The following is a 144,179-nucleotide window of genomic DNA, read 5'->3' as shown; positions in this document are numbered from 1 at the left end:
TCAAAACGAGAGGAAAAAAACAATATTTGATTAAAGCAAAGGATGTAATACAATCTAAAATTGGGTCTAAAATCATCTTCCCTCCACAGGAGAGTCAGAAAATGGCAAAATTCCATTAAGTGCACTTTTAATGGTAAAAAAGTAGCTTAAAGAGGGGGTATTATGCTTTTTTCAGTCACATAGCACCAGTCTATAGCACACTACAATGATGACCAAACCTTCTGTTGGTCAATGCAGTAAATTAGAATAACTGCCTTGTATAAAATTGCTCTCACAAAATGGCTGTAGCGAATGTCTTGAAATAGGCCTCTGTCTCTTTAAGAACCTCTGACCCTTTCTGACACGCCCCCTCCACACGCTGTCTGTGGCATCAGTGGGGAGGGGGTTCTGCTGAGGAGCAGTGGTTGGTTACTCGGCTGGTGACGAAAGCTCGGAGGCGTCTCCAGGAGGTGGGGGCGTTCCTAGGAGGACTCAGGCAAACCTATCCCTAAAATGACCGCCATCAGAGTTTTTACAGATTACTCAAAAATATGTGAATGTGCCAAGGCAACACTTCAGGCATGTTTTTAATGAGGGAATAACATAATAACATGATGGAAAGCTTGAAAAAGTCGATTTTGCAAAATACCCCCCCTTTAAAAAGAAATATTGTATTTTTTTTCGTGACCTTTGACAGAACCAAAGGTCTTATGCAAATGACATTCTGGTTCATGACTGAACACGACCATGAGATGAGGAAACTGTAATACCAGCCCCGTATCTATATTAATGTAGGATTTGTGGCTAAAAAGCAATGACACATTTCATTAAAACAGTGACCTTTATAGAAGCAGCTGACCCTTAAATGTACTGCTGTTCCTGTTCCTTCTCCTACTGCTGCTCAATGTTCAAATCCAGGCGGAAAACATTTCTTCTTACCCGTGAACATGACACTGAAAGTATTTGGTCTGCACTCTTGCCTTTCACTGTTATTTGTTCATTTTTATGTTGATGTTTTGTTGATTTGATCTGTTTTCTTGTAATTTTATGCAACTGTGAACCAATTTCAACTAACTGTACCTCATTTGACCTCTCGCTACCTCAATTAGACAGGGGAAAGTACAGGTAGACCTGATTTGACCGATCAGGGAGAATGACCCTATATTGAAACTCAAAAGTAACCCAAACAGGCCGCTCTGTGGGAGAAGTGCTAAATCTTCACCTAGGCCCGAGGTTTTAGAATCCTTTGCTACGAATCTGCAGCATTTTTGAGGCTCAAATGTATACATGCAAAACTAAAATGTTAAGTTCATATTTATCCGTGTACTTTTTTTGGTCGTAATAAACCTTGTCTTTTTGGCCAATACGCGTGACCAGAGAAGCAGAGTTCACTCTTTATTAAATCCCTCTCTGTCCCGGCGGGCAGAGGGCGTGTCCTGATGTCCACAGCTGTGGCACGGGCGCATACGCAGGGTTTTATAGATCGGAAACAAACTTTGTGTACAGAATTTTGCGTTACTTTCCTACGCACTTTCAAAGTCAGAGTCTCACGCCCACGCGCCTGAACTGAGCACGATGTCAAAACAGCCACGAAAACAAAAAAATGTGACAAACTTTTTGACTTTACATGGATAATATTTATTTGACGTGCTCCTCGGCTTCATGTTTCTTCTCCCGCATGAACAAAAGTCAGTCTGTTCCTTTGGCAGTGAATCTAAATGAGGCTGCTTCAAACTGTCACTGAAGTTTGGATGATTTTAGTCTCTTCTGTGCATTTGTCATATTGTTTTATATATTTGAGTCACAGTTTTCGTCTCAGAAACAACTTTTTTATTTAATTTTAATCTCGTTTTAGTCGTCAAAAAGATCCTTTGACTAAACTGATGCTGATTCTGAGGCAGTTCTTGTTTTCAGCAGAAAAACCACAGGAGATGAAGCTGATAATAAAGAGTTGAAAAACAGGAAACTCAGCAGCCCGTCTTCAGTGGCTCTTCAGACGCTGATGGACATGTCTCTCCTGGTCCTGGTCCTGGTCCTGGTTCTGTCTCTGTGTGGACACGGTAAGAGTCACCTTTTGTAATAGCAGATCAAAATGTTTTTAAGAGAAGTACATTCTGACATAACTCACTGTGATGCGATAAACTGTCAGGCTGTCAAAGCTTTTCTCCATCTTTATTTCATCATTTATAAAACTTTGTTCATCATTTATAAAACTTTGTTCATCATTTATAAGACTTTGTCCATCATTTATAAGACTTTCATCGTTTATAAGACTTTCATCATTTATAAAACTTTGTTCATCATTTATAAGACTTTCATCGTTGATAAGACTTTGTCCATCATTTATAAGACTTTGTTCATCATTAATAAGACTTTCATAATTTATAAGACTTTCATCATTTATAAGACTTTCATCGTTGATAAGACTTTGTTCATCATTTATAAGACTTTCATAATTTATAAGACTGTTCATCATTTATAAGACTTTCATCATTTATAAGACTTTCATCATTTATAAGACTGTTCATCATTTATAAGACTTTGTTCATCATTTATAAGACTTTGTTCATCATTTATAAAACTTTGTTCATCATTTATAAGACTTTCATCGTTGATAAGACTTTGTCCATCATTTATAAGACTTTGTTCATCATTTATAAGACTTTCATCGTTGATAAGACTTTGTCCATCATTTATAAGACTTTGTTCATCATTTATAAGACTTTCATAATTTATAAGACTTTCATCATTTATAAGACTGTTCATCATTTATAAGACTTTGTTCATCATTAATAAGACTTTGTTCATCATTTATAAGACTTTCATCATTTATAAGACTTTCATCATTTATAAGACTGTTCATCATTTATAAGACTTTGTTCATCATTAATAAGACTTTGTTCATCATTTATAAGACTTTCATCGTTGATAAGACTTTGTCCATCATTTATAAGACTTTGTTCATCATTTATAAAACTTTGTTCATCATTTATAAGACTTTCATCGTTGATAAGACTTTGTCCATCATTTATAAGACTTTGTTCATCATTTATAAGACTTTCATCGTTGATAAGACTTTGTCCATCATTTATAAGACTTTGTTCATCATTTATAAGACTTTCATAATTTATAAGACTGTTCATCATTTATAAGACTTTCATCATTTATAAGACTTTCATCATTTATAAGACTGTTCATCATTTATAAGACTTTGTTCATCATTAATAAGACTTTGTTCATCATTTATAAAACTTTGTTCATCATTTATAAGACTTTCATCGTTGATAAGACTTTGTTCATCATTTATAAGACTTTGTTCATCATTTATAAGACTTTGTTCATCATTTATAAGACTTTCATCGTTGATAAGACTTTGTTCATCATTTATAAGACTCTCATCATTTATAAGACTTTGTTCATCATTTATAAGACTTTGGTCATCATTTATAAGACTTTCATCATTTATAAGACTTTGTTCATCATTTATAAGACTTTGGTCATCATTCAACATAGCATGTGTGTTAGCCATTTATGAAGCTGTGTTGCAGATGTCAACTCCGTATAACTGCATCGTGAAGTATCTTCACTTATTGCTGTTTATTTATCTTACGGTAAAGTTGTATGTGCGGAGAGAGTGGGCGGAGTTAACTGAATCGAAGCGTTGTGTCTTCTGGGTTCGAAAAATACCTCCAGAAAACACTTATATTTATCACAAAAATGAGTGCTCCATAATGGTAGAGATACAATATATCATATAAATGCCTATACTTAACTTTGGAATGGCTAAAATAGCATGATATAGATCCTTTAAGTCGTACATTATAGCAGATAAATGTATTTTTTAAAGCTTTGGGGCCCCCCTTGTAAAACCTCTGAGGCTCCCCCACTTTGGGAGCCTATTTCTAGCACTTTCTGAAAACATGAAAGCAATGATGCTTTGCCCGTTTAAGGGACTATACGGAGTTTAAAAATGTTCCTCCATGTCCTTGAGCTCAGACCTGTTCACCACAACTGCCTCTAAAATCCTGCACTGTCACTCAGAAACATGTTACTTCGGGTCTGAAGTGCCGTCATGCACGATTAATATAGAAGCTGCAGTTACACGAAAGGCCTGTGGTGGCAGTAGTGAGTATAAAATGGTTAACTTGCATCTAGCCCCTTTAATGCTCCATATTTCTGTTATTGTAAATATGGATTCAAAGAAACTGATATATTTTAAAAATGCTCTGGATGTTTCACAAGACAGAGGTGCATTTACATCAATCAATCAATACATTTTTATTTCTATAGCGCCCAACAACAGCCAGAAGGTGCCCAGAGCGCTTTCCAGGATAAAAAGCATGCACATGTGGAAATACTCATGTAACTCAAATAAAAGGAATAGATTCACTCAATACTCTGCTCTATTTAAGTGGTTTATATTTAAACCTGCAGCGCCCCCTACTGGACACATGTGGAATTGCTCATGTAACTCAAGTTACCTTTACTCAAGTTTTGTTGCAGAAAAGATTTATTTTTTTTTAAATAAAATGCATTATTTTTCTATGAAAACAAAAGATACTTGTCAGACATTTCCTCAAAGTCACATCTTTACAATGAATTTAGATTTAAGCCAGTTTGAGGCTGGTTCCGAAACGGGCAGATTGCTAAGAGCTCTTACGCCAAACCGGATGTGCGTCAGCGTCCGCCATGGCAAGTTGCCTCCGAATTGGTAAGTCAGTTAGGAAGTAGTTAGGAAAAGGAGCCTTGATGCTAACTATCATGGCCACTTTAGCATAGGGACCTCTGATGCTAACTAACCAGTGATTAGGAGCTATGTGCCATCCCACAAGCCACTGCGCCAAATCCCCCCTCGCCCCCACCCTCGAGTGATTCATGCGCAACCACTGTTGATTGACAGGAGCACATTTAATAATAAAAATAATAATAATAAAAAATTAAGATTCTGCACAAGCCAAACTTTATAAAAGTGATAAATCCATGTTGTCGTCCCCACAGCTCAGTCACATGTCAGTGTTAAAGAGGAAACTCAGGAAACAGATTAAATGCTTTTGTTTTCATTTAGTAGAAACTTAAGCCACATGGATCATTTGCATAATGTAGCTTTAAGAAACAGCTGTTGAAATAAAATAACACTAAAGGGAAATGTTTGGATCATTTGGATTTATTTTTTTCCTTAAATGTCTTTGTTTGGACACTATGTTGTTGTTGGACACTGTACAGTAGGGGGCGACATGCACTTTTGTTTGGCCTGCACTCCACCAATAACTTTAAAGAAGAAGAAAAACAGCTGTTGGTGATGTCACTTCCCTTTCCCCTGTTTAAGGATGGACGGATTGTTCAAATGCTGCTGAAGGTCTAGTTCACTAACTGCATAGAGGTCTAACAGTTGACCCCATGAAAGGTTAAGGAGTTAGTTGCTAGTGTTAGTGCTTAGAGGCTACAATTTGATGGTTTCGGATTGAGCCAACGTCTGAAGAAGTCGGCCATCTTAAGTCTGCATCATGTGACCAACAGCACTCATGTGACTTTTCTGTTTCAGGAGCCACTGCTGCGAACGGGAACTCAACAGGTAAATACACCACACAGCTAACCACTCTGCCACAGCTAGCCACTGTGCCACACAGCTAACCACTGTGCCACAGCTAACCACTCTGCCACAGCTAGCCACTGTGCCACACAGCTAACCACTGTGCCACAGCTAACCACTGTGCCACAGCTAACCACTCTGCCACACAGTTAACCACTCTGCCACGCAGCTAACCACTCTGCCACACAGCTAACCACTCTGCCGCCCAGCTAACCACTCTGCCACACAGCTAACCACTCCGCCACACAGCTAACCACTCTGCCACACTGTTGTTTCAGAGCCGTACAGTCTGAGGTTGGTCGATGGCAACAGTCGGTGTCAGGGGCGGCTGCAGGTGCAGAGGGCGGGACAGGACTGGACTGAAGTGGATCCACAGGACACCCCTCTCTGGTTTGGAAACAGAGCGTGTGCAGAGATGAACTGTGGTTCTGCTCTGAGTCTGGAGGGGAAAAGAGGTTCATCCACAGAAGCAGTTTCTCTCAATCCTCCCCTCTGTCTCGACTCTTCACTGATCGATTGTTTTGACTCTAACACAAGACGCTCTTACAACAATCTAGAGCTGAACTGTTCAGGTGAGTCTGAAATACTACAATAATAAATAATCCTACTCATAGTTTTCAGTGACGTCAAATGTTCATTTGCATCAACAAGTCGACACTGCACTGTTTCTCTGCACGGGATAAAAACAGCTTTGTGTCTGAGTAGAACCGTCTCACGTCTTGTGTAACTAATACAAGGGGCTGGGCCAATTCATGGAGACGCCCACGAGAACTTCTGGAATAAAGTGAATAGAAATAAACTTTGATTTGATTGATTGAAGTTAAAGGTGTTAGCTCACCCACCTGGAGCTCGCCGGGAAAGCTGTGAGGGTCATGTTCTTTGACTTCTCCAGCACCTTCAACACCATCAGGCCGGCGCTGCTGCGGGGGAAGCTGGAGGACGCGGGAGTGGATGAACATCTCACTGCATGGACTGCATGGTATGTGCGGCTGCGCAGCTGTGAGTCTGAGGTGGTCGTCTGCAGCACCGGGGCCCCTCAGGGCACCGTCCTCTCACTGTTTCTCTTCAACATCTACACATCGGACTTCACATACAACACGTACAGTTGTCATCTCCAGAAGTTCTCCGACGACTGTAACAAGTTAATTTCTCCGTTGTGAGATCAATAAAGGATTATCTTATCTTATTACCACTGATGGCACCACAGACCGTGTGTACCCTCATACTGTGACCTCGTGTGTGTACCCTCAGACTGTGACCTCGTGTGTGTACCCTCATACTGTGACCTTATGTGTGTACCCTCATACTGTGACCTCATGTGTGTACCCTCAGACTCGGTGCGGCTGGTCGGGGAGCGGAGCCTGTGTTCAGGATCTCTGCAGTTCCAGGACCAGTCCTTGAACCAGTCCTGGGCCGGGGTCTGTGAGGGGGCCTTGGACCGTCGCGGGGCAGAGGTGCTGTGCAGGGAGCTGGGCTGTGGGGCTCCTCTCCTCCAGGGGGCGCTCTCTCCTCTGGGGAAGACGATCCACTGTGAGGGCAATGAGTCTAAACTGATGGACTGTCCCCAGACCAGGACCGGCCCAGAGACCTGCCCCACTCTCAACCTCACCTGTGCAGGTAAAGGGCGGGGCCAGGGGGGGGGGGCCTGTAGAGGGGTGGGGCTCACCTGTGTTTGTGTCCAGAGCTGCTGAGGCTGGTGGGAGGGACCAGTCGCTGTGAGGGGATGGTGGAGGCGGAGCTCAGTGGAGAGTGGAGACGAGTGGTGACCTTTAATCCCTGGGACCTGGAGGTGGCGGCCGTCGTGTGTCGAGGCCTGGACTGTGGCTCTGCTGTTTATACAGAACAGAGGGACGAGTCTGTCATGGGTGACGTGTGGGTCGTCAAGACTGACTGTGTGATGAAGAACTCTGCTGTGAGAGACTGTGTCTACTATGGCATGTCATCTGTTGCCCACCGTCCCTTCCAGGTTATTTGTTCAGGTTGGTTTTAATCCAGAGTTTCTTCTTCTCGCAATCTCTGCTCAGAGTCAGTTCAGTGAATGTGGTGCTGCCCCCTAGAGGAGGACACAGATAATCCTCTGCTCCCATTGGCCGAGGCGGGGAGTACTCGGTTACTTTTACTCAAGTACTTTATGTAACTGTTTCCACTAACTGCACATAGAATATCACACAGTACTTTTACTTCTACTGCAGTAGTTTATGTTGAAGTTACAGTACACATAAAAAACTTACACAATCTTATATATTGTGTATGTAACATGACTTTCCTTTGGCTAAAATTTATGGATTATTATTTGAAACAGTGAATTTCACATTATTTGTTCTTCTGTCTCATTAACATGAAACAAAGATGAATCAGACTTTACTCCAACGGTTACTCGAGTATTTCACCAAGTACTTTTACTGGAGTAGCTGTTTGGGTCAGTACTTTTAAATCTACTTAAAGAAGCCTGACTCTTATTCCTGTGAACACTGAGGCCCCATTGAGGCCCATTGGTCAGTTTAGTCACATGACCTTTTGCTCTGCATCATTTCTCTCATTTTGAAGGACAGGCTCATACATAATCTGTCATCAGCTGCTTTTACCCTTCATTCATTCATCTCTCATTGTACACATGTTTAAGGCGTTTAAAGAGATATAAAGCTATGATTTATGTTGGGAAATAATGTGAGACTGCAGGATAAAGCGTCCGCAGTGTGGCTTACAGCATGCTTATTCCAGAGAGACAAACATCTGACTCAAACTGGTCCATCTCAGCTCCTGAGGAGCTCACGCAGAGGTCATTATAGGTCAACTGCAGCCTTTGTGTGGCATTACCAGTTTTATTTAAATGTATTTTTAATAACTGTATTAAATGTATGTATTTTAAATATTGAAACGGTCAGCAGATGGCGTCACCGCTCAAATACCAGTAGTATAAAAGCCTCCCTCGTTCACTTGTACTTCCTCTGTCTTCCTCCAGGGCGTACATTTTGTTTGATGGGTCCATGTAGCTATTTTTCTTTCATTCCTCATTCATAGAGCTTGTTAGTCACTAACATAGGTTTTATTGTAGCGTCGCGGGTGGTTGAGAGCCTCATGGCACCACCCCGTGGCGTCCATGGCTCTGCTCAGTAATGGCGGTCTGGGGTCTGCTGGGGTCCTCGTGTGAGCACTATCGAGGCACCGGGCCAGCTGAGTTGGGTTTGATGTGGGCCTGCGACTTTGCCTCACCCCTGGTTATGGTTATGCTTAAATTAACCCCTTTATTTACGTTTAAGGTGGATCCATGCTGCTGTCTTGCTTCCCCTTCTTTTGTATTTTGATCCTGAAAGCTGTTTACAGAACCCATTTAAATGGACTGGACATTGTACTCCAAAAATGTTGACTCAAACTGTGATGTACCTGGAAACTAAATGTGAAAATACTGTCAACCAACTGACCGTTAATGTGTACAAACTGTTAGTCAACTGAACGCAACGAAAACCGTGAAAGGTCAATGTTGACAACTAAAGTTAACCACCACACATCACATTTGCAAAGTTCCTTTTTATAGTTCGAGTAAAGGTGTGCTGTAGAGAAGCTACAGTAGGATTTGAACATTGTTTTCATTTTGTCTGTACAATTAATGTAACCTCTGCTCCACAGATCTGTTGAACGGAGTCCCGAAGGTGTCTGTGTCTGAGGGGATGTGGGCTCCGCGGGCAGAGGGCGAGCTCTGGGGGCCACGGGCAGAGGAGGGTGAATGGGCGTCGCCGGGAGAGGGCGGGGTCTGGGTGCAGATAGGGGCACATTTCCGGGTCAAATGCTCCGTGGAGCCGCAGTACCCGGGAGGCTCCTTCCAGCTCCTCTCTCCCACTCTCAACCTCACCCTGCTGGCCGTCAATCACTCCGCCCACTTCCTGTTTACTGACGTGGGCCCCGCCCACAAAGGGAACTACACCTGTGTTTACCTCCTGCAAGTGTTCAACCACAGCTTCACCTCCAACAGCTCCCTCTACATCCACCCAGGAGGTAAGGCCACAAAGGAACTACACCTGTGTTTAAACAGCTCCATCTACATCCACCCAGGAGGTAAGACCACAAAGGAACTACACCTGTGATAAAACAGCTCCATCTACATCCACCCAGGAGGTAAGACCACAAAGGAACTACACCTGTGATAAAACAGCTCCATCTACATCCACCCAGGAGGTAAGACCACAAAGGAACTACACCTGTGTTTAAACAGCTCCATCTACATCCACCCAGGAGGTAAGACCACAAAGGAACTACACCTGTGTTTAAACAGCTCCATCCCCATCCATCCAGGAGGTAAGGCCACAAAGGAACTACACCTGTGTTTAAACAGCTCCATCTACATCCATCCAGGAGGTAAGGCCTTGGGTACAGGCTCCGTCTGGAACACAGTTAAGACCATAATCACTCACTAGTTCTTTATAGATGGAGCAACTTCCCGGAACATGGAAGCCGGGACATTATGAATGTGTGAGTGTATACACTCGCTCAAATATATAAGCGAGTTTATCGATTGCTCCTCTTCATTAGCCTGGCCAGCCACATATTCTCTGTTTATTCTAAACTATATTTGAACATAATACAGCGAAAGAAGTCTGTAGTGGCCAGGCTCGTGTAATGGGCCTTTACTTTTCAGACTTATTAAACTTGGTTTTAAAAGACACATTGACCTTAGCAACAGCAGCAGTAGATCAGCTCCTGAATGAACCATGAACCATCTGCTCTAGAAAGATTTTAAAAAGTACATTGTTGGCGTCAGATGTTTCATTTAGTAACAATGGAAGGTGGAATGCTGAAGCTGCAATCACAACATAAAACAAGAGAAACCGTCTCCTCTGAAGCGACAGGTCACTTCCACATGCTTTTCACATCCCATAAATAAATAAAACGAATAAAACATTTCATTCGTAAATTAAGTTCACAGATGATCTCTGCCCATTCATATCAATGGCTTTTCTGTTTCACCCAAAGGGGGCGCTAACCTTCTCAGTGACGTAGATGTTGCTCCATCGTACTCTCTCCTCGCTGGTCAAAGTACGATTATTGGATAAAACGACTGATGCGACTGATCAGATATTACTGCAATAAAAGTAGATCTCTTGTCCCGGTTCATCCCGGTTTGTCCTGGTTTGTCCCGGTTTAGTGACGTGTGTCCCATGTGTTTCAGTGTCTGACTTCCAGACCTTCGTCCGAGCGCTGGTCCTTCTCCTGCTGATGCCACTGAACTTCATCCCGTACTTCTTCTACCGCCAGGTACGAGCTCACGTCCTAACTCCTGAACCTGTGTCCTCGTCTCCTCGTTACCGCGGTTACACACAGGGCCGTGCACCGCGAGTTGGTGAAGCTGAACCCTAATTCTTTTGTGCGGTGTCGTTTCAGGCCACCAGGGGGCGCGAGAGAGCACAGAGAGCCAGGAGACGCAGAGCCCGCCCTGAAGAAGAACGCACTGACGTCGTCTTCGACCAGATGTGATGGACAAACTTCTCCTGCTCACATCATCACTGCAGATTAATCATTACACTTTTTTACTATTTCATAACATGATCAAAGGATGTATTGAGCTAAATCTACTTCTCAGAGCTTTTTACCGGGTTATAAATGAGTTCTGTCGTCACACACAGACCAGGAGGAGGGTTTCCACTCATTTTGACTCATCTTTGAATCTTCCCAGTGGTTATTTTTCTAAGATCCTCCTAATGCATGTGGACAGTTCAGAAGTCCGCTCGTCCAGGAAACTCTTCAAAGTCTCTTAAGCCAGAGGTCGAGCGATATATTGGGCCGATATTTGGGTATATTTCAATATTGGATATCGCCTTATCTAAGCCGAAAAAAGCCGATATCTCTGGGACCAAAAGTGAGTGTTACTTTACTTTTGTCAAGTTTTTTTTTTTAAGCATTAATCTTATGTTTCAGACTTTTTCTTATAATTCTGGAATCAAAAGAGGAATTTGCAGATTTTAGTCTTTAAAACAAGCTCAAGGTGAAACTAAAAAGGAATGATTTAATAAATAAGCCCGTAATACAGTGCCCCCTGCTGTTAAGAAGCTTCAAACACAGGATTGCAGACAGTACATTTGGAAAAATCGTCTAAAAATGTTTCAAAAAATATCGTCCGTGCGAATCGGCCTCACAAAAACCCACATCGGTCGACCTTTAGCTCCATGTGTTTTTCCTATAACTGCTGGCGTTTAACCATAACCATTGCAGATTATGAACCATTCAGATGTTCCCAGCTCAACCATTGATTAAATCTGGGTGATAAAGATTTGTTGATCTGCAGATCTTATTTGACTTTAATTACCAATTCGAGTGTAAACGAGTCTAAAAGCATCATAGTCAAGTTTCTGCTATTTGTGGGTTTGGATACACATCTTCTAATATATGTAAAAAAGAAGAATTAAAACACACACAAATGATGAAAATTCCATGGGCTGTACTTTACTATAGGACCTGGCTTCATCATTTATTTGTACAGGACCTGGACCTATGGACAGACGGATAAATATTGTAAATAAGCTTAGACGCTTTATTGAGCTTTACGGCGTCATGTGTTTTCAGCGACTGTTGCTTCAGTTTAGAGACCAGTCCAGTGGTCATTATGTTCATCCTAATGCAGTTTTATGGCTTTAATAGTTTGACTTTTGTTTGTTACTGATGATGATGCTGATGTTGAAGATGGTGGGCTATTTTCTACTGTCAAAGATTGAAATGTGCTTTAGGAGAGACCGGGCGGGGCTGGTCACACCTTTTATTTACTCGAGTCACTGCTCGTCCACAGAACGTCCACAGGCGGAAACCCTCAGGAAGGGAAGGCTTTGTTCTTGACTCCGCCTCATTAAAAGTGTTTAACGCACGGCTCTCAGATGTTTAATCGTTTCGGCCTTGACTCAAGGGTCGCAGCAGAAAGAGTTGAGCTCTAACGTAGAGCATTTATTCAAAACAACATTCAACCAATGTAGCAGAAATGTGCAAGCGGTGTGGCCAGTCAGAGGACAGGAGGATCAGAGCCGAAGAGGAGCAGCCCTGTTATGGGCGGCCACCAGGAAACACCGGGCTCAGGCGCATCCGTGGTCACCTCAAAATAAAAGTGCGGGTTCTAAGCTCTCTTTACTGACTAGAAAATCCATGTAAGCTGCCTACAATATGTCACCTCCACCACCAGGGGGCGCTTCTGAGAAAGATCACAGGAAGTGATCGAAACTAGTAAAGCAGGTGAACAAAGTGGAAATGGATGTTTGTGGAGTTAGAGGCTCATGGGGGTATACTGGCCCGGGGCGGGGGGTAAGTGTGTTTGAGGGGTGCAAGGCAAGTTTGTAGAGCACAATTCATAGAAGGCAATTCAAAGGGCTTCACAGTTGCATACATTTACAAGAAAACAGATCAAATCAATAAAACATCAATATAAAAATTAACCAATTACAGTAAAAGGCAAGAGTGCAGATAAAATGGTGTGCGGTTGCCGGTGTGCCGTTGTGTTGTTGTAGCTGGGATTGGCTGGGATCGTTGTGCTGACTGTTGCCATCAGGTTGTTATGCATTGCTCTGCTATGGCTCCAACAACGTTAATGTAAATATGTTAACAGGGGTGGGAATTTATAAGTTATACTTCCTCCCACTCCTTTTCGAGTTTATGTACAGCATTATGTATATATATATATATACATAGTATATATGTCACGAATGCATGTTAAAATGTTGCAAAAGCTGCACATGTTAATGTAAAAAATGGTGTAAAGAATATTGGACATTGAACTCGGAATAAACAATCAATCAAAAACAAAATAAATATTAATAACAGTTAACTATCAATTAATTGTGTGGTGGGCCTCACTGAGGAGAAAAGCATCTCAGCATTAACCAGGACAAAACTGTCCAGTGTTTCCTCTGGAACAAATAGACAATCAGATGTATTTAGAACCGTGTTACTTTAAAATATTACATCTGATAGTGTCTATCTTCCCCCTGAAGTGAAGCAAACTCCTCACAAAGGGAATCTGAGGGAGTTTCACGGAAAGCTTTGGGATCACGGTGAAGAGGGCTGTTAATGGTTGAATAAAGAACTTTTGTACTATTTTTATTTTCCGATTATTATTTTTATTACGGTATTATTATTGTTATTATTGTTATTGTTATTATTATTATTGTTATTATTATTATTATTATTATTATTATTATCATCTCCTCCGTGGCCCCTGCGTTGATCACGTGACAGCGGATAGCGGCGCGCTCATTGGCTGCCGCGCCGCTCGCAGTCCCGGCCGGTGTCGCGGGAGGGCGCTGCAAGCCTTTACAGCGAGGGGGGGGTTCTGTCCATGGTGCTGAAGGCGTCCCGAGGCTGGACCCAAAGCTTGCGGATGGTGGTGACGGTGATGATGGGACCTGGCCGGTGAAGTCTGCCGCCGCGAACGAGCGTCGAGGAGCTGGGGTGCGCGGGCGTCCGAGCGGAGACAGGTAACGGCTGTGCGGCAACAAAAGACGGTCTCCGTAGGGTCCCCCTCCTCCTCCTCGTCGTCCTCCTCCTCCGCCTCCTCCACCTTTTGCCTGGGCCTCGCGAAAGCCCAATCCGAGGCTTGTGGGCTTATGCACGACGAGACGAGGAGCTACTTTTTGAGCACCACGGAAAGCGGTACTGACAGGGGGGTTTCAGTGTTTTATAGCGCGGCGGCGAGGAGGGTCCAGGGCCCAGCTCTGGCGTTAGCTGTGCCGCTGCTCTGTCGTGTCGGCCTCCGTTTGACACCGAGGCGATCTCTTTGAACCGATTGTAACGTAAAGGCTGTTATGCACCGCGCGTAATGTTCGTGTTCGCGCTTGTCGTGTCCATTACGCGCGATGTACAACTAAAACAACGACTCTCAAAACCAGGCCTCGTTTTTTTTTATTTTTCTAACATATCGATGTATGAATGTAAACAACAAGAAGCGATGGTTGACGGGCTGCGCGTTCACGCTGCTGTCAAACAGTGCGTGCGTGCGTGCGTGCGCGCGTGTGCGCGTGAGGAGTTTTGGTCACGTTTAGAGCTGTCCGTGTTGTCTTGTTTTCTTTCGCAAAACGTGAAAGATTTTTTGAAACTAAAACTGTGTTGGTTCCGCCAGGGAATGAGCTGCAGCACCGAGCCGGCTTCTAACGGGGACAACCGGGACCAGGCCGCGCACCGAGGTAGGCTGTACACCGCCTCCCCCACCTCCAACATGGGGGCTGGTTGTCACACTTTAGTCCACCGCTCCATCCACACAACGTCCCACAAGAGCCGCACAGACAGGACATGAAAGCTTAAATAGTAGTAGCCTTGTTCTTGCTTCCTTCATTATAGGCTATGTTATTGCTTTATTAACCGATAAAGTGAGTGCTTGTCCCTATTGTTATTAATGGTGTTTTTTGTATCAACATTAATGTGGCAGAAGGGAAAAAAGTGACAGAGCGGCTCGTCTCGTGATCGGAAGATCGTGAGTTCGAATCCCAGCTCCCACAAATGCACACCGCCGTTGTGTCCTTGGGCAAGACACTTCACCCTAGTTGCCTCCAGTGTCTGTGAATGGGTGACTGGTTCCTTACTGTAAAGCGCCTTGGGCCTGATAAAGGTAGAAAAGCACTGTAGTCCATTTACCATTTTATCTAAAGAACCTATAGTTTAAAATTGAGGCAGAGCAGCTGAAAATTCCAAAATGCAGATTCCTAGTCTTTGCTAATCTGTGCCAATTCACATGAGACACAACCTGTCACGAAGTTCAAAGTCTTCTCTACCAGCTCAAATGAACTGTGGCTGAGCTATTTCAATATAGAGGCGTCCAAAGTGGAAGGGTTGTGAATCCAATCACTGTCAAAAAATGATCGGGGAAAACATTGGGACATTTGCTTTTTGGAAATGTCTTTCAAAAACTGCTTCTCTTCTGTAGAGTTGCGTTGAAATAGACTTCTAGAATGTGAACGCAACCAAATATTAATTTTCTGCAAATTATTATTATTATTATTATCAGTGCAGTGAAATGTGCGCTCAACTGCGGAAGTGTCCTGGTCTCACTTATTTGGTATCACGTTATTTCAAGATAATTTCATATTCACACAACATAAGGATCACGTTATTTCATGATAACACACTATCATGAATAAAATATCACGTTTTCATGATTTAAAAAAAATGACGGGTTATTTCATGATATCATTACCAACCCAGGTAGCAGTCGTGCCTGGGCCAGTTCTGTCTTTCTTGTGGCACAGGTGACTGACTGATGACCGATCGTTCTTATAATGACCCATACGCTAAATGGAGTATCAGTAATCAGGCAGTTTAACCATGACTGGACTTGAAGTGCCCCACAACAATCACAACTGGAGTGGGCCACAGTGGTCAGAACATGCCCTGATGTGTTGGGCCACAGCGGTCAGAACATGCCCTGATGTGTTGGGCCACAGCGGTCAGAACATGCCCTGATGCGTTGGGCCACAGCGGTCAGAACATGCCCTGATGTGTTGGGCCACAGCGGTCAGAACATGCCCTGATGCGTTGGGCCACAGTGGTCAGAACATGCCCTGATGCGTTGGGCCACAGCGGTCAGAACATGCCCTGATGAGTTGGGCCACAGTGGTCAGAACATGCCCTGATGTGTTGGGCCACAGCGGTCAGAACATGCCCTGATGTGTTGGGCCACAGTGGTCAGAACATTCCGTGATGTATGAGGGTTAAATTGTGTTTTTATTATTAAAGTGTTTTTTATACACTGAATTTATGTAATTGAATTTTTGGCATCTGTATTTCACCACCATATTTTTTTTTTGCTGCTTCAAAGTCAAAGACGGACAGCCAATCAGATCATGAGCTCCCAGAGCGCAGCCAGGAAGGAAACTCACTGTCCAAAAGTCAAACTAGACTTAAAAGTACTCACTGTACTGTAATTGTATATTGTGTACCTGTATGTGAAGCACTTTGGGCAGTGTTGTTGTAAACGTGCTATACAAATAAAGTTGACATTGACGTTGACTAAAAAACAATTAAAACATTAAAACTAAATGCATCCATTGTCGAAGTGTGCGTCCATTGGTTTACATGGAACAGTTAGCATTGGACAGTAAGCCGTTTTTTCTCCTAAAAATTTTAACAAAATTGAATGATCCCAATCTCAACTGTATAGTTACATGTTTGTACATGAGTTTTAACATTGTTTGTTCTGAATGAATGAATGAATGAATGAATGAATGAATGAATGAATGTGCCGTTCTGCTCCTAAATGTGACAGCAGTGATGATCCAGTGCAGTGGTTCATATTGTTCTTTATATGACCTAGCATAAATTTAGCATTCGACTTTAATTAAATAGGACAAAAAGGCCATACCGCCTTTGCTATGCCCTGTCAGACCTCGGAAGCTTAGCAGGAAGGGCTTGGTTGGTGCTTGGATGGGAGACAGTTTGGGAACACCAGGAAGCCCTGGTGGATGTAGTGTGAGAACAGTGCATTCATTTATTCATTCACTCTGAACAATGTTAAAACTTGCCCTTAAAATGCCTCTCTCTCTCTCTCTACATACATACATACATACATACATACATACATACATACATACATACATACATACATACATACATACATACATACATAGCCTACATACATACATACATACATACATACATACATACATACATACATACACACATACACACATACATACATACATACATACATACATACATACATACATACATACATACATACATACATACATACATAGCCTACATACATACATACATACATATATATATGTCATGTACAAATAGGACACATGTAACTGTTGAGATTGGGATTATTCAATTTTGTTGAGAATTTTTAGGAGAAAACACGGTTTACTGTCCAATGCTAACTGTTCCATGTAAACCAATGGACGGCGCTAGGCTAGGCTAACCCATAGAAATGAGTGAGCGCTAAGCTAACACTCGTTTATTCTTAAGTTTCTATAAAAACACCAGCTCCTTTCAACCTGGTACAACACCAGTGATCAGATCCCACACTTCGACAATGGATGCATTTAGTTTTAGAATTTTATTCTGGGTTTAAGTGAGTACTTTTAAGCCTAGTTTGACTTTTGGACGCAGTCAGTTTCCTTCCTGGCTGCGCTCTGGGAGCTCACGATCTGATTGGCTGTCCGTCATAGGGTTTGAAGCAGCGAAAAAAAATACACTGATCGCTGACTTTTTTTTTTCAGCAACGAAAAAAAATACACAGAATTATTTTTCAATATGGTTGGTGAAATACAGAGGCAAAAAAATCATACATAAATTCAGTGAAAAAATAAAAACACATTGATAATAAAAACACAAATTAACCTCATAGTGATGTGTTGGGCCACAGAGGTCAGAACATGCCGGAGCGTGTTGGGCCACAGTGGTCAGAACATGCCGGAGGGTGTTGGGCCACAGTGGTCAGAACATGCCGTGGCGTGATGCGGTGCCATCTTCTGGTGCAATAACAAACAAACAATTAGCCACAAGTTTTGGAAAAGATATTGCAGCTTGTCATTGTTGATACGTTGAACGTAAAAAGTGCAAAAGAAGTCTACAACGAAAAAAGAATGTGTCTGTATTAAAAGACCCGGGCCGCTCGGCAGGCACACACTAGCATCCAGAACCAATCATGGTCACCTCGTCTCATGAAATAACCTGATATGTTTTATTATGAACTGTATATTGTATCCTACAAAAATAAGAATATCTTGAAATAAGGTGACACCAGCAAAAAAATAACACATAGGCAAGTGAGATCCGGACGCTTCCGTACTCACCAAATGCCATTGATTAAACGAATAAATCAGAAAAACACAAAAGACACAATCACATCAACCATTCGTTTTTTGGAAGCTATACTAATATTTTGATTTAGTGGCTTCCTCTTTTATTGTTTGCAATAAAAACAAAACGGCAACACGACGGGGACAAACTTTCTTCCTTGTTGTGAGTCAGTGACATTTCACTGCACATCTGCACAGCGCCACCTACTGTTCTGGAGTGTGCGCTTCAAGGCTTTTCCCATGAACCAAACACATGGACAAATTTAGTTTTTTACTTTGAAGCCTTTATAGCATTATGTTTTATATTTATCTTTCAAATGTAGGAGAGTAAAAGAAGTTCTCAACTAAAACACGACTCAAGTACAGATCCTGAAAAACTGGACTCAAGTGCAGTACTTGAGTAAATTCACTTTGTCACTGACTCTGTTTCCTTCTGTCTGTCTCTCTGTTTATGTTTGTCCCTGCTTGTCCTTTTGTCCCTCTCTGATGGGGTTTTGTCTTTCTGTCTCTCGCAGATGAGTCAGGACACCGCGGGGACACGCACCCGCTCCAAAGCCATGCGCGGTGAGTCCGAGTTCCCCAAAAGTGCTCGCTAAAAAAATAATAAAGGAAACCGTGAAACCGTCTGAAAGAGTGTATCCGCTGTGTCATTCCCACTGCTGCCTTAAGAGGGAGCTCCAGGCAAAGTCAAATCCTGAGCAGTCCGTCTCTAACTCCTTAACGGCGTCTTTTAGTAACAGACATGATTTCAGCTGAGTTGCCTGAATTATGCATGATAAGCCCACCCTAAAGGCAAAATAGCACTTCCTGTTGTCCATTGCTTATGTAGAAAGTGGAAATCTGCACTTCAGTATGTGCAAGAACCTCACCAAATACATGTTATTATAATGTTTTTCTGTTATGTTGCAGGACCTTTTTGTTTTTATCTTTTTATCTTTAGATACACTTAAGTTGCTCCTTAAAGTAAGGGCTTGTTTTATTCATTCTGGTTTGAGTAATCCTGCATATTCAATCAGTATCTCTCTTAAGGCCATGTGAAGAGAGCAGCGGTCAATGCCAGCTCGTTGCAGTTGAACTCTCCGTTTGCGATGGTTATTCTCTGACGTTTTGTCGCTTTGAGTCAGAGATATCCAGGAAACTAAACTACTAACTAAACTAGCTAAAACGTGACGGCATCCCTGGTCTTTCCCACTCTTAATGGTTCACAAATACCGACATGTTTGGTATCCACGTGTAGCACGAGAAGGCGACTGATGGTGCTGTTTTCTGTACTTCAGCTGCTTCTGTGGCCTCCAAACTTGCCAGGCTTGGACTAAATATTTTAAACATTTTATTAGAGGGATTTTTTTTATATCTAATTCCCAGCCTGATTTATTGAGCTTTGAACTGCAAAAAAACAACAACTAGAATTCATATTTACGCATATAATCAACAATCTTCTCTGAAAAATCTTTGTAGCTAATAGGCAGGGCCGTGGGAAGATATTTTGGCTAGGGGATGCTGAGAGACAAGATTGCCCCCCAAAACTTTGCTTATTTCCTATTGATTAAATATTGCCTGTAATGCATAGACAATCCACCAGGGGGTGCTGCAGTGCCCTCTGCACCCTGGGTTCCCACGGCCTTGCTAATGTCAACAAAATAAAACCTTCACTACAAAGCATTTGTGGCCGATGTCATCTGCTGATGTTGTTTTGCGTGTCCCCCAGCCCCCTCAGGCAGCACTGACCCGGGGGCCGCGGAGCTCAAACAGGACAGGTGCGTTCCCCTTCCTCACCAGCACATCTCCTCTGCACCTTCACCCTGTCTCATTCGCTCCTGTCATTTGTCTTCAATAGCAATAGCTGTCCCACGCCTGGATGCGACGGCAAGGGCCATGTCAGCGGACGATATGCGCGTCACAGAAGGTAATCTCCCTCCCCTACACGTAAAGTCATCAAAAAGTCCCCGTCCATGCGCTCACGCAGTACCCCCCTTCTGTGATGCAGCGCTGTAGGCTGCCCCCTGGTGAAGAAGAGGAAGCTGGACGAGGAGGAGGACCAGTCGGCGCCCAAGAAGAAGAGCCCAGAGGTGAAAGGAGCGGAGAGTGAGGCGGCCAGTGCGGGTGAGTGTGAGGGCCCTGCAGACTATGGAGTTATGTTTGCTGGATATTGACTATTTTTCAAATATGAAAGAAAACACAAAAAGTTGAGTTTGCCATTTTTATATTATAATGAAACTGGGGTTTTCATACCCCAGTTTTTAGTACTGTGGATTAACATCAGTGACAGCTTGAATTCGTCTATGGTATATTCTTTGAAAAATAGTAAAAACAAAAAGGGTATGTAAACCTTTGAGCACAACTGTATATCCTGGACTTCCTGTTTTGATGGGAAAACATGTAATGTACTGAAATATGCATGATAATACATTTATACAGGGACTGGATTGACCATTGACTCTGACAATAAATAAAAAAATAAAATAAAAGACAACTCTGGGAACCCGAGGGAAACGCATTTATAGCAATAGATGGTCAAGACTACTTCTGTGATCTCTATGGTGGTGAGTCTAGAGAAGGAGGTAAAGGTAAATACTCTGGCCCACAAAACCAACATACTGGGTCACTGTAATTCTGACGCAGGGCTAATTCTTACACAGAGCTAATTCTTCGCACTCTTTTGTCTCAGATGTGTGACAATTATTTAATGATCAAAAGTTGGTCTTACATCCCTTTCATACTGATTGAATACAGTTGAGTATTTGCGAGGCATAAGTTGTGAAAAGGTTTAGTGCATTCATGAGGTGTAAGTGCCGGTGACAGAACTGCTTGTGTGGTGGTGGAGAAAGCATTGACCGTGGTGGTGTTGGGGAATCGATTTTTGTAATGTTCACAGGCCAACTGCAAGGCAACTTCTAACCATAGACTGTAAATTAAGAATGGACATAGTGTTCAGCATGGGCTAACCGAAGCTTGTTCATGCTAGCAATTTGGCCAGATCCATTATTTAGAACATGGTTCGATCAGATTGGCATAATTAATAATAAAAAACTCTTCAATGGAAAGTCCATATGTATGGAGGACCGTGGCTGCCAAAACTATAAATATATACATAAATAAATAAATAAATAAATAAATTTAAAAAAGATAAAATTTGCAAAGAAATGCGTGCAATTATGAGAATAAGTGCATTTATTTCTGTATTTATTTATTTATATATTTTTTTATTTCTGTATTTCTGTATTTATATATTTATTTATTTATTTTTATATTTATTTATACATTTATTTCTGTATTTCTCTATTTATTTCTCTATTTCTGTATTTATTTTTGTATTTATTTATTTATTTATATATTTGTTTATTTCTCTATTTATTTATTTATTTATTTCTCTATTTATTTATTTATTTTTGTATGTATTTATTCATTTCTCTATTTATTTATTTATTTCTCTATTTATTTTTTTATTTATGCATTTATTTATTTATTTCTCTATTTATTTATTTATTTATTTCTCTATTTATTTATTTATTTCTGTATTTATTTATTTATTTCTGTATTTATTTATTTATTTCTGTATTTATTTCTGTATTTATTTCTGTATTTCTCTTAATGAGATGCAAATCATGGGGTGGGTCGGGATGCCTCTGCTGTAAGCTCATTGGTCAATCTTTTTCCTTGCTCCAGAGCTTGTCCAGCATAGACGGCCATGTTGAGATCACTGTGTTCTCGCTATAGCCATGTCAGAACGAAAAAAAAAAAAGAAAGCATTCTTCCATATGCAGCAATTGCATTGTGTGTGTGTTTTTTAAACAAATAAGTAAATTATCCTTTGCTCTGGGTCGCTGAACAGCCTCCATTTTGGAGTGGTGAACGGTTGCATGTTGGACCTCAAGCATATCTAGTTGGGGACTGCTGTGCTATGTTCTAATGAGCTGAGAAGACTGGCGGACAGGAGAATCTGTAGTGTTGACTATATTATTTTCCGTTTGGATCAGTTACGTAAAGTCCCGTCGCCAGACGTCAGTCTTAAGGCGGCATTAGTATTACTATAAAGAACATATTTTTCGGTATTCGCGTAGCCCTGGCGCACACTGATCATTACATTAAACATAATCAACAGCAAATATGACCAGACCAACTACAGCTGTAACATCAGTCCTCGTGGCGGAAACGTCAGTAGGCCTACATGCATTAAATGCCGCCGGTCCTCTCTCTCCGTGAGGAGGAAATAGTTAGGTTACTTGTGGAGTTTGGGCTGGTCTAATCGGGCAGAAAGTGCGAAAGTAACACTGTGCAAATGAGTGATCTTTGCCCAATTTGTAGTGGTTGTACAGCAGTTCTGCAGGCCTTCTCGTGGTTATACGGCGTATGTCTGCGTATCACGTAGTCTACTACACCACATCTGTGTCAGGGGGGGCGGGCATGGCCCCGTATGGCCAGCCCATAGCGACGGGTATAACCACTAGAAAACATGCAGGATGGCCGGATAACCACGACAAACCGGGCCAAGATACGTATCACTCATGTGCGAAGTGTTACTTTGCGCTTTCAATCGGTTTAATACACCGCACGCGACGAGCTCTCGCGCAAAGTGCGTACATGTACATTACAGGCGTGCGCTGAGAAGCGCCATGCTGTCAAGATGCGTGTGCCCACTACAAACCACTACAAATTGGGCAAAGATCACTCATTTGCACAGTGTTACTTTCGCGCTTTCTGCCCGATTAGACCAGCCCAAACTCCACAACAAGTAGCCTAACTATTTCCTCCTCTAGCACGAAGGCGGCATTTCATCCCTCTCTCTCTTTCTCTGGCACGGTTCCTTCCAAGCTGCGCTCGTGCGCAATTGCGCACGGCTCCCGTGTTGTCTGGGCACAAAATAAAATATAGGTGATATGATAGAGGGGCATCAACGATCATCCTCCGCCCCGAGAGTCCACGATGCTCGTGAGAGGCAAAGGCAGTGACAGGTGCTCGTGTGTGTTTTACTACAAAGCGCTGAAGTCCGCCGAAAAGTCCCCGCGTTCGAAGTGTGCGTTTTACACTCAGACACTGGAGCTTTCAGTGAAGGCTGAGAGAGACTGAAAAGTGGACGCGGCCACAGCACTGACCGAGCCATATTCATGGTACAAACGGTGGCGCGAGAGTGGGGGGGAGTGTGGAGGGGAGTGTGGGGGTGCAGGCGCTCGTTCTACAGCCCCAGAGTCCGGTCGTTTTCCACGCTCGGAAACGTGTTTTCGTTGCATCGGCGCAGTATTCTGCACAGACGCAAGGCCCAGCTCATTCAGCTGCTTTTGAAAAGGACCTCACTCATAAGTTCAAGTTTGAGTAGAAGGATGTGTTGATGAGGAGGCTCAGCTCGGAGAAACGCATGTAGGCCTACTGACGTTTCCGCCACGAGGACTGATGTTACAGCTGTAGTTGGTCTGGTCATATTTGCTGTTGATTATGTTTAATGTAATGATCAGTGTGCGCCAGGGCTACGCGAATACCGAAAAATATGTTCTTTATAGTAGTAGGCTACTAATGCCGCCTTAAGACTGACGTCTGGCGACGGGACTTTACGTGACTGATCCAAACGGAAAATAATATAGTCAACACTACAGATTCTCCTGTCCGCCAGTCTTCTCAGCTCATTAGAACATAGCACAGCAGTCCCCAACTAGATATGCTTGAGGTCCAACATGCAACCGTTCACCACTCCAAAATGGAGGCTGTTCAGCGACCCAGAGCAAAGGATAATTTACTTATTTGTTTAAAAAACACACACACAATGCAATTGCTGCATATGGAAGAATGCTTTTTTTTTTTTTTCGTTCTGACATGGCTATAGCGAGAACACAGTGATCTCAACATGGCCGTCTATGCTGGACAAGCTCTGGAGCAAGGAAAAAGATTGACCAATGAGCTTACAGCAGAGGCATCCCGACCCACCCCATGATTTGCATCTCATTAAGAGAAATACAGAAATAAATACAGAAATAAATAAATAAATACAGAAATAAATAAATAAATACAGAAATAAATAAATAAATAGAGAAATAAATAAATAAATTCAGAAATAAATAAATAAATGCATAAATAAAAAAATAAATAGAGAAATAAATAAATAAATAGAGAAATAAATAAATACATACAAAAATAAATAAATAAATAGAGAAATAAATAAATAAATAAATAGAGAAATAAATAAATATATAAATAAATAAATAAATACAAAAATAAATACAGAAATAGAGAAATAAATAGAGAAATACAGAAATAAATGTATAAATAAATACAAAAATAAATAAATATGTAAATAAATAAATAAATACAGAAATAAATAAATATATAAATAAATAAATACAGAAATAAATGCACTTATTCTCATAATTGCACGCATTTCTTTGCAAATTTTATCTTTTTTAAATTTATTTATTTATTTATTTATTTATGTATATATTTATAGTTTTGGCAGCCACGGTCCTCCATACATATGAGCTAGGAAATGCCAGAGTCAGCCCCCATTTCCTTATAGCTTCAGGAAGAAGGGAGATGTAATTTGTCCATTGTTCATTTACAGTCTATGCTTCTAACTCATCAGTAAATACAATTTATTGCATGTTTCAGATCCTCCAGAAGAACCAGAGACTGAGGAGGCTCCTGAGGTTTCAGAGGCCCCAGAGACAGTGGTGGTTTCAAAGGAACCAGAGGCTACAGAAGTACCTGAGGAACATGAGGAACCTGAAGAACCAGACTCTCCAGAAGAACCAGAGGAACCACCTGCTCCAGAGGAACCAGAGGAACTAGAGGAACTAGAGGAACCAGACGCTCCAGAGGTTCCACACACTGCAGAGGAATCTCAAGAACCTGACTCTCCACATGTTTTGAAGAAGCCTGAAGAACCACAGTCTCCAGAGCTTCTACAAGAACAACTAGTTCCAGAGGATCCAGAGTCTCCAGAGCTTCCACAGGATCCAGAGTCTCCTGAACTTCCAGAAGAGCTAGAGGAACACCACAACAATGTCCCTCCGGAGTCAGAAGAGGACCATGCACCGCTCTTACCGGACTCCCATCCCTCTCCTGACCTCCAGGAGAGCCCAGAGGATGAGGCCCAGCGCTGTGAGAGTCCTGAGGAGCTCCCTGAGGACTTCCCGGAGCAGCAGGTGCAGTGCCCTCCGGACCATCAGTACTCCAGTGGAGATTACAGCCACGGGCCCAAAGACACAGGCATGAGACCGAGCCGACAGGACGAAGACGAAGACGAGGATGAGGACGAGGATGGCTTTTACCAGGACAGTCCCACCTCGCTGAGCCCCAGCAGTCCCCAGTCCAATGTGGAAATGGACCTGCAGCACATGGACCTGCAAGAGAAGGTCTGCTCCCCACAGATCCAGGAGGAGCTGCAGACCGAGCCCATGCCGGAAGAGCTGAACGACTCCAGCAAGAGCTCGCCGGCCACTGTGGTCATCGAGGTGCGCTCCGACGACGATGCAGACGACGAGGACGCCGGCTCCGAGGGCTCCGGGGTCACAGAGGGGTCCGGGGTTACCGAAGGCTCGGGGGTCACGGACGACTCAGACGACTGGGACATGACTCGAGGGAACCTGCTGCTGCTGGAGCAGGCCATCGCGCTGAAGGCCGAGGAGGTTCAGGGGGCCCAGGGACACAGCGCCGGGCCTCCCATCCTCCCAGGCCCCCGTAGGACGTCCCACCACAGCAAAGGTACGACACCGGCCAAGGCGGGCACTCATAAACATATGTCATTGGCTGTGTCCAAATGTCCAGAGAAAAAGTAGTGCCCTCATAATGCATTCTGAAAAGTAAGCAGCGATGGTCACTAGACAGGTCAACATAGACCTTAGTGCATAGGCGCCGATTTATGTTCTTCCCAGTGGGTGCCCAGTCCAGAAAGAAAAAAATGTGGGGTCGGGATCAATCTTGCAGTGGGTTGGGAGCCCGGCGCTCTACCTATGGAGCTTAACGATCAGAGCGAAATGCCGGCGCCGCACGTGAAATAATCCTATGAACCGCCCCGCACTTGTGTATTTGCAGAGAATGGAATGGTGGCTTTACAGGATAAGCAATATTTATTTAATCTCTTTGTATTTAGGGCAAATTCACCTTGGTGCCCAAAGATTTGAGTGGGTGCTCCAGCCCCGCAGCACCCATGGGATCAGGGCCTATGCGTTAATCCGTTGTTAGAGTTGGAGGAGACACAACACGAATGAGTGAAAACAACTTAAATTTGAATTAAGGACAATGCACAAAAGACATTAGTCTAAATAAAGAAGTCATGTGTCAGTTAATAGCAAAAACAATTGCTAATTTCCACGTGCAGTCCCTGGACAGGTTGATGTTATACTTACAAAAGTGCATCAAATATAAACAGATTGATACACACAGAAGCATCATTATTTCACTCACATCTTAAAAACAGCCTCACTTCAGAAGACTATCACCACACCATTTATTTTTGCTTTGATAACAACCACTGTTTGGTCAGGCGTGTAAATGTACTATAGTTTGTGCATGAGATCATTTCGTTTGGAAGAGTGTCTTCCTCTCTCAGGCAAAAAGGCAATAACCCAAGCATTCTTCATTTATGTGAAATCCATGTTAATTAAAGTGAAGTAATTTGGTCGGCTGAACGAACTTATGGTAGATGTATTTACTGATTGTGTAAGTGAGGAGTTACAGGCGAGAGTGGACATATCAGACAGACAATGTCTTATTATAGTGTTTACCTCTCTAAACTAAGTGAGGAAATTCCTTCAGATCACATGTCAAGTTCCTCACATTGTCAGACTCACACCTATGGTTTCAATCTGAAAAGGTCAGTTTGTTGTTGACTACAGTGTCTGACTCTGTCGGGTGTTCCTCCCTCAGAGAAGAGAGAAGTGAAGTGTCCCACGCCGGGCTGCGATGGGACGGGTCATGTGACGGGCCTGTACCCGCACCACCGCAGTCTGTCGGGCTGTCCCCATAAAGACCGAATCCCCCCCGAGAGTAAGTGGTCACCTTCTCCGTCCCAGGGCAGGTCTAACACACACTAACTGTGTACTAACAACGCTGTGTACTGACTGTGTGCAGTTCTGGCCATGCATGAGAACGTCCTCAAGTGTCCCACGCCAGGATGCACGGGACAGGGACACGTCAACAGTAACCGCAACACTCACCGCAGGTTAATCTCAGGGTCTATTCTGTCACTCTATTACTACTTACCTAACTATGCGCCAGTGGCGGCTCTTCAAGTTAAGCTGATCTTCCCCCAAAATTTCACTCCCAAAAAAAATGTAGGTAGCTATTAAAACAGTACTTTATTGTACCTTAATGAATCCTTTTCATAGACCCTCTGGGGGTAATACAAGTGTTAATGGGATGATCTTTCATCTCCCCCTGGTGCATCTGGTCAGAAAACCACACTTGCAGCTTTACCTGCACCGGGTCGGAGGCCCCAATACACACTAATGGAATCATGAAGAAGAAGCTAACAGGCTAGCGGGCAAAGCTAACTGTGGGCTAGCGCCACTTAAACAGTATTTACAGCCAAGTTTGAGTGAAGAAAATTATCTTCATTGTGTAATTGGATGAACAATATCCCTTTGTCCCTTTGTCTTTTCTGTCAGCGTAGTATTTACTCTCACGGACAATTAATGAGTAAAAAACTGCAACATGATACGACACCTGCAGTGACACTTATGGCCTCTAGGGGCATAAGTTACTTAGTTCTGCTTTAAATGTCATGATAAACCCACCAGAGTGTGTTTTGTGAGAATGTCAGTTATTAATTAGGTTTTTCAGTTCCCTGTAGTCTCCTGTAAATCCCTTTGAAGCTCTTTGTTTAGAAAGCAGCCTCTGATAACTGGCTGATAACAGGCTAACTCTTATTGTGGGAAAAGCAAAGAATGTGTTGCAACACCCACCAGCTGAATGCTGATTGGCTGTCTCCGCAAAAAGGAGGATAGAAGGCTTTGACTGACAGCTCTTGCTCCTCCTGCTCTGTGTCCATGAGAGCAGGATTAGCATTAGCATTAGCATTAGCATTAGCTGCGGTCAAGAGAAAAACTAAAGCGTCTTAGACCAACATGACAAGAATGGACTTCATTTTGGTAATGGGCAACATTTTTATGAAGCTTTCAAAGGATAAAAGACTTCTGTAGAGAGTAATTCTGTGTTTTCTGGTGTTAGTTGGAACCTAGCGTTGTAGCTACTGTTTGGACTTGGTGATATAGGAATACTGCATTTCCCCCTAAATATTTGGCCCAATTCAATAGTTGAATTTCAACATTTTTATTTCAACTATATGAGTTAAATCCTGTCTGCACAAAAGGCTGAGTGTAAAGACAGATGTTCTTGTTTGAAAGACCAGCAGCCGCCACTGGTGTGAGCCTAACCCGAAACTTAACAAGACTTATTATTCCTAATATCTAAAGTGAAATGAACAGTTGCTTTTGTTCCAATATAATGTTGGTCACTGTGGTCTTTGTCTCAGTCTGTCCGGCTGCCCCATCGCTGCGGCAACAAAGCTGAACCGCACTGTTGGTCCGGACAAGCAGGCTCCCTCCTCCAGTGACCTGTCCAACTCTGACCGCGTCCTCAGGTACTGTCATGTCGTTTTATCAAAATGAATGCTTTGGTTGTAGGCATGAAAAATAGGGACTGGACCATGATCGTCCGCTCTGCGCAAAAACATTGAATTTTTAAAGATTAAAGTAGAAAAAAATATATTTATTGGGTATTTGTGGCTTTTGGGGACCTCAGTATTGATTTTAAATTTTAAATGAATGTTTATGTATGGAATAGAAGCTGATGAGTAACGACTGTAGCAGGAGGAACAATGGTAGATCATGGATTAATGGAGGTCCATTTTAAAGGTGCTTTGTGGAACTTTTTATGTGGAAAAAAAATGCTTTCCATCACAGTGGCTCTAGGATGGATTGTTTTTAGAGTTTCTGGTCGGTCTTCACTGCTGACGGACCCTCTCACCAGAAAACAAAACAATAGATCTTGGAGCGTTGTAGCGGCCACTGTGATCAAAAGTAAAGGTGCCACGCTAACCACCCATACAACTATTGTGTCACAAAAATACAAATACGAACAAATATTACGTTTTTTTTTACGCATGAAAAGTTCCATAATGAACCTTTGAGGGTGGAGTGAATGAGCGGTTTCTCGGATGGCCTAAATTTTGACGTCACACGTTCTTATATCTTCATTATAAAGAACAAATTGTGAGCAGTTGGGGTTTTCACATAGATTTATGAATTTGCTATTAGTTTGTTAATAAAATGTGAGAAAAGGCTTCAAATTAGAGCATTTTACATCGGCCTAGTATAAATCATGAAGATAATTATTACATTATTAATAAATATCATTAAAAGAAACTGCGATGTGTGATGACTGTGATTTTGAAAATGAATAGATTGAGACAGCACCAGTTTCCGTCTTCTGTTTTGGTTTTCTGCGTACATACAGCAGAGATGATCAGTCTCTCCTTTTTTTTCCAGGCCGATGTGTTTTGTGAAGCAGCTGGAGATCCCGCAGTTTGGCAGCTACCGGCCCGGCCCGGCCACCACACCCCGGGCCAACCTGGCCAAGGAGCTGGAGAAGTACTCCAAGGTGTCCTTCGACTATGCAAGCTTCGACGTGCAGGTGTTTGGGAAGAGGACGCTCATTCCCAAAGTCCCAGGCTCCGGCGAGAGCTCACCCAAAGCCTTCAAAAGTGAGCTGCACATGCACCACACACGGTCAGGGAGCAGGAGTGGACCGGGTTTCGTCCGGGTTTACACCTGGCTAAGTCTTGGTATGGGCATGGCTTCGAAGATATTTGGCTTCCTAGTCCCACCAAGCCTAGACCAAGGACTAAAACATAAAATTATAAATTATACAATTGGCATAAATTTAATTAGGTTAGGTTAATTACTGAACTAGAAAAACATCTCACTTAAATACTTTACTAATGCATACATTTAGGAATCTCTAATTAAAACGAATAAACTCTAAAATGGCACTTTACCCTGAGTACCTTACCTTAGTTTCAGTCCTGGCTTTGACCTTAGTTCTTGTTCAGGTTACAACAAATGCCATCTTTTATCTGATCGACATCCTGCTTCTACTGCAGGACAGGTTTTATCCTAATAAACTCAAATCTAGAATATGAAGATGATCACTCAGTACACTTCTTTTCTAGAGCCCCTGATATTTTGGGGGGAAAAAATCCGAAATTCAAAAATTGCCATTGTTAGCAGCCTATAAATCCAAAAGTTTTCAATCTAGCACATTTTCGATGGTTGTTCCTCGAATTATGTTTAGTAGACAGGGCCCTATACATGTTTCCATTGCTGAGCTAGAGCTCTTTATTATTGCACACAAACGCAAAAAGCGGGATGGGTTTATGTGGGGATGGGGATGTGGGTGTGGGGATGTGGGGATGTGTCTTGGATCTGTTGACTGAGGCTGGCGTTTGTCCCGCAGGTAAACCCTTCCCGAAGCCTCCGTCCCCTGGCCCCGGCGTGTCAGCGGGATACGTTGCCGTAGGGAACCCCTCCTCTGACTACGACTATAGCCAGGACGCAGAGGCGGCACACATGGCAGCCACTGCCATCCTCAACCTGTCCACGCGCTGCTGGGAGAGCGGGCAGCCCCACCAGGCCCTCCAGCCTCTCCCGCCTCCCCCGCCTGCTGCCAAGGTACTCCTGCAGTGCTCATGTGGCTCTATTATGTTTAAGATGCACTTCTGCAGCTGGTGTCGTATCATCCCTTTTCACGGAGCAGTTTTGCTTTCCGCTTTATTTAATGTCCCCTTCTTATGAGGGGTTAGCAAGACCATCGCTAATACACTTTTATTTCAAACATTTTGTTTTGGTAATTTACTATTGTGCAGGTTATTTTTATGATGAATCGCTTGGCTGTGAAAGATGCATGAACATTGTATTATTTCAAGCTTTTCCCACGTAAAGGTGAAGACCCGCCCCTCGAGGACGTGCCGATGGAGTCAACTCAGAGTGATTGTTTATACGAGGCTCTTAGTGTTTTAAAAATGTCTTTACAGCTGAACTTGGTTTGCTCTAACCTGCACATGAACACAAGCACAAGTGCGAACAGGCCTTTCCTCATTTGAAAGCTAAGAACCTCCAGAGTTCAGGAGGCTGCACTGCCACTGACTGAGACCTTATCGGGGACGGGAGCTGGGATTGAGGAAGTTTATTCCCAAACTGGTTTAAACTGTAGGATCTACACTATAGTGTTGCCTTTACCAGCAACACTCATTCTCTTTTATTTATATAGTTTTTACTGGACAATATTACTAATTCTACCCGAAACGGCAAATGTTTGTATTAACTTTTGAGTTTTTCTTCCTTGGATTCTGAACTCTCTTTGTACCTGCAGGATTCGGACATCGAGGTGGACGAGAATGGCACTCTGGACCTGAGCATGAAGAAGGGCAAGAAAGAGGACCAGCCGAGCACGGAGACCTCCCCCTCTCCCCCCGCCCTGCCGCCCTCCTCCTCCTCTCTCCCCTCCTCCTCTCACCCCTCGTCCTCTGCTCCGGAGTGGGCCGAGCCTCTGGACTTCACCACATCCAGCGGAGTCAAGGAGGAGGACTCTGAGGAGGTGTGCTACGAGGTGAGGAAACCGTCAATAACGAGAGTGAGTGGGATATATTTGAATAAGGGAGTGCCAAAAGCAGTGTGAGTATAATAATGTGAAATAATGTGAAAACTGTAATATATTAAAAAAACATATAAAAAGGAATAGTTATGAAGTAAAAAATAAGATTTGTTGTTTAAAGCAGTACTAAGCAACTTGTTTACCTCAATAAATCCTTCCCGTAGTCCCTCTGGGGGTAATACAAGTGTTAATGGCATGATTGGGGGGTCTTTCATCTCCCCCTGGTGTCTCTGGCCAGAAAATCACAATTGCGACTTCGCTGCCACCGGGTAGGAGTCACCAATACACATGAATCCCGAAGAAGCTTGCAGGCTAATAGGCAAAGCTAACTGCGGGCTAGCGCCACTTAAACAGTATTTACAGCCAAGTTTGAGTGAAAAAAAAAGAAAGATCTCCATTGTGTAACTGGATTAACAATATCCCTCTGTCCCTTTGTCTTTTCTGTCAGCGTAAGATTTACTCTCACGGACAAAAAAAAGAGTACAAAACCGCAACATGCTACGACACCTGTAGTGGAGCTTATGGCCTCAAGGGACATGAGTTACTTAATACTGCTTTAATGATTTACTCACCGTGAAATGAGTTACATTTTTCTTCCCTTTTTTTACTGTAAGAGTACAGATACTTCATTATAATAGTACTCAAGTAGAGCTAAAAAGTACTGTATGATAAAACTAAAGTTACTTAAGAGTAAATGTAACTGAGTACTATCCACCTCTTCACTGGAATTGATGAACTAGCAACTGAATTAATCCTTTAAATTTATGTGTATTATAGAACCCAGAATGTGTTTAAAACCTGAAAATCAACATTTCTATAGGGAATGACCCCCAGACCCCCCGCCATACATGGTACCGTTCAAAAGATTGGAAACGCTTTTTCTATGTATTCAAGGCTATTTACATTGTAAATTCTCACTGAAGTCATTTATTTACGCATGAACACATATGGAATTATGTATTGTTTATTGAATTAGATTCTTCAAAATAGACGCCTTCTGCTTCCGCTTTGCACTTTTGACACTTTCTCAGTGAGTTTCCCAATGTCATCATAGAAATGGTTTTGACTTCACAGACTCTTGAGCCATTTCAGGGATGACCTTACGAAGCTCATTGAGAAAATTACTAGAACAAAGGACGAATCCCATGTGATCAGTCATACTTTAATGTCTTATTGAGAATCACATGATGGAAATAGTGTTGAAAATAAAGAAAAGCCGATGCATAAAAAGTGTTTCCAAACTTTTGATTGGGACTGTACATGCAAGTAGCACTCATAGTATAAAAGCTATGCATTCATTGATGACATAGGTGGGTTAGTTTTCCTCTGTGGCTGGTACAGCAGAAAGCCTTCCTTATTTCTCAACCCTCATTTCTACATACGTATTATTTCTACATCCGCATATATTACATTCTTTCACGTCTAACAACTCAAAAAAAGCTGAATACTTAATAATTGAAAATACACTAAAAACAAATACACAACTTTGAAGTTGTGAGCCTCATAGGGTGTACCAAGTGCCAAATTAAAAGGACAAGTAAGAAGAGATTTAAAAACAGGTACAGAAGGGGCCTGTCTTAGAAATAACGGTAACTCATTCCACAACTCTTTGGAACGCTAAGGAGGAGCCAGTCGGCCGAGAAGGAGGGCGGGTTTGAGGAGCTCAGTGAAGTACAAGGGGCAGCACCATTTAAGCATCTGAAAACAAATGAAAGCAATTTAAACTGGATCCTAAAATGCACAGGCAGCCAGTGAAGAGAAGATAACATTGGGGGGATGTGCTTGAATTTCCATAGGCCAGTTAAAAGATGTGCAGAGCTTTTTGCACTTGCTGCAGTCGGGAAATGCAGGCGTGACTCACTCATGAATAAAGTGCATTAGAGTAATCCAGGCGGGCAGTGATGATGGCATGGATTACAGTTTCTAAACGCTCACTTCACAGAAAGTGCTTTACTTTGGCTAACTGCCTCAGATGGAAGAAGCTGGACAAACGAACTTAGCTGTCAAGTTTGAATTCAGGATCCATTTTAAAACATTAATTTACAATTTCCGGTTTACAATGTATAGAAATATATATCTAGATCGTGCAACAGAACTGACACCAGAGCTGGACGTTCACAGAGAGCCTGTACTTCTTTCTCAAGGGCAATCTGGCAATCGTCCAGAGTGGAAGGAGATGCTATGAGTTTAGAGTTTAGTTTTAGGCCTAAGCCTGACTCCTGACAGTCGGGTTTGGGTTGGGCTTCATTATAATCTCTAATAAACATACAAACTATAGGCTGAGTCTATTGGATACAAAATGTGATTATACTTATTATAAAATAGAGGCTTTTGTAAATGCAGCGTGATGAACAGCGTTTATGAACATGGAGAAGAGAGAGACGGCAAAGAGGAAGGACACTGACATCCCTTAAATAAATCATTTACATTGGGTTTGTTTTGGGCTCGGGCCGACAATTCAAGTTAATTACCCCGCAGGCTCTATGGGTCAGGTCGGGCTGGATTTTTTGGACCCGATCTAAGCTCTAACCCAGAGGCAATACATAGAATCAAAAAAAAATGGATGTATGGATCTAAAAAAAAAGTTTATTTACAGATCCAACATCACAGCAGCAGACGCAACGCCATCTTTTGATCAAGCTTTAGACCGTGTTCTAGTTTAGTTCGAAAGTTTACAGCCATACGTAATCGGATACGACGATACTATTGGCTATGATAGACATTTGTAGCTCCCAATAAATGGTTATGGACAATCGTGAACCACAGAAAATGAGAAAATGAAATGGTCCCCACACCAAATATCACTATATATTTTGTGGGCTCTGGTTAGGTCGACCTAAAGGGACTTTTGGGTCAGTGAATCCAACCACAGCACTTTATGGTCTAAACAGCCGCTCAGAGTGCAGCTAAACAGGTGGTCTCACAGCCAGTCTGGTTCGGAGCGCCTCTGGTTTGAATGTGGCCGATCTCGGGCCGAACGCCTCCTTTTTGCGCGAATACATGCTGCATGAGGATGTTTGGATTACTGCTCAGACCAACCCTGCAAGTTGGTCATGACTTTAGTTAGAGTCAGTATCTCAAGTACAACATTTCACCGACCATCCAACTTTGCTTTATAAAGTATTGAATTTTATATTTGCACACAATGAGATTTGGAAAAGAATATGAAAAGACAAACTTGTATTAAAATGTTTGAGTGATTTATTCACATTCCACAGGGAGCAGAAAAGTCAAGTGTATTTGCAAATACATTTGAGCAGACAAGAGTTTCTCAGGAATGTTACATCTCTTTCTCACAGACAAAGGGGCGCGGGGCGAGACAACGTTCATCATCCCAGCACTTGTTAGCTGCAGAAAAGGAAAGTGATCAGCATTGTCATTTACATTTAGTCCAATTAAAGCAGCCCCACCCCTGATACAAACCAGAAAAGTTTATGACGGCACACTGCTGAGGCCCATGGTAATTGTTGGGTTCTCCATCACACCAGCCTGTAAACGTCACAGGTTTACTGTTGATCCACAGCCAGACCCCGTCCTGAAAGCAAAATCACAACATGATACAAAAATGTAAACATTTGGATCACAGAATATAATTCAGTTTAAAACATACTTGTTGTGCATCTGAGAAGCCAATCCACGCATCTCTTCCCTTTGCAACCTCGTTCACAAACTGTCCCTCTTGCTGGTTATGAATCGTAGCAAGGTTTCCACCCAAGGACACACAGCGTTGCTGATGGAGAAAGAAAATGTTTAACACATTTTGTAGAAGAAAGTGACTCCACATTGTGTTCACTTACCTGAGCTTCAGCCCAAGTGATAGCACTTTGGATAAATCGAAAACTGCGGCCATTAAATGTTTGCCAATTATTAACTGAAATCAGACACAAAAAAACTCTGGTTTATTTTAAGCAGTAAAAAAAAAGAACCAACATGTTCCCCACTATCATCAAGGACTTAATTTGAACAAAAAAAGTCAGGGAAATGCAGTTCAGTGGGATTGGTTTAAGTTTTCAAACAGGTCAAAGGAGAAATTTCAAGTCTGAATGTTGAGTTTCTAATGATGTTTGATGGAACTCACCTCCTCCATCAGCTTGAGTCTGATTTCCATGGTCTGGACCCGGTGTAGCTGCACAGTTTGACAGAAAAGTGAACATAAATGTAATCATGTGTTATACAGAATCACAAATACCAAAGAACTTACTGGTTTTGGCCCATGCGCCGCACAGGAGGAGAGAGAAAACCAGCAGCTCCATGATGCAGATACTCTTAGGTGTTTAGAAACAGTGCAGACAAACTGACGACCACAGGAAACTTCACACCATCTGCAATGAGCCTTTATGTATTTGACCCACCTGCCTTTGATCAGCTCCACCTGCTGCACCAGGTGGAGCTGATTAATGCACAATTTAACCTCTTAACCTCCACCTGAACCGAGCACATTTTCTCCAGTTTGGCATTACCCAAATCTACAATCTTAAAAAAAAGAAAGAAACAAAAATAGCGACAGAAACAAGACGAGGATGAAAACACAACAGAAAAGCGTCAAAAGAGCAACAAAAATGAGAAGAAAAAAAAAAAACATGAAAAAAGTGGCACAAAAAGATCCGTTTTGTATGTCTTAGCTTTCAAATGAGGCATTACACTGGCATTTAGGCTGTAAGTTCCAGTCCAGAAGCTTTTAGATTTGGGCAAAGCCGTGCTGGAGAAAATGCACTCGGTTAAAGTGGGTGATAAGAGGTTAAAGGAAAAAATAAAACATGCTTTACATTAGATTCAGCTTTAGTTTCAATCTGCAGTGCCTGAGCAGACTGTGATACAATATCAAAAGCCATATTTAAAACCATATTTACATCCCAAAGTCACTCATGCTTAACTCATTTACAACCAGTCAGTCTGACACCATTATTCAACACAATCATGTAAATGATTGACTGTTATGAGAATGGAAAATGTTGCATTTCAATAACAGCTCGTCTGTAGCATAGTATGGATTTCAGATCATAGTAAATTGATAGTTTTTTGTTAAAGTGTACATTTGTTTAGGATTTTATTGGACAAATAAGCATAAAACTGTGATCACAATCACATCAACAATAAAAAGATGCTTTATTTTCCACCCTCACTGTCCTCCATTGAGTTTTGTACAGGTGAACTCAATTAAATTTTCTCACAAAGGGCCAAGAGTGAGAGCACCATAAGTCATTACAGCGTCTGGTTAGCTGGAATAACAAAAAGAAAAGAAAAAGGCACCACTAAAATATAAGTTATAAACAACCAGCCCCTGAAAGTTTGCCAGAAGATTGTCGTTTAGTCGAAACCAGAAACCGTCCTAGAAACAAAATTATCCGTGACTGTTAGGGCGCGACTGTGTGCGCTCGAATCATTTCAACTTCGCTGAACGAGGAGGGATGGCAAGACGATGAGGCCCTATTCGACGTACGGAAGCTTGTAGTTTGTTTACGGATAATCCTTGTGGAATCCTGCATATAGGAAATGCTAATGTTATGATTTTCTTTCCAAATATCAAGACAGGCTCTCGTTACTTACTGTGGGTAGGGCTGGGTACCCTTAAATTTTTTCTATCCGGTGCTTCAACGATACAATAACGATACCTGAACTCTACGTTTTTCAATACCTATACTAAAATATTTGTCATTGAAAACCTTAAAACAGAACATTTTTTGTATTTATTTTTTTACATTTTTAACATTTATTTGAGCTGCAACAACCAAGTCAATGCTGTCCCTGGACCAACAGGCATCAACTTGGTCTCTAAAGATAGAAAAATATATTTGGTACTTGCTTTTTATATCTTTCGTTTTTCGAAGGGAAGAGTTACTATTTTTTCATAAGTCAGAGTATTGATGCCTAAAAAGATGTAAATTGACATATTTTAAATAACTGCGGAACTGACTATGACCTGCCTCTGAATGTGATTTTTTTTTTTTTCCAGGACGAGTATGTGGTGCGGTCCTACAGCTCGTCTGACTTGGACGAGGATGACCAGGATGTGCTGGAGGACAGGCGGTATCCAGGAGAGGTGACCAGCTCCTGCTTCAAACTCAAGCTGCAGAGCAAGGACAGTCGCAAGGAGTCTCTGGCGTAAGTGTCTGTAAATGAGACAACATCTGAACCATGCTGCAATTGGAACGATTGCTGTGATTATTTAGGAGAGTTGATTCCAACGTTTTCAAGTTATGTCATGAAATAGTTACCGGTTACAAGGTCTGCTTACAGGTTCACACTTGGCCTAGATTATGTTCATCCGGGGTAGTAACACCATTAGCCAAAGGGGGGCAGTGTGTCAATGTTGGATCAAAACGTGGAATTGGACCTTTAAGTTTAGTGCAGCAACTGGCGAGATCAATCGAACATCTGTGACAAAAATGTTATTTGGAGCTTTTTGGAGCTGTGGACCAATGAGATTTCATGAAAATGAAGTTTGAGCCGTTGCCCCTCTGTGGCTCTCTGCACGGCCGTGGTCGACTCAGCATTAGGGTTGTCAAAAAAATATATTCCTCAATACTAAATCGATGCTAAAAGTGGTATTGAAGCTAAGGAGAAGACAGAAGGTATCGCTACCTGCTTAAATGAATATCTCATATCTCATTTAAGCAGGTAGCGATACCTTCTGTCTTCTCCTCAGGGCTGTGCAAAGCGTGGCCCCTCCTCCCAAAGCACAGAAAGAAACCTATGCTACGTGCTACCATGCTATGCTCAGAAGTTACGTATGTAACTGTGGTTCTATGAATCCCGGATGACCAGCGCCGCTTTAATCACTGATTGATCATTCTTGAGCATGTGTAGGTCGAGAAATGAATTACAACAAAGTCATTGTGACCTGCAGTGACCTATGTGTATCTATAAAATCACGTGACACCGGAAACACAGTCCCACAAACTTATCGCGCAACACGAGGGGATTCCGAGGGACAGAGCGCCCTGGTGGTCATCCAGGATTTATAGAACCATAGTTACATACGTAAATACCATTCAATTTCATCCCGTCTGACCGCCAGAGGGTGGTGCCTTAAGCAGTGAATGACTAATGTCGACAAGGTCACAAGGAAGCCACAGAGTCAAAGACTCACCTCACTCGAGAGTGGTGTTGAGAGAGAACGCCCTCTAACGGACATGGAGTGACCACGTTCACCCTGTAGAACCGGGCGAAGGTGTTCGAAGACATTCATGAAGCGGCCGCACAAACAGTCTCCAGTGGAACACCAGCCCAGGAGGTGGAGACGCCCCTGGTGGAATGGCACCTCACACCTGTAGGCTGACCACACATAAGCCTCAGCGATAACATCGACGATCCAGTGTGACAAACACTGGTCCCACACAAGGTCCCGCGAAATACACAAACAGTAGTACCTTTCTACTCAAAGCACTTCATATCAAGGAACCACTCACCCATTCACACTCTCATTCATACACCAGTGTACTCAGACACTAGAGGGTGGGTGAAGTGTCTTGCACAAGGACACAACGACAGTGTGCACCTGCGGGAATCGAACCGCCATCAAAAGACGACGCACTCTCTGCCGCCAGTTGTAAGGGCCGACGGGAGTTGTAGAGGGCACTTTGGGAACAAAAGATGGATTAGGCCAGAGAGTAGCCCCCAAACCATCCGGGTTCCACCGGCAGCAGGATTCCTCGTCAGAAAAGGCCTGCAATTCCCCCACGTGCTTGGAAGAGACCATCGCCAAGAGGAATGCTGTCTTCCTGGACAACCACTTAAAGCTGACCTCTGCCAATGGCTCAAAAGGCAGAGACCGTAGGTTCTTGAGCACCACAGCCAGGTCCCACGAACACACCACGTGGCGTCCTGGGGGATGTAGTCTCCAGGCGCCCTTCAAAAACAAGGAGACCGTTTTCTCCGCCAGAGAGAACCAGAGCAGGCAATGGGTCGTATCTCTCAAAATGAAGAGATCCACCTCCGCCCTGCTGAAAGACCTTCAAATCAGGTCCACCCCCTCTGGACAACGCATCCGTACACACAACTTCTCGCCAAGCCGGACAAGGCCCCAGTCAGACGCCGTGCTCGAGCCAAAATCGTTCCCTCCACGGAGCCACAGCCCCCCGACACTGACACGACACTAGCAACACCACACACCGGTGTGCAAGCCGCGACAGATCTAAACACTGATCGGTCACCCATATTTGCAGGGGTGCAGACGGAGCAGTCCCAAGGGAACCACGCTGGAAATCTCCTCTAGCTTGATACAGGAGCCGAAGGTGTTTGATAAGAGGCATGACATCCTCGAGATGCCGATAGGAGGGTCCAGCGGTCATGGAGACCGTGTTGAAAGCAACTCCCAGAAAAACCGTGGCCTGGGTCAGAACCAAGTTACTCTTGGGGAGATTCACCCTGAGCCCCAACCACCATACGTGCTGGAGGACAGTCTCCATGTCCCGAATAGCCTGTGCGCCCGACGATGCACAGCCAGTCGTCTATGTAGGGCAGTATCTTCAAACCCTGAGCCTGTAATGGTGCCAAGGCCGCTGCCTCAAACCACCTGAACACAAGGGGGGACAGTGAGAGACCGAAGGGAGAACCCTGAATTGATAATGGTGTATTTGAAACGTGAAGCGCAGAAACCTCCAATGAGGAGGAGTGATCGGGATGTGAAAATACACCTTCAGATCTGGTGAACCATACGGCCATCAATATAGCACGAAGCACCTCCATGGTGCGTAACATGTGGAACGGCAACACCTTTAAAAACATGTTGAGGCTTCTCAAGTCCAACTCGGGAAGCAGGTCCCCAGTCTTTTTTGGGACCAGAAAGTATCGCAAATTTAAAAAAAAAAAACTGGATCCTGCCATTGTCCAGCAAGGTCACAATTTCCAGGTGTAATGCCTGAGCTTTGTCACAAGTGACTTTATTGTTTCTCGACCTACACATGCTCAAGAATGACCATTAGGTGCTTGAAGAACCGCGGTCTGAAGGGCTGAAATAGAACTTAAATTAGAGTTAAAGGTACTCACTTAAACCCTGAAGTACTCACTTATACTCTGATCTTACACTTGTCAAAGTGTATGATCTGATTACTGCTGCTGAACCAGGTTGAAAGGAGCGGGCGTTTTTATAGAAACTGTAGAATTAGCGAGTGTGGCTAACGTTAGCTTAGCGGCGTCCATTGTTTTACATGTATCAGTTTGGAGCTGGCGGTTGTGGGAAAAGTGAAATACCTAGGTCACATCATCAGGAGTGATTGCTCTGATGATGATGACATTCAGAGGCAGTACTGTAAATTGTATGCACACAGTGGCGGTTCTGGCCTGTTTGGTGCCCTGGGCGAACAATCTTTCCGGCGCTGCTCACTCAAAATGCAAAAGTATGACAATTTTTTGTCATACATCAATTGTCATATTTACTTCCCTGTCCACACAAAGCCTACCTAAAGGCACTATATATACTTTTTGTCTAGTGTTGGTCCTCCTTTAGTATATTGCAAACGTCTGCATTTGTGGGGGGAAAAAACCCTGTCTAGGTATAAAGCATTTATATCCATTTCAAATGTACAGGCACAAAGGAGGAACAGTGAACAGGCTAACGGGCCGTTAGTGATTTTGTTATTCCTACTTTTCACAGCCTGACCAGAGCTCTTATATGGACTATAATAGTGATATTCTCTGTTTCTGTTGTTGTCTTTTCTATCAGCGTAGTATTTACTCTCACAGACAAATAATAAGTCAGAAAAACGTAACATGCTACAACACCTGCAGTGACGCTTATGGCCTCTAGGGGCATGAGTTACTTAGTTCTGCTTTAAGCCGTTTTTTCTGAATGAATGCACTGTTCTGCTCCTAAATGTGACAGCTGTGACTGTTACTGTTCATGAAGGCAGAACAGGTCGTGTTTAATCTGATGGTCATGAGCCAAAGCCAGTCTGTAAGTAGTTTATATTATAGGTGAAATCGTAACCATTTGACTATGAATATCGCAGCTGAAAATGCAAAACGGCTAATTAGAGAGATAATGTCTCAGGAACATGGTAAATATGAATGAACTAATATATTGTTGAGCGTTCTGCAATGTAGATAACACAGGACAGAAGGAAAGAGACAAGAGTTTCCTATAGCAAATATAATGTACGTATATTTAAAAAAGGGATTTTTATTCATCTTTTGGCCATGGTATTAAAATCGGTATCGTGAAATCAAGTTTGAAATTTTATCATCGTGACAACATTACACGCGCCTCATTTTGTGCTATTGTATTTGTTTGACAGATGTCCCACTCCAGGCTGCGATGGAAGCGGACACATCACAGGGAACTACGCCTCACATCGGAGGTAACTTGTTTGCTGCATACGTTCACTCTAAATGATTTGGTTATGTTTGTGTAAGATTTTGACCAGATCTGTTTTCTGCTGTGTTCTGGCTGAAAGTACTGTATAACCATTAACCTACTCTGACTGCTGTGTCTCTAAGGAACAATCTTTTTCATTTCTATTGACATTTTCATTTCCTTTGTCTTTTAAACATTGACTTCAACACATTCAATCATGCTCTTGCGTAAATAGGACAAGATGAGATAATCCTTTATTGATCTCACAATGGAGAAATTCACTATAGAGACAGTGATTTACAGACAGTGCCTCATAGGTAGTGCACTTTCTTGGTTAAGGAAAAGATTTGATCTACTTAATATTTCCATATGGACATGCCATTCCTCATTTAAAAGCTAAGAACCTCCACAATTCAATCTCAGAGCTGAAACTAGAGGATAACGGGGCTTTTCCACACACTTGAAGTTGCCCTCTTCCTTTTCTATATACTACTGAAGCCAAGTCTGGGACATCGCAGCCCACTGATCCAAACCCTCATTGATAATAATCTACTCTATATTTTACAGCTAAAATTACATGAACAAAACATCTAAAGTGACTGTGGCTAAAAACTGATAGAAAGTGGTATATTTTAGCAAGTCAATGTACATTTCCTTTCAAAATTATTATTATTTTTTTCTATGTACCTGCTCCAATAAAGCGAGCAGGGAATATTAAACCGCTGCCGATAAGCACTAACAAAAAAAGGGAAAGCCAAACACAGCTGCAGTACAATTAGCAAAAAGTCAGACCGAAGAGGGCACGAACAAACTCAAATCCAAACTGTAAACGGCAACTGGAAAACACTCAGCGGGTACACACCACGCGGCGACAGCAGTCCACGCAGCCCGGGGGGGGGGGGGCGAGACGTGCTCGCAAGCCCCCACACCACAGGCCAAGGGGCCGATTGCAGAAAACCGGGGAAACAAAATTACATGAAAAAAGCATCTACAATGACTGTGGCTCAAAACTGATTGAAAGTGGAACATTTTAGCAAGTCAGGGTTCATTTCCTTTCAAAATGAGTGGTTTATTTTTCTATGTACCGGTTTTGTAGACCAGCCTTGGGCCCCCCCTCCCTGTGGTGCCTCTGAGGCCCCAGACCCCACTTTGGGAACCACTGTCCTATTGCAATAAATCGTTAATAACCATCAGGAAAACCTATTGTGACAATGCAGGTTGTCCCTATTGTTGTTGATGAAGTCTCGGGTGAATTTAGGAGTAAAAGGTCCCATTTTGTTGCTGAAGCAGGATGTTAGCCTGATGTTCAGGAACAATGTCAAGTCACAGCGCCCCCTAGTGTGTCTGTAAAAGACAATAAAGACGAGCGTCAGCCTCAGTCCTGCGACCTTGTGATTACAAAGGCGTGTGCTGTACTCGCTGAGCACGTCGCTGCGTCTTTTTAAAGGACTGTGGGTTCACTTACTTTTTCCTCCCTGTCCGCCCATGTTAACATGTCATGGACATTAAAAATATGATAACATGTAATTGTTTGGGTGGTGTTAGTTTAAGCAGACACTGTTTATTCATTCTTATGAGTTTGATGAAGATCACAGACCACATTTTATGACAGAAATGTGAGAAATTCCAAAGCGTTCACATACTTTTCCCTCCCACTGTATGATCATTAGTCCTCACATGCACGAGGTGTTTTCCCGACTTAAAAACATGTGGAGAATCAGGCGCAGTTTCCCGACACTGCCTTCGTAAGTACGGATTGTAAGAAGTTTCCGATACTAGAGGCTGCACTGGCTCGAAGTAGGACTTTTTCAGTCTTTGCCCGTCACATGACACCAGCCGCCGCATTGTGCCTTCTCACTAATGCAAACAAATGTCCGGATCCAAAGGAAACCGGCGCTGACAGCTCAAGCACCGTGGCTTCTTTACTCACAGCTGTCAAACAATTGTCTGAAACCATCCATACATTTGGTAATACGGCTTAGCCACAACATGTTGCGCTTTCCGTCTCATTTGACCCAAAACAATGTCAGGGAGGAATTTTTAAATCACCCCAAAATGTGTGGAATTTTCAATCAACCAGTCCCAGCTTTGGAGCAGATATTGACAAGCTTAAGGCACTGAGGAGGAGATGCGCTTTATGTCTCAAACTCATACCCGCCACAGCAGCAGGCCGGTCACTAACCTCTCTCTCCTCCTCACTCCTCTCCTGCTCTCTCCTCTCTTCCTTCCAGTCTGTCGGGCTGCCCTCTGGCTGATAAATCTCTGCGGACGCTCATGGCGGCCCACACGGCCGAGCTCAAGTATGTCTGCTCTCTTCTGTGTTTCTGTGATCTAACCCTCACGCCCCTCTGTTCTAAAGGGACAGCCTCAGTAACTGTGTGTGTGTGTGTGCAGGTGTCCCACGCCCGGCTGCGACGGCTCAGGACACATCACAGGGAACTACGCGTCCCATCGCAGGTACAGGCCGCCGGCTCTTCTCAGGCTGGACACCTTTCACTTTGATTCCGTTCTTCAACAGTAAAGCAGTCCCTCCTGGATTCGGCTACAGCAATATATTGTACTTGTCTTTGCATCTTACAGCAGTTTGAACCAAAGAGACTCTGGGGAAAAAGAAAAGACTTAAAATAGGCCTTGTTGTAAAGGCATTATACCAAAAAAAAATATATTTTCCAGACTTGGAACAATTTTTTGTCCTTGACTAATTTACATTTGTGGGAAAAACAAACTGCATTCATTTCCTTAACTCATAGGCTGGTTTTCTAGCATTTTGGCGAAAGTGACCCTGAAAAGTGACCCTGCAAGTTGTGAAATGTGTATAAACCCGTCCCAGTGAAGAATTAGGAGGCGACAAATATGTTGGGAAAGTTAGAAATGAGTTTGAGTGAGTGCCTTCCTCTTTTATTAAGTTTGTAATAAAAAAAAAATTGCAAGGAAGATGCAGGGTTAAGGAATAGTTGCAATGCCGTTGTTAAGTACATTTTTATTGATTGATTTATTTCACTGGGACAGTAGGTTTATACAGTGCACCATGAGCATTAATAGGTCCTGAATGAACAGAGGGACTGACTTAGCTTACAGCACTGGTTCCTGTGACCCTGGCCAGCTAAGCCACTCCTCCTTTCTCGTTCTATAACCGACGCGTCTGGGACCCAGCTCGCGGCCATTCAAGTTTTCGTCAAGATCACAGATGCAAATTTGTAACACGTACATGCGTACAGCTTCTCTCCGCTGTAATTGAAAGAGTGTGGTTGTTCGCTCTGGGGATTTGTCAGAAGATGGCGCTGTTTCTCAATCTTCAGTGTATTTCCTATTGTTCAGGTTTTCCTTATCTTTGCACTCGGCTAAGCTGCTGTGTTGGACGGTGCATGTGTTTCTCTGATTGGTCAATCCGGCCCCAAACTACATGTCTTTGTATAGAATAGGAGAAGTGTGTAGCCTGGCTGGACAGGCTGTGGGGGAGTGGCATGTGCGAACTTCTCTACTGAAAATGTCTAAGGGCCGATTTTTTCCTCTTTGTGTAACAGCCTGTCTGGGTGTCCGCGAGCCAAGAAAGGAGGGATCAAACCCATCCCGACCCGAGACGAGAAAGAGGACTCCGAGCTCATAAGGTCAGCTCCAAAAAACTTTTACAAATCCTATTGAGAACATTTGTCCAGTTTGCATTGGGTCTCCGGCACATGCTCATGGACACACCACTGTATTATACTCAAAAACTGACCAATAAATCCTGAATAAATCAGCCCTGTGCCCCTCATACAGCGCCCCCTGTTGTCACGTTTAGAAGCGCCATGCACAGGATTATAGACGAGACATTTTTCAATGTTTGGTCAAATTTATTGGTCAAAAGTATCGTTAGTGCATATTTATTTATTTGACAGGGACACTGTACATTAACCTCTTAACTCCCGCCTGAACCGAAAGGATCTTTTTCCTCACGTCAACAGATTTTTTTTCCATAATTTTTTTTGTTGGGTATTCAACTCATTTTTGTATCTTTTTTGTCATTTTTTTGTCACATTTTGGTCATTTTTTTTTAAATTTTTTGTCACATCTTGGTCATTTTTTCTTCCATTTTTTTTTAAATCAGTTTATTGTCATTTTTTTGTCCAATTTTTATCAATTTTTTGTCATATTTTTGTCATTTTTTCGTCCATTTTTTGTTAATTTCTTGTGAAATTTTTTCCACTTTTCCATAAATTTTTCGTCACTTTTTTGTCAATGTTTTCTCACTTTTTTGTCACATTTCCATCATTGTTTTCGCCTCAGTTTTGTATTTTCACAGCTTTTTTCCAGAAGCTTTTGGACTGGGGTAAAGCCAAACTGAAGAAAATGTGCTCGGTTCAGGTGGGAGTTAAGGGGTTGATCAACATTTCTGTAAATGTACCGGAATTATCCAAAAGGCTACTCTTCATCCGTAGTCCCTGGACAGATGTAAATAGTCTCCCTAAGATTCAAGGTCAGTGCAATAAAATACCAAGTAGGACACAGTCACTGCACTATGCAGGTGAATACAAATACACAACAGTGCAAACAATAAAAGGGTCATAGGATACATATACAGGCCGGGGTTAATGACTGCATGACTGTTGTGTAATGAACCTGTTTTTTTCAAACAGTATGTGGACAGTTCTCTGTTTGCTGGGATGGAGTTCCAGTCTTTTTTTCATAAGAATTGGAGTGAGTGCTACTGGACGGTAGTCGTTAAAGCAGGAGGGGGGTGACTTCTTCGATGGTCGTTGCTTTGAGGCATGTTGGGACCACAGCTGCTGCAGAGATGTGTTTAAAATGTCTGTGAAGACTTCAGTGAGTTCATCAGCACAACCTTTCAGCACACGACCTGGTGTGTTGTCTGGACCCGGTGCTTTGTTGATCCTGCTCAGAGATCCTCTCACACTCTCTGGAGATAGTTTCTTTCTTCTCTGATGGAGAAAATCTTGACTTTTGTGCCAGGGTTCTGTTGAGTGCCTCGAAGCGAGCGAAGAATTCATTCAGAGTGTTCAACAGAGCAGTGTCACTGTCACAGGTTTGTCAAGGTTTATAGTAGTGATGGGCTAGCCTAGATGAGCCGAGGTATCGACACACGGATCAGGCACAGAAAGCAACACCTCGGCCGAGTTGTATCACAAGCGTATCATTTTAAGAAAAGTCACGTGACCAACACTTTCACTGTGGCATTTTGTATCATGTAGTGTCGTACGCAACGAGCAGCAGGGGGCGCCAGCTGAACGACAGCAACACCATGGCTCATTTGGTCACTTATGCACCAGGCGCTGGTCCCGCGGGTGCTGCTGTGCTCGAGCGCCCGCCCCAGGCCGCCCAAAACCTTAGCCGTGAGGCAAATCTGCCCTGATTACAAAATGATTCAGTAGATATTGTGAGAGGCGTCTCTTTCACGTCCATATTGAAGTGCGACGCTAAAACATAGGGCAGTACTTGGTAAAGTTTTCATACTGTTCCCGTAGCTCTGTGAGCAGGGGTCGTGAGTTCGAGTCAGATGATGGTCTATGATGGTATAGTCGTTTCTGCTGTCTCTGAAGTGATCTGTTATCTTTTTGGAGTACTGCTTGGCTTTTTTGATGCTGTGGGACAGGTTGGCCCTAGCTGTCAGCAGTTTCTTCTTGTCACCACTTGAAGGCAGCATCCCGGCCTCTCATGAGCCTGAGGACTTCACTTGTAAATCCAAGGTTTCTGGTTGGACCTGATAATGATGGTCTTAGAGTCTATAACAGCCTCAGTGCACTTGGTGACGTAGGCAGTGACAGACTCTGTATACTCCAGGAGATCATAATAATAATAATGCCTTATTATGCGCTTTACAAGCCTGTATTACCAAGTTTCTCAAAGCGCTACACTGTCGTCATTATTCATTCACTTCCTACTCTGTGGTGGTAAGCTACTGTTGTAGCCACAGCTGCCCTGGGGTAGACTGCCGGAAGCCAGGCAACTAGTCGGTGCCATCAGCCCCTCCGACCACCACCACTCACTCACACACCACATTCACCGCAGGCTTCCTGGTGTTACCAAACGGTTTCCCTTCCAAGCATCGACCAGGCCCTTCCCTGCTTAGCTTTCCAGATCTGACGGGATTGAGCAGAGCAAAGGCGGTATTGTTGATCAGTGATATTGTTGTGAGTGGCAGAATCCTTGAACATATCCCACTCCGTTGTGTGGAAGCAGTCCTTGAGTTCCTCTAAAGAGTCTTTACTCCACACTTGAGTCAGTTTCCGAACTGGTTTAGTGACTTTAACCAGTGGCCTGTATGCCGGCAGTAACAGAAGAGTTATGTGGGGAGGGGGAGAGCCTTGTATGCTCCTTTTCTGGTTCCGCTTTTTAGGTCTGTGTGGTTGAAATCCCCAGCTAAGATGAGAAAGGCCTCTGGGCGGGCTGTCTGCTGGCCACTGACACTCCGGAACAGTTCATTCAGTGCCTCTTTCTGTTTTTCATGTTGGAGGTGGGCGGGATGTTCACAGCCACAAGCAGTACTGGGCGGGTAGAAAGGCCGATACTCTATTTCCACATGTTGTCGTTGTTACCATTTTAAGGAAGATTGTCATCTGATTTTGATTTGTTTACTTTCGAGTGTTTTTTAACCAAGGTGACTTTTTAATTTCTACAAATTGATTTATGTCCTAAAAAGAACTAATGAGTCATGTTTTGAAATGAAATATTTATTATGGTGGAATCATGCAAACAGTAAAACATTGTTTGTGTATACATTGAGTACTGGGTAGTAAAGGTTAATCATGGCGATGTCCACTTAACAATCTTTACTGTTGTCTTGCTCTCACTCTGCTGTCACATACAGTCACGCAGGAGTGTTGCTCATCAGTCGACTCTCTAAACATAGAACCTGAACTGAACATAACCTTTAAACATGTACATGAAGTACAAAGCCATTATACTGACACCAGCACCTACTGGGCACAGATTGTGTCCCGCCAGTCGTGCAATACGAGCGGCGCCACATGTCAGCAGCAGCTCTGACCTACCGGACACTGAAAACACGGACGTAAACAATAACAGCGACCACTCGTATACTTTCAATACTTATTTTTATCACACGTGCCTTTGTGTACAGTAACAGTTACACAGCACTTTGTTCCCTTTTGTGTTAATTCACTTTTCAATCTTCACACTTCAATAAATGTCATTTGGTTTATAAACTTTGAACTCATGACATTTTAAGGTTAACATGTTACTTATCATAATTACTTACTGTCCCAGCCCTACTGTTTTATGTCCATAATATCTGATGAACGCACGTCGTACTTTTAAACTCTTAATATTTGAATTTGTCAGTAAGTCAGTGTGATGCCTGCTATGTGGGACTGCTGAGCTCTAGGAGGTTATTATTGATGTGTGTCACGAAAAGAAATGTGCAATATACAGTAGTTTTAAAAGACCTTTCTCCAAAGAGGTCAAAAGTAAACCTATGTGTCAGTATTATGCTGCTGACCCAGTGCTGCCCCCTGCAGGTGTCCCGTCCCCGGCTGTGACAGCATGGGCCACATCAGTGGGAAGTACGCCACTCACCGCAGTGCGTACGGCTGTCCTCTGGCGGCGCGGCGGCAGAAGGAGGGCCTGTTGAACGGGATGCCCTTCTCCTGGAAGGCCTTCAAGTCCGAGGGCCCCACCTGCCCCACACCGGGCTGCGACGGCTCGGGACACGCCAACGGCAGCTTCCTCACTCACCGCAGGTACCACAGACTGGCATTCAGCACAGTGCTCCTACAACTGTGGTGATATTTACAACAAAGTGCCATTGTAGAGACTCACAGAGTTTATTCACTTGAGGCTGCAAACCAGATTAATTGTGCTATAATTAATAATAAGACTAGTGATCGCTCATCCTTATCTTATTGGGAAACTAACTCTAACTCAAGTTTTATCACAAGGAGAGAACTCCACACAGCAAAAGTACAATGTACATTAGATCAGTGATTCTCAACTGGTGCATCGGGACCCAAAAGTGGGTTGCGGAACCTTTTCCTGTAGGTTTCCATCTGAAACTGCGTGGAAACACTACCAGAGTCTGTTAAAATTAATATTATTGTGTTGTTTTGATTATAATTTTAGTCTTAAAGGCATATTGATGTGGAAAATACAATATTTTAAACCAAATATGTAAACTAGATTACATTTTGATTTGGGTTGTGGAGTGTCCTTGTATAATTGTGGGGCCAGAAGCTATACATGCTTTTCAGTCATGTGACCTTTGTTGTTCTGGTGCCCATTTTGAATACCAAAGTGGAACTGTGCAGTACTACAAATGTAGCAATATCTCTACTCAGGATGAAAATAAAGTGGCATTTTTATGAACTCATAATCATTGTTCAAGAAGAAAAAAGTAAAAACACGGCCCCAGAGACACATGTTTATGTGAAGAAACCAGTGAGTCAGTGTTTAAGATGTTAGCATGCTACCGGTTAGCATTTAGCTTCAACAGCTCAGCTCTGACCTCTCCAAGAGAAAGCCCTGAACCACAAACATCTAGCCTTGGATCCAACATGTGACAGAGGTCAGAGGTTTGATGTGTTCATTTATTCTGAGGGGTGAAGCAGATCTTTAGTAAATCCTTCTGTAGCTCGACAGACAGAGCTGCTACATATGTCACATTTGCTGCTTAAATCACATAAACACGTGTTTTTACTCTAATCTTCTTGAGCAGTGATTACGAGTTCATAAAAATGCCACTGTCAATCAGTTGTCTTTCATTTTCATCCTGAGATATTGTTACATGTTGTATTACTTCATAATTCTACTTCGGTATTCAAAATGGCCGCCAGAACTATGTGCGAACTCATTGGAAGCGCATGTATAATACTTCAGAACCCCTTATGGATCGAATAAAGTATTTAATTGAATTGAGCCACTGCATTAGATCATTTCTGATGATAATTACTACTAACAATCAAAATGACTCTTTTAGACTACCAAAATACACAGCTGCACACACACTCTGTCAGATACTGACAGAAGCAGAGCTGCCAGTCTCACTGGTCCTCTCCAGCCACCGGTCACTTTCACACACACACATCCATGATCAAACACACAACAACAGTGTTCCTGGATCAAATCTGGGATCAGTCCATGGGCGAGTGAAGCTCCATTGAAACATGTGACCTCCACTTTTTTGTTTCTGTTCAAATGCAAAACCTTTGGATAAAACTGTGAAAAAATATCAAACAAGACTAAATGAATAAAAATAAGAATGAATAAGGATATAATCATTTGATATAATCATTTGAATTTAACAAGAAAATACACAACAATGATGCATTAAAGGTGCATTATGGAACTTTTGATGGAAAAATTTGAAATCATATCAGTAGCCTCTATATAGCTAAAGGATCAATTGTTTTTAGGGTTTCTGGTCGGTTTCTGGATGGACTGTATGTGTAACCATGGAGATGGTTTTGTCAGCATAGAAATAAAAAGGAGAAGCAGCGTTTGATCCGTATGCGGGCAGTTAGCAAGCATTGGCCATCATCATCACAAATAAGGAACGATCCAGTTTTCAGCTGTCGTCAACCCATCGAATGTACAAACCTTTGGAGATACTTTACTATTTACTTTAGATACAAAATAGCGTCTAAAGTGTCCTCTGAGCCTCACTTTCTGCTTTTTGTGTCTCGGATACACATCCACTAAACATCATCTTGTAAGATGTTAATGATAAAGAAACTACATAAATGATATTAATGAAATGAAACAAAACAAACCTCACCATACGTTAGCATTGCACCTGGCTTCCCTATTTATTTGTATGGGGATGAGAGGGTACATTGTGTAGACCTTTGACAGCTAAACAGTAGACTAAAGATAATCAAAAAAGGCCTGAGCAGTTTGAACCTGTTGTCCCTCTGTGTGTCAGTCTGTCCGGCTGCCCCAGAGCGTCGGTCAACAAGAAGAGAGCCAGGCTGGGGGGAGACGACTTCATGACGGCCAAGTTCAGAGCGAGTGACGGTGAGGAACCAGCGCCGATGAGCAAAAGTGCGCCTCGCGGGTAATGACGTTCACTCATATTCCGCTTGGTTTGATCTAGTGCTGGACAACGACGAGGACATCAAGCAGCTGAACAAGGAGATCACGGAGCTCAGCGAGTCCAACTCTGAGATGGAGGCAGACATGGTCAACCTGCACACTCAGGTAACACTGCTGCCACTCGTGCTGCATGGCTGCGACGATAGCAAACGGTAGCAGTGATGGATTGAATACTGTGATGTGCTGTAGATCTCTTCGATGGAGATCAGCCTGAAGAACATGGAGGAGGAGAACCAGCAGATCGAGGAGAAGAACGAGGCCTTGTTCGTGGAGCTGTCAGGCCTGAGCCGGGCGCTCATCCACAGCCTGTCCAACATCAGGCTGCCCTCTCTGGTGAGTTATCAAAATGTGTTTGGGAAGCCCAGAGTGGAACAGCACTAAAAAGCACTAGTACCTAGCATTTAAAGGTTTCATTATCAAAGGTGCATTATCTGACATTTCTAGATCTCACAGACCCTCTTTTAGTCGGAGCCAAGACTGTGATAGTGCTGAGAAGTTAAATAGTTTATCTTTCACAAACGCTACGTTTACAATGTAGTCCTATGGTGGTAAAACAAATATACTTTATTTAGTAGCTTCCTCTTGAATTTTTTGTAAGAAAAAAAATCATTTCAGAGCTTTTTACCATGTTACCATCCTCACAAAAATATACCTGCAGTTTTGTTTTGAGCCCCTAGCACATCTCTGAGTAATCTTTGAATCTCTCCCGGTGGCAGCTCCTCCTGACCCTTACGTATCCAGGAAATACTTCCTTCACCCCACGATCTAATGCTAAGCTCAATCCACTCATCGCCAAGTAGCCATAGCTTCACTGACTGTGTGAAAATCAGGAAGTACAAGGACAAGGCAGGACATCTGGTGATCATCCTACTGCAGCCTTGAAGACACTGGCCGGCCAGTGGCTAATTTCCATCCGCAGTCCCATGGTGCCTCCTGAGAATATTTAAAGTGAAGGGTGCTGCTGATTGTAGGAACACTATACGGAACACCCCCTGTGGGAAAAAAGAACCGGATCAGATCAACACTGAGCACACACTGCAGTAGAGCAGGGGGTACTTAGAATTATTTCAGACAGTGGCAGCTGGTGATGTAAACTTTTGGTGCAATAAATGCACACATGTTGGTACATTTTTCAGATTTACAGTTACTGCTGCTTGTCAGACTAAAAAGAAGCATTTAACCACATATCAGCAAATAATCACAGAACCAACGACACAAACAGCTCTCCTTCAGACTCAGAGTATCAGACGTGTGGCTACAGACACAAGGCAAACGTTTTCTCTAAACGGCAGTCAAACTGCTATATAACGTCATATTAAACAGCAGACTATTAAGTAACAATGCATTTACCCTAAGCACAATGATGAGAACATAAACGAGCCATTTATGCCCTGATAAAAGTTAACAGTGCTGTACACAGGCACAATCGCGGAGTAAACAGTAAACCACTCACCCAGTAGCATGGAGTCTCTGTTTAGTCTCTGTCTCCAGCAAAAAGTCCCATTGTAAAGAGTCGAATGAAATGAAAAGAATATCTGTATAATTCACCGGTCTTTGCGAGTGTCCCATAGTGTTTTGAGGAGCCGTCCCTGATTTCAGATCTAAAATGGTGAAATTAAATGGTATTTCAATTGTATTAATTAACAGTTAACGGTTTGAATTTCACCGTGTTTTTGCTTTCTTTTAAAAATTATTCAACCTGAAAAGACTCACAGAAACAAAGCGGAATTAGAAGAGTTTTATTGGACATGAATCATGTTTGGCGCTCAGACCCCGATAGAAGACCATGAAACAACGGTCTGAAATATATGATGAATGAATGTTAGAGAGTCTTCTCTCTGGAGTCTGGACACTGGTGGTGGGACAGGATGAGGTCTGAGGCGGCCAGTGGACAACGAGCCTCGATGAGCACAGAAACTAGAGGTGAGGCCAGGCGGAGGAGGGGCGCAGCACAGCTGAAAACAACCGAGCCAGTGAATGAGGGGCTTAACCCTTTAAGCTGTGTGTTTTATTATTTTAGTAATTGGATCTTGGTATTTGATGCACATTTGAGCCCAACCCACACTGAGTCTCTGTGATTTGATTGGCTTCAGAGTTACACTGTAGGTCAGACACCGTGAATCACAGTAACATGACACTTGAGAAGGGAAGAAGGAAGTCATGGAGATTTTGCTTTTGAACATTACACTGCTGGATGTAAGAATTAAAAGTTGAAATTCAAGTATTCCCTCGTAACTATTATGAAAATCCCGTATTTATTCTTCTAAAGCAGAAGCTCCATGACTTCCTTCTTCACTTCTCAGTCTGTGACTGAAGAGTTATGAACAAAGAGCTCACTGTATTTAGAGTCCTGTTGCTGTCACTCATGGTGTCTGACCTAAAGTCTAACTAAAAACCAACTGACTTTACTGATTTTATACTCACTACTGCCTCCTCAGGTCTTACTGTAGTCTCTATATCAGGGATCTCCAACCAGCAGCTCACCAGGCCTTTCTAGGTAGCTCGCCAAAGACTTTCTACATAACTATACACATGATAACTCAACTTTTAGATGCATTTGCTGTTTGTTCTGAACATGCTGAACACAATCCGTGAACAGTTGGGTCAATATTGTAAAGTATAAGCTCTAAATTCAAAGTCATTTTCTTTGAAATACTATCTTGGCTACTAATTCTCCAGGGTGTAGTCCACCTAAGTCGCATTTCACAAGTGGTTTTGAAGCATAAGTAGCTCTCCAACGTTCTGGTTGTGTAAAAGTAGCTCGTCGGGTAAAAAAGGTTGGAGACCCCTGCTCTATATTAAGCTCGTGCATGACGGCACTTCGGACCCGAAGTAACACCTTTCTGAGTGACAGTGCAGGATTTTAGAGGCAGTTGTGGTGAACAGGTCTGAGCTCATTCTACACATTAGGACATGGCTGGAACATGTAGGGGGAGGAAAATACTTAATTTAACATTTTTAAACTCTGTATAGTACCTTTAAGCTTCATACACAACTAAATACAAATATTTTTTTTCAAAAATAATTGGCCGCACCTTCGAGTTAAGGGGTATTTAGAGTAGAAACAAAAGACTCTAGGGGAACACCAAACAGAAAAAGGTTGGGAACCCCTGCAGTAGAATCATTACGCCGCTGTCTTTTGTGCAGGAGCCCCTGTCTGAGGAGAACTTCGACCGCTATGTGGATACTCTCACCGACATGTTCACCAATAGAGACTGCTACCAGAACCCGGAGAACCGTGCCCTTCTGGAGTCCATCAACCAGGCAGTCAAGGGCATCGCTGTGTGACACTCTGGAACCCCCCCCCCCCCAACACAATCACCCCTGCCCTGATCCACCCCGAGAACTGCCCCTGCTGGAGTCCATCAACCAGGCAGTCAAGGGCATCGCTGTGTGACACTCTGGAACCCCCCCCCCCCCCCCCCCCCCCCCCCCCCAACACAATCACCCCTGCCCTGATCCACCCCAAGAACTGCCCCTGCTGGAGTCCATCAACCAGGCAGTCAAGGGCATCGCTGTGTGACACTCTGGAACCCCCCCCCCCCCCCCCCAACACAATCACCCCTGCCCTGATCCACCCCAAGAACTGCCCCTGCTGGAGTCCATCAACCAGGCAGTCAAGGGCATCACTGTGTGGCACTCTGGAACTCCCGCCCCCCCCAACACAATCACCCCTGCCCTGATCCACCCCGAGAACTGCCCCTGCTGGAGTCCATCAACCAGGCAGTAAATCGGCCCTGGCTTTTCTGTGATCACTCCGTCACCCTCCTTCGTCACTCCTACCTCACTCCTGTCTTTCTTTCCCCCGGTCACTCCCCTGCCCCACCTCCCTCCCTCATGTCCCCCCCCGCGGTCCCTCTTTTGTCCCTCACTTTTCTTTAACTTCTCTCTCTGTACCCCCTTTTCGGCACTTCCTCAGATTTTTAGACCCACTCCATGTGTTTTTGAACTTGATTGCTGTTTGCATGTTCATTTAGAATGTGTGTGTAGACGCATTTCCACTGGGGGAGAAAGTGCCCCATGCAGGGCGCCAAGCTGGACTCCCGCCCATGGAATATTTTAGGTAAAGTTGATAGAAAAGACGGATAAGGGTCTCTAAACGAAATTTAAAAAGAAAAAAAAAAACTGAGCACAATAGGTACAGACGGCTTCTCTGGAATGGCCCATAAACGGACACGTACAAGGCTGGGAAAAGAACGACTATTCACCTATTATTCCAAAACTACTTTAACAAATGCTACATTAGGAACATATTTTCTACTAAATACAGTTTTAGAGATATGGAGAGGAGCAAAGTGGTTCAACAGCCCATAAATACATAAGTAACGGAGAAAGCTTACCATAATATTACAATACTAACGTTAGCTTCATGCTACATGCTAACGCTATCTTAGAGTGCCGTTTTTTTGCCTCTGGTGGACAATCTGCTGTCTCAAAACGTTCAATGGGACCCTGTTATGACTTTATTTGTGTGTCGTAAATATGCCCATATTAATCCGACAGAAAACGGCACAAAAGAGTGAAAAATAAGGATTCCTCGCTAGGCCACGGCCCCGAGTAGGACGAGTTGCCGTCTGTATCTATGTGCTAAGTACGTTTCCGGTGTGGCAGTAGTAGGCTATGGCTTTGATAATCAGCAAAAACAAATGAAAGTCATGTTATATTAGCCTATAACCAGAGGTGAGTAGAGTTGACAAAATGTTTATTCAAGTAAGAGTAATGTTACTTTTACATTAATGTTGTTCAAGTACAAATAAAAGGCGGCCACCCAAGTAAAAGAAGTATACAAGTACTGAGCGTAAAAGTCTGATTTATGCCTAAGTAGTGACGCAGTCCAACTGACTAAACGAAAATATATAAAGTCTCTCTAATATGTCATAAAGCAGAGCAAAGAGTTACTTCAGTTTGTCCTAAAGAGAACTGGTTGTATGGAGGACCAAAACTGCCAAAATTAAAAAAAAAACTTACTTATAATTACAAATGGTGAAATAAACATTTTTAATGATCAAGACATTTTGGGTTAAGCTAAATAAATAATAAATATAAAGTAAATGTCATCTATTGAGTTGTACGGAGTCACTGTAGCGCACTACTGCCCCCTCTGGTTATTGAAGCGTGCTGTTTTGGAAGTGGGACGTGCGCTGTGGAAATGCGCCTGTGTATCTGTTTGGAAGGGGCTGCTCCCACCTGTTCAAACTGTGACTAGTTTTCGCCAATAGTTTGTAGACTCATTACTTGTTATTATTGTGTATAATGTTGAATTATGATCCTATTTATTTATGTATTTATTTATTTGTTGTTTACATATTTATTATCCACAGTAAATTATTATGGCAACAACATTTTAACGTGTTTGAAACTTGCTGAACAAACGAGAGGATCACCTTCTCTGCACTACGCCGAACAAAGAGGACATACTGTATTTTCAGATACCAACTAGGAGTTCTTTTGTATAAGTTATTTATTGAAATGCTGGGATCTTTTTTATGTGCAAATATTTTCTAACTTTTTTGAAATAATTTTCTAAAACAGGCTATTTATTTCTTATTTATTTTCCTTTATCTCTTTTGAGAACACTGCAATATGAAATGAAGCTTTTATTTGTCAGGAACAAAGTGCTCGTGTGTTGAATTTTCTATGACGTGTTATTTATGGCTGTGAGTCTAATGTTAATAAAGCGTGTGGCGGCGGCTGAAGCCCCGCCTCTGAGCGAACCTGTGCTCGTGTCGTCATTCGCCCGCCACAACAAGTGAGTGATACAAACACATGTAAGCGATGGTGGTCAAAATACTTCAGTTTTCAGCTTTCAGTTTCATGCAGCTGAAATCTGGAGCAGTCTTCATCAGGCCTCAACTCTGACAATGTTCCAATCCAGGCTGAAAACAGTTCTTATTGCCCGTGCATATGACTGAAAGTATTTGATCGGCTCTCTTTTACTGTCATTGATTAATTTTATGTTGATGTTTTATTGATTAGACCCGAGCGCCTCCTCTCAAACATTCATTATGCTCTTCTTGTCGTGCACGTCCCGTATATAAGGCAAAACTAACTAATTGTACAGAGCCCACAAAAGTCAATGGGCGACTGAGAGCCCTGTGCCCGTCAGTGACCCAGGACCACGAGGTAGGGGCGGACTGGTCATATGTCCATTCTGGAAGAGCACAGAAGGGCCACTTGCTCTAGAGCCACCGGTCCCGCCTCAACCGAGCTTTACCCAAATCTAAAAGCTAAAAAGAAAAGCATCAAAATAGCGAGAAAAAGAGGATGAAAACATGAGAAAAACACAGAAAAAAAACCTACAAAAACGTGAGAAAAACACAACAAAAAATGATAGAAAAAATAATTACAAAAAATAATTACAAAAAATAATAACAAAAATATGACAAAAATGTGGCGACGTGACGAAAAGTTCCCATCACTTTTGTAGGTCTTAGCTTTCAAATGAGGCGTTACATTGTTGATCTCCAGTCGAGAAGCTTTTAGATTTGGGTAAAGCCCAGTTTAAAAAAACATGAATCTAAAAGGAATTCCGTGGAGTATGGTGTACCACAAGGTTCAATTTTGGGACCATTATTATTTATTATTTATATTAATGATTTTGCTTCTGTTTCTACGACCACCTTTCCCGTTCTTTTTGCTGATGATGCCAGTCAAAAAAATAATAAATATGTATTTGTGGAAGTGCACAATTACGCTAATTTGGGCCAGGCTAGTCAGAGTCCAGGGCTGTTTTTCAGTCCCAGTCCGCCCCTGGGAATGCGCGAGCACTTTCCGAATATATATAGTTCATGGTACCTGCGTAAACCGGAACATTGCTTTGGGCAGAGCGGTCGGCGAAGGCCGATAATCGCTGCTATGCGGTTATATTTTTATCTGTTTTCTTGTAATTTTCTGCAACTGAGAAGCACTTTGAACTGCCTTGTGCATGAACTGTCTACAAATAAACTTGCCTTGCCACTGACAGGAAGTGACATAGACTGATAACTATTCTAAACTGTTGCCATGCCAACCATGTTACGTCAACATGCTAACAACCCATACAGCCACTAGGTCACTGAAAGGTCAAATAACAATAATATCAACTTTGTATTCACCTTATTCCGGAGGTTCCCGTGGGCGCCGCCATGAATTGTGCCCACCCCTTTGGCAGTGGCAAAAGTGGGCGGGGCGGAATAAGGTGAATAAAAAGTTGCAAAGTGCATCTTTAAATTGCTGATTCACTGAAATAAAAGGATACTTACAGCAGACGTTATCCTTCTAAATAAGTCAGATTTATACTGGCAGAAAGTCAAACCTAATGCTTCATAATGCAATTTTTATAAATCAGCGCAAGTTTCATTTCTTAAGAAAAAAACAGAGGAAAGAGTCCGAGACCCACCATTACCCTGGGATGAGCCGCGGCCCAAATAAAAACATTTGTTATTCAGCGTATAAGATATTGTATTTTTTTTATGAAGCAGCAGATTTGCCTTCAAGACTTAAATTATCATCAAAACAACCATTCATTTTAACTCCGGTCGTGTTTATGCAGTTTCAGATGGAAAATATAATATAATATAATATATATAATAAATATGTATATATATATATATATAAAGCTTTAATGCCCCACGAAACCCTGCATTAACAACTGCGCCATCTGCTGTTTGTAGAGTGTGCACTTTTAAGGCGTTACAATGAATAAAACACATGGCCAACTCTTTTGACTTTGAAGCCTTTATAGAAATGTAGTGGAGTAGAAAGTAATATACATGTCTTTCAAATGTAACGGAGTAAAAGTACCTTGTTTTGAACAAAAATACTACTCAAGTACAGATCTTCAAAAACTCAAGTACAGTACATAAATACTTCGTTATTAAGGTGTGTAAGACTTTTGTGACTTAGTAACCATGACATAGCCCATCAAAAAAAAGTATATGAAAGAACATCACTTTATTTGGTTCTCGAGACACTGCACACATTCCAGAAAACATAGGAATGGAGGGAAATGTTCAATTCAAATGGAAAAAAACGGTAAAATTTCAGCCAAAACTGCTGCTGTGAGTCCAGCAATATTGTTCTTTCTCAGGAATTTTAGACTTAATGCCTGCTGGAATACATTGAATTTAATGATTATTTAAAAATGCTTTTTAATGCCCTGCGGAAAACCTGCTTAAGCTGCCACTAACTGTCTGAGTGACTGGAGCCCGGCCACAGAACGTCCCACAGAGTCAGAGAAGGGAAAGATAGTTTACTTTGCACACAGGACTTACCGAGGACAAGTCTGTTCACAAAAGCTTCTAAATAATCACTCCAAGAAATCCAACGGCGATCTCCAACCCGACTTCATACAAACATGGTGTCGTCAGGTAGGTCTACACAAATTACCATCAATGACTTTTTAATGGTTAAAAAAATATTTATTTGCACAAGAAAATAACAAGCCCCTGTTAAGCGAACAAGGAACCAAGACAACGCTGGCAACCGAAACGAGACATGGCGCGAGAAAAGATGAGGTAAATGTTTTCCAAGTAAACACAAAAAGGCACAATTTACAAATCGATCATGCCCAAAATGTACAATAATAATAACCATAATATTATCAATCAATAACAACCCAGTACAGCAAAAATCCCCCCAATAACACTATTTTACAAGGCAATGTTGTTGGTCAGGCTCCGATACTGACATGAGTAATGAGAGAAGACGGCCAGCAGACTATCTGACCACCAGGCAGGACACGCAGAGTTTGGAGGGTCCGATACAGTCGTCGTGGCAGAAGGCGCCGCAGCCTTGGCACATGATCATGGCTTTGAGGCGGCAGGAGCACTTTAGAGCCACCTCCTCTGTGCCGTCACTGAAGCCCTGCATGGGCCGCAGGAGCACGCCGTCTGCCATCCCGCGAGACACACTGTCCATCATCGACACGTTGGCCGTGTAGCTGAGGCCCGAGCCGCTCTGCTTGGGCAGCTTCCCGTACAGCTGGAAAGGCAGAGGCGCCGGGGGAGAGCCTTTGTTCTGATCCTTCTTGGCCATGCGCGCCAGAGCCAGCTCCATGTTGAGCAGCCCCTCCATGGCTCCGCCGCTCAAATAGCCGTCCATAGAGTTCAGAATCTCTTTTTTGGTAATACTAACAGGCAGGACAGGAGAGGAGCTGGCCCCGTCCTGACATGACTGTCTGAAGCTCCCCTCACTCTTCACAGCAGGGATCAGTGGGGCCCAGGAGCCGGGCTTCATGGGGGGCACAGTCTCATTGGGACAGGGGTCAGCGTGGGGAGGGGAGGGGTCATTCAGCATGGTTCTGGTCGCTTGCATGGTGCGGTTCAGTGTGGCCCCCTGAGAGGGCTGTGGACACACAGTGTCTTTGAGCTGAGAGCCAGGTTCAGACTTAAACCTGGAGCCCGAGGTGATGACCGGGACTTGCTGCTGTAGGGCCACAGACGGGGGTTCCATACTGGGGGAGGGAGGGGAGTCTGCTCTGTGGGCTTTGGGCAGGGCACTGGGCACTCCTCTGAGCTCCAACCTGTTGGCACCATGAGAGGGGAGCACCTTCTCCAGAGGCAGGCTGCCCTGCAGCAGCTGAGTCACCAGGGGATTGTTGGCCTCCACACTGGACACAAACCTGGCTGTGCTGAGGCCTCTCCTGCACAGAGCTCCACTGGAGCGCAGCGCTGGGTCAGGAGACTCCACTTTCACCTCACTAATGTCCTTCAGGGGTTCCTGTGTCTGGGACAGGCCATTCATAAAGCAGTGCTGGATGACCGTCTGCCCGCTGCGTCCCGACACCAGGGACTGGATGACCGGTTTGTGGGTGGGAGGACATGGACTGTCTCCAGAGGAGCTCCAGTCCCGGTCCAGCAGTGGCCCCTCCGTCTCCCCGTCTGATGCCGTCTCCGTAGAGTCGCTGTGAGCGCCATCGTCCTCCTTCTTGACACTGAGGGGTGGGTCGCTGAGCGGGGTCACAACAGCAGGGGGGCTCAGCACAGAGCTGTGCTGGATCACTCCTTGGCCTGGCTCCTCTGAGCGAATGCAGGGCAGCTTCTGCCTCACATCCACACCCTGAGCACCGAACCGGGGCACAGTGTCTGGGATAGAGGTGGGGGTGAGGGTTCGACTGGTGCTCTCTGGGACATCTGTGTGGACTTCTATGTGAACACTGGGCTCGTGGCTGGTGTCGGCCTTGGACCGGGAGGTGCCTTGAGTGGCCCCGTCGTCAGCACTCTCAGGCTGTGAGAGTTTGTCCTCTCCCGCAGACGTCTCCTCTGTAGTGTCCCCCTGGGGACTGGGGGTCTGAGAGGGGTCCAGAGACACTGATGTGGAGGGGGAGGGCTGAGGGGTGGGCTCTACACTGGGAAGCAGTAGTTGTGTTCCAGCTGAATCAGTGAGCGCAGATGAGCGTCCTTCTGCAGACCCCCCTGTCCGCTCTGAGGACTGACGTGTGGTTCGTCCGCTGGTACTATGGTGTACCCCAGGGCTATGTTGCACCCCAGACGCGCTCGCTGTGGGTCCTTCGGTAGAGGCTGCAACAGCAGCAGCGGCCTCGCGTTGGGCACGGGCCTGTTGGGCACGGGCCTTGATGTCTGCCAGTGTTCTCGCGCCCCCCGTCCCCGACCGCTGCGAGCCCTGGCCGGGGGGCACAATCCGGGGGCAGATCTGGTAGGTAGGATGACCTTTGACCCAGGGAGGTTTGATCCTGGACAGTTGTATCTGAAACAAAATAAATAAATAAATAAGACACAAAGAACTGTTCCCAAGAGCGCTCTCTGGTTGTGCCGTGTACAGACCAGAGGTTACAGTAACTAAAGTCCAAACGCAGGACTGCTCTGTGTCCGAGCGGGGCCTCTGGGCCCCCCCTCACTGTGGAACGCTTTGCATTTCACATTATTTCCCAACAAAAATAATAAACACCTAAATAATGAGAGATTCATTAATGATGGATAAAAAGAGCTCATGATTATGTCAAAATAACAGAGAAACTGTCCTTAGCTAAACCACTGGAACAGGCTCCCCCTGATTGCGCCTCGTGTACAAACTCAACCTGATTGCGCCTCGTGTACAGACTCACCCTGATTGCCCCTCGTGTACAGACTCAACCTGATTGCGCCTCGTGTACAGACTCACCCTGATTGCGCCTCGTGTACAGACTCACCCTGATTGCGCCTCGTGTACAGACTCCCCCTGATTGCGCCTCGTGTACAGACTCACCCTGATTGCCCCTCGTGTACAGACTCAACCTGATTGCGCCTCGTACAGACTCACCCTGATTGCGCCTCGTGTACAGACTCACCCTGATTGCGCCTCGTGTACAGACTCAACCTGATTGCGCCTCGTGTACAGACTCAACCTGATTGCGCCTCGTGTACAGACTCACCCTGATTGCCCCTCGTGTACAGACTCAACCTGATTGCGCCTCGTGTGCAGACTCACCCTGATTGCGCCTCGTGTACAGACTCACCCTGATTGCGCCTCGTGTACAGACTCACCCTGATTGCGCCTCGTGTACAGACTCACCCTGATTGCCCCTCGTGTACAGACTCAACCTGATTGCGCCTCGTGTACAGACTCACCCTGATTGCGCCTCGTGTACAGACTCACCCTGATTGCGCCTCGTGTACAGACTCCCCCTGATTGCGCCTCGTGTACAGACTCACCCTGATTGGCGGCACCTTGGGCTCCTCGGTTGTTGGCTGCGGCTTCTCTGAACACACACTGGGTATTGTGGTACGAAAGGACTGCTGGTCGTTGAGCCGGGGTCTCTTCTCGGGGAAGCTGCGGGACTCCTGGCTGTCGGGCCTCCTCTTCTGCTCTTTGGCCTGGGGGCAGGAGGTGGAGGTGGGCGTCGGGGTGGGCGCAGGGCTGGCCGAGGGGCTGCTCTCGCGGCTGCTCGTGGCCGTGCCGGTGATGGAGGTGACGACAGAGGCGGTGTCGTCCAGAGGATCAGCCACTACAGGAGCGCTGGACACCGACGAGGAGGAGTCCAGCGCCGCTCCAAAGGCCTGCGGGTCGGAGGGGTCCGAGGGAGAGGAGGGCGAGGAGGCAGGGGACGAGGCGGAGGACGAGGAAGAGGAGGAGGACAGGGATGACGTGGAGGCGGCGGCGGGCTCCTCCACAGACAGGCTGGGCACCACTTCCGGGTCCTCGTTGGCGCTGGTGGAGGCTGGGCTGGGACTGGGGCTGGAGGGGGGCTCTGGCAGAGGGACGGGCTCCACGGGCTCTGGCTCTGTGGGGGGGCTGTCTGCTGGGAGCTCCGTGGTTACCGCAATGACTTCAGCCTCAGGGGCAGGAGGAGCCTCAGACTCGACTGGAGCTTCAGTGGGCTCCGGGACCGGCTCTGGCTCTGTGGGCGGCAGGACCGGAGCGGGTTTGCAGAGTGGTCGGCGGGCTCTGCGTCTGAGGTCAGCCCGGGCACGCCTCCTCATGCGCCCGTCTCTCCTCCGCCGCCCCACACTGCGCCTCTTGGGAGTGCTGGACGCCACTGCAGCCACGCCATCCTCCAACACAGAGGCAGCCACCTCTGTGGCCTCCGTCATGGTGAGCTGTAGGGACTCTTCATGGGTCAGTCCCAGCCTGAGGAGGTCACACAGAGCACATGGTTAGCAATAGGAACAAGCACACTATCATATTTATCATATTATCATGGGGACTCTTACTTCTGCCCATGGTACTCTTCGAAAAACTTCTCCTTCCATGCTTCCACCTTCTTCTCCTTTTCCATCTCCTGACGAAAGCGTGCCTGCATCTCATGGGTGAACTCCCCTAGACGCCAAAGGTCAGTACAAAGTTAGTTTTGTACATGTAGTAATGTCATGTAGTAATGCAGTAATACATTGATGAGTGTACCTTCAGCCAGGCGTTCTTTCCAGCTCTGGGAGGCGTGGGTGAAGAACTCGTTGTTGAGGGCAGAGCTGCTCAGTCTGGCCATGCCGTCTGCTCCAACCTGCTCAAACACAGGGAAACCGCTGCAGTGAGTACAGGAGCGCTGCTGTGTCAGTGGACGGACGAACAGGGTGCTGTATCACTTGGTTTGAATGGTTCTCCAAAGTTAACCAAACAAATCCTCAAAGCCACTACTCATTAGTCAGTGGTTCCTTCATTACTCAGTAATGAAAGATGACAAATGCACTTCCAATTTATACTGAAAATGAGTTTGAGGGTGTCTGCACATATGTAAAATAGAATCTCGCTATAGAACAGTGGTTCTCACATTAAGTAACCTTGCCGGCAAGACTTCCCACGGAATACTGAACCACCGGTAGATTAGGCCAATCCCGTCGCAGTATTGCCATGAGTGGGCGGGTGTAACATTTGCAGATAATAACAAGACCTTTTATTGACAACACTAAGAGCGAACTAAGAGCCTTGTACACAGTGTAGAGGCCGTACCTGTCTGTCCACCTCGGGCAGGAGCTGCAGCAGTTGCTGTTGGGAGTGTGAGGGGAAGGCAGAGAAGGTCCTGACATTGATGAGAGCTCTGATGTTGGTGTTGACCAGGATAGAACCTGGGGTCTCAAAGTCCACATCCACACCCCCTCTGCGGCTCTTCATGGGGCCTGGGGAGACACAGGCTCATTTGCCACATATGCTATGCCACAAATTACACTTGGACTTTAGACCATAGACACTAAACAGTACGAGATTTGAACGCTGATCGGACCAATTAGAGGACTCTTTGGTCCAGTATAAATGTGGGTCTTTATGTGGACCAAGGTCTGGTTCTGTGTAGTATGAGAGTGGAAACATGCAGATATGAGCAGACCAGAGAGAAGAGGACAGATTTAGAGCCCAGAGCTTTTCCCTCTGCGGCGGCTGCAGCAGCTGCAGCAGCTGAGTTAGGATGTTTTGCTTCCATCTTGCTCGTATAGTCAAAATGGCTGGTAAACACACAAGCTAAAGGTCTGCCCTTTATGTTTACAGTTTCACCAAAAATAAAAATAAAAAAACAGTCCAATGGATAATTCCTGGATGACCGAGAGCCTATGCAAACTCAAGTGTCTACACTCTTGGGTGAAAACGCCTGGAGAGCCAACATCATGGGGAACCACCATAAAGAGAAAATTACTATCCAGGAAGGGGAGTTGTGCGTCTAGGTTAGGTTAGGTTATATAAGCATTTTGACAGAGCTGACTACAGGCTCTTTTTAAGTATTTTCTGACATGAATTATCTAATTAGTTCAAACACGATGAATTTTAAATATAAAAATATCTTAATTTTACCTGGTGAGCTACCTGTATATTATTCTAACTGGGTGTAAAAGAGTTGCTGGACGTTATCAGGAGATTCAGATTGCTGTTTGCGTCTATGGAGGTAACATCACACACTATAACTGGAGATGCACCCATCCAGCTTTTTTGCTTCTCATGATTGAAAAAATATATATACATTTTGGCCATATCGCCCAGTCCTATAATAAACTAATGGAAAAAGATTTAGCATTTGATCACTGGCTCGGATCATTACAACTTGCTCATTAAATATATGTCCGAAATACTTTAAGTGTTTGTGTTTTAGTTTATGAAATGCTATTAAAGAATAACTGTCATAGTTTCTGACCCAGCCTTGATTAGTTGATGTTAGCATTAGGCAAGGCAACTTTATTTATACCGTGCATTTCGTACACAAGGCAACTCAATGCGCCTTAGCATGCTCCCGCTAGCTTTAGCATACTGGTGCTAGCCGAGGCATTTTGCGCTGATATCCGATATGTTATACAATAACATTGGTCCCGGATGTAGAGCGATGACATAATCACTTAGCAATCCCATGTTTTTGAATCTTAAAGCATGTATTTGAGTCATGACCTGTACGAGAAGTGTGAGGCTCCATATGGTCATGTCAAACAACATATGATCCTCAATGCTCCTAGTATTCTGCTTAGAGTGTAAGCTAATGTAATGATGCAGTGAGTGCACGGTTAGAGAGCGGTGGGTGGTCACCTGACGCTACGTGCTCTCCGTTGACTTTGAGCGGTGTGAGGACCACTCGGGGCATCATGACGGCCTTCTTCCTCTGGCGTCCCGACTGCAGAGAGGGGAAAGGTGAGTGCGGGAGAAGGGAGCGGTAGTCGGCGATGTTGTGAACACACACCTGTCGGGAGCGGCTCAGCCTGGTTTGGGCGTGCGGGGGCGGCTGTCTCTGGGCGTCCGGCCTCTGGGCTGCTCTGCTCAGTCGGGTCTGGGGGTGATTGACAGGGGCCGGAGTCTCCGTGGAGCAGAGGGGGCTGGAGGAGCTCTCATCCACAGACGCTGCAACACAAGAGGGTCCTCATTCATGACGGGCTCAAAGCAGCATGGGGACAAAGACCTGTTTGTGTGAAATGGTACTCAGGCTTTAGTCTTAAAGAGGGGGTATTATGCTTTTTTCACTCACATAGCACCAGTCTATAGCACACAACAATGATGACCAAACCTTCTGTTGGTCTGTAAATGCAGTAAATTAGAATAACTGCCTTGTATATAACTGCCTTGTATAAAATTGCTCTCTCAAAATGGCTGTAGTGAATGTCTTGAAATAGGCCTCTGTCTCTTTAAAGGAATAGGCCACCGTTTTTATATACGAAGACATGTTTTTACCTAGCCTTATACGTGTTAATATATCCCCGTCTGGTCTTTGTCCGTGCGCTCTGTCAGGCAAACGGAGCACATACGCAGCCTCTCCCACATGTCATATAGCTCCGAAAAAGCTCACAATAGAAGCTACCAAGCTCTTCCACGTGTTCCCTATTTAAATAAAGTTACGTGAAGTGTTTTCATGCGAAGTATATTTACACAGAAATGTAACATGTCGATTTTATAAGCAAATAAAAAGGGGGACTATATTGTGAGGCGTAATGATACGAGGAGCAAAACGTCCGCGCAGTAACTCCTAAAGACTTCCCCCGCTCACTTCCGTCAATAACCTTTAGGAGTTACTGTGCGGACGTTTTGCTCCTCGTATCATTACGCCTCACAATATAGTCCCCCTTTTTATTTGCTTATAAAATCGACATGCTACATTTCTGTGTAAATATACTTCGCATGAAAACACTTCACGTAACTTTATTTAAATAGGGAACACGTGGAAGAGCTTGGTAGCTTCTATTGTGAGCTTTTTCGGAGCTATATGACATGTGGGAGAGGCTGCGTATGTGCTCCGTTTGCCTGGCAGAGCGCACGGACAGACGGGGATATATTAACACGTCTAAGGCTAGGTAAGAACATGTCTTCGTATATAAAAACGGTGGCCTATTCCTTTAAGAACCTCTGACCCTTTCCGACACGCCCCCTCCACACGCTGTCTGTGGCATCAGTGGGGAGGGGGTTCTGCTGAGGAGCAGCGGTTGGTTACTCGGCTGGTGACGAAAGCTCGGAGGCGTCTCCAGGAGGTGGGGGCGTTCCTAGGAGGACTCAGGCAAACCTATCCCTAAAATGGCCGCCATCAGAGTTTTTACAGATTACTCAAAAATACGTGAATGTGCCAAGGCAACACTTCAGGCATGTTTTTAATGAGGGAATGACATAATAACATGATGTAAAGCTTGAAAAAGTTGATTTTGCATAATACCCCCCCCTTTAATGGAAGGCTTGCATTCATCTACCACACGTCCATGATAACACTAAATATGTCACTCTGCATTAGAGACAATGCAAAGGAAAACAACAAACATATTGTCTTTGTCAGTCAAAATCATGAACGGAGCCCGTGTCACCTTAAAATGTGATCAAATAAAATTCAAAATTCAATAATAAAATGAAAAATAAAAAAATTCAAAACTAAAAAAAATATATATAAATATATATAAATCCATCGTCCTAGAGACCACTGTGATGGAACGTGAAGGCGCCATGCTGACCACTCAAACAGCTGCTGGGTCGCTAAAGGTCAAATACGGACAAATATCAACTTTTTTGCATAATGTACCTTGAACCTCTTACCTCCGCTTGAACCGTTTCAATAGTTTGACATTACCCAAATCTGAAAGCTTTAAAAAAAAAAACCCATCAAAATAGCAACAACAACGAGGATGAAAACGCAACAACAAAAAAGTGTTGAAAACGCAATAAAAAGAGACAAAAAAACAACAGAAACATGACAAAAACACGCCTGCGACAATATGACAACAAAGTTATGATCACTTTTGTAGATCTTAGCTTTCAAATGAGGCATTACACTGCTGCTCTACAGAGAAGAAGCTTTTAGATTGAGGTACTGCCGAACTGGAGAAAATGTGCTTGGTTCAGACGGGGGTAAGAGGTCAATGCTGCCCTCAGCCGTGTCTTTTGGAATGAGTACTGTCAGTAATGAACACTGCTCTGAGCTACAGGAAAGTTACCGTCATTGTCCCCGCTGACCGCTGCTGTGGTCTCGGTGGAGTCACAGCTCTCCTGCTCAGTGGCATCTGAGGGCCCGGCCTCCTCGTGGGGACTGCTGCTGGAGCTGCCCGCCTCTGCCTGGAGCTCCGCGTCCTCCGCCATCTTGGTCCACTGCACCGCGTTTTTCTGCACAACACAGGGCTTGGGCTTAGCTTCAGGCTCAGTCTACACGTAGCAGGGTACCTCACAAACGAAGGCATCTAAAACCTCTGGCCAAAATGAAGAATTCTCCGGTTATGCGTTTGAGTGGGGTCATAAATAACCGGAGCATTTGGTGCTGCTCTGCGTTTACATCAGAAACAGCATGGATGCCTCACTGTGTTGGCTATAACGGTGCATTTGGGACCGCAGTTTATACAGCTGCATAAAAAATAATGAATGTGCTGTGCAGAAACTTGTGGAGAGATTTGAACCAGTAATATTGACGGCGCATGTACGTGGTTACGTTTTTTATTAAAAAGAGCCTGTGTGGACTCTTTAGCCCACGATGTCAGCTGCACAGCGTGGATTGGGCCGGAGGATGCAAATAGCAGGAGCAAAATAATTATGGAAGAGCGAGGCGTAAGCTAAATTCCAGTGTTAATTTCGTCGACTAAAATATTTAGTCTTAATTTTAGTCAAAGTGTTATTTTTGACGACTGAAATTGGACTAAAACTAAATTAAAAGTTTTTCATGAGACTAAAACTATGAGTAAAATGTCCAGATATTTCAGTCGACTAAAATAAGACTAAATAAAAATGAAAGGGAGAGACTAAAATCATCCAAACTTCTATTAACCGTCTGAAAGAGCCTCAGATCATGTAAATTCTCTGCCAAAGGATCAGCTGAGCTTTGTTCATGTGGAGCAGCTCCATGGAGCAGAGGAACAAGATTAAATATGATTATAATGAATATTATCAATGCAGACTAAATTCGTCTAAAATTTAGTCGACTAAATTTACTTGCAATTTTAGTCGACTAAAACTAGACTAAAATTGAAGATATTTTTTTTGACTAAAACCAGACTAAAATCGAATTACATTTTCATCAAAAGACTAAAACTAAATTAGAATATGTTGTCAGAATTAACACTGCTAAATTCATCATAAGACTGCCTGGAATGAGCTCTCTTAACCCGGTCCCACACACGGGAAGAGCTGCAGTGAGACAGCGCTTTAGTTTAGCTGAACACACGCAGGTTTAAAGAACAATCTAAATGACTTTATTAGCTCTTGAGTTCTTAACACACTTTTATAAAAGTAAATGTACCTGTAAGCCGCCATTCTCTCAAGCCCATGTCGATCTAACACCACGTCCCCCTTACAAAGCCTCGGGTTGCCCGGGGCAAAACGTCGACACAGACACATGGACCATGCCACTTAGAGAAGTTACTACAATAATATAAGCCTAAGTCAGCCGCACCACACGACTCTCCTGCTTTTGAACAGAATCAGAGGAGTCTGGCTGGCCAGGCTAGCGGATCGTGATGCGATAAATGTTAATCGAGTAGCTCTATCCTGTAATATCCTTGATCCACTAAATTTGCATGATATATATAGTTACAAAAGCTAAAGAGCATTATTGACTAAATCCATGCATTTCCTAAAAGGCGTAAGATGTGGATGTGTGAGAGAAACACCTTGAGAGTGAACAGGCTCATGCGCCCGGGGAGTTTGAAGAAGATGCTGTTCTTCACGCGGTCTCCTCGCACCTGGGAGTGCAGCATAGTGACCAGGCAGGCCAGAGGGGCTGTGCCACTGCAAACACAAGACACATGCACAGTAAGGTCAGGCACACTGTAGATGAGCATTTCAAAACAGAATAAGGCAATACACATCCCTCAAAAGAAGCACATCTGGACATCATGTTTGTAGAGGCATAAACAACTGGAAGCAGATCATTTCCCAGCCCATCCAGACAGCATCCTCAGAGCTGTTGAAGCTCAGATATAGACGTGGTGGTCGTGGATGGTAAGTACAGGACCCCCCCAGGCCATGTCTGGCTCTATCCCAGGTCTTGGTCAGCTGGAACGCGAGTTGTCCTCTCTCATATATGGCCTACTTTAACCCTCTTCTCAAACCACCGCTGCTCTTTCTGATCTTTGTCCTGGACGTTACTGGATATTCACCATCCATGGCCACCATGTCTATATCTGAGCTTCAACAGCCCTGAGGATGCTGTCTGGATGGGCTGGGAAATTATCTGCTTCCAGTCCATATCTGGTGAACAAAACTGTTAGCTCCTTTAAAAAAGAAAAAGTAGGTCCAGTTGTTTTGATTCACCTTTGAGTTTCAATCAACTACCTGATTGTTACCTACATTGTTTTAGCATGAGCATTGCATACTGCCAAAGGCAGGGTTGCTAGACGTACGAAAACTATCGTATTTGTACGATAATTTTGACCCCTGTACGATGTATGATCAATAATTCAAAAAAGCCCTAAATGTACAATAATATCAGAGCGCTAGATAAAGTCTGGTTAAATGCACTGTCTCCTCTCAGCAGCACTTTGCTTTCACTCTGATCTGGAGTCAGACTGAGCCTCCATATTCACGTAGGTGTAATATCTGCTGCCAGAAGGAGAGACCGTCCCTGGATCAGTTTCACAGTTCCACTATCACATTATCCTCCTGCCTTGGCTGCAGCCATGGCATTTGATTGGTCAGCAAGATGTAACCCCGTCTCACCTCTCACGAGCTGGTAATTTGCCCGCTTCTTTATTACGGCTTAGCTAATTATATTTGCTCATTCTTAACGCCTCATGCGAGTGTATGTTCTCCAAAGTAAATCTGATCAAACCAAATGCAGCAATCGACTGATTACTGCAAGCCTTAACGACCTTATCCAAGCATCAGAGTGTGAAGAATGAAGGGATGTTCGGATTTCAAACCTACAAAAGCTATGTTGTTGCGCTCAATAACTTTAGCAAACTTGTACAAGAGCGTCTACATCAGAAATGCTGCAGAAGGGAATGACTCCGACGAGGAGGTGGAGGTCATCTCTTATGTGAGGTCTATGTTGTCATGTCATGCACGTGTGTAAAGTAACATATGGGACAGTGCATGAGCCTGTGCTGTAGTTATGGGTTGTGATGATATGAGCCATATTTTGCGGAGGTGCTACAGCGATATTGACATATTTATAGTGAATGATAGTTTGTGCAGAAATACGATAGATTCTCAAAACCCATACATCGTACCAAGCTTCCAAAACTGACAACCCTGGCCAAAGGTAGAACATGAACATGGACCTAGTAGTTGACTTGAAAGTGTAAAAAAACATGATATAGGCCCCTTTATACGTATTTATGTTCAGAGCAACTTCAATTGACCTTTCCCAAAACCCCGCCCCAAAATGGTAACTGCCCAATCATACATCCTAGCAACTGTTACTATGAAGCTAGGTCTGTCAGGCTACTGCAAAACAATGGATCAAACAATGTGGAAGACCCTATTCTCAGCTAAATGTCTCGAAAATAAACAAGCATATGTCCTGTTCTAAGGTAAGGCTGGGCTAACATCTTAGCTAGCTAACATCTTTTATCATTGTGGCACCTGTAGTTTTAGCTAGCATTAGCCACCTTTAGTGACCTGAAGCAATACTCATATTTTGAACAATACTACCAAAAATAAGAGGGCCTACCCTGCAGTGCAAGAACAGGACTGGTCCACAAACCTGTGCTGGTTGTATTTCAGGAAGACATCATGAGGTTTCTCTGATTTCGCTTTAGTCTCAATAGTTGTACTGTCCCCTTCGTTACATAGTTTAATATCTTGAATATATCCCTCTGCCCCATATTGCAACCCCTTTTACCTCATTCTGGAGGATATCGCGAAGGTATTGCTCCAATAAGAGTCACTAACACGAGTCACTCCAGCATCGGCATAAGAAAGTTTCAAAGTAAAACAGTAACTATGTGGGCAGGGCTTTTGCGAAAGGTCAATTAGTCCAGAAAGCTTCATCAAAACCATATTCAAATCTCAATCTCGGGATCCACTTTCCAAACTCATTCAGGGCTGACTGCGACGTTTACTATAACCATTAGGTTAAGGAAATGTTCTTGGCCTGGGCCTGTGGGCCCGTCTCCTGACAATAGTTCGTACGATGCTGTTGCTAAACGTGTCTTACCTTCTGTGTGCGGACAGAGGAGGAGCCGTTCATCAGTCCAAGAACATAAAATGAAAACAGAGTTAAAGGTGCATTATGGAACAGTTTCAGCTGGATCATTGAAAGGTTGAAGACGTACTATACTAATACTAATTGAGTTGTTAGTGAAAATACCTGTAAACCCAGGGTTCAAACACCTTCAAAATATTGTTTCTGTGAGACAGCACAGTAGTCCGCAGAAAGTCACTAACATTTTGTGGTCTTGGTTTATTTTTTTATTTACTTTGACATTAAAACCAAGATGTTAAATGAAAATTAGTGAAAATGGACCACTGCATGAAAAATGTTTTTTTTGACCTGCTGTCTCTCCTAAACTCATTGACTGCCAATGACGTCCATAGACGTCAATTGAAATCCGAACGTTGACTGCCAATAACGTCCATAGTCAATTAGGTTTTTTCAATGGGAACAGCTTGGCAGCATTGCTCTTTCATTTTCTCAGCTTTTTGGCCAGAAAACAGCATTTTGGGTGATTTCACCTATTTTCTACGGACGATTACTAAAGAATGGAAAGAGGTACAAACAAACTTTTTTTTAGCTGAAAGAAGAGAGTCTAATCTTTCTTTTGGTGGGTTTCGTGTTGACATAGACCTAGACGTACATTTTCTGTGGGTCTTGAAAAAATAGTCAAAATCCTGAAAAAACTCTGGCAGTGGGGAACTCTCTGATTTGGAAATGGCTGGTAGTCAATGAGTTAAAAGGAACAGAACCTAATTCTAGTCACTGTGGCAAAAGAGAAAAGATTGTTAAGTCAACCTCTATGCAAGATCACAGTGAGCGTAAATCAGTGGGCAACTGAAGGGTGAAGTTCACAAGAAAGGTGCAAAAATACTTAAGTCATTAAGTTATTTGCTCTTAAGGGAGAGCACCGCCATATTGACGTCTCTAACTCAGGAGTTGAAATATCTACCCAACTAGCAATTCTGACAACCATTAATCCAAATTGAAATATGTCATCAAAATTAACTTTCCCCAATCCCCTTTACGTGTCTGACCTCATCTCCTTCAGTCCCTTGGTCTGGATCACGTGGAGGATTTGTTTGGGAGTCATCGGTGCATCGGAGAAGTTCTCCAGAACCTGCAAAACAGGAATCGGTTTAAGTTCAAACCAACAAAGAACGTCTGCAGTGTAGTAGGACTTAACCAATACCACTTTTTCTAAAACCAATACAAGTACTTGCCGATACCGAATACCAATACAAGTACAAGGCTTTTTCTTCAACACTTTTTGAAGTGAATAGACGGTTTATAGACAGCAGATTGGTTAGTAATTAGTTAATTTACCTTAAGTAAAATTGGCTACAATTTTAAGAGCAGTTATAGCAGAATTGAACAAATGCCATTTTATTTTTTCTTTATTTTTTGTTCAATATCATTTTTATTTTTTATTGCACTGTCCATCATAGACAGAACTGCCCATGTCCAAATGCTCCTCAATGCCTGTACTTTATTCATATCTATTTTTATTAAACAATAGTACTGAGATGGTTACTTTTCACCTTCTACAGCTCTGTGTGGATCTTCTCATGTGTTTATTTTTCGCACATTATGGACATGCTCAGTTGTATCTCTTTATTTTGAGCTATTTGGACTTTTTAGTCGCTGGGTTAGATTTTCAGATGAATAAGCCCCTGGGCATAAAACAGCGCAAGAGTCGCCAGAACTGCTAGCCGCGAGATAGCGGCTAGTTTAGCAACATTAGCATCATTAGCCTGTATGTTGTAAACACTGCAGACTCCACGCTGCAGCACAACAACATTAAGCTCAGGTTAAATCCAGCACAGACTCTGATTTAGGGAGTGTCGTCTGTAATAAAGTCAGCTCTATGTGGAATATTGGATTTACATGAAACTATTCTCCAGTTTGTTGTTATTTTCTCGCCTCAGCGGAGAGCTGTGCCCTGCAGGAGCGCCAGACACACGTCAAGTGGTATCAGTTTCTGGTATTGAGACCAGATTAATGAGTACGGGTATGAGCACAAGCATGTGGTATCGGGTTACCCGATACTGGTATTGGTGCAATACCCGATACTGGTATCGGTGCATCCCTACTTAACAGTATTACCATTTGAGAGACGATCAGAAGCACAACACATTCCATCAAACAAAAGAATGTCAATATTGAAAAGCAAACTCATGTGCCAATGAGCAGAAAAGACGTGTACAACTGCAGCGCAACACATGCAATAAAAATAGAAATGAAATTTCTGCCAGTTTGAATCAAATGTGATGCTTTCTGATGACATTTACCTACGGTTAATGCTTTTTAATGCCCCGCAGAAACTCAGAACAGTGTTAATTTCCTTTCGATGACATTTTGTTAAAAAGTTTTTTCAAAGTAACATTTTTGCTGACTAAAATTAGACTAAAACTTATAACAGATGTTTATGAGACTAAAACTATGACTGAAATGGCCAGATGTTTTCATTGACTAAAATGAACAAATACAAATGAAAAGAAGAGACGAAAATCATTAAAAACCTCCAGCTGAAAGAGCTTCACATCAAATAAATCCATTTCCTAAAGGAACAGGTCTGTGCATTGTTCATGTGAACTGTTAAACCGTTAAAACTAAATTCATCTGTGATTTAGTCGCCTAAATTTACATGGAATTTCAGTGTACTAAAACTAGACTAAACTCGAAAAGAATGATCACAAAAGTTTGACTAAAATGAAATGACATGTTTGTTTAAAGACTAATAGACTAAAACTAAATTAAAAAATGAAATTACACAGCTTCAGAACTATGTCTCCAGCAGCGTGCTCCAGATAAACTAAGGCTGCTGGATTATACTGTAGGAGTAAATACTTATTTTAAACATGTTTGAAATCCCTATTTTTAAGTGACTTCAACATTTTTGAGCGTAATATTCTTTGGAATCAAATTGTGACATCATAGCAGAGCAACGGGCAGAGCAACGGGCAGAGCAACGGGCAGAGCAACGGGCAGAGCAACGGGCAGAGCAACGGGCAGAGCAACGGGCAGAGCAACGGGCAGAGCAACGGGCAGAGCAACGGGCAGAGCAACGGGCAGAGCAACGGGCCAGCAGCATGGTAATAGAAGCCCAATGAGCTGCAGGTCTACACTCTTCTGTTTTGACACATTGGCCCTCATTTACCAACTTTGCGTACAAAAAGGTGTATTTGCGATATACACCAGAGGGTGGGTGGTATTTATGAACCTGTACCTGTACGATCCTCCCGTACGCACGAGCAGCTGATGATAAATGTGGCGACAAAAACTAGCCTCATTTGAATGAAACGCCCAAAAACATTCACGTATCAGGAGCCCAGGTGAGTCCCGGTGTCCCGGTACACGGGCGCGGGTGTCCCCGCGCGTTGTACAAACATGCAAAAAACACCATGAGCGTCGCTGCGGCCCGCTACCCAGATTCTAGTCTGGGGTCCGGTCGCAAGATGATTTTGAGACATTTGTCTACATTTCTTACATTGAATTTGAAGTATTTTTTTATTGAAAACATTTTAGTGAAATTAACCCGAATATAAAAATACAGTTTCCAAAACAAACATCATTAAAACATGCTTTAAATGTTTTGCACCTTAAAATTAATGAAAATGCTAATTAAATGTATTACAGAAAGGGGTCCCGGAGTTGTTGGCTGAATGATCTAGGGGGTCATGGCCTGAAATGTTTGGAAGTCCCTGGCAATAGACCAACATCCAATGACAAATATGTATATTTCTCAAAGAAACAGTAGAATTACTGACAGGACTCTCACTTCATGAATTCAGTTCTAAGACAAAAGACTGCAGCACAAACACTGGTATATTTGGGCTGCAAAACATGCATGAAAAGGACATTTTTAACTAAACATGTCTCGAACTACATTTTTGTGATATTTTACTAAACCATCTCAATACAGTACTCCACATTCCATTTTGTTTCTTCATCAAATTGCTTCAAAACAAGACTTAAAATTAACGAAATCACCAAAACAAAGCAAAAACGGAGAAAATCTTGAGTGTAAAACGAGCCCCATTTATGCATGTTATTATAGTGACATCTTAATACTTTATCATGTAAATTCATCACCTTTTGTTTCAAATCCCTGGCACTACATTGTCCCCATGTCTAATACGTGACCTTAAATGCACTTGAGGTCTGTAGTGTTATTCCTGCAGCAGTGTGGACCTCCCCCCTCCGTAACACACGCGTACAAAGGAATTTCAAATGGCATGATACACTCTCACGCACCATGTTGTGAGTGCGTAATGGCACCCGAACAACGCGACCGCGCGCCGCTTTGTAGCGTAGATCGATCTGATCTGTCACGGGCATAAAGAGGAGACTGGGACACGTGTGTAGGAGGTAATATTCGAGGCCACCTTGACTACAAACACCACGCCAGGCCGTTTGTGTTGTTCTGCTGCACTCCGCGGAGGGCGGAGGGTATATGCCTGCAGACCGGAGCGCGCGGAGGATTCACGACCGCACATTCACGACACTCTCATTTTATATGATTTTTTTTTTCCCCTGAGTTTGCAGCTATCGGTCTGACTATTATTATGAGGCTGTGGGCGAGTCGTCCTATTGTCGAGAGGTTGGCAGTTCACCTTTTCCTGCTATCGTTGTGTCCTTGGGCCAAACGCTTTACCCACCTCGCCTCCAAGTATCTGCGTACATTGGTGAATGAGAGGGGTGCCTTGATGTAAAGCGCTTTGAGTGCCTAAAGTAGGTGGATAAGCGATATACTGTATACCATTTATATAAACTACACTTGGCTCTATACAATTTACACGATGATGCTCTGGCACAAGCAAGGATTATTATCATTTTCTGAATTCTATGGGCTTTGCAAAACTTTACATCTACTTGATGGTTCTGGGATGGCTAGCGACAAGCAATTTGAGATGCAACATTACATTTAATTCAGATTATTAAATGAACATGGTTTTAAGGGCAATATTATGTAATCTGCATACGATTGTATAAAGTGGGACAAAAAAAAAACATAATATTTTCTGCATAACATCTCACACATCAAGAATGAAGCAGAGATTTGATCATTTTAATTGTAAATTTCAGCTTTTAATTCTAGGTTGTTTGCCCTGAGACCTGGTGCAACATATCTTGCACTTTGCGCAAAGTGAGCAACCAGATAAAAGAGCCAATTTCTCAAAAAACGACATGTTCCAGAATATTTATAGAGATTCAAACATTATTAAAGAGCCTCCTAAAATATATGCCACTCATTAAATAATGGATCTACGTTCTATTGTTTTTACTTGACCCTGCTCCTGCTCTTCCTCAGGTGTATTTCAACCCATTTAGAGGCCTACGGTTTTGTAATAAGGATCCAAACCTCACGTTTGAAACGTTTTTATAGAGAAAACGGTTGACTTTAGGCTCCTGACCTGGATTCAACAGCAGAGGACACCGAATCTGCGGGTCCATATGTGCAGCTGCTCCGGGCTGCAGTCCTCACCGCGGAGGGGGCTGAGCTGTAGCTTGGCTAATGTTAGCATACACAATCTAGGCTGCACCAGGCTCACCGTTTCAACACACAGCCACATTTAAACGCGGGACGGTCCAAACGTAAAGCAACATGTTGAATGATAAAGTGTCCGATATTTGCTGGACTGTTAAGCGCACTATGGTCAAACCGGATCCTATTAAAGACTGTAGCAAACAAAGGCATCTGAGCTGTAGGGGAGTGACATGCTAACGATGCTAACAAAGCTAACCGCGCTAACACTAACAAAACTGTGCATATTTTAACGTTCTTTTGGTGTTCTCCAGAGTGGACAGCAAACACACACTTCCACCCCATGGCTGCACAGTCTCTGGGGTGACAAATATGAACGAGCAGAATTAGAAACGGCTATTTCCGTCAGAGAAACCTAGCCGTGATTCGTGAGAGAAATAGCCAGCCCAATGTTGTTTATATCCCCGTGTAAACAAATCCCCCAACAATAGATCGTTTTAGATTCATTCAACGTTACCAATCGAGCTGCCTCAGCCCAGGTCCGCTCCTTCTTTCGTTTCTGTTTGTCCTTCATGTCCTCTTGTGTGTGTGTTGTTGCTGTTTCCAAAGCTAGCACTGCCTCTGCGCTGCTGGCACTGCGGAGCCAAGCGCTTCAAAGCCTCTGCTCTGCGCTGCGTCACCGTCGCGTCACCGCCGCGCCGCGCTCCGCTCCTCTCGCGTCTGCAAGCGGAACGGAACGCAGCAGCATGCAGGTCAAAGGGCAATACAACAGAGGAACAGCGTCCAGAATAAATGGAGCATTGTTCCAAAATAGTTTATTGATACTGGTAAAATGTATCATTATGTAAGATGGGCTAGACTCTAGAACATTATTTTAGGCCTCTTTCAGACCGCACGCGGATTCGTAAACAAATTGACTAGAATCACTCTAGGCAATCATTCGCAAGCCACGCTTCAAGTCGCGTCCTGTGGTTGCTTGGCTCTCTGCCATACTATTCCCTGTCCATTTCACGCAGGAAATTAGTCTGGTCACGGAGCAATTGGAGCAGTTTGAATGGGCGGGCCTAACGCGCGCAGATTGTCAGTGAAATAAACCAATTAGCGATTAGCGGATGTGACAACAGCTGTGTCCAATTCACAAAATATGAAGTTAATTTAAACTCACGCGGAGAACCCGGAGGCAAAATCCTTGACTACTTCATCCATGATTAGTTTTGGCTAATGTTAAGGGGGGTATTATGCAAACTCGACTTTTTCAAGCCTTACATCATGTTATTATGTCATTCCCTCATTAAAAACATGCCTGAAGTGTTGCCTTGGCACATTCACGTATTTTTGAGTAATCTGTAAAAAGTCTGATGGCGGCCATTTTAGGGATAGGTTTGCCTGAGTCCTCCTAGGAACGCCCCCACCTCCTGGAGACGCCTCCGAGCTTTCGTCACCAGCCGAGTAACCAACCACTGCTCCTCAGCAGAACCCCCTCCCCACTGATGCCACAGACAGCGTGTGGAGGGGGCGTGTCGGAAAGGGTCAGAGGTTCTTAAAGAGACAGAGGCCTATTTCAAGACATTCACTACAGCCATTTTGAGAGAGCAATATTATACAAGGCAGTTATTCTAATTTACTGCATTTACAGACCAACAGAAGGTCATCATTGTAGTGTGCTATAGACAGGGGCTATGTGATTGAAAAAAGCATTATACCCCCTCTTTAAATGTCCACCACTGTGGTACAGAAAGCCTTGTTACTTCTGCGATCATGGTGTGGAAAGGGCGAAAGGCTACGGCGAAAGAAAAGAAAGCTTTAAATCATGTTGTCTGCTCTGCCAGTAGGACAGTGGTGGAAAGTAACAAGTAAAAAGTACAAGTACTTTTATTTTACTTAAGTATCATCATTAACCTGGCTAACGCCATGCTGCTGTGTGTGCTCGAAACATTTGGAACTGCACAGCAGCCTGGGGACCATGGCCGAAATTTTCGCATGGATTTGGGAACCAATCACAGAACGAGGAGGGACGGCAAGACGATGACGAGCTATTCAATATACGGAAGCTTGTAGTTTATTTACGGATTAAAAAAAAAAAGTTTATTTACGGATCAAACATGACAGCAGCAGACGCGACGCTATTTTTCGATCAAGCTTTAGGCCGTGTTCTAAATAGTTTAGCTCGAATGTTTACAGCAGATACGATTGGCTGTGGCCTCGTGCAGACGCATGATAGACATTCAGCACAATAAACGACTATGGACGATCATAAACCACACCTCTCCTACGAGAAAGTGAATTGGTGTCCCCAGACTAAATATCACTTGTGATTTTAGTCTGGTGTTAGCCAGGCTAACTTATCATACTTTTTACTTTTCCTTCACTACATTTTAGAGCCTGTATCTGTACTTTCTACCCCACTACATTTTTAAATTGGGTTAAAAGTTTAAGTATTTTGTTTTCAAAGTGACTTGGTTTAGTCGCAGTTTAGACTTGGTTTAGTGGTTTGCTCCTTTAGAACTAGTTTAGGGGTATGGATCTGGGGTAGACTTGACTTACTTTAGTTTAGTTTAGTTTTTGACCTGAGTTACTGCTTTATGAATATATTGAGTACTTCTTCACCAGTGTTTTTCAATCACTGTGCCGTGGCACACTAGTGTGCCGTGAGATAATGTCTGGTGTGCCTTGGGAAATTATGCAATTTCACCTAGTTTTCTTTTTTTTTAAATAAATTACATTTAAATAAATACATTTCTTTTACATTTTCTGCTGCTGGTGTGCCTCGTGATTTTTACAATGAAAAATATGTGGCTTGGCTCAAAAAAGGTTGAAAAGCACTGTAAGTCTTATACCACTGCAGTAGGACCATCGATGTGGAACGTTCTGTCCTTGAGGACATTTACAAACAAAGACTTATGTCTCGGGCATTAGCAGGACCCACTGCATCCTGCAGGGACCTGTTTGAACTTCTCTCCTCTGGGAGGCGCTATCGTGCTATTAACCCTTTAAGTGTGATAATACAGACGGATCGGTGCGGTGTCAGCAGTGATGCGGTTGCTGTATCGGTCTGTCGTGGTGAAGAGGAAGCTGAGTCGGGGGCAAAGCTCTCGATTTACCGATCGATCTACGTTCCCACCCTCACCTATGGTCATGAGATTTGGGTAATGACCGAAAGGACGAGATCGTGAATACAAGCGGCCGAAATGAGTTTCCTTCACAGGGTGGCTGGGCGCACCCTTCGAGATCGGGTAAGGAGCTCAGTTACCCGGGAGGAGCTCGGAGTAGAGTCGCTGCTCCTTCACGTCGAAAGGAGCAGCTGAGGTGGCTCGGGCATCTGTTTCGGATGCCTCCTGGTCACCTCCCGCGGGAGATGTTCCAGGCATGTCCTAGTGGGACAAGGCCTCGTGGAAGACCCAGGACACGGTGGTGGGACTATTTCTCCGAGCTGGCCTGGTGTCGCCTTGGGGTCCCCCCAGAACAGCTGGAGGAGGTGTGTGTGGATCGGGAAGTTTGGGCATCTCTGCTGAGGCTGCTGCCCCCGCGACCCGGCCCCGGATAAAGCGGAAGAAAATGGATGGATGGTGTGATAATACAGTCTATGGATAAGCGCCGCCACAGAAGCTTCTTTCCACAAGCTGTGATGTCTTTGAATGGTGCTTCATTACCATGACTTTTTACCTTTTAATTGCGTTTCACAAATTACGTTTTTAAACTGTATTGTAACCTCTTTTAACTTAACTACGTGGCTTGTTTGTCTTTTTGTGTTATGAATCAATGTTTGACAGTGCACTTTGAGCTACTTGCACCTTTTTTTCTAATGTGGTTTTATACTGCAAATGCCAAATAAACTGAATCTGAAGTGAATTACTATTATTATTATTACTACTACTACCACCAGAAACCTTTCCTTAAAGCCACACCGCGTAGAATCCATCCATCCATCCTTTTGTGACAAGTATTTTCCTCATTGAAAAATATTCAAATATATGTCTCCAGCTCGTCTCAATGGAGATGTCGACTGAAGGCAGCAGAATTTAAGATTTCAATTCTTCTTCGATTACACACTGCAAAAATAGCATTTTCTGTGTCGAGCTGGTCATTAGGAGCATGTTTTTTACTGATGGCACCAGTATGTCCAAAATGTTCCGCAGTGTGCCTTTAAGCACAACATCCCGATTAGTGAGAAGAATGAGTTTATAAGTACGTTTCAATACTCCATTGGCACGGTGGCGCACGGTGGCATGGCGCACCAACCCAACGCGCACGGACTGCACGGGGAAGGGGGGGGGGGGTCCGTTCTCGCGGGGAGTGACGTCATTACCCAGAATGCCCTGTGCAACACCGCGCTCAGCAGCAGCAGCCCCTCACAGCACCAGCCCCAGCTCAGGCCCAAGCCACAAACAACCGACAAAGTCAACCCAAAATGCGTGCGCGGAGCCGGGCTGACGGCTGGACGGCCCCTGGCTCTCTGGCTCTCCTGGTGAGTAGCTCCGTGCCGTTTCCTGCGGCCCAAGCGGCAGATGGAGCAGCTTTTGTGGCTGTAAACAGAGTTAGCTCCCGCAGCGCAAACTCCTGCACAACTTGGTGAACCGCTAGTCTTTGGGGAGAGCCGGACTGACTTGATCAATTGCACCTGTGAGCAAAAGTCAGGCCAAAGTAGCGGCAAATATTAGACATGCGACGGTTTAACGACGCTATAAAGGTCATATATTTGAACAGAAAAACTTGTAGCACCGACCCCGAGGTTGGGGGGTGGGGGGGCGGACGGAGCGGCCATAGTGCAGCAGGTCCGAGCGACCTACGGCTCATGGCGCATTCGCTTCGTGACAAATACAAACCCACGCGAACAGCCCTGCTCTAGTTTGTTCCATCATTTACACCCGCAACAGAAGCGTAAAGAAAAAGTGTAGCTTCTTTGCAGCGACAGGCCACTAGATGGCGCTAAGAGCTGTGCACGGCCCTCGTTCCAAAGCGTGTTCATCAGGGGTGGCAAATGGCTGTCCGCGCTGATAAAACATCTGAGGGTCCGTCCAAACCCCACCTTTCTGCACCCCCTGTCTTTAAACTAGGGGAGTAGGTACATGCAGGACACATATCCTTCACTAGTATGTGCTCTGAAGTCCACACTGAACATGTTAAAGTATAATGGTGCCATAGCATTTTAAGTTCACTGAAGCCTGTAAACCAGAGTTGGGCAAACTGCGGGCTGTGGGCCAGATCCGGCCCTCCAAGTTTGTCTGGCCCTTAACTCTCTGAGCACAATTTATGTTTTTTTTTCCACGCTGAAATACATAGCAGTGTATCGGAGGCACCATCCCCTGCCAGAGAGGGCTCAATAGCTCTATATTTTTCCATTGTATTTATTTATTTATGTCAAAAGTGACAACAACACTGCTAAGTCAATGCAGTTTGAATGAAAAGGAGCAGAAAGAAGACTAATCTTTATCTGCCCCTTTGTTAACTTTACATTAGTTCTGTTATTCTGCAATGGGAGAAAGTTGAATGGAATTAAGTTCAAGTTATCATTGGTGCGGCCCTTTGGCTCCATTCAGGCTACTCATGTGACCCTGTGTAAATATTAATAGCTCACCCCTGCTATAAAGTAATTGCTATATTTGTGTGTTTTTAGAACTGTACGCCTGTGGAACTGCCTTTGTGAGTCCACACGCTGCTGACCTGTCCCCTGGCCTGTCTCCTGCCACACACAACTAACCTGCCACTCGTGTCACTGTCCTGCCTCCTGGTCCTGGCTGTTGTTATGGCAACAGCTCTCAGAGAAAGCGTTTGGTTCTCAGAAGCTTCCTCCCCACAGAAGGACCCGGCCCTTGCCCCTGCCCCTAACAGCCCCTGACAGAGGAGTATGAATGCATGTGCTCGATACAGTGTCCGGCTCTTGGGATTGAAGCATGTTTAACCCACAGAGCCATCTAAGGGGCCCCCAAGAGGAGGGCCCACCAGAGGAGGGCCGCCAGCGCTTTCACTGTCAGGAGTGTGGCAAACAATATAACACACAGCTGGGCTTTAGGAGACACCTGGTGGCAGCACACGGCACTGCAGGGGCCCCACTGTGTCCCCAGACCCCTCCCTCTCTGCTAGAACAACTGGGCAGCCACACTGACCGGCCCCCTCCTCCAGAGGGCAGTGCTGTGGTGCCGGTCAGAGAGAGGAAGTACTCATGTGAGCGCTGCGACCGGCGTTTCTACACCCGTAAAGACGTGCGCCGCCATGCCGTGGTGCACACGGGCCGCAGGGACTTCCTGTGCCCTCGCTGTGCCCAGCGCTTCGGCCGCAGAGATCACCTGACCCGCCACCTGAAGAAAAGCCACGCCCAGGAGCCCGGCCTCATGACCCCGCCCCCTGCTCCTGTCACTCCTGTGGCCACGCCCACCACTGCCCTGTGTCCAGTGAAGGAGGAACCTACAGCCAGGACCTGTGATATGGGCCCCCTGCCTAAAGAGCCCCTGGACCCCTTCTGCAGGGACATGTACAGCTCCTACTCCATGGCCCCCCCTCACGGCCTGACACAGGCCGCGCTGCCCTCAGGGATGGGCCGCCACGGGCCGTCTCAGCCACCGCTGCCCCAGCCGCCCCTATCGCAGCAGCCCTACAGCAGCGTTAGCAGATACCAGCACCCATCTACCTCATACCCGCGCACCGAAGTGGACAGCTTCCTTCTGGATCTGCAGAGCGCGCCCCCTCCCCACCTCAACAGTAGCTCCCCTCAGAGGGAGGGCCTGACCGAGAGCTCCACGGAGCTGTCCTGTACCACTAACCTACTGGGCTTCCTGCCGTTCGGCCTGCCGCCCTACAGTGCCCACATGGGGATGGGAGGTTTAGTCATGAACTACCCCCCTTCTAGCTCCTCCTCACCCTCGCCCTCTGCCGGGCTCACCTCTCAGGCTCCAGGGCCCTTCTTCCTGCAGCCTACTCAATCCCAAGTGCCCCCAGCGGCTGGAAGCCACAACCACAACCAGCTACCTCAGGCCTATGGGGGCTCCGGCCCCTCCAGCGCCCTACCTCACTATTACCAGGCCTTTCAGTGAGGCCCGCACATCTACAACCAACACCTCACAGTATTACCTCAGTGTTACAGCCACGAGCCACAACACCTCCCAGGGGGACCTCCAGAGGGACCTCCAGAGAAGGCACTTACCTCCTAGAGCACTCCTGCTCACTCAGCCCAAACTGAAGGCCACTATAGACGGACTAAGGCCAAAGTCTGATGCTGGGAATGCAGTGGTTTGCCCCATAGACTGAAAAAAATTAAATAATTTCAGCTGATTTGACAGATTTGAACAAGAGATGCACTTCCTTTCCTTGGCCTGTTGGCTCTACCTTCTAAAGGTCCGAACTCTCCCGTGGATGGATGACAGTGACTTCTCTGTGGTAGGCTGGCTTTGGCAGCTGTTCCAGACCTGCTCCTGTTGTCCATGGCCCATTTCATATGGACATATGTTTGAGCTGTGGATTGTTTCTCAGATTCAGAAGGCACTAGGGGGCAGCACACTCCACTGGAGTGGGCGGTCGTACCTCGCGGTGCCTTGGTGAGGGTTTTGAAGGCCTTACACTTGCCCCTTGTGCCTCATCAGGTTTAAGCACTTAACACTTGATCTATCTGCAGTTACACTTGTTATTCTTACTCTTTGAGTATAGTTATTTTTGCTATTAGATTGAAAGTACAACGGTAGCTTTTAAAAAGATGTTTCTATAGCTACAGTAATGTTTTAGACATGTTTTCTACCTCTACCTCCATGACGTATAATATTTAATCTCAAATCAATAGGTTTTGAAATATGTAACAGTTGAGCAGTGTTGACATTTTAGAAGACGCTCAAGTGTGTGTATTGGACATGGATCTTTGTACCTTTGACTACCTCAGAACCAAGCTGCTGACTCCCTCAGAACGTCTGCCTTCGCCTGGGAGGAGCAGGCTAAGCACAGCGGCTACATTTGAGCCTTTGTTGTAACCGAAAAGGGTTTTTTCTACTAGAACTCAGCTAATAATATTTTTAATTTCAAATGAAACTGTTGGATTGGGAGTGATTCACTCAATGCCTTGGCGTCCTTAGATCTCGGATACTAACAGTAGCGTGACCTGTGTGTAGCCTGTAGTCTAAAGTAGGATGTCCCATCCTGGACATTTGTAGCTCCGCAGGGTTGTTTTATGATTGACTAGACTAGAACATGGAAAAGGGCATTTCAACTGCATCTGAACTTCAATAAAACTGCCTTTTTGACACCGGCGTCTGCAAGTTTCTTTATAAACGTAACCAAGTAAAACCATTCACGTACAGTATGAATCAAGTCGGAGGCATTTTCTCACTGCATAGATCTGGGTAATCTTTTTCCAGTTGGGATCTGTGTTCATTACTCACTCTTCAAACATTGAGGTAAACCGTCCAAAGACACCCACATTAATTTTATATTGGCAAAGTCCAATAGTGTGCGATAGTGCTGTCCTATTTATGTAGAAGGTTTGAGACCTTTAGTGAAGCAGTTTACCAAGTCAATAGCTGGTTGATTAACATTTTAAAGCCACACTGAACAGTCCAGGTAAAATGTTGCTATTTAAAAGGTGCACTATGCAACTTATGAAAAAAATAAGTTTATATTCGTACGTATTTGTCCTTTCAGTGACCTGTAGCTGTATGGATGATTAGCTTGGAGTTTTGCGTTCCATCCCAGTGGCTCTTATGATGCTTCAGGATCAATTTTAGTTTCATTTTTATGGTTTCTGGTAGGGTTTTGGAATGGAATGTGTACATGGATATGGTTCAATAAAAATAATTGATCCTGGAGCATCCTACAGGCCATCGGGATGGTAAGTAAAGGCGCCATGCTAACCCCCCCCAAGCATCCGCTGGGTCACTGAAAGGTCAAATACGTATTAACTTTTTACATAAAAAGTTGCATAGTGCACCTTTAAGATACACTGTGAAACTCCACACATAAGGCAGCAATACCAAACGATACCTCTGAAAAAGGCTGGTTTGGAAGGGGATTCAATTTATTTAAACTCATGGACAACCTTTTGAAGATTTCTGGAGGTTCTTAGCTTTCAAATGGGCAGCACGGTGGTGCAGTGGTTAGCGCTCGTGCCCCAGAGAAGGTCCCGGGTTTGATTCCCACTGGACGGGGCCTTTCTGTGGAGTTCACATGCTTAAAACATGTACAATAGATTCCCTTCTGGGGCCAGGACTCCCCTAAAAACAGATTCCAAAACTCAGTGGGATGTTCCTAGTTCAATAAAGGTCAAATCAATAAAATAAAATGAGGTTAGATAGACATGCCCACATATTGGGTTTGTGTTTGCAATATACAGCTTAAAGGGACTAGCCTGGCTAACACCTGATATTTAGTCTGGGGACACCAATTCATTTTCTCGTAGGAGAGGTGTGGTTTACGATCGTCCATAGTCGTTTATTGGGCGCTACGAATGTCTATCATGCGTCTGCACGTAGCCACAGCCAATCGTATCATCGTATGAGATGACGTATGACGTACCTGCTATAAAACTAAACTATTTAAAACAAGGTCTAAAGCTTGATCGAAAAATACCATCGCGTCTGCTGCTGTCATGTTTGATCCGTAAATAAACTACAAGCTTCCGTATATTGAATAGCTCATCATCATCTTGCCGTCCCTCCTCGCTCTGTGATTGGTTCCCAAATCCATGCGAAAATTTCAGCCATGGTCCCCAGGCTGTTGTGCAGTTCCAAATGATTTGAGCGCACACAGCAGTCTGGTGTTAGCCAGGTTATAAAGGGACTATACAGAGTTTAAAAATGTTAAATGATTTATTTTCCTCCCCCTACATGTTCCGGCCATGTCCTCATGTGTAGAATGAGCTCAGACCTGTTCACCACAACTGCCTCTAAAATCCTGCACTGTCACTCAAAAAGGTGTTAATTTGAGTCTTAAGTGCCGTCATGCACGAGCTTAATATAGAGACTGCAGTTATGCCTAAGACCTGAGGTGGCAGTAGTGAGTATAAAATGACCAACTTGCATATAGCAAGGCAACTCTGGTTCAATTGTAGTTTTGGTACCCTCTTAAAAGAGAACTTTCCTTTAAAAAGAGCCACAAAAAGCCAACATTATTTTTCCAGGTGATTTTATTCAGTAGTGAGGCTGCGGTGACAGAATACACAAGTGTGTGCCAGGTACTTTACAACATGCCCTTTTTAACTACAGCAGGAACGACGTGCCAACCCAGCATGGGTCACCAGGGGAATCGTGTTCATCCAAGAGGCCATTTATGAAGATGTACAAGTGGTTAGTCCCTTTTTCTACCAGACTTTGACCAGAGAATCAGTCCAAGAGCCACTGGTCAATGTCTGTGGTCCGGACTTGAAATTATGACACGGAGGAGTGTGTTTGATATTGGCCAAAGTATCAATACAATGAAAACCCGCAGACATTTACAAATTATAATATGAGTTTTAAAAAGAATGTTGAGACTGTATAAACCAACATGTTATAAAAGTGTTTCACCGGATTGGAATTGTCTTTCATTTAGCGCTGTGGGCAGTAGTCGCATAGCGTCTAGCCTTAATTTAAACTCTTTACATTTCATTTTTCTGGAAAGTATGTATGAGCGACATGACTGCATGGATGGCATATCTATACCTATAAGGACACCAACATTTTTGATCACGTTTCTCCATATGCACTATTCATAGTTTTCAGGTGACATCATTAGAGGGACCTGCACTGTTATATTTATCTTTACAGTGTCATTATAAAGGAACAGACTTGAAATACGATTGTGCCGCTCGTTGTCAGGCGTCTGCAATATGGCTCTACGGTACGTCGCCATGGTTACTTCCTTTGATGAAATGTCACTGAAAACTATGAATGAATTAGGATTTTTTTTTGTTTTGTTTTAACTGCTCTGTACAGTGAGCAGCATTCAACTGGACCCTAAGGAAATCCTTTTAGTTTCCTCAGAGCCCGTTCACCCACAATAAATTAAATAGGTTATGTTATATTTATAAACCTTGTCTCGCATTTTTCTTATATTTACCTCGAGATTGTATCCATCCCAAAAAAAAAGAAGAAAAATCAGTTAAAGTGCTACAACTCCCCCCCCCCCCCCCCAGGCCACCTCTAGTCCTCTGCCTCCCATCCACGTCCGAACTGTTCAGTGAGGTTCGGAGGGCGGAGCCAGTGGGCGCCTTTCACTTGCTCTGCTGAAGGTACTGTTGGATGAACATGTTGAGCTCGCTGTCCAGCCACCCAGCTTTGTTCCTGGGGGGAAAAAATAAATGAGTGGGGGAGAGTTCCGGACAGGGAAGGGCCTTTCTGTGTGGAGGTTGCTCGAAATGGTTACCGCGATTTCCAAACTATAGGCTGCTACTTTTTTTTTCCACACACACTTTGAATCATAGATTTTTATGGTCATATTGCATCAGGCTTTATACAGGCAGAAGCAAGTCAAATTTAAAGGGATATTTCAGGATTTTTGACATAGGGCCTCATTTCCAGTTATCCAGAGTGTTGCTGATTTCTGGAGATATTATTTTTGTAATTCAAGCAGTTCTCATATTTGAAGAGTTTTGTGGCGCTAGGCTAATGCAAAGCTAGCACATTTCTACGACATCAGCTAGCCTGCATTAAAAACAGTCTGACCCGCTCCACAGTGCACCTGAGGCAAATCACTTATAACACCAGACTAATCATATAAATGTCTGTGTCGATAATTTTTACCATTTTGCATTGAAAAGACCTTATATTTGAGCAGCATCAGCTTCGTGGTTGTATAAGCTACACAGCGGCGGAGTGATCTGCTAGAAAATAGTCCCTCAAAATGCGATCATTCATGTGATGCTAGGTCAGTTATATTCCAAAAATGATTCTATGGACACAGACATTTATATGGTTAGTCTGGTGTTATAAGTGATTTGCCTCAGGTGCTCTGTGGAGCAGGTCAGACTGTTTTTAATGCAGGCTAGCTGATACCATAGAAATGCGCTAGCCTTGCACTAGCCTAGCGCCACGTTACTTTTCAAATAGAAGAACTGCATGAATTACCAAAAAAAATATCTCCAGAAATCAGCAACACTCTGGATAACGAAAGTTACGTATGTAACTACGGTTCTAGGAATCCCGGATGACCGCCAGAGGCGGTGCTGTAAGCACTGAATGTTCCCTTCGCGCATGCGTAGTTCGAGTAATTAATACCAAATGAGTCACACCTGTGACCCTGGATGACGCCCCGGAGGTAATAAATCCCCCCGTCATCCGAGCCTCTGTTCCTAAAGAATCTTCTCGCGAAAACGCAAGGATTCTGAGTGACAGAGAAGCTCTGGCGGTCATCCGGGATTCATAGAACCGTAGTTACATACGTAACTTTCGTTCTATTTCATCCCTCCTGACCGCCAGAGGCGGTGCTGTAAGCACTGAATGACTAGTACCAGCTACGTCACGAGGAATCCTGAGCACCCACCTTACCCAGAGGATCCAGAAGGCCCCTGGAGGAGAGCACGGCCCAGAGGATGAGACGCCGCCACATTGACGTTGTAAAACCTCGTGAACGTGCTCGGGGAAGCCCATGACGCCGCAGCACAAATCGCATCCAATGGAACACCCCGCATAGCCGCCCAGGAAGTGGAGACACTCCTAGTCGAGTGGGCCTTCACCCCGATCGGCAAGGCGTGACCCTCCGCCTCGTAGGAATGACGGATGACATCCACTATCCAATGGGATAGACGTTGTTTAGACAGAGGGCGACCCAACTGAGGACCTCCATAACACACAAATAGTTGGTCCGAGCGTCTCAAACTCGCAGTCGCCGCAACGTATGCCTCCAGTGCCCTCACAGGGCACAAACAGCCAGACTCCTCCACAGCCACTCCGGAAGGCCGGAACCGTGCCAACTGCAATGGTCGGTTACAATGAGAACCGGATAACACCTTAGGCACAAATGCAGTGTTCGGCCATAAGGTAACACCGCTGCCATCCGGACTCCACCGGAGACAGGAGGGACTAACAGACAGAGCATGTAACTCACCAACCCTTTTAGCAGAGACAATAGCCAACAAAAAAGCAGTCTTACATGACAGCCACTTGAGCTCCGCTTGCGCCAAAGGCTCAAAAGGAGGACGGGAGAGCGCTTGGAGAACCACAGGCAGATCCCAGGCAGGTGACCGCGGGACCGATGGTGGGCGTAACCTGCGAGTCCCACGCAGAAAACGAGACACAAGGTTATGGCTCCCCACAGTACAACCATCAATCTCAGCATGATTAGTAGAGATCGCTGCCACATATACCTTAAGCGTGGAAGGAGAGCGACCCTCATCAAAGAGCGACTGCAGAAACTCCAGAATAGAGGACACTGAACACAGAGCCGGGTCCTCATCACGACCAGAACACCACCGGGAAAACAGACGCCATCTGTTATCATACTGCCGACGAGTAGAGGAGGCCCTGGCACTCAAAATGGTGTGCTGGACAGACGCCGGCAACCCAGTCAACTGTGACAAGGGCCCTGTAACGGCCAGACCCACAGCCGAAGACGAGGAGGGTCGGGATGCCAAATCTGCCCTCCCAACTGAGACAGCAGATCCCTCCTGTTCGGGAGACACCACGGGTTGCCGCGAATCAGACTTCGCAGCAGGGGGAACCACGGCCGTGCTGGCCAGAACGGGGCCACCAGCAACAACCTGTGACCCTCCCTCAGAACCCGCTGAAGAGTGGGCCAAATCAGTGGAAGGGGCGGAAAAGCGAACAGCAGGACCTGAGGCCACGGATGAGCCAACGCATCCTGACCCAGTGCACCCGATGCCCCCGTAAGAGAAAACCACAGCGGGCACTGAGTCGACTCCTTCGAGGCGAACAGGTCTACTTCCGCTCGACCAAAGAGGTCCCAAATCATGTGCACCACTTCGCTGTGAAGGGTCCACTCCCCCGGAGCAGATGACTGACGAGAGAGAGCGTCCGCTACCCGGTTGTGTTCCCCAGGCAGATACACCGCCCGCAGAGTGGCCAATCGAGGGGCCGCCCACACCAAAAGAGCTCTGGACGCCTCCAGAAGCGGTGCAGATCTGGTGCCCCCCTGATGGTTGATGTGGTAGACAGCTGCGGTGTTGTCTGTTCGGACGAGAACATGCCTGCCTACCAGGTGGGGCAGGAAACGCCGGAGAGCCAAGTGAACGGCGCGCAGCTCCAGCACATTTATGTGACTGGAGCGCTCCCTCGGACTCCAGCGCCCCTGGACGGCCCGGTGCTGCCACACAGCGCCCCAGCCCGTAGAGCAGGCGTCTGTGGTCACCACCTCCCTGCGACACACAACTACCCCCAAAGGGACACCCCTGGAGAGATAGGACCTGTCCCCCCACGGAGTCAGGGCACGGAGACATGTCCCTGTCACTGTGAGTCTGCAATGCCTGTGACGCCTGGGGTCCAGGCGAAACCCGTTGAGCCACCACTGTAGAGGACGCAGCGACAGCAGGCCCAAAGGTACAATGCGAGTGACAGATGTCAGCTTCCCTAACAACTGCAGGAAGGTGACGTAGGGGAACCGCCTGCCCAGCGTGAACTGACCGACCAACTGGAGGATGTCGTCTACTCTGCGAACCGATGGACGAGCCGCCATGGAAGTCGAGTCCAAAATCATCCCAAGAAAAGTTGTCGTCTGAGACGGGGACAGACAACTCTTCTCCAAGTTGACCTTGAGGCCCAACTGGGACACATGAGCCAGAAGGCGACCGGTCTCCCGAATCGCGACCGCACGAGAGGGGGCGCACATGAGCCAATCGTCGAGATACGGCAGTATCTTCATTCCAGCGGCCTGCAGAGGAGAGAGGGCCGCCTTCACGCACCGAGTGAAAACCCTTGGGGAAAGCGAAAGGCCAAACGGAAGCACCCGGAACTGCCAATGGCGACCCCGATAGGCAAACCTGAGAAAGCACCTGTGCTCGACCGCAATGGGCACATGGAAGTACGCATCGGAGAGGTCTATTGACGTGAACCAGTCCCCCCTCGCAATAGCCTGCAGAACCTCTGCCGTGGTCAGCATGTGAAAAGGCAGGACCTTCAGAAACCGATTGAGCCCCCTCAGATCCAAAATGGGACGGAAGCCGCCTGTTTTCTTTGGCACGAGGAAGTATGTTGAATAGTATCCCCTGGGTTGCAGCAGAGGATCTACTGCCTCGATTGCCCCCTTGGCCAGGAGGGCGGAAAGCTCCTGGTCCAGGGCTTGAGCCTTCACCGGGTCGCTGATCGTAGTCATCCTGACCCGGCGGGCAAATTGTGGCCGGCGTCGGAACTGTAGTCTGTAGCCATGTGTCAAAGTGGCAACCACCCATGGGTCTACAGCATGAGCAGCCCAGTAACTGAGCTGCTGATGGGAAAAGTGTCCGACGGCCGGCCTGTTGGCTTCACTGTCTAGCCCCACGGCCCCTAGGGGCCCCGGGGGGGCGGCGGCCAGAACCCGACACTCGGGCCTGCCCTCCTGAGCGGCGGACCGTGCCACGAAAGTCCCCACTGGTCCTCCGTGAAACATCACGAGGAGAAAAACCACCAGCCCGGGACCGAGGCTGCGAGCGGTCAGCGGGTTCAGTAACAAGGCGCCTCGGCCGCCGAGGAGGGGGGGGCTGCATAACCCGGCTGAGACCTGAAAGCTGCTGTCTCGTCTGTCGCGCTTGAACGGTCCGTTCCAAAGCCTCCAGGGCAGCCGAACCAAACATCTCTCCCGGTTCCACAGGAACACTGCGTAGGGTCCTACGGCATGTCTCAGTCAGCGTAGACTGAGCCAGCCAAACCTGCCGACGAGCCTGAACGAGGAAAGACATTACACGGCCCAGCTCCCTGGTCATCAGAGCAAACGCCTGCAGTGCCGCATCACTAAACCCGGTAGCAACCGCCACACCCCCCTCATCCTGCAAGGATGCAGAGAGGGCAAACATGAGGTGCGCCAGCGAGTTACCAAGACGACCAGCCCGTGCCCCAGCACTGTAGGCCCTACAGAGGAGGTCATCAGTAGCGCGACATTGAACCCGTGGGCAACGAACATCACGACGCAGAGCCTCATCTGGTGACACGATGAGTGAAGCTATGGCAGGTTCAACCGCTGGCATGCGCTCCAAGCCTGCCTTTGCCGCCTCATGCATAGAAGCCAACACCCGACCATCCGCGGAGAGGTGCGAAAAAGCTCCTGGGTCGCGCCAGCATGCATTTAACTCCCTCAGATATTCCGACGATTGTGGGACAATAAAAGGGGCAGGAGCCTGTACGCGCCTGAAGAAGGCGCTCCCAGGAGCAGATTCTCCCGGCTGCGGAATATCCACCCGCAGCCGCCTCAAAGCCATGCACAAGACCTCCTGCATGGAGCTGTCTGCCGCCTCACTAGCTGTACTCTGAGTCGAAGAGCGCGATCCAGCCACAGACAATGGAGCCTCTCCGTCATCCCTAAAGCGAGAGGCTGAGGCCGCCAGAGACAAAACATCTTCAGAGAGACCGACATCCTCCACCTCCTCAACAACCTCTAACTCCCTATTCAAAGCAGGCATGGGCGGGGAAGAGAACCCAGCCCCAGCCAAGGGAGGATCCAAGCGATGTGACTGAAACAGGGACTTCATCACCGCTAACTCTGCAGACAACTGCTCAAACCTCATGGAAAGGCCTTCATCAGACCTCAACTGCTTCGACTCAGGCGCAGGCCCAATGGCTGTGGACTCACTCCGGCGTTTCGAACGTGCAGGGAGAACCACCTGCCCAGAAGGAGGAAGGTCAGCACCATCTTGAGTGCGCAACTGCGCCAACCTAGCCAGCCTCACGGCCCGGGACATGTAACCGCAGTTCATGCAAGGATGATCCGACAGCGCCTCCCGAAGGTGGTCAGGTCCAAGGCAGGCAGGGCACAGGTCATGGCCGTCATCTGCCTGGAGCGCCGTCCCACAAGCCACACAGCAATGTGAGCCATCCATCCTCGCAACCGTCTGCACCACTCACGAGAGTGGGACGAGACGCCAAGAAAAAAACAACAACCGGAAAAACACCGGTAGCCACGCAGACTGTAGGCGCAAAACAGGCTAAAAGTGGGAGAGGGGGCGCGAACGCTACCGTCACCAATTATAGCGAAGTAAAAAGAAAAAACTGCAAACTCAGGCAGCAAACCGGACTATCGGCAGAAAAACAGGCTAAAATTGGGAGAGGGGGCGCGAACGCTACCGTCACCAATAATAGCGAAACAGTAAACGAAAAAAGGCCACTCGGGTAACAATCCGGACTATACACAGAAAAGACAGGCTAACGTTGGGAGAGGGGGCGCGAACGCTACCGTCACCAATGATAGCAAAACAACAAAAAAGACTAACACCGTTAGCCAACTCCACACTCCGGGAGCACAAAAGAACAACGCCGGTGTGTACCAACACCAAACGCCGTGAGTTGGGAGAGGAGGCGCGAACGCTATCGTCACCAACAACACTCAAATATACCTACAGAAAATAGCGAAGATCCAACTGTCGCAGCCCAAGGAGGACGGTCCACCGCTACTCCAGCCAGATTCGACGACAGGGCATCCAGCGACAGCGAAAAACTCCAAAAACGAACGGCTAAAGCCACGTTGTTCGAACCACACGCGAGAAGAAAAAAGGAACAGAGGCTCGGATGACGGGGGGATTTATTACCTCCGGGGCGTCATCCAGGGTCACAGGTGTGACTCATTTGGTATTAATTACTCGAACTACGCATGCGCGAAGGGAACATTCAGTGCTTACAGCACCGCCTCTGGCGGTCAGGAGGGATGAAATAGAACTAGGAAATGAGGCCCTATGTCAAAAATCCTGAAATATCCCTTTAATGCCATTTTTAATGCCCAAACACTATATTTTAATGCCACAAGTGCAGATATCAGCACATATTTCATTTCTTAAGATTTACAAACATTTCATCAAACAGAGGAAAATGGACAAAACAGCAAATCTTTGAGCAAAAATATGTGGTCAATTTCAGCTAAAACTTATACAGCAAAAATTATGATATTGTGCAACCATTTTTTAAAGAAATTTGATTTGCCAGTTTGATTCCAATTCAATGCTTTTCACTGACATTTAAGGACTCGATTTGGGCACAAATAATTGAATTGTTTTTAATGCCCCACAGAAACTGATTATTGTATCATGTTATCAATAACAATGTAGCTACGTTTAATGATAGAAGAAGAAGAGCTTTATTTGTATAGCGCCTTTTACAGACATGGATTGTGAATGTATCGTTATATATTGGTTCTGAATACTATAAACTTAGGGCGTTTTCACGTTTAGTTAGGTCGACCTAAAGGGGCGTGTACATTAGCCTCATTGTATTAAAGCACGAGGGAGGAGTGATCAAAGTGTAACATCAGGGAAGTGCGTGCTTGTCGACACATTGACGCCCGTTGTCATGGGAATACGTTTGTTGAACAGCTGATCGTTGTTACGTTTGGTTTGGGCGATTGTGAACACGGACTGAACTAACTTTGGAGTAAATACAGTTGGAACTGGGGCGGCCTCGGCTCGACCCACAATTCGCTCCAACATGTGTGAAAAGGGCTTAAGTGCTCCAGTGTAACCAACCCCAATCGTCTGGAGCCCAGTCTGTTCCTTACCGGAGGAGCTTGGCCTTGCTCTGCAGACTGTCCAGCTGCTCGATCTTGTTGTTCATTTCAGTGACTTCATCCTCCAGGTTCTGCCGGGTCACGTCCACCTGCTGACAGAGCTGAGCGAACATGCCCGCCAACTCCCTGTGGGCAGAGGAACAGGAGGTCAGGGCAATGGTGGGGGCAAGACTTTTGGAAGGGAAATACACAGACCAAAAAACAAGTGGCTTCCATCATCAAAACAAGATCTTGGAGAGAAATGAATGTAACGCTGGATCTCTGGACATCGCAGAAGCTTATTGAAACAACGCCAGAGAATGTGCTGGAATCAAGGCTAAAGGCGCTACAACCAATTACTAGAGCAAGTGACCTTTTGTTGGAATTGTCTTTCATTTTGCGCTATGGGCAGTAATCGCAGTGCATGAGCAGATTCCTGGTGAACAACATGGATTGACACATCGAGATAACACAAATACAATTCTAGGTGATGAACATTTTTCTCAAATTGGGCAAAACGATGGAAACCCGTCGCAGCGACAGAGAACTTTTACCCCTGGACTACCCCTTATGCTTTGGCAGAATGGCAGTACTCACTGCTGGACTTGGTGGCTGCAGTTGGAGCCGGTGTAGCTGACGATGAGCTGCAGTTTCTCGCTGGCGTAGTCCACAAACTGCCGTTTAAAGGCCCTCTCTTTGGCCTTGGTGGTCCAGGTGAGCCGCTCGTAGATGTACAACAGACCGTATAGACCGAAGGACAGAGCGATGAGTCGCCAGCCCACCGCCTTCCAGATCTGTGCGGACGGACAACAGCTGATCAGAGCCTGCTCTGAGCTCAGACTACACACATGAGGTCTTTCTGTCTTACCACTCCGCCCACGACCAGCACGCCCATGGAGGTACGGGAGGTGAGAGAGGCTAGGCCCGTCACCATGGAGACCATCAGCTCCTCCTGAGTGACCGAGCCCTGGGGGAAGGGGGGCATGCTGGGGTTCACCGGAGTCAGAGCCATTGGCCGCGGCACCTGGGGAGAACCACAAAAAACTTTCAGTCGAGTTTTAAATCTACCATGTTGAAGACTTCCTGGATTACTGAGAGCCTGCACAGACAAAATCATACATACATATATTTGATCTTTAGACATAGTATTGTTGAGCTCTACACGGTGTGCTGCGTTTTGTGTAGCCACGTCAAATGGTGTAGCCACCATGTCCATGGAGGGATGGACTTAAAGGCACACTGCGTAACATTTTGGACTTTACTGTTGCCATCAGTACAAAAACAGAAAATGCTATAACTGCAGTGGGTTATCAAAAAGTGGATTTGGATGAGAACCTAACACAGGGGTCTCAAACTCATTTGGAGTGGGGGCCAAAAATGCAAACCCAGTGTTGGTCAGGGGCCGCAACAGACAAAGCCTTTTTTATTAAGTCAATTATGATTTAGCAACTTTTTATTGTTTGCTATAATAAACCTTAAAATAGACTGCACATGACCTATCTGCACATTTTGAAGCTTCCAGAGGTTTCCAATCAGCCATACATTTGCTGAGCTTTTAAATTTAAGTCCCTTTCTAGTGATGAAAAAAGTTGATAAGTGGTCTGCAGAAGCGCTGCATCTCCCTTCCCCTGTCCGATGTTGTCAGTCTTGCGTCCGCAGCAGCATTGGTGCCTCATGGGAAATGTAGTTCTAATGTATTTAATGCAATTTACCGGCGGGCTGCATATAATATAAATAAGAAATCATCTCATGGCCGTAAAAAAATACCTCGCGGGCCGCATTTGGCCCATCTGAGACCCCTGACCTGTTTAAATCTCCAATTCTGCTGACTTTTGTCACATCTCCATGGAGACGAGCTGGAGATGTCTCCACTCCCAGTAAAGTTAAAGTCACGTCTTAGGAGAGCTGAGCCGCTCACAGCAAAGGCACACAGACTTTAAACTGATGTGTCAGTGAAAAATTGGAAAACAATTAATGACAAAAAGTGCATAGTTTACAAGCTACAAGTGATAGTGTTCTTTTGATCTACAGCCTCCTTCTAATCTTATACATTATATACAACATACAGTAGACCTGCTTTAGTTTGGATTATGACCCAAGATTTGTGCTGGTCTTGATTGAGATCCATTGCTTTACATTCTTCACATGTATCCATGTGCATCATGGGTTATGCTTTATATCAGGCATAAAGTCTACCTTTCATTTTTCCACTGTGAACAGTTAGGTTCATTTCTAATTTTTCTTTTTTTTTTTTTTCTCTTTGGCCGGGACAGCTTAAATACATTAATTGTGGGGCGTTAGTGTGACCCTTTGGTTTTAAGAACGTGCCCTTCATTTTGGCACAGGTGAAGCAGTGCAGTCTCCACACCTCGCTGTAGCCGGTGAGCGCCCGTCTGGAGTTCTGGGGGCCCAGGAACCTCTTGACCAGCATGGTCCAGCCCAGGGAGAAGTGGAAGCTGATGTCCTCCTGGAAGTCGCCGCAGAGTTTGTCACAGGCCAAGTCGTAGCTCAGGCTGAAGCAGTGACGAGGGACCAGCTTATCCACCTGCTCCCGGACCTCCGCGGGCAGGAGAGGCTTCAGGCCCTCTGTGGACAAGCAGCACAGCGGTTACCACATAGCACACACATCTATTTACACCCAAAACCATGAGCTGACTACAGGAGGCACGTCTTCTCCATGAATATGATTAGCTTTGGAATTGTTTTTGACGTGATATTGTCAATGGACAAGCCGATCAGGAGCCATTCCAGACTGACATTATGTGCTGTTGATTTTGGCACGAGAACAACAATCTGGCTTCTGCAGGTTAAATATCTTCATGAACTTTCAAAAACAGAACAACTGAGAGCACTGGAAAGGAACTTATGTCGACAATTACCATCATTCCCAAACTATAAGCCGCTACTTTACTCCCACGCTTTGAACCCTGCGGCTTACACAACGATGCGGCTACTTTATAGATTTGTATGGTCATACTGAGTATTGTGTCATGTTACCAATAACAAGGCACCTTGGTTCATAAACAATTGGCTGCTTCTAAAGAAAGAACTTGGACGTGAGAAAGACACAATAACAGCTCAACACTCATCTGCACAATAACTCAGACAGGTACAAACCCTATCGCTGTCTTGCTCTAGGCTCCAGCTCTGCCCGCTGTGTTTGCTGCACACCGGGGCGGGGGCACCAGGATGCCCTCCCGTGCTGTAACGTGGCTTCAAGTGCAAAGTAAATGCGTTTCATTTTCTAACCGCCGAAATATTATGGAGGGACAGAGTCAAAGTCAGCGTCGAGCGATTCCCCACAGACCCAAGGCCTTTCCGAAATCAATCGCTCCCTCCTCCCTCACCCTACCCCCTAACAGCAGCCATGCAACTTTCATCACAATGAATGGAACACCAGTTATCTCTTGTATATTATATCTATGATGCAGACTTAATAGGTGTGTCTGAAAGTCACGGCTCTAATTTCTCTGATGATTGAACCTCTGAAGGTGTACTCACTAAGGAGGACTGAGTGGAAGGGTGTAGGGGAAGGGACAAAGGAATAGTTTCCGAAAGGTCCACAGTTTCTGCCACACTCCCTGCCACACTCCGAGCGGCTTCAAACACCGGGAGACTCCCACAGACAGACCGAGGAGGGCGTCTCTAAACGCTACACTCCTGGGAAGAGTCGCTGCGCGTCATCTGACTGAACACACCAGCCCACATTTCCTCACATATTTGTAGCATCCCTATATTTCACAGGGAGGTTTATCAGCACATTTCATAACTAGCAGGGTCACTTTTACAGAAATGTATCATGAAATTTATACATATAGTTTAAAATTACAATTACATTTTTTCCACAAATGTCTGAGTTGACAATATACTTAAGAAATTCCATTCCACTACTAGAAAAAAGATCAGGTATAGTGCGGTCTACAAAGCCGCCCTGTTTGTAAAAGGCTGGACACTGGGGCTCACCGATCATGTCTGTCTGTGTGCTCTGCAGAGCGACGTCGATGGAGGTGGAACAGCGATGGGACATGTTCTTGCCCAGGCCAGTTTCTATGTGCCGATGGAGCTCCTACACAATACATGAGGCAGAAAAGTTCAAAACCTACTCATCAAACGCAATCAAGAGTTGCTTGATGAAAACAGGCCATCTGCTGCAATTGGTCACATTCTATTCACCTTATTCCGCCCCGCCCACTTTTGCCTCTTCTTGCTTTGTCTCGGCACTTCCGTTGTATCGAGCGCGAAGCCCGTTCATTTAAACCAAGAACGAGGGAAAATGTTTGCCTCTCAAATGTGATGATTAGTAGATTGATTTGTGTAAAATGTCCAATGTTCATTTGCACCAACAAGTCAACACTGCACCGTTTCTCTGCACGGCCGAAAAACGGCTTTGTTTTCGTGTAGTAACTGATTTTATCTGGACTTCTCCAGTCCCATGTTAACTGATAGGAGAAAAGGGGTGGGCACAATTCATGGCGGCGCCCACGCGAGCCTCCGGAATAAGGTGAATAGATCTATTCAGTCCCAGTCAGCAGATTATGAGATGGACCAAAGCCTCACTCACATTTTTGTAGACCTTCAGAACCACTTGTGAAGGGTGGAAGTCCAGGTGGAAGTCATCTACGAGAACGTTGAGCTTCCGGATCTCCTCTGCCATAGCGTTGGACACCTGAACACACAGAGGAGCTTTAAAAGGTCAGTACACTCTATTCAGGTCTTTGTGTGACTTTTGTTTGACTTATTGTGCAACTTTTGGTCATTTGTCTAGAGAACAAGCTATAAAACATCAGGAATTGCTCCGTATGACATTATCAGAGTGTTGGCTGGTGTTTTGACTGCAGAAGAGGGAGCTGGACTATAAAGCACCATGACTGAAACGTGCGGGAGTAAACAAAATGCTACTCCAGAGGGCCATATCATCAACTGGTGAACTCCTGTGTTTATGCTTACTTAAGGGCGGAGTCAGGCTTTACTGAACTATTCTAATGGAATAGTTCTTAGGTATGTTTATAGTAGTAGTTCAGTAGTAGTAGGAGTAGTTTATTTTCTTTTGTCATTCTAAACATTTAGAACACATGTCACAGTTTTTGGAAGATCTTGTACATAATACAATAAGAAAAGGTGCACTTTAAGTATGTTAAGTGCTAAATGATGCCTCTACGAAATGATTTTGGCTGAAGTCGAGACTTTCAATGCGTACAACTGTCAGTCGGATCTGCATTTTGGTGTAATGTAAAGTAACATCCAATAGCGATGTCCTGATCAGCCTTTTTGAGCTCCCAATCCGATATTTTGGCACTTCACGCTGGCCGATATCGATCCGATACCGATACAGTATTGGAAGCGATAGTATAGCTTCATAACATGGGTCCAAAAGCATAAATCAGGCACTTTACCACAAACGGCACAGCACGACGGGGAACATCACCTGTCTCTCCACTTCCTCCGTGATCTTCTTTATTTTCACTTTACAGTCCAGAGTCAGCAGATCCAGTTGCTTATCCAAGAACTCTAGGCGGTCTTGGCGGTCTTCTTTGGTCTCTAAACAGTATACCCTGTGGACACAAAGGGGGATTCAGACCCATCAGTTCCTGTCAAAGACGACTGTTCAAACATATCCTTTTACCTCTGCTCCTGCGCGGCGACGTGCACAGACTCCATGATGCCTCGCAGGGCTTCGCTGATCTGCTTGGCTCTCATCGTGTGCTGCTCAAACTTGGTCTTTACGGCGGACTGGGAGATGCACTCCTACAGCACACCGGCCAAATGAGTCACCAAGCAGACTAATGACAACCATTTTCATACATGGACCTGAATGGATTACCTCAAACCTTCTTTCAAAGTTTTGGAACTCAAACATTCGAGCTTGGAACCCCTCGGCCAGAGCGCCCCCTGGAACACAAGCCACACGTCCACAATAATCACATTAAAACCATCAGGGGTTATTCACTGAAGAAAATCCAGTGAAGAAAAGAAGCTTGCTGACAAAATAAATGCTGGCTAAACATGAGTTGAAGCACGGCTTTATCGGCACCAAACTTTGGGAAGCTGAAGAACTTTGGTCTATAACTGTATAACTGGAAGCTTATCACCAGACCAAATATCTTTCAAACCCTGATCTTCCAGAGGAAAAAGGGCTCAGTTGTATCTCACCAGTCTCGGGCATGCCCTGGGCCTTCTGCCCTCGCGCCTGCAGCACTTCTTTAGCGGACACAAAGAAGATGCGGTCAGCAGCCTGGGCTCGCTCTACCACACGCAGCTCCTCCACCAGGAAGTCCGTGCAGCGCTCCATGTGCTGACGTCGCACCTGGAATACAGAGACACTACAACCGTCACACCTGAGACGGAAGCCTGGCTGTCTTTAATGACCCACATTCAGCCTGAAACCATGTCTACACTACACAGCAGTGAGTGAGTGTGGGACTGACCTCCTCCATGTACTCGGGCTCAGAGGCAGAGGCATCCCAGCGGTTGTTGAGGATGAAGATGTTGGGACTCGACAGCCTCTGGTTGACCTTATGGAAGAAGGACTTCTCCTGTAGAGTGACATTAGACCCACATTAGATTTGTGCAGAAGACTAGGACTAGGCCATATTATAACATAATGTTTGGACACCGGTGTAAATTGTATTACCACTGCAGAGGCCACTGCAGCTGATTTTGACTGGAGTCATCGCAGCTAATGCTACGCTCTGCCACAGCAGCAGAAACATGACTCTGGAGACTTTAGTGGCAGGCACACATTAAAATGAAGCTTCTCTACTGCAACTAAAAACGCATATGTTAAAATTGAGAATTTCTGCGGCCATTTATTGGAAACCTATGCGTGTACTAGGTAGAGTAGATACACGAGAAGCAGAGTACTTCGACGGAGCTGTGCGGAATAGAAACATGCCATATGGAACTGCAGCATTACTATAGCCTGCTTGTAGTGCTTAAAGGAATATTGAGTTAATAGTTATCCAACAACATGTGCATGATACTAAATCTAAAGTCTGCTGTCTGGTTGAAATGCATGCAATAGATTTAGCTGCTAACTCCGCTGTGTTTAACATGAGCTCTGGCTGCTGTCTTTTGTCTTTTGCCCCAATCCCCAAAATGCAGTGCCTTGCCACATCACTACGAAGAGCACACGTGGTTTCGCTTTTCAACAGTTTTTCCATAATAATTGCCTGAAAGAGCTCCACAGAAGCTCACCGTCTGCATGAGCGTGGACTCGGAGTTGGCCACCAGCACAAAGACATCAGCATCCAGACAGAACTTATCGATCCAGCTGTCCAGCTCTGTGGTCACATCGATCCCAGGGCTGTGGGTCAAAGAGTCAGGAGGTCAACAGGAGCAACCATTATTCCAACTATATGAGCACGGGCTGCAGGAATACAGATTTTTGTGGTCCGATACCGAAATGAAGGGGGTCGGAAACCCCGATAGAGAAACCGACATGATTAGTGATTTCATTTGATGTATTTTGTTCTGCTAAGTGGCCTATAGTTAAACAATGTCCTATTGCAAAGCCACTTCTTCAGCTTTGGCTTTAAACCAAGCTGCTTTTGGCACTTCACCCTCACTTGTCACTTTATATTAAACTTAAAGACACACTGCATAACATTTTGGACTATACTGTTGTCATCGGTGTTGGCTTTAAGGCAAACCCAGAACCTGTTTTTTTGAGAATTGCCTAGCCCCCGCACAGCCTACCAAGGACACCTCTCGTGCTGCCCATTGTTGGCATTCCTCCATCTCTGCCCGCCGTCATCTTACAGTGCAGTACAGTATGTTAGTGGGAGCGAATTATAAACTGTTAGATGACAGCAGACATTTTGAAAATGAAAAAAAGAAAAGTATTTATCTAGTATGGTTTGGAATGGCTGGGCGATTGTGTAACAGCAGTGCTGTTGAAGGAGGGACACACAAGCCGCTTCCCGGAGGCCTAGTGCTAGAGACTCGGGGAGGGCTCATGTTAAAGCTCTAACCCTCCTCTTTCAGTGCAAAAAAGATTAGCAAGTTTGTTGATTGTGTCGCGCCTGAAAGGTGTAAATCGTGCAGATTAACTGGAGGATTTGGACTCACAGAAGGGTGAAGTTAAGGTCATGGCTAACAGTTCTATTTCAAATCCCTCCCTCTGTCGCTGCGGTCAGGGTTCACCTTTAAAAGGAATAGGCCACTGTTTTTCCATACTGTGATATGTTCATACCTGAGCTTAGACCAGTTGATACCCTCAGTCACGCAAAAAGAAGATGTAAAAATATATCTCAGTATGGAAAAACGGCGGCCTATGCCTTTAAGGATCAAATAGATGAATACAATTAGGGCTGCAATACATTAATCTGCAGATTATTTTTACGATGAATTGCTTGGCTGTGAAAACTGTATTTGCTGCACATGAACACAAGGAAACAGGCCATTCCTCATTTGAAAGCTAAGAACTGCCAGAGTTCAGACACTGAGCAGTAACAACTGGAGGCTGCACTGGCTCTGACTGGGACTTTATCGCGGACAGGAGCTGGGACTGAGGACGTTTATTTCCATACTTGGAGCTTATTCTGAATTCAGATTAGATAATTGTCCTGAGACCGATATTATTTATGAAATCTACAAATCATCAAAAACATCCCTTTTTGAGTCTGTGTAAAACAGCTAAAATAGTTGCCAACCATTTCAATCATCACATTTCTTTTTTTTTGTCACAGTCAGTTAAAGACAAACTGACATGGTGCTACAAATCCAATCCAGTGTTAAAGCCAGGATCCGACATACCTGTCCAACAGCACCAGGTCGTCCCGAAGCAGGGCGCACTTGGCTTTGGGCCACATGACGCACACCAGGCTGCCTGCGTCTAACTGCTCCTCCTGGTGCAGGGCGTGGGCCAGCTGGTTCACCGTCTGAAACGCAGAAGCAGCACTGGCATTTTACATTTTACGACTCTTTAGGGCTGCCAACTTTGGTCGACTAATTTGGTCGACAAATGCACGCACTTTTGCAACAATTAAGATGTGCTCAATTTACACAACACCAGAGGCCTGTGGCAGGTCTATCCTTGGGCTAATGTTTCATAATAAAAACAGATATATCAAAGTTTTACAGACAGACAACCTTGGGCAAATTCCCATCCGTTGTCCCACACTCACACTCTCAAACACTCTTATTCATCCTGGCCTATTGTACATGTTTTTAGTGCACCGTTTACGTTGCTTCTATGTATAAACAGTATTTATAGCACGAGCTCCCAAACTTTTATGCCTTATGAGTGCAGTTTGGGTCAGAAAAGTTGTAGTTTGTCAGTGTCATGCCACACCCCCTTTTAGTCGAGTAATCGTTGGTCAGAGCATGTTTTTGGTCGTTGACAGCCTTAGAACTCTTAACCATTTCTGTGAATGGAAAGGACTGCGTTTGTCTTCAATAGAAAATAAAAGCTTGAACAATTACCAAATTTACCAGACTTTCTCGCTGTGTGAGTTAAGGAGAATACCACTGCAGGTCTGTTTTTGACGAGGGAAAAATGCTGTAACATGGTTAAAAGCGAAAAAAGTTCACTTTGTGTCATGCGTCTCCTTTAAAATCTCATTTCCTTCTGAATTATTATGAAAAAGGGACATTCTACAGTCACACAACACGTTATAATTTTTTTTTCCAAACCTTTTTCATAAGATGGCCATTTCACTGGTATAAAACTATAATATAATTAAGGATAAAACAAAAGCTGGATGCAGATGACACTAATAAACTGCAGGGGGTAATACTAACTTGTTATTATCGTCCCAGACTGAGACAGGACACATCTGGCCCTCTCTCCATGCAGGCATGAGAGTCCCGTTACCTTAATGCTGCGGCGCTCCTCTGACCCCTCGGTCAGTATGAAGGCCTCTGCTCCGTCCGTGCCCTCCACCCGCAGGAAACAGTTGGTGGTGTGACCGATCCCTGAGGGAAGCACCTTGTCACAAAGCATGGCGTTTATGACCGAGCTCTTCCCGTTACTGGTTCTGTAGAGCACATGTCAACATCTCATTGTAGTCGTTTATTCTCTTAAAACAAGACACTGAATAGGGCAATTCATTTAGAATAGAGTTGTTCCGATGGACGACGGATGAGCAACATCACGATGGAGAGCCACACCCCCTCCTGTCAGAACCACGCCCTGATCTTCTGTGGGCTTTGTAAACCTACAAACTTTGCATGGATTGCACTGTAAAATAAATCACAAATATAACTAATATGTACGCTAGTTGAAGTAGCCTGCCAGAAGACATGATGTGTTAGTCGTAATTATTAAAATAAAGACTCAGCGCTGCTCTACGATGGTTCACTGTAAACATCGTCAACTGCCAATAAAGGGGACATCCCTAATTTAGAAACATCAATCTGAAACTTCAGCTAAGGATTGCTGACATAAATATTAAAAAGGTAGTATTGCAAGTTTACTGACATTTATTGTTTCCATATAAAACAAAAGGCACCGTATGCTGATACAGAGAATAGTGCTGCTTTTGCAAAACTACGTGCACTATTTTATTCCCTGTACCAACGTCACTCATTGACAACCTCCACTAGGACTGTATCATTAATATTCTACTTTTATAGTCTATTCTAATCTTTATTTCATTTTTATTTTTATTTTCTTATTGTTGATATTTCTGCCCCTTAGGATTTTTGCTTTTACTCATTGTACCTCTTTTATGATACCTCTTTTTTACTATCTAACGGTTTGTACATTTCTAGTCTATTTTGCATGACCCAACCCTCCCCGCTCTCCCCTACACACGTTAGCCAGCCCCGTACCTGCCGAAGAAGACCACCTTCATGTGCCTGCGGGCCAGGACCTCCGAGATGCCCGTCACTTTGCTCTGGCACGCACACACCTCCTGCACCTGCTCCTCCGTGGTGACCGGGTCCAGCTCCTCATTCTTATAGGTCTCTGCCAAAGTCAAACAAAGTGCAGTGGATACGTGACGGACTGAACTGAAGGGGGACCTTTATCAAGACCCGAGGGGGAAACAGGGTGTGACATAAGAGATAATATTCCATCCTTTGCCGTCACCATTCGACCCTACTGTGCTAAAGGACCAAGAGCAAGTCTTTGACACCAGTGAAGTGAAAGTTCTCCATTCCAAACTATACACAAAACGATGAGCAGGGGATGTCCCGCTCCCAGCCAAGTAACGAGTCGAGAGCGAGGAGCGAGAGCTCACAGTATCCAAACGTTGTGAACTTTGTGCCACTTTTCGCTTTATGCCCAAGGATGAGAAATCCACATTAGCCATAAACCATGATAAGACACATTAACCGACAGGCCTGAGCTGACCTCCCCCACACTTCTAAACAGAGCCAACTATGACACAATAGAGCTGTTACGATGTCAGTGCAGGCCGGCCAGGAGCAAGGAACCACATCTCTCCTTCAGAAGTACCTTTTTCTCCCAGCTTTTTACCATGAGTGGAGCCCAACACCATCTATTATTGTTTTGGATATTTGCCTATTATTACTAATAGTACATATATATTTGTGCACATGTTTTTACTGTTTTTTTCCTGTGAAATTGTAAAGCACTTTAGGCTCTTCGCATTGTAAATGTGCTATAGAAATAAAATTGACATTGACATTCTTTATAAACCAGGTTCAAATCTTTATGCTCTTTGACTCTGTAGAAATCATGTAAAGCTTTATATTCATCAAGACCACTTTGAAAACTAGGAGAGATTTGGCATGAAATTGTGCTCAAGGAGTGGAAATGTACTTAAGGTGTGAACAGCATATTCGCCTTTCACGTGCCATGGCTCATGCTTTTGCCTGACATAAAAACAAACGGTGCTGTGTGATGATGTCATCAGACCGCGCTGCTCAGTTTACTTGCGCAGGTGTGAGGGCTGGCCAGCAGGGGGCAGGTGTGAAACAGAGACCTCTCCTTAATCGAGGCAAACTTGAAATCATTTGTACTTTTATGACTGTTCAGAAAACAGAAAATATTCAGCATGGTTTTTTTTATTAATAAATATATAAATAAAATAAAGACTTTTTATAAAGAAAGGCAGCAAATAATCGTTTGAATAATCGTGATTTCAATTATGACAAAAATAATCGTGATTATTATTTTTTCAATAATCGAGCAGCCCTAGAACAGCAGAAGGATAAAAAGTCGGTAAGTCCAATTCACGAGGCATTTGTCGCTTATATAACTGCTCTCATACAGTCAACACTCTCAGGAAAGTTGATTGAAGCGAGACAAGGCAGGGGATGCTTAATGAAGCTCCGTGTTGTTGGCCTGTACGTCTCCGTAGGCGACAGACCAACAGCAATCATCAGCTGAGGTAGTAGGAGACTGGGAAGGGCACATTCTCTTAGCATTCTTACAACTTCTCTCCTCCTGAGCAGACTTCCTACGGTATACATCTCCATCTTTGGGCTAAGAATAAGGGGACGAGTAAATATGATCAAATCAGACAACTCTGTTTTTAATTTATGGATTTGGTATTTCTATAGTTTTGTTTAACTTCTTAAACCCCGCCTTTAAAGGAACAGGCCACCGTTTTCCCATACTGAGATATGTTCTTACCTGAGCTTAGACGAGTTGATGAGTACCTGTCTGGTCTTTGTGCATGCCCTCAGTCACGCAGAAAGACCAAAGATGTTGTTAGCATTTAGCCTCTCCTCCTCTCCTCATGGGGCCAGACAGATACGTATCAACTTGTCTAAGCTCAGGCAAGAACCTATCTCAGTGTGGAAAAACGGTGGCCTTTTCCTTTAACCAAGCGCATTTTCTCCAGTTCAGCTTTACCCAAATCTACAAAACTCATCTAAACGGATCCTTGCATTGTCGTCACTTTTTTGCTGCTCTTTTGTGGCTTTTTTGTTGCATTTTCATCTTTGTTTTCATTTCATTTTTGTCGCTATTTTAACTTTTTTTTTTCCAAGAAGCTTTTAGATTTTGGTAACGCCAAACTGGAGAAAATGTGCCCAGTTCAGGTGCAGGTGAAGAAGTTAAACTAAATTACATTTGATTTATTTGGACTGAAAGCAGAATAACCAATGATTGAACCCTGGATTCATGCCCTACCATTACCCTCTTCCATTTTATATATTTATCTTATATCCCACATTTGTACATGGAAACTATGATCATTCATCATCAGTGAAAAATCGACGGCAACGAGCTGTACCTTCCAGAAAAGCAGAGCTCTCCTTGATGTAGGCGCCCAGCTGCTCGAAGATGCCGTTGATCTTCTTCTTGGCGGTGACGAAGTGCTTGAGCGGCGAAGCGTTGACCTCCGCCATCAGTCGCTTGTCCTTCTTACTGTGTGCGGCGCTGACACTGGCTCGAGGGAACACCACAGACATGGCACTGCACACGAGGAACCACGTCAAATACCGTATATCAAAATGACTCAATCACACCATTTCATTGGAACACACTAGCGATGCACCGAGCCAGCTTTTTTGCTACCGATACTGGAGTTTGAGTATCTGCCGATATCCGATATTTACCGATACCAAGAGACTTTTTAAAAGTGGCTTTTTCTGAGTGAAAATTTGTATCAACTCTTTTCTCCATTTAAAGATCAATAAAGTCATATTTTATTGTCATGATGTTACAGATCAGTTATCAATTATACAGTATCTAATGCAGGGGTCACCAACCGTATTTCAGCTGAGGGCTACTTTAAGAGCATTAAGTTGTTCGGGGGCTACCAGTTAAAAACAAATCCTAAAGACTTAAACGTACACTGTTCACTTATAGGATATTGACCCCATATTGTATTAAAATAACTTTATTTTAAACTCATACTGAGTCACAAGAACCGACATAACTGTAATTTCAAGAATTAGATTCAAGAAAATGAAGTGTTTTACACTTTAGAAAAAGTCCCAAGGGCTACTGGACATGCCCCAAAGGGCCCCTGGGTGCCCGCGGCCACCACGTTGGTGACCCCTGATCTAATGATAAACGTTTAACAAGGATCTCTGGACTTTTCTACACTAAATTCCTTGGGTATATGACAGGCTTTAGGCTACATTGATATATACAACTCACATGAAATGATCTGATCATTACACAGATTAGTTATCTCATAAACTAAAACACAAACACTTGGCTTCAGCAGTGGTCGATTTTGTTTCAGTAGGCTACATTCTGTATTTCTACGTTTCTGACCCAGCCTTGATTTGTTTTTGTTAGCATTAGCATGCTCCCGCAAAGCTAACTCGGCGATTGAATTCCCCTGGCTCTGAGCTTCAATATAAGCTGCAGCATGTCCATATTCAATTGGATTTAGATGGTCAAAGTTGACAGCCAAAACTAGCATCGGTTCAGTATCGGATATTTGTAGCCGATACCCGACATCGTACTTTTCCCCCAATATCGGCTCCGATATCCGATACCAGTATTGGATCCGTGAATCCCTTAAACAAACCCTCAGCAAAGAACAGAAACTGCATTCAAGAAATCCAAAAATAGATTGCAAGAAGAGAGTGAACCGTTTTATTTTTAGAGCAAGTCCCCGGGTGCCCTTCACCAGGGTTCTACTGAGGGCTTTACCCAAATCTAAAATCTTTTTGACAGGAGCTCACAGCCTATAGGCCAGTGTAACGCCTTATTTGAAAGCTAAGACCTACCAAAATGATCATAACTGTTTTGTTGCGCTGTCCCTGCTTTTTTGTTTTTTTCTATCACATTTTTGAAGCGTTTGTGTCTCTTTTTTAAATCATTTTTTTGACGTGTGTTTTAATTTTGTTGACGTTCTTTGTCCGATTTTCACGGTTTCATTGTTGCTTCTCCGGCACATTTATGTCACTCTTTTGCCGCGTTTTTACATCCTCATTTTCACTGCTGGACCTGGTTGATGCTTTTTTCCGAGAAACTTTTAGATTAGCACAAACATTTGAACTAAGCACCTGTAAAGTCCTGTATTTCACGTTTACCTCTTAACCCCTGCCTTAACCAAGTAACACCTCATTTGAAAGCTAAGACCTACACAACTCATCTAGAGGGATCTTTTTCCTCCCATTGTTGCCGCCACTTTTTTTTTTTACATTTTTGTTGCCTCTTTGTCATGTTTATGTTGTTTTACTACTACTTTTTTGTTAGAGAAATAATGCTCGGTTCAGGTGGGGGTTAAGAGGTCACTCATAACACCCCGAGAGCCAGCCCCTGAATAAACACACATAAACACCCATAGGCTTTAAGTATTCCGTCCTGTTAGAGAACTGGCTAGTACAGGACATTCCCAGGAAGACAGGGCTCCTCTGACTGTATTTTAAGGCCGAAATCCGGACCCTATATCTGTCATGACATTGCTTGAGATCCCACATATTAGACTTGGATATTAGATACTATTAATGCCATGGAAGACCGAGGACACCGGGGCAAATGGCTGTGCAGGTCCGATAATAAGAGGCTGTCAGGGCAGGTAGTCGCCCTTTGCAATGGGCTTCATGAATGTCATCATTTTTGGCGCAGGGCTAGCGACCGCAGACACTGGGCAAACGGACAGCTTTACCTTCACCTTTACTCACCGCAGATGTGCTCACTCTTCAGTCAAGCTCCACGGTCATCTTCCTCTTCATCATCACCATCATCATCATGCCCCTAGTCCGTCCTGAGGTAGAGGGGCAGGGGCTGAGCAGAGCTGCCGAACGCCCTCTGGGTTAGTACTCCCTGTGCTGTGGTGGTGGTGCTTCTTCTTCTTCCCCCGCTGCGAAGGGGACGTTAGAAAAGACACAGACTGGGCTGAGGAGTCCCACAGCAGCACTTTAGTTACTTTCTCCGGTTAGAAACGCTCAAACACACGAGCAGACGCAGCTGGTTTCCATCCGTGGTTGATTTCGAAAGCGTCGTTAGCATTGGGGCTAATGCTAGCAACAGTGAGGTCTTCTTCTGCTGTCCGAGACCACGGCGGCTGCACTCATGTAGAAATGCTGCCCTCATGTGTGTGAGAGCGGTACTGTATCCCAAGATTATTTATGTTAAAGAGGGGGTGTTATGCTTTTTTCAATCACATAGCACCAGTCTATAGCACACTACAATGATGACGAAACCTTCTGTTGGTCTGAAAATGCAGTAAATTAAAATAACTGCCTTGTATAGGCTATATGCACAGTGACCCCACGTGATTTCCGCCTGGACAGCCAGCCAGACGCTGTCCTTCCTGTTCGTTATCTCTTCCCATTAAAAATTAGCAGGTCCCACAGAAATTATGCAATAGCTTAAGATTTGGTAAAGGACAGCGAGTAAAAGTTAAGATGTGACTGGAGCAGGTTAAAAAATATTACATGAGACGTAACGACTTCACTGGAGGAAACCTCCGTGTTCATAACGGTGGATGTTTTTGTCTTGAGGCTAACACGGCTAACACAATAAAAAATAAAACTAGTGCAAAGTTTTGAACGAGCCTGCGCAAAAAAGAATTGTCCTGTTAGTAGTTTAAATAATATTTATGTTTACATGTTAAATTACATAAATCAACACTAGCCTTTAGCTCTAAGAGAAAAGCTCCTACCTTATGACAGCTGGCGTTTCCTTTGGGTGCTGAATTCACAGCGAACATGATGTTTGTAACACGTTGCTGTCACGTGGGGAAACTGTGCATATAGCCTATAAAATTGCTCTCTCAAAATGGCTGTAGTGAATGTCTTGAAATAGGCCTCTGTCTCTTTAAGAACCTCTGACCCTTTCCGACACGCCCCCTCCACACGCTGTCTGTGGCATCAGTGGGGAGGGGGTTCTGCTGAGGAGCAGTGGTTGGTTACTCGGCTGGTGACGAAAGGTTGGGGGCGTCTCCAGGAGGTGGGGGCGTTCCTAGGAGGACTCAGGCAAACCTATCCCTAAAATGGCCGCCATCAGAGTTTTTGCAGATTACTCAAAACTACGTGAATGTGCCAAGGCAACACTTCAGGCATGTTTTTATTGAGGGAATGACATAATAACATGATGTAAAGCTTGAAAAAGTCAATTTTGAATAATACCCCCACTTTATCATAGCGAGGACAAAGTCAAGTGGCAAAAAAATAAATTAAATAAATACAATAAAAGTATTAATACAATTATTATTATTTGCAGTAGTAGTATTATTCTTATTAATATTCTTATTTTAGTTTTTTAATTAGATTAATTTAATCTGTCTGTCTGTCTGTCTGTCTGTCTGTCTGTCTGTCTGTCTGTCTGTCTGTCTGTCTGTCTGTCTGTCTGTCTGTCTGTCTGTCTGTCTGTCTGTCTGTTTATTTGCCATTTGCAGTATAAAACCACAAGTAGCTCAAAGTGCACTGTCAAACATTCTCAGTCAACATCATCTGGGTTGAAAAAGTATTGTATATAAATATATTTAGTTGAAATTTTATGTGAAAGACACACCCCAAGTGACACACAATCGTGCAGTGAAATGAAATGTATACATGATTGTGAACTGTTTTATTAATAAAATCTGAAAAGTGGGGTGTGCAAAAGCATTTCCTTTTACTGCAACCAATTACCTTCAGAAGTTGCCGGATGATTTCTGAATGATCATATGTGATGGAGTCTACTTTTTGATTGATGCATACAGGTAGGTGTAATTTCCTGCTGAGCATTACTGCTTGTCACACTTCTTCAGTGCCCATGGGTGAGTTGCAGGGTCGTCTGCCAGGAACCACCAATCACCAACGTTTCGTCCCTTAAATCCTGGAATGTCTCATGGTGGCGGAGGACGTCTCCCTGTCACTCCCTGCAGCTTTTTACCACAGCTCCTATCCTTCCTCAGCCAGAGCCAGAAGCTACCATTTTCGGCCTCCTCCAAAATCTCTCTTGTGGCCCTGCGCAGCTTCCCTCCCGTGACTCCTGCATCCCTCAAGAGGCGTGTCATTGACGGCCCCACGAAGCCTTGACAGCCAACTTCAACAGGATAGATGGCGGCCTTCCAGCCAGCCTCCCGGCACTCTGCAGCCAACTCGGAATACTTGGCCTTCTTGCGCTCGTAGGCAGCCTCGATCTCCCCTTCTGATGGAACTGTGAGCTCAATGAGGTGCACAACTTTTGCCTTTCGAAAACCAAACAACGATGGCGATCTCAGTGGGGAACTGGAGCTGCTTGTTAAGGTCAACCCTTATGTCCCACTCCTGGTTGGGAGAAAAAGGCCGCAGTGTCTCTCTTGGCCTGGTGTAACTTTGCCCGTCCACCTTCCTTGACAAAGTTGGTGTGGCTCTTTGTTGATGGTAGCTGATTGCTACCCTGACGCCTCAGCCAGCTTCCTGAGAACCTGGTCCTAGCGCCACCTGTAGCGTCCCTGGGAGAGCGCAGTCTTGCAGCCTGACAAGATGTGTTGAAGGCTTGCGTTGGGAGCATTGCAGAGTGAGCAACATTCTTCATTGCCGAACCACTGAACCAGCAGACAGCATCATGAAGTCCAAGAACACAACAGACAGGTATGGGATAAAGTCATTGAGAAGTATAAAGCTGGGTTTTGTTATAAAAAGATTTACAAAGCTTTGAACATCTCAAAGTGCAGTTAAATACACCATCCAGGAATGGAAAGAGTTTGGCATCACTGCAAACCTACCAAGACCCGGCCGTCCTCCTAAACTTACTGACCGAACAAGGACAGCACTGACCAGAGCTGTTACCAAGAAGCCTGACCCTGGATGAACTGCGGAGAGCTACAGCTCAGGTGGGGAAACTGTCCACAGAACAACTATTAGTCGTACACTGCACAAATCTGGTCTTCATGGCAGAGTGGCTAGAAGATGCCATTTAAAAAACAACAACATAAGAAGTCCCGTTTACTGTTTGCCAGAAGCCACATGGGGGATACAGTAAACATGTGGAAGAAGGTGCTTTGGACAAATGAGAATGGCCTAAATACAAAATGCTATGTTTGGCACATCACCCTGAAAACACCATCTCCACTGTCAAACATGGTGGTGGCATGATGCTCTGGGGGTGCTTTTCTTCAGCAGGGACAGGGAAGATGGTTTGAGTTGATGGAAGATGGATGGGCCAAATACAGGGCAATCTGGGATGAAAGCATGTTGGAGTCTGCAAAAGACTCAAAACTGGGGCAGAGGTTCACCTTCCAGCAAGACAACAAACCTACACATGAAGCCAGAGCAACAATGGAATGGTTGAAAACAAAACATGTCCATGTGGTAGAAAGACCAAGTCGAAGTCCAGACCTAATTCCAATCGAGAATCTGTGAAATAATCAGAAAATGCGGTTCACAAACGCTCTCCATCTAATCTAACTGAGTTTGAGCTGTTTTGCAAAGAAGATGTGCAGGACATGTGCAGACAAACCCCAACAGACTTGCAGCTGTAATTGCAGCAAAAGACAGTTCCACAAAGTATTAACTCAGGGAGTATAGATACTTCTGCACACCCCTTTTCAGTTTTAAAAAATATATATAAATTAGGTCAATTCATGTATAAATTTCATTTCACTTCACGATTGTGTGTCACTTAGTGTGTGTCTGACTCTTTCACAAATTTCAATTATATATATTTATGTTTGTGGGCCATAATGTGCCAAATGTTGAAAAGTTAAAGGGGTACGGATACTTATGCACTTTTTGCCAAACAAGTTCTGAAAATATTATTCACCTCATAATAATCTATTTATTATTAGAAATTGTAGAAATTTTTAAAGTTTCTCTTATTTTGTTGTTTATACAGTATTGGAATCCATGTTTTTTTTCCAGTTTATATTAGTATGCATTTCCAGTGAGCCTTGCATTTTGGTTTAATAAGTTTAGGATTTTGGATTGATGCTGATTATTATATTCTTACGTTTGTTATCTAAAAAAAATAACCCAATTTACCCCTTAATGTCTCCACAGATGGATAGAAATTATTAAGAATTTTAAATTGCATTTCTTCTACTTTGGGTGTGACATTATATCTGTATCCATACACTCATATAACGAAACTAGTTCACACTTTTTCATATTTAAACAAAGACCTGAAGCTTTGTAAAAAGAATTTAAATTATTTGCAATGCATTGCTAACCATAGGTTTATTCCTAAGGAAAAAAACAGTGTCATCTGCAAACTGACTGATGCGAAATTCGTAATCAAAAAAATTGATACCCTGAAAATTTGGATGATTTATTATCAGATATGCTAGTAGCTGAGTAAATAAAATGAACAACTTTGGGACTAACTGGACATTCTTATCTTATTCCGCAAGTTATATTAATCTAGGTGTTAGTCCTGGGTTTAAAGAGACATAACTGTAAATATCAGTTTAGAACATTTCGATCACTGAACAAAATGTTTTATCGAATCCAAAATGTTCTAACGTAGAAAATAAAAAATCGTGTTCAATAGAATCGAAAGCTTTGAAATAGTCTATAAATAATATCAGGCTCTCTGTAGGTGCTTCCCTCTGCCACACGAGGCGCCCTGACCCTCTGTACGTGCTTCCTTCTGCCACACGGGGCGCCCTGACCCTCTGTAGGTGCCTCCCTCTGCCACACGGGGCGCCCTGACCCTCTGTAGTTGCTACCCTCTACCACACGGGGCGCCCTGACCCTCTGTAGTTGCTACCCTCTACCACACGGGGCGCCCTGACCCTCTGTAGTTGCTACCCTCTACCACACGGGGCGCCCTGACCCTCTGTAGTTGCTACCCTCTACCACACGGGGCGCCCTGACCCTCTGTAGTTGCTACCCTCTACCACACGGGGCGCCCTGACCCTCTGTAGGTTCTTCCCTCTACCACACGGGGCGCCCTGACCCTTTCCCCTGGCCACAGTAGCGCTACTTACCGGATGTTTGCGTTGTCCAAACCGGAAGCGCACTTATTTCACTGCCAGTGTGCTGCTGATCTGTGGATTTTAGCCTTTACCGCAAGTGCACAGGCCAAACGCTTCGTATGTGTCAGTAACAAGGGCCGAGCGCGGGTAGCGGAGGGTCAACACCGAAAAGAAAGCGGCCTTATATAAACGAGCCCGGGCCATGTTTGTCCCGGACGCATTGTTCGTGGAAGCAGGACTGCGGTGTTAGCTTGGGACGAGCTAACCTAGCCCCCCGTCAGATCTGTCTGCTGTGGGTCTGCTGTGCTGTGTGCGGCTGTGCTAGTGTCGGGCTCGTCTGCGATCTCCAAGAATAGAAAGGTAAAAAATGCAGTCAGTGTGATGTCTTTTTGCACAGTAGTCTGGATTTCCCGTTGCAAGACATATTCAGGTAAGACATCGGACGAATGCCAGCAGCTTGTTGTTTCGAAACCGTACACCGTTACCATGATCAGATCTGGGGACATACAGTAACTTACCTAGTTTGACGTTTCGCCCGCTAATTAAACGCTTCAGTGAATCGGCTCTAACATTGTAGCGATATTCACACGCAAGTATTCAAAATATGCATAGATGTGCTTTATTATCCAAGCGCATTTTCACCAGTTCAGCTTTACCCAAATCTAAAAGCTTCTCCCCTGGAGTGCACAGCCTACAGGCCAGTGTAGCGCCTCATTTGAAAGACCTACAGCGGAGCAAGTATTATGTCGTGTTTTGTCATTTTTGTCACACTTTCTTGCAGATTTTAATGCTTTTTCATTACTCTTTTGTCCTGTTATTGTTGCTTTTCCAGCACGTTTTTGTCACTCTTTCGTCATGTTTTCGTCACTTTTTTGTGTGTGCTTGTCAGAGCCTTGTGGGGACTTGAACCGGTATGACAGATCAGGGATCAGGTCAACACAGGGAAAACAAAGCAGAAGTGCGCGATGTGGACGCGCAGCAGAGACGCACCAAACAAAGAATTCAAACAATAATTCCCTTGGAATCAACTCATCAGAGAAACTTTGCGTGTGCTTCTTAGACCAAGGCATCATCCACTCCACACCCTGGCTGTTTAGAGTTTCTCCATGCTCAACTCTACCAGGCGAATTTGCCCTAATTTACAACATTATAAAATAAATATAATAAATAAATAAAGCCCTACTCAGTTTTCCATGAAAGAGCGGTCCATAACATAGCCTATGTATGTGCTGCAGTACAAAATCATCTCGCTCGTGTAGTCACATAGGTAGAGTGCAGGACTCCCGTCCAGGAGATTATCAGTTCAATTCTTACCCGTATTCATTTATTTTCTTTGAACTGGGCACCCACTTACAGTAATATAACGACTTGTATAAGGCAATGTCTCGTCATTTCCTCATAACCACCCAAACAACTTATGTGGGTGCCCAGTTTAAAGAAAATAAATGAATACGGGTTAGAATTGAACTGATAATCTCCTGGACGGGAGTCCTGCGCTCTACCCATGTGACTACACGAGCGAGATGATTATGTACTGCAGCACATACATAGGCTATGTTATGGACCGCTCTTTCGTAGAAAAGTGAGTAGGGCCTCGCGCAATATTTATTGAATCATTTTGTAATTAGGGCATATTCGCCTGGGTGGCCAAAGAGTTGAGCGTGGAGAAACTCTAAACAGCCAGGGTGTGGAGTGGATGATGCCTTGGTCTAAGAACCACACACAAAGTTTCTCTGATGGGTTGATTCCAAGGGAATTATTCTTTGAATTGTTTGTTTGGTGCGTGGTGCGTCTCTGCTGCGCGTCCACGTCGCGCACTTCCGCTTTGTTTTCCCTAGGTTGACCTGATCCCTACGTTGATCTGTCACACCGGCACACACAAGCCAAGAACAAGCCCTGAAGAGATGAAGAGTCTGACACCACGTGACTTCATGACTTTCTATGGAGCCTAGGGTTTAGTGTGGAGGTGGAGGTCAAGATTCTTTTTAAATGTCAAAATACTAATGTTTTGACCTCCTGGGTTTAATATCAGTGTGTTATGGAGCTCAACAGTCCCACCCACTCCCGGTCACGTGTCGGAGTCCAACTTTAAAAATCTCATGTATTATTAGCATTGACTTTTCGAAAAACTCAATTATTAAGAGTTTAACATCATGGCACCCGCTAATCAGCTATGTGCTAACTCACGGACATGAAACATACAAGCTAAACTGAAGATTTGTCTAAAATATTATAAACTGAAAAGTAATTTTGTCGTATTTTCAAGTATTGTTTGTTTCTTTCATGTAAAATACCCGCGCAAGTGTCTGTAGTTAGCAAATAGCTGATTAGCCGGAGTTGTGCCATTAAACTCTTAATTGACTTTTTCTTGAACAAAGCATCAAAATAGTGGCAAAAATGAGGATGAAAACGCAAAACAAAAAACAAGATGAAAAAGCACAAAAGAGCGACAAAAACGCACCAGAAAAGCAACAATAATTTAAAAAAGTATCTAAAGAGTGACAAAAAGGTGACACACACGGACGAAAAAACCAACAAATTTAAAGGAAAAGGCCACAGTTCTTCCATGCTGAGATATGTTCTGAACTGAGCGTAGACGAGTTGATGTGTACCTGTCTGGTCTTTGTGCCAGTGGAAGAGCGTGGTCACTTCCAACTTCACCCTTGTTTGGAGCTATAAGAATACATTAGGAGAGGCCAAATGCTAACAACATCTTTGGTCTTTTTGCGCGTCTGAGCGCACACATAATGACCAGACAGGTACGTATCAACTCGTCTAAGCTCAGGTAAGAACACATCACAGTATATAAAAACGGTGGCCTGTTGCTTTAAGGCGGAGGGTAAGAGGTTAAATCTCAACATCTTCTCTGCAAAAATGAACTAATATCTTCACTATCTTCAGGGCTGCACCAGGAATTTATGTGGGCCAAAAAAAAGGAAAGAAAGAAAATCTTGGTTCCCTTGGTTTTTGCGAAATATGAAAATACAGTCTCCAAACTAACATCATTGAACCAGATTTTACAGAGGGGTCCAGAGTCGTTGCTTGTGATTTGGGGGATCTAGAGGGGGACTAGATGCAAGTTGGGCATTTTTATACTCACTACTGCCACCTCAGGTATTACGCGTAACTGCAGCTTCTATATTAAGCTTGTGCATGACGGCAATTCGAACACCGTTTTTTACTGACAGTGCAGGATGTTCGAGGCAGCTGTGGTGAACAGGTCTGAGCTCATTCTACACATTAGGACATGGCTGGAACATGTGGGGGAGGAAAATACTTCATTTAAACATTTTTAAACTCTGTATAGTCCCTTTAAGTTCACACTTGGCTGTCAGGGCCTGGTGGAGACTGATGAGTAGGAAGGGAAGATTAAGCTCTTGCCTCCAGAGTGCATTTTCTCCGGTTTGGCTTTACCCAAATCTAAAAGCCTCTTGACTGGAGCTTACAGCCTATAGGCCAGTGTAAGGCCTCATTTGAAAACTACAAAACTGATCTAAACCGATGTCTCTCGGTTTAGAAAGATGTGTGCTGCTGTCACTCTTTAAAACTTTTTCCATCATCATTTTTCATCACTTTTTTGTCACTTTTTTGTTGCATTTTTGTCATTTTATTGTTGTGTTTTGTGGCTTTTTTGTCGCTGTTTTGACGCCACTTTTTTCAGTTTTGGGTTAAACCAAAATGGAGAAAATGTGCTCGGTTCAGATCAGTGTTAATTTCATCAACTAAAGTATTTAGTCTTAATTTTAGTCAAAGTGATCTTTTTGCTGACTAAAACTGGACTAAAACTCAATTAAAAGTTTCTCATGAGACTAAAACTATGACTAAAATGTCCAGATATTTTAGTCGACTAAATAAAAATGAAAAGGAGAGACTAAATCATCCAAACTTCTACTGAAAAAGCCTCATATCATTTAAATTCAGGTCTGTGCTTTATTCATGTGCAAGCAGCTCCATGAAGTCGAGGGCCACAATTAAATATGATTATAATGAATATTATAAATATAAGTCGGCTAAATTAGTCTTAATTTTAGTCGACTAAATTGACATGCAATTTTAGTCGACCAAAACTAGACTAAAATTTAGTTTTTTTGACTAAATCTTGACTAAAATTAAATTACATTTTAGTCAAAAGACAAAGACTAAAACTAAAATAAAATATGTTGTCAAAATTAACACTGGTTCAGATAGGGATTAAGAGGTTAAACAAAACGACATTTACCTGTTTTAATCTTTGTTACACTAGATACAAAGGCGTGTGGAGAAAACGTGACCCGCTTTAACACAGGTTCTGTTTTGTGCCGCCGTTAGAGCATCGTTTCCTCGCCGGTGGTGGCAGCAGCTGCGATGTCGTCCCCTGAGAGCCCCCCCTGCCCTGGCCCGCCCTGTGCCAAACGGCCGCGGCGCGCGGAGCCCTGGCCGGAGGAGGCGGTGGATAACTCCTTTGGACTGTACTCGCTGCACCACATGTTCGACATCGTGGGCTCCCAGCTCACACACCGCGACGTGCGCGTGCTGTCCTTCCTGTTCGTGGACGTGATCGACGAGTACGAGCGCGGAGGAATCAGGTGCGGGCGGGACTTCCTGTTAGCTCTGGAGCGTCAGGGTCGATGCGACGAGTCCAACTTCAGGCACGTGCTTCAGCTGCTGAGGATCATCACGCGCCACGACCTGCTGCCTTACGTCACCCTAAGAAAACGCCAGGCCGGTGAGAAGCAAAAAGAAAATCTAATGTCCAGCTTACAATTTCTCAGCCAACAACAAATGGATCATCTAGTTCAGGGGTAGGCAAGTTTGTGTCACAGAGGGCCGATTTTCTTCATCACCAAATGAAAAAGGGCCAAACCTCACCATTGAAGCACAAAATAAAGTTTTCAAATGCCAAATGTCGTGCATTATATACATGAAGAATATAATGGACTAGGGAACTAAAAGTCATTAAAGGAATTGTGCCAAAATTAAGGCCTTAAAGGGGCTAGATGCAAGTTGGCTATTTTATACTCACTACTGCCACCTCAGGACATGCGTGTAACTGCACCTTCTACATTAAGCCCGTGCATGACGGCACTTCAGACCTGAATTAACACCTTTGTGAGTGACAGTGCAGGATTTTAAAGGCAGTTGTGGTGAACAGGTCTGAGCTCATTCTACACATTAGGACATGGCTGGAACATGTAGGGGGAGGAAAATACATCATTTTAACACTTTGAAACTCCAAATAGTCCCTTTAAATGTCATAAAAAACATTAAATATAAAGTTATTGTAAAATAAAGCCATTGGTCAACTATTTTTCCTCAAAAAACACTAAGATTCTGGTCTAAAACACATCCAGCTCCAGTTTGGCTGAACCTGTGTTGTGTCTAATTTGCTTCTGAATGGCAAAATGTCCCCTTATTTTTTGTTGGTGATATAAAAAATACAATATTTTGGTATTAAAATGGAATTAAAATGCTGACAGTATTCCCTGCATTTTTACACTACTTTAGCAGGAATTTGATCTTTTATTTACATAATAATATTGGGGGCCAGAGGTTCGATGCTGGAGGGCCAGATTTGGCCCCCGGGCCTGACGTTGCCTACCCCTGATCGAGTTCATGCTCAAACAATGCAAAACTCCAGAGAACGACCAAGTATTTTCTTTGGTTGCACCAATGCAACCAGTTGAACCCTCATCATTTAAGTCATATAACACCAGCTGTAGTTGCCATAATAATATTAGTGTGTAACTGTATAATGTTAAAGGAACAGGCCATCGTTCTGCCATACTGAGATATGTTCTTACCTGAGCTTAGACGAGTTGATGCGTACCTGTCTGGTCTTTGTGCGTGCCCGTGTAAGAAACTTCACCCCTGTTTGGAGCTTTTGGAATATGCTGGGAGAGGCCAAATGCTACCAACATTTTTGGCCGTTTTGCGTGACTGAGGGCACGCACAAAGACCAGACAGGTACGCATCAACTCGTCTAAGCTCAGGTAAGAACATATCACACTATGGAAAAACTGTGGCCTGTTCCTTTAAATTCATTATCAAATGATACTATGTGAAATGTAGGTTACAGAAGATGGATTGAAATGGCACAAAGCACAGATAATACTTTTGTATTATTAGGTGCTTTTCCAGACAGTCAAAGTTACTTGTTCTTTTATTCAACCCGGCAGTAGTAAACTATGTATGTAGCCACAGAGGCCCGAGGGTTGGCTGCAAATCAGCGCCATCAGCACCTTGACCTCATTCTCCTCAAAAACACAACTGGTGCAACCAAACGTCAGTGTGGGGCCCTGAGGGAAGGGCAGTCCTCTGCACGGCACCTTCTGATCTCTTCACTGACTAGCTTGTCGAGTTGCTTTGATTTTCTTCTTCAGTTTAGCACCGAAGTGGAGTTTCAGCTTATACTAAAAGGTTTGGCGGATTATTTAATTGATGAAACTGTACAGGCCACAGTTATCCCTAAACATCTAGCGTTATGTTTTTGCAATGTTTTTACAATACAGTTGCAGAGGTACAGATTCAAAATGTTCTCTGCACTGTTATGGAGTTGTAACTGGCCAAGTATTGGCAGCATTGGTTGGTTCACCTGCACAAACTCAGTAGATGGACCAGATGTGATCACGGCCTAAATTGGATTCTGCAGGTTTAGTTAAATGTTTGTGTATGGAGTGTTCTCAGCTCTAGTGACGAGGAGCTAAAGAGCTGCTCTGAGCTCTCTGAACGTGCTCCGCATGTAAACATGGTGAAGAGCAGACGACACAATAGACGATCATCAGGAGGGTTGTCCACGATATGATCACAGTAATCCTTATCCACCATGACTGTCTCCGCCAGTGTGTCCCGACCCGGTGGACAAGTACCTGGAGGAGTCCTCAAAGGGGAGTGTGCAGAGCAGAAGCCCATCAGGCCAGAGGAAAGCAGGTACATGTGTTCTTCCATCCTCAGCCCTCATCCAGGAACACTATTCACTGTCATTATTCACAACTCAGAAACACAAATACTTCATCTGTGTTACCTGTTTTGTTTTTTGTAATCAACCTTTCACAAAAGCCCGCCCCAAAGCGGTCATTGTCCAATCATAGCAGCTGATAAACACCGGCCGCTAACTTTTGGGCCAAGCTAACATCTGGAGTTTCATGAGCTGTCGTTGCAGGACATCGTCACAACAAAACGCTGGCATATACAGTATGTCACATTTACTATTTTAGTGCTACAGGAAGCGTTTAGAGCTGCTTTGAGCAGAGCATTGATGTTTCAGCCGCGGTATTATCTGCTGTTCCCTCTTAATTTGTTGTCATTTTACTGTAAACGAGTATAGTTTGCATGGATATATCTCATGGCAAAAAGAACTCCACGTCATGAGCGCACAGCGATCTGATAAGTCAGTCCTTCCCCAATAACGCCCAGCGATGGAGGAAGTGGAAGTGTAGGTTTTCTGTATTCCATCCAGAGCATCAGGTGTGTGTGTCATTAGCACTACAGTATGTGCACGTGGAGAGGTCAGCGACTCGGCCGCTCCTCCCACGGTCTGTCAAGCTGACCCACATCACCATTTCAAATTGCAAATGTGGGTGGAGTTTGGTCTTTAGTTGCTCTTTGAATGTCTTATGTCGATGCTGGAGAATCATGACATGACACAATCATGAGTTGACTTACACACTGCACCCTGAACAGTGCAGTGGTGTTCACTGGACGGGTCAATATGGACCACAATGCATTGGGAAAACATTGGAGAACCGCTGATGACACTGGACACTAATATTTCTCATAAATGCGCTCAGTCTTCAATCTAAAGAGAAATACAATTCCTTCCTGACCAGTGGGGCACAGAGTGATTTGTGTAGTGTAGTTTGTAAATGCTTTTGTCTGTAGCCCCCTCACTAACCTCCCTGTCCCTTCAGCTCCACAGCCGCTCATCTGCTGTCCCCCAGCCGGACCACAAGTCGGACCCACCACCTCAAAGCCCGCTCGGACCTCCCCCACGCACAAACGGAAGAGGAGCCACTGTGTGGCCGACTGCAAAGAGAAGCAGACCTGCGGTAAGGAGTTTTCAGATCGGACAACGTGGAAATGCAACACTGGGCCCAGAGGCATGTCAGCGTCAGATCTGATTTTTATAATGATTATCCAAAAAGAAACATTTTCATGAAGTTATTCTGCACAATTCATCGCACGTATTGTGATTGAGATTCAATTTAGCCAAACTAGTCTCAGGCCGTAACCAATGGGACAGTTCAGGGTGAATGGGGATGAAGAGTAGGGAGAGACACTTAGCAAATGGTTGGAGCTGGGAATCAGCAGCCTTGAGCTGGGCCCACTTTATAAATGAATCAAAATATTTTTAATTTACAGAAATGTTCAGGTAATAATGGACAAAGAAGCCACTATTTTTGTTTCAATGTCATTATCATTGGCATTCCAATGAATGTGTATGAGATTTTTAATACTCTTAATGATAAAAAAAGGCTTACACTTTACAAGCCTGTGTATTAAGTTTCTCACACTAGTCATTATTTATTCTTTATAATCTTCTAACCTCTTGGTTGTGGGACGACCTGCTTGTCGCCCCATTATTAGGAGATAGTTTTTAGCCTTTATGAGTGTGTCTTTTATTAACACCTATATGAAAACATGAAACAGGGGCTGTTGGGTGACACCATGTGAAAGCCAGCAGTAAACACACACAGTAACTGTTCTCTCGCTCTCAGATATCCGGCTGCGGGTGCGGGCCGAGTACTGCCAGCACGAGTCGGCTCTGCAGGGGAACGTCTTCTCCAACAAGCAGGAAGCCCTGGAGCGCCAGTTCGAGCGCTTCAACCAGGCCAACACCATCCTCAAGTCCCGAGACCTGGGCTCCATCATCTGCGACATCAAGTTCTCCGAGCTCACCTACTTGGACGCCTTCTGGAGAGACTACATCAACGGCTCGTTACTGGAGGCCCTCAAGGGGGTCTTCATCACCGACTCCCTCAAACAGGCCGTGGGGCACGAGGCCATCAAGCTGCTGGTCAATGTGGACGAGGAAGACTACCAGGCCGGCCGCCGCAAACTGCTCGGCAACTTGGTGACCGGAGAACAGTGCGCCGCCCGGTGGTAGAGCTCTGAACAGCAGGACTTGGAAGAACAGAGCTTCTTTTCCCCACGAAGGATGAGGCTAGTTCTGTTTTTACTCCAACGCCGGGGATGAGCGATTCCTCCTCGTTTATTCCCGTGGAGGGGTTAGCGAGACAATAAAATGAATATCAAAAGTCATTGAAATGTTTTTGGTACACGTTAGAGGTGGATAATCGCTGACCACGTGCTCTAAACTTTACAAAGGGTTCTAAATATTTCACCAGTGGGTTCTTCTGGAGGTTTCACTGCGGATGGAGCCTCTGACCAATCGCGATATTTTCGCTTGTCGTATCGAGGCAAATCACTTTCAAAAATATTTAATAGGCTTTATTTAAACTACTGCAACCCCCACCTGAACCGAGCACATTTTCTTCAGTTTGACTTTATCCAAATCTAAAAGCTTCTTGAAAAAAGTGTCAATATAGCAACAAAAACTTGACAAAAATGTGCCAACAATGCAACAAAAAAGTTACAATTGCTTTTGTAGGCCTTAGCTTTCGAATGAGGCATTACGCTGTTGCTCTACAGTCAAGAAGCTTTTAGATTTGGGTGAAGTGGAGAGAATGTGCTCGGTTCAGGCAGGGGTAAGCGGTTTCCTTGCTGAGCATGTTTCGTGATCTATGAGACCATTTTTGTGCATCCAGAGGAAACCCACTCTCATACTCCGGCCACTACGCTGAGCACTGGTGAACGGTACATCCTTTGTAGAGTTTAGAGCACGTTGTCAGTAAATATCTCTCTGTAGGTTCCGTGCTACCTCAAAATAACCGTGCGTTTGTCGAGGCGCCGCTAACTCCACATAGGAATGAACCGGAACAGGAAGTGGGGATCCCCGGCGTGGACGTAACAAGAGAACTCGTCTGACGTCATCGGGAAAAGGGCCTTCTGCGCTCTGACCTCTTGGTGGTAAAAACTTTGGACAACTGTGCGCCCCCTGGTGGCGGGGCTGTGTGCCTAAAGCCCGTGGGTCCACTGCATGTGTCGGCTCTGACACGCGAATGATTTGAATGACGAGTACAGCATTTAGATTTATGTTCTAAGCTCGTCCAAGGGCATTAAGGGTGACATATCATGCAAATATGTTTTTTTTATTTTTTATCTCTATTTCCTGAACTGTCCTTCACAATCTTCATTTTTCACTAGACCCCTTCTGCACTCAGTGTGCTCATCACGGCGCCATGAATTTGTTAGCCTGTCATGAGATGAGAGTGAAAGCTTGTATTGAAGATTTGATCATGATATCAAACATATCCTTATTACTGTCTTGGTTAGAAAATGGAATATTGATCCAAAACGGCTAAAATAAAGCTTCAAGCGATCTCCCCATAAGCCCCTCCCACCCTCCTCCCCTTCGCTGTGGAGTTTCAATAAAGAGAGAAAAACATTGCCCGTGTGGCTGTAGTGAAGCCTCGGCGAGTGTTTTTACTCCGAAATGAAAGGATGAAGCTTAGGGAGAGATGCAGCGTAGCACACGTAATGTAAGAACAGCCATGGGAGAAGGTCCAAAGAGGATTGAAAGAAAAACGTCTCCAGGCCTGTTTTTAACAGCGCCAAAAAGTCCATTTTGAATAATACCCCCCTTTTTAACAGTTTTAGAGCGTGTCAGTCCCACTGCTGCCTGCAGATGGAGCTCCTGGGCTTTTTGAAATCCGGACCAACCCAGTTTCTCACTCCTTAGTCTTTTATTTTTATTTTTTTATAGAGGTTTCGTATTTTAAACTGTAAGTACAATACCAAGGCCGAGCTTCTCTAAATAATGTTTTAAACACTATTTTTGCGTGATATGTCCACTTTAACATTTGAGAAAGACTGAAATGCAAACGACTACAAGATCAGAACTAAAGGAATCGAAATGGCGATTTGGATGAGATCGATGGTGGGGCCATACTTTGCCTAAAGCAGGTCGCACAGAAAGTAGACATGAACATCACGCACTCCACATCCGTTTATTCCATTTCCGACTCATTTTATTTGCGTTTTTTCCTTTTACAAAATCAAGTTTTTACTTTTGCTTTCGTCACAAAACCCCACAGTTCCTTTTCTCGCACTTTCTCACATTAGCTTTTCGTGCCTAAATACTTCCCCGTTGTAGAGGAAAAAAACCCATGAAGTTATGTGAACTCGGCGTTTCCACTTTGGACTGTATCTTGGTCTTCATCTTCTTCAGGGCTGCACAGTATGATCGGAAAATGGCGCTTTGAATATCGCGATGATTCTATTGCGGTATTTTCAAAAACAAAGATAAAGCAAAATTGATCCAAAACAAGGCTTTGAGTGAAGCGTGTTATCAGAATTAGGAGTAAAAGTTTTCAAAGGCCTTATCCGTTTGTAGATTTGCCGTCACATTGTGCAGCCCTCGTTGTTTTTTTTGGGCCGGACATGCAGTGGACCAGAGCCGCCGGGGGCAAAGTGGACTGTAGCTTCTGGACTGTGACTGACATTATTCTCAATGTTACACTGTTATCGTAGGAGCAGGTGACCCTCGCTGCTCTCTGATCCTCCCCCAGTGGAAATGTGTTCAGTTTATGATGAGCATTTTATTGGTACACTTTTGCTTTTGGAGCGGATCATTACTATAGAACTGCATATTAAAGTCTTTTTTTTAAATTCAGCCTGGGTTTTCTCTCTCTCGTGCTGACGTGCCAAACGACGACAGACTTGAATTGAAGGCGCATTATGGAACTTTTTATGCGTAACTTTGACCTTGTAGAAAAAGCTCCATAATGCGCCTTTAAAGATCCCGGAGGAAGAAGCTGTGACTACTACGAGCAAAAGGTGTGAAAGAGTTGGCGCTCTGTGTGTCTACCCCCCAATTTTCACCCAATTTTTTACATAATTTGACCCATTTTTTTAATGCATTTTTTTCTTTTTTCTCAATGTTTTCCCTAATTTTTTTCCATCTATTTTCCTTATTTCCCCTCATTTTTTCCTCTTTCCAAATTTTTACTCAATCCCCCCTATTCTTTGCCACAATTTCTACCAATTTTCTCTCAAATCATTCCCCATATTCCACACATTACCTTTACATTGGAGATGATGATCCTGAGGCTCTACCATCTGCACCACTGTTTACCTGGGACGTTCTGAGATTAACCTGGGACGGTCCCAGTTAACGCATGACTGTCCCAGTCTAACCCTGGACTGTCCCAGTTTAACACAGGACAGTCCCAGTCTAACCCGGGATGGTCCCCGTTAATCTGGTACGGTCCCAGTCTAACCCTGGACTGTCCCAGTCTAACCCTGGATGGTCCCAGTTTAACACAGGACAGTCCCACTTAACACATGACCGTCTCAGTTTAACCCAGGATGGTCCCAGTTAATGCATGACTGTCCCAGTTAAACCTGGGACGTTCCAAGTGGACCCGGGATGGTCCCAGTTAACCCAGAACAGTCCCAGCTCTAAGCTGCTGATTTGTCCCAGTTTTTCACAAGCTCTGTCCCAGGTGTCCCAGTTTCTTCACCAGTGCCACACTGAAAGCAATGTGTCAACATTATGACTATCGGCTCTGTGTGCACCAATCACAAAGTTTCCATAACAACTGAACCATTAAAAAGCTCAAATGTCCTTCACTTCAATTAGCGCTTGTGCTTCAGCTAAAAGGTCCCGGGTTCGAGTCCCACCTGGTCAGCGTCTGCATGTTCTCCCGTGTCTGTGTAGCTTTCCTCCGGTTTCTCCTACAACTCAACAGGCCAGAATGAACGAGAGTTAGTGATGGTTGGAGGTGGTCGGAGGGACCGATGGTGCAGATTGGTGGTCTCGCTTCCGTCAGTCTGCCCCAGGGCAGCTGAGTGTGGTGTGAATGACTAATGACTCTAGTGTGGCGCTTTGAGAAACTTGGTAACATGAGCCTGGAAAGCACAATACCAAAGCCATTATTTATTTGTCATTAATTAATCTGTGATTTTGACAAACTGTTTAACTGCCTCGTCACACAAATTCCCGCTTTTGTCCTAGTTTTTGAGGACATGCCTGACTTCCTCCTCAGGGGCGGGACTCACAGCGGAGGATCTGCAGCTTTGAAGAGTCAACACAAGAGAAACGAGGCGCGCCCATCATTACAGTCTGACGGTTTTACGCACTCAAGTAGCCACTATCCAGCGGGTGGCGGTAACGTTGCGCTAATCCACTCGTTTCGCCTCAAAAGCCCCAAAGAAGAGTCCTCCTTACGCGCTGCCACAGCCCTTCACAAGGAGGAAGAGGAAGCAATGCGCTCTTATCGGGGCTGAACTTGCCTTTCCCCGTGCGCTCTTGGTTTAGTGGTTTAGCCTCTCTCTCTCTCTCCACAAATCACGGCATAACCAGGCGACTTTACCCGCTTTTTCAGTCATAGACCATGGCCTCGGACGAACTCTCCTCCAAGCTGAACAAGCGGCTGCTCATCGAGGACGGGGCGGCGGAACCGGTGGCCGTGGAGCTGGCGCATCCGCACGGGGGGGGCGACGACGGCGACTCGGAGGACAAGCCCGTGTCCGACAGCGCGGACTCTGAGCTGGGCGCCAAGCTGCAGCGGCGCGGGGAGCTGAACGAGGGCCGCGGAGAGGTGCACATGAGCAAAGTGTGCAACCCCTACACGGAGTTCAAGGAGTTCTCCCGCAAGCAGATCAAGGACATGGAGAAGATGTTCAAGACGTGAGTGTCCCCCCCCTCCCTCTTCCCGACTGACTACCGTAGGGTTTAGCCTAGTCCTGGTGACAGGATCTGCTCCTGTCCGGCCCAGGTTCCTGTCCTAATTCATACTTTGTTTAGTATTGATTCAGACTTGTAGCTCCAGGGCCGTTGACAGACCTTCTGGGGCCCGGGGCAAGACGCTTTTGCATTGGGGCCCCACACAATATAGAGGATTGCTGCTGCTGCTGCTGTGTGTGTATGGTAAACAAACAGCCAAATCATCCAAGCGAGTGGTGCTGTTTATTTAAAGAGACTATAAGGAGTTTAAAAATGTTCAAATGAAGTATTTTCCTCCCTCTACATGTTCCAGCCATGCCATAACCTCCTCCTCCTCCTCCTCCAACAACTGCCTCTAAAATCCTGCACTGTCACTCCAAAAGGTGCTACTTCAGTCCAAAATGCCGTCATGCACCAGCTTAATATAAAAGCTGCAGTTACGTGTATGACCTGAGGTGGCAGTAGTGAGTACAAAATGACCAAAATCTGCGTTATGGATAGAAGCATTTTTATGTATTTGATACATTCATGTTGCCCACCGAAGGCCTCATACTTGGTGATATTATATTATTTATTGGTTATATCTCCCCTTGGGCCAGTTTTTTTTTTGTGAGGTGGCCCAGGGGTGGCACGAGGACCAGGGTTTTGGCGCACTTTTTATCACTTGCTCTCTCTTTTTAATTTTTTAATTTTTATTTTTATTATTATGATGTTCAACATACAGTCTGAGGAATACTAAATTAGTGTTCAAGTTATTTTACAGGTTTAGGTGTAATTTAATTAGTAATATGTTATGTGCTGCATCAAAATGATAATAATAATGATCGTGATAATGACAATAACAAGCAGGCAAAAGCAGCACTACAAGGTTTGGAACAATGTTTCATATTTCTGTGGTGAAATCTCCTTACTGGACCAACCGGCCCTGGCCACCCCCTAGAAACGCCCCTGCCCTGGGCGGTTCAAATCGGATCTTCATTTTGAAAAAAGCCAGATCTTATTCAAGAATCAGCAAAAACCGCAGCAGGCAACACAAATGAAAGAGAATGCTTTGCTCTAAAAGTATTTGTTGTAGTAGTAGTTGTAGTCTCAACATACACATTTGTAGGTTAAATATCTGAAGGGTAAATATCAGTTCCATTGTAATTTGTGGATGATTTAAATGAATAATTATGTCTGTCATTGAACTGGCCTTGGATGATGCCTAGTTCAGTCCAGTCCCGGGTCATATTCTGGTGTGGACGTTCTTCAGTCCTGGGTGAATGTGCTCTTGAGGATGACAGTGCCTGACATACTTTGAACTGATGCACTCAGCGTTTTTACAAGACCGGACTCGCGGAGAATTCACTTGTGGAGAGAGGACCTGTGGAGGAATGCTGAACGCTGCTACAACCTGTACGTGGTGTGGGCCTTACATAGTGCAGTAGTGATACTTTTAACACTGAGAGTCCACACTATGCTCAATAGGGTTCAGCATCGAATGTTATGAATTCAACGTTACTGGCTTTTGGGGGTGACATTGTCCATAGACTAATGTTAGCTAAAAACTAGGGCTGCCCTATATCACCAGTTTTTATTTGTATAGTGCTTTACAACAGCACCTGCTGAAGTGCAGTACTAAAAAAAAGATCAAGATCGTGAAAATATACAAGTGGTTCTGGTAGGTTGGATGGAGCGTATGCGTAACCATGGCGATAGTTCCATTTTCAGAGAAGATTTATCAGAAACCCTAAAAAAGTGTGATCCTGGAGCGTCCTCGAGGTTCCCGGGATGTAACCACCCATACAGCTGCTGGCTCACTATGATTGTATATTATGATTATTTTTTCCCTTCTAAAAGTTCCTTTCAAAGGTGCACTATGCAACTTGTTATGTAAAAAAAAGTTATTAGTGCATATTTGACCTTTCAGTGACCCACCGGCTGGATGGATGGTTCGCATGGCGCCTTTGCATTCCATCCCGGTGGCTTCAGGCTTTTTCGGTTTTCAGAATGGAATGTATATGTAACCATGGATACAGTTCATCAGCAGCGTCCTAAAGGCCATCAGGATGGTAAGTAAAGGCGCTATGCTAACCACCCAAGCATCCACTGGGTCACTGAAACAACAAATACGTATTAGTGCAACTTTTTAACATAAAAAGTTGCATAGTGCACCTTTAACTGTCCAAAACAGTTCTAAACAGGTGGCTTTTCAGTTTAAATGAGGGCGTTTCAGTGATGACGGAGCGTACCAGAGTTGGGCAGCTAAAGGCCCCCCACTGTTCACCCCACTCCAGCAGGTGTCCTGTAGACACCAGCGTACTACTGCTTCTGTCAGTCTACCCCAGGGCAGCTGTGGCTACAACAGTAGCTTACCACCACGAGTGTAGCGTGAACGATAATGACTACAGTGTAACACTTTGAGAAACTTGGTAATACAGGCTTGTAAAGCGAAATACAAGTGTTATTCTTATTATTACTGGGCTTTCTGTGTAGAGTTGACATGTTCTCCCCGTGCTCCAGAGTCCCCCACCACTAAAAACATGTACAATAGTTTATGATGATATGTGAGTGAATGGAGGTCATTGCGTTCTGTCGGTCTTCCTCAAAGGGCAGCCCTGGCTACACACGTTGCTTACCACCACCGTGCGTGGCGTATTGAAAACGTCTCATGTAAAACTATACAAATTGTATATTCAGTACAAATTGAAATGAACCCTGAGCCAGTGCAGTGATGTGACACCCACATGGAGGTAACTGGAGGAGTCATGTGAGCTAATGAAGACGTGCACAGGCTTTTCCAAGTCGTTCAGCTGAAGGAAAGGTTTTACACAAACACAAATGCAGAGGAACTTCCAAACCATGCAAAGGTTCAGTGTGAGTCATGATATTCCACATTTTGTTTAGTTTGTATTTCACAGTCCAATATTTCTATATTTTTGATGTAACGCAATTTGATGAAAAAACAAATGACTCATTTTTGTCTGAGTTTAATGGAAACATGTACTGTAACAGTTACTTGATAACTGTTAAAAGATAATATATCGCAGTTTTTCCTCATATTGTACTTTCTAATCTTGTACCTCTGCTTTAGTGTGTTTTACAACTGAAAATAGTGCATGTATGTGGGAGGTGAGTAGAAATGATTCAGCCCTACAATCTGAGCATGTTGACCCTGGGAGTTCAGCACTTTAGATAAAGCTAAGCGATAGCTGCCATATATGAGCTACATATAAGAAGTAGGTGAGGCACGTTCTGTGTTTCGTGATGAGAATGAGTCCAGGCAGGGCTGCAAAGTTAATGCCAGTCAAAACGTCAGGAAGCACTACATTCTCACACTGTTAAAAGCACAGAAAGTGAGTTTAGTGTAATTACTTGTAACGTTATTTGTGTAATGTTCCACTTTTCGTCCGTCTAATACAGGAAACCACATGAGCTCACTCTAAATGCAGGGCCTGATCTGATCTGAGTGGGCAACTTCCTGTTAGCGCGAGTGTTGCACAACCAATGGCAGATCAGCAAATCATGAAAGCCAAGACTTTAAAACTACACTGTGCAACGTTTGGCCAAGCTTATATACAAGCTTTTATTTCATCAGAAATGTTTGATGTTTTTACTGGTTATAAAAAAAAAGCCTGTGTCTTTACTATGGGGCTCACCTCTCAGACCCAGGGTTGCAAAAGGGTGGGAAATTCATGATAAATTTCCCCAAATTTTCCGTAAACTTTCAATGGAAACATTAGCCTGGAAGTTAAAACATTAGAAACAATGAAATAAACATTTTTTTGTTGAATAAACCATTTGTGAAGTATTAGTTACCCATTATGTATGTTTTTGAACCACAAAACATGCGTTTGGAGTAATGTCACACCCACTCTGACTCATACCTTTCCTAAACCTAGGCTGTGTCTGAAACCATCAAATTACAGCCTCTAAGCACTAACACTAGCAACTAATCCTTAACCTTTCATGGGGTTGACTGTTAGATCTCTATGCAGTTAGTGAACTAGACCTTCAGAGCTATTTTGCACAATTCGACCGTCCTTACCCAGGGGAAGGGGAAGTGACATCACCAACAGCTGTTTTTCTTCTTTAAAGTTATTGGCAGGCCAAACAAAAGTGCATGTCGCCCCCTACTGTACAGTGTCCAACAACAACATAGTGTCCAAACAAAGACATTTAAGGAGTAAAAAAAAATCCAAATGATCCATACATTTCCCTTTAGTGTTATTTTATCTCAACAACTGTTTCATAAAGCTACAGCAGCAAATGATCCATGTGGCTTAAAGCAGTACTAAGATAGATAGATGATACTTTATTGATCTCACAGATGGAGAAATTGCATTCGATGAGAGAGCATCCGGCAGCAGCACCCATTCAGTGCGCACCACTCTTTTTTTTTTCTTTGGTGAAAGATCGTTGTGTCGCGGCCGCCATCTTCACTGTTTTGGTCACAGGAGGAGCACTGGTTGATGGGAAATCCATAGACGATGACCACGGCGGTGGAGCTCTTGCGCTTGGCCACGATGTTCTTGGCCACACAGGTGTAGTTGGCCGTGTCGGACAGACGCGCCTGCTTGATGATCAGGTTGTGTCCACAGTGATGTAGAAGTTCCTGTCCTCGGCCGGGTCGATGATCTCGTTGTCCTTCAGCCACTCCACCCGCATGACCTTGGAGGATGGAGAAACTGTAGCTGCCCTCTGTCTCCTCTGATCATCTGAAACGGTGCACCGCCTCCTGGGCTTGTCCCCGCCTCAGAGCGTGGTGTCCTGCACTGGTCAGCTCCACCTCGTCCTTCCTCTTCCTCCTGCACAGCTCCCTCCACAGTCTATCGCCATCTCCTCGTTGGTCCCTTTTGTTGTTTCCTGTAGCTCCTTTTGTGACGCCTCCTCCGTGCTGCAGGTGTGGGGGCTCTTGGTGCCTCTTCACTGTTCAGTGTCTCAGAAGAATCGTGTTTACCTTAATAAATCCTTTCCGTAGTCCCTGTGGGGGTAATACAAGTGTTTATGGGATGATTGGAGGGTCTTTCATCTCCCCCTGGTGTCTCTGGCCAGAAAACCATGTTTGCAACTTGACTGCCACCGGTCCAGAGAAAGCAATACACACATGTAATCACGAAGAAGAAGCTAACATGCTAACGGGCAAAGCTAACTGCGGGCTAACGTCACTTTAAACAGTATTTACAGCCAAATTCGAGTGAAAAAAAATATTTCCTTTGTGTAATTGGATGCACAGTAACCCTCTCTCCCTTCGCCTTTTCTGTCAGCGTAGTATTTACTCTCCAAGACAATTAATAAGTAAAAAAATTGTAACTTGCTACTACACATGCAGTTGCGCTTATGGCCTCTAGGGGGAAGAGTTACTTAGTACTGCTTTAAGTTTCTACTAAATGAAAACAAAAGCAAAAACTGTCTTCATTTAGTCCGTTTACTGAGACCTCTCTTTAACACACTGACATGTGACTGAGCTGTGGAGACGACAACATGGCTTTTGTCACTTTTATAAAGTTTGGCTTGTGCAGAATCTTTTTATTATTATTATTATTATTATTTGTATTATTTAATGTGCTCCTATCAATCAACAGTGGTTGCGCATGAATCACTCGATGGTGGGTCCAAGGGGGGTGGGAGGATTACACATATCTCCTAATCACCAGTTAGTTAGCATCAGAGGTCCCTATGCTAAAGTGGCTATGATAGTTAGCATTGAGGCTCCTTTCCCCAACTCCTTTCTAACTGACAGACCATCTCGGAAGCTTCTTATCATGGTGGACGCTGACGCACATCCGGTTTGGCGATAGACCTCTTACCAATTTACTGGTTTCGGACGCAGCACTAAAGTCTACTTAAAGGGACTAGATGCAAGTTGGCCATTTTATACTCACTACTGCCACCTCAGGTCATACGTGTAACTGCACCTTCTATATAAAGCTCCTGCATGAGGCACTACAGACTCGAAGTAACACGTTTCTGAGTGACAGTGCAGGATTTTAGAGGCAGTTGTGGTTAACAGCTCCTTCTACACATTAGGACTGGAACATTTAGGGGGAGGAAAATACTTCATTTGAACATTTTAAGTGGGACACGCAGCAAAGCTTAATGATTTAGTTTTATCACATTGGGATTTGTTAAATTCACCTGTCTCTAACTCCGATCATGCCATTGTGTTCCCAAACGGTCTCCCATCCAAGAACCGACCAGGCCCTTCCTGCTTAGCTTCAGATCTGACGGGATCGGGCAAAGCAAATTTGATTTATTTGGTCTGGACAGTGCATGTATTTATTGATTGTGTTGTATGCACTGTTTTATTGGGCCTGTACAGGCACTTCCTCTGCAAGTGAAGTTCCTAACGGATAAATAAAGTGAATTTGAAACACTGCACTCTTCAAACCTGCTGCTTAGATGTGGCTAAAATGATTTTCTTCCACTTTTCATCTCTCCTGTGATAGATTTCTAACAATCAAATCAGATTCTCAAAATGTCAGAGATTGAACATTTCCATAATTTTGCGACCCTACTCAGACCTGGCTCACTAACTCACTGGATATAAGAACAATAGGAGCACACTTTGTATTGGTTTGATTAGTTCATTTTAGTTTATTCTGGAATATTCCGCAGTGGGGCTTTACTGGTCTATATTTGTTTCTGTCTAACAAGCTGCAGTGGTCAAAATTGTGATTGTGGTTTCATTATTTTTAGTAAATCTGCAGACCAGTATTTTTATATATTATATATTTTTATATTTTTATTTATATATTTATTTGAGCGGGACAGAACAAGAGGCTTTGTTACAAATAATCAATGCCGTATAGCTAACAGCTAATTCACAGACCTGGTCCTGAAGACATAAAATTCTTATTACTTCAGAATCAGAAGTATGGAAAGTAGTTTCAGTACTTCTGATTCTGAAGTAATAAGATCAAGTACTTTAGGCACCACTGATACATGGAACAAAACCTTTCTCCAGGTCTCTTTTTGACTGTTTTCGTGCCTGTGTTGCCAGATACGACACGGGTAAAGACAACTTTATCGACCTGATGGAGCTGAAGCTGATGATGGAGAAGCTGGAGGCTCCTCAGACTCACCTGGGCCTGAAGAACATGATCAAGGAGGTGGACGAGGACCTGGACAACAAGCTCAACTTCAGAGAGGTGAGGAGGAGGTGTGGGGAAAGTGGAGGAGCGGGCACCAAGGCACTTTGAGTAATCTTTGAATCTTCCGGTGCAAATATCCAAACATGTGTGAATGGTTCAGAACACTTATGAGGGAATAACACTGTCATTTGGTTAAAACAAAATCTGTTTTGGGATTATTGTTTTTTTAAATTTTGGATTCGATAACATTTTTTCATATTCAAAACCATTGAATATATGTTTTTGCTATTGTGATTGATAAACAAAGCAAAGAGACACTATTGACCTACAGGAACAGGATGCAATCTACTTCCATATCATTTACAGACGAGCATTCTGCTTTGTGCAGGTATTATGTGTGTATATATATAATTAGTATAAAGTGGAGTTTTGAACTACAAATAAGCTCTTAAAGCAAAGTTATTCACATAATTCATTTATCAAATGAAGATCAAGCCCTCGTTAGAATTCATTAATGAATGTACAGACCCACACAAAAAATAAAACTCCATTCCCTGCCTTTAAAGTGGAGAGAGTGAAATTTGAAAGTAGTTCTGCTCCGGATTGGACCTGACAGGCCAGTTCACAAGAAAGCTCGTCTGATTGGTCAAAGTGATGGCACTGGGGATTCTGATTAATGTCTGAGATCAGCAAAGAGAGGGACTTTAGAAAAAGAAACATCAGGCCTCATCCATGGACATCTTCCTAAAAAACGTCTTAAAATCCGAACTTACAAAGGCCGTGTCAGGAAGCTGATCCGGAAAACCGTGTGTGTGTGTGTGTGCGTGTGGACTAATTAGCATACGTCACCGCCTCTTTCACAAAAGGGTTTTCCTTCTCTTCTCGCGGGTCAGTCCCTTAAAGGAACAGACGCGTTTTTCCATACTGAGATATGTTCTTTCTGAGCTTAGACGAGTTGCTCTCTGCTATCTGGTCTCTGTGCCCGTGGAAGAACGTGGAAGAACGTGGGCGTTTCTAGCTTCGCCCCGTTTGGAGCTATAGAAATACATTAGGAGAGGCCAAATGCTAACAACATCTTTGGTCGGTTTGCGTGACTGAGGGCACACACAAAGACCAGACAGGTACGCATCAACTCGTCTAAGCTCAGGTAAGAACATATCTCAGCATGTAAAAACGGTGGCCTGTTCCTTTAAATTAGTGCGGCGGCAGTGTGATGTTCTGTCCATGTAGCTTAACAAGGAGAGCGCCACGATTTGTCAACTCGAGGTTGAAAGATCGAGGCCGACGTTCGTCTTTATCAAATAATGTTATCGCAGTGCCATTTATAAGCAGTGGCATAAACAAGTTTGAGCAGTAATACATTGGTACTTTACTTGCCATTAATAAGACTAAGTATTTCCAACTTATTTCTGAATAAACAGGGTATCTGTAATTTATTATAATTATATTTACATGTTTTCTGGAATTAATTACCACAAGATTTAATATGTACAAATAAATATGAGCAAATTTTGGTTTCCATCAGGAGCAGGATTGTGAACAGAACTGTAGACTTTTCCTGACTTTTCCTGTTTTTACAGAGGAACGCTTTCAGCTTTTGTGAATGCCAAAAACCTTAGTAAGAAGGCGCTAAGAACAAACTTGTGCGTACTAACGTGTCATGAATGAGGCCCATTATTGTCAAATATTACTTTTAGGGCTCTGTTGTACGTTGTGATACTGGTGCAGTGGACACAGTGAAAGAGGATGTGGGGACAGGAATAGCAGTAGTGGAGCCTTTGAGAGTTTGTTCTACTTGACTGTTTCCACTTTGACCTTTGAGAGCTCCATCCGGCCAAGCACCCAGATATTACAGCAGCCCCATCAGCCTGCTTCCGGACCTCCTCCATGTGTTCTGTAAGGAGTGAGACCATCTGGGGCGGCTCCGCAGAGGGTCGAGGGTTGCCTTCGGAGCTGAACACTCAGTGTGGGGGATGCAGCCTGCAGAGATGCAGTACATGAAATATGTGAAGTGAAACATTCAATATGGCTGTGTTTGTCAGTGTTGTGAATGAGGCGCTTGTTGCCGTCAATAATCCGAATGATCCTGAACAAGAGCCTGTCCACAGAGCTGGAGGGGACGACTCCTGTTGGCCCACCGTGTTAAAGGATCTGTATCCTGCTATTTTAGCCATCCCAAAGTAAAGTATAGGCATTTATTAGATATATTGTACCTCTACCACTATGGAGTACTATTTTTTGTCAGAAATATAAGTATTTTCTGGGGGTATTTTGCAAACCCAGAAGACAAGACGCTTCGATTCAGTTAACTCCGCCCCCTCTCTCCGAGCGGATCTGACCATGCATTATTAGCAGTAAAATAAATAATAAATATCACAGCAATAGTTACTTCACAATACAGTTATAAGGAGTTGACATCTGCAACACAGCTTGATAAATGGCTAACACACAAGCTAACACACAAGCTAACACACAAGCTAACACACAAGCTAACACACAAGCTAACACACAAGCTAACACACACGCTAACACACACGCTAACACACACGCTAAAACACACGCTAACACACACGCTAACACGTGTTTTGACTCACCACCGCTCTGTCCTGGCCTCTCAATCACATTGGGGACTCGCGTTGGTTATAAAAGTTAATCCACTTTGAGAAGGTTCATCAAACATCCATCAGAGACAGTCACAGAAAAACACTATTTTGGTGATAGTCGCTGAATCCCGGAGAAACATTCCAACTTCTAGCGAGTGTCCTCTTCGTTAGGTAAGAATAAAGAACAGGCATGTCCAGAATAGTTTAGAAAGAGCTCCATCTTCACATTCTTCAGTGCAAACATGACATTTGTTCAGATGCTCAGGGGTGCGTTTGTTTTGTGTTTGTTTTCAGCCCTGACCTGGAAGCGCTTCCTTTTTAAAAAAAAAATTTTTAAGCTGTTTTATAAATTAAAATCAGGCAGTAAGGCATTACATTACAGGAGTTGTGCTCTTCCTGTTTGACACTATGACGTAAAAAACGTCAGTGTGTCACAACTCAGTGGTTCACCAGCAGAGGGCGGAGCAGCTGCTCAGAGAGCAGGATTCAGGAGGATTGCTGAGAACTGCGTGAATAAAGCCAGAAAACACTCTGAGGTGTTTCTGATAAGGAAGTAGCATAACAACATGGCTAAAAGCTCCAAAAAGTCGATTTAGCATGATATAGGACCTTTAAGTCCTGACTCCGGGACCAACAGGAGCTGCTACCTGATGTTCTCCGGGACTGTTTTAAGATACTAAAAAAAAGTACCATAGTGGTGTTACAGTTTTTCTTCAAACAAAGTTACCTGACGGTCCCAGCTCAAAGTGTATGAACATTATCATTCTGTCACTGTAAATACTAAGTTAAAGGGGCTGGATGCAAGTTAGCCATTTTATACTCACTACTGCCACCTCAGGTCACACGTGTAACTGCACCTTCTATATTAAGCTCGTGCATGACGGCACTTCAGACCCGAAGTGACACCTTTATGAGTGACATTGCAGGATTTTAGAGGCAGTTGTGGTGAACAGGTCTGAGCTCATTCTACACATTAGGACATGGCTGGAACATGTAGGGGGAAGAAAATACTTAATTTTATTTTTTTTAAACTCTGTATAGTCCCTTTTAAGTGTTCAGATACCAGTACCTTTTAAAGCATGCCATCAAACTCCTGTTGGATATGGTGTGTCCACAGTTCCTGCTGATCTTCAGGAAGGCCGCGGCGGGGGAGCTGGCCCAGGACAGTGGACTGGACATCCTCACTCGCCTGTCAGAGATCGACGTGTCTGCAGAGGGCGTCAAAGGAGCCAAGACCTTCTTTGAGGCGAAAGTAAGTTTATTAGTCAGAGCTCTGTGCTGAGATCTTTGTTCATGGGCCTTACGTTGTGGCAGTTTGTTCCGGCCCTGACAGTGCAGTCATTGATACTTGTATGCAGACACTTTAGATTAGTGGAGGTCAGAGAGGTCAGTGGCGCTCAGCCTACACTGGAAAAATGGCTTGAAATGTGCTTGAATTCAGACTAATACTGATTTTGAGAAGGCCCGGACTGTCTTGAAATAAGATTGCCAGTGGAACAAGCATTAATTTGCTTAAAATAAGACATTTTAAACTTGAAATGAGACAACAAAGTCTTGTATCGAATAAAATTAAAGTGTCAAAAGCGGGTAACGGGGGGAAAATGACATTTTTGCTGCGTTGGCCCAGGGACAGCATTTAAGCAAGTGACTTGGTTGTTTCTGCTCAAAGATTATTTTATTTTTTTTCCCCAATTTTTCAAATATCATTTTGCCAATTCTTTTCTCTAATTTTTGACCCGTTATATTACTAGTATTTTCCCCAATTTATTCCTTATTTTATCTTTCTTTTTTTGCCACAATTTCCAATTTTCCTAATTTTTCCCCAAATCATTCCCCATTTTTCACACAGCTCTTTCTTTCTTTATTTGACAGGGACATTGCAATTCATGTGGAAGTTAGTTTATCAGTTAAAAACTTTGGCACTGAACAAAAATAAATGTATGTGTAAAATAATTAAAATATACATATTATGTGCAAACTGAAACAATAAGGAAAAATAGGTTGTTTAGAGGTTACAAAATCTTGTGAAAAAACAAACAATTAAAACTTTATGTATGTATATGTGTCTGAAGAGCCTCCCGTAACAAAACAATGTCAAAATCAAGTGTTTTTTTCCTCAATGACCCGTTCATGACGATGCGACTTTATATGAATCTATTGCTGATCGTTGTGAGAAAATGAAAGCTTGTCTTCTGCACAGAAAACCAGTAAAAACTGTGTTGAGCAGGAGACA

The 144,179-nt window shown here is 44.3% G+C and overlaps 6 protein-coding genes across 9 annotated transcripts in view; 4 read left to right on the top strand and 2 right to left on the bottom strand.

Annotated features, from left to right (window-relative positions):
• Positions 1-13,765: 13,765 nt before the first annotated feature.
• On the top strand, positions 13,766-56,154 carry LOC306964100 (myelin transcription factor 1-like). Of its 3 annotated transcripts, none has more exons than XM_079557995.1 (24): positions 13,766-14,191; positions 14,658-14,721; positions 18,855-18,903; positions 20,048-20,096; positions 20,177-20,245; positions 20,327-20,442; positions 24,934-26,028; positions 27,193-27,312; positions 27,397-27,487; positions 28,799-28,906; positions 29,814-30,028; positions 30,781-30,995; positions 31,696-31,932; positions 37,931-38,079; positions 42,213-42,275; positions 44,503-44,571; positions 44,666-44,728; positions 45,796-45,879; positions 49,747-49,968; positions 52,146-52,237; positions 52,317-52,420; positions 52,505-52,648; positions 55,463-55,579; positions 55,815-56,154. In XM_079557995.1, exons 3-24 carry the CDS (start codon positions 18,855-18,857, stop codon positions 55,836-55,838), a joined length of 3,495 nt encoding a protein of 1,164 aa, XP_079414121.1. In that variant the 5' UTR covers positions 13,766-14,191; positions 14,658-14,721; the 3' UTR covers positions 55,839-56,154. The 3 variants fall into 3 exon arrangements, with proteins under 3 accessions (XP_079414121.1, XP_079414120.1, XP_079414119.1); XM_079557994.1 differs by lacking the exon at positions 55,815-56,154 and adding an exon at positions 55,689-55,747; XM_079557993.1 differs by lacking the exon at positions 55,815-56,154 and having other exon boundaries at positions 13,767-14,191; positions 55,463-55,747.
• Positions 56,155-60,624: 4,470 nt separating this feature from the next.
• Positions 60,625-73,864, bottom strand: asxl1 (ASXL transcriptional regulator 1). The gene is made up of 10 exons (XM_079557790.1): positions 73,752-73,864; positions 71,263-71,380; positions 69,604-69,769; positions 67,380-67,537; positions 67,229-67,313; positions 65,678-65,844; positions 65,135-65,231; positions 64,945-65,050; positions 63,946-64,861; positions 60,625-63,001 (listed from the first exon to the last, which is right to left on the bottom strand). Exons 2-10 carry the CDS (start codon positions 71,347-71,349, stop codon positions 61,013-61,015), a joined length of 3,771 nt encoding a protein of 1,256 aa, XP_079413916.1. The 5' UTR covers positions 71,350-71,380; positions 73,752-73,864; the 3' UTR covers positions 60,625-61,012.
• An 11,102-nt stretch (positions 73,865-84,966) lies between these two features.
• Positions 84,967-87,445, top strand: LOC306964805 (zinc finger protein PLAGL2-like). The gene has a single exon (XM_079558959.1). It carries the CDS (start codon positions 85,128-85,130, stop codon positions 86,262-86,264), a length of 1,137 nt encoding a protein of 378 aa, XP_079415085.1. The 5' UTR covers positions 84,967-85,127; the 3' UTR covers positions 86,265-87,445.
• Positions 87,446-90,372: 2,927 nt separating this feature from the next.
• Positions 90,373-113,661, bottom strand: mfn2 (mitofusin 2). Of its 2 annotated transcripts, none has more exons than XM_079558020.1 (18): positions 113,292-113,661; positions 110,949-111,130; positions 108,574-108,709; positions 107,615-107,777; positions 106,555-106,679; positions 104,995-105,103; positions 104,226-104,333; positions 103,951-104,104; positions 103,622-103,689; positions 103,424-103,545; positions 103,226-103,352; positions 102,362-102,466; positions 101,764-101,866; positions 100,169-100,386; positions 98,669-98,824; positions 98,398-98,594; positions 97,813-97,947; positions 90,373-90,470 (listed from the first exon to the last, which is right to left on the bottom strand). In XM_079558020.1, exons 2-18 carry the CDS (start codon positions 111,124-111,126, stop codon positions 90,401-90,403), a joined length of 2,274 nt encoding a protein of 757 aa, XP_079414146.1. In that variant the 5' UTR covers positions 111,127-111,130; positions 113,292-113,661; the 3' UTR covers positions 90,373-90,400. The 2 variants fall into 2 exon arrangements, with proteins under 2 accessions (XP_079414146.1, XP_079414145.1); XM_079558019.1 differs by having other exon boundaries at positions 113,302-113,661.
• A 4,873-nt stretch (positions 113,662-118,534) lies between these two features.
• dedd (death effector domain containing) lies at positions 118,535-127,825 on the top strand. The gene is made up of 5 exons (XM_079559259.1): positions 118,535-118,865; positions 122,814-123,210; positions 125,325-125,411; positions 126,392-126,529; positions 127,199-127,825. The coding sequence occupies exons 2-5, from the start codon at positions 122,850-122,852 to the stop codon at positions 127,585-127,587; spliced, it is 975 nt and encodes a 324-aa protein (XP_079415385.1). The 5' UTR covers positions 118,535-118,865; positions 122,814-122,849; the 3' UTR covers positions 127,588-127,825.
• Positions 127,826-131,628: 3,803 nt separating this feature from the next.
• Positions 131,629-144,179, top strand: part of efhd2 (EF-hand domain family, member D2) — a 14,637-nt gene continuing 2,086 nt past the window's right edge. The window contains exons 1-3 of the mRNA XM_079558546.1: positions 131,629-132,234; positions 139,253-139,400; positions 143,064-143,198. Coding sequence (XP_079414672.1) covers positions 131,939-132,234; positions 139,253-139,400; positions 143,064-143,198 — 579 coding nt within the window. The 5' untranslated portion in view covers positions 131,629-131,938. The remainder of the gene's footprint in view (positions 132,235-139,252; positions 139,401-143,063; positions 143,199-144,179) is intronic.

This window comes from Gobius niger (assembly GCF_951799975.1).
Source record: "Gobius niger genome assembly, chromosome: 6".
Taxonomy (NCBI): domain Eukaryota; kingdom Metazoa; phylum Chordata; class Actinopteri; order Gobiiformes; family Gobiidae; genus Gobius; species Gobius niger.
Note: the sequence above shows the minus strand (reverse complement) of the source record. Positions and strands in the feature narration are given on the sequence as shown.

Excerpts from the sequence above, each read along its gene's own strand:
- LOC306964100 (XM_079557995.1), top strand. The coding sequence starts at position 18,855 with ATGAGTCAGGACACCGCGGGGACACGCACCCGCTCCAAAGCCATGCGC. Across the intron at positions 20,443-24,933 it reads GAGTGAGGCGGCCAGTGCGG|ATCCTCCAGAAGAACCAGAG; the intron begins GTGAGTGTGAGG and ends TGCATGTTTCAG. Across the intron at positions 55,580-55,814 it reads TTCTGGAGTCCATCAACCAG|GCAGTCAAGGGCATCGCTGT; the intron begins GCAGTCAAGGGC and ends TCCATCAACCAG.
- asxl1 (XM_079557790.1), bottom strand. The coding sequence starts at position 71,349 with ATGCTGCACTCCCAGGTGCGAGGAGACCGCGTGAAGAACAGCATCTTC. Across the intron at positions 65,232-65,677 it reads TGCCCGAGGTGGACAGACAG|GTTGGAGCAGACGGCATGGC; the intron begins GTACGGCCTCTA and ends GTGTTTGAGCAG. Across the intron at positions 65,051-65,134 it reads GAAAGAACGCCTGGCTGAAG|GGGAGTTCACCCATGAGATG; the intron begins GTACACTCATCA and ends TTTGGCGTCTAG.
- LOC306964805 (XM_079558959.1), top strand. The coding sequence starts at position 85,128 with ATGTTTAACCCACAGAGCCATCTAAGGGGCCCCCAAGAGGAGGGCCCA.
- mfn2 (XM_079558020.1), bottom strand. The coding sequence starts at position 111,126 with ATGTCTGTGGTGTTCCCTCGAGCCAGTGTCAGCGCCGCACACAGTAAG. Across the intron at positions 104,105-104,225 it reads AGCCCGAGTACATGGAGGAG|GTGCGACGTCAGCACATGGA; the intron begins GTCAGTCCCACA and ends TCTGTATTCCAG. Across the intron at positions 103,353-103,423 it reads GTCGCCGCGCAGGAGCAGAG|GGTATACTGTTTAGAGACCA; the intron begins GTAAAAGGATAT and ends TTGTGTCCACAG.
- dedd (XM_079559259.1), top strand. The coding sequence starts at position 122,850 with ATGTCGTCCCCTGAGAGCCCCCCCTGCCCTGGCCCGCCCTGTGCCAAA. Across the intron at positions 123,211-125,324 it reads CCTAAGAAAACGCCAGGCCG|TGTGTCCCGACCCGGTGGAC; the intron begins GTGAGAAGCAAA and ends TGTCTCCGCCAG. Across the intron at positions 126,530-127,198 it reads CAAAGAGAAGCAGACCTGCG|ATATCCGGCTGCGGGTGCGG; the intron begins GTAAGGAGTTTT and ends TCTCGCTCTCAG.